This window comes from Bos grunniens, chromosome 23 (genome assembly GCF_055505025.1).
Source record: "Bos grunniens cultivar Pamir isolate PY7600 chromosome 23, Bosgru_T2T1.0, whole genome shotgun sequence".
NCBI classification, from domain to species: domain Eukaryota; kingdom Metazoa; phylum Chordata; class Mammalia; order Artiodactyla; family Bovidae; genus Bos; species Bos grunniens.
Window position 1 is genome coordinate 9,445,050 of NC_141187.1, and position 141,096 is coordinate 9,586,145.

Here is a 141,096-nt window from a genome sequence, read left to right on the forward strand (position 1 = left end):
CCATCTGAGCTGGAAGGGATCCAAGCTTGGATACTGCTCCTGAAGCTTAGCCCTCAGGGTCCTGGGAATTCCACAGAGGTGGCCCGTGTGCCCAGCTCGCCTGGGAGCCCAGTGAACTCCTGTTCAGGACAGTTAGCAGCTTAGTCTTCATTTTGAGCCTCAAAAAGCTTTTTAGTGGCATTGTCCCCACCCTGACTACAGAAACCCCAAGGGCTGGTACCACCCTGGCTTGCTCACTACTGCATACCGGGGCCTGGCTTGTACATGCATGAGTGCATGCATGCCCAGTTGCCTCAGTCGTGTCCGACTCTTTACTACTGCCCTATGGACTGTAGCCTACCAGGATCCTCTGTTCATGGGATTCTCCAGGCAAGAATACTGGAGTGGGTTGCCATGCTCTCCTCCAGGGGATCTTCCCAACCCAGGGATCGAACCCTGGTCTCTCCCACTGCAGGCGGATTCTTTACTGTCTGAGCCACCAGGGCAGCCCACACAGTACACAGTAGGTACTTACTATCTGTTGAATGAAAAAGGAAAGTGTTCTTACCAGATTTGTCTAGTTTTTCCCAGACTTTCTTGGTTTTAGGACTGAAAGTCCAGCAGCCCAGGAACTCCCTGAGACTCCAGAGACCCTAGGTCTGAACTCCACCCTCCATCTGCCCCACATAAACATATCTCAGTCCCACATGTTGGCCTTTTGACATACAGCTAGTGTTAGGTAGCTTGACCTTGCACTGAACTGAGCTACAGGGCTTGTAAATGGACTTAAAGACCCTACCCCCAGAGCTTCTGGTCCAGCCAGCCTGGGATGGGGAGAAACCCATAATTTGATTTCCTCCTTTTTTTTCGCCCATGGCCATGCCATGCAGCAGGCAGGATCTTAGTTCCCCGACCAGGGATCAAACCCATGCCCCCTGCATTGGGAGCACAGAGTCTTAGCCACTGGACTACCAGGGAAGTCTCCCATAATTTGATTTTCTAACAAGTTCTCAGAGATGCTGAGTTAAGATTCTTCTGCCAGAACACTGATTTACCTGGCCCACTGAGCTGTCCCTGATCCCCTGGGGAGCTTGTAAAACAGATCTGTGCCAGCCCCACCCACGGGACCTCAGATCGAGTCCTTCTGAATGACCATCCACCATCTCCATGGTCTAAAGTTCTGGTGGGGGTAGAACCTCCACTAGGTAATTTTGTTATCTTGCCCTGGGCAGGGCAGGGGGCTGCCTCTGACCTCACCCTAGGGCCTCTCAGAGGCTGAGGCCCTAGGGGAGGGCTGAGCACAGAGGAGAGAAAAGGTCTCCGGGGGGTCAAGGACACTGCAAATCCCCCCATCTTATTGAAATAGAAAATTCTGAAGATACAAATATCTGTCCACATTTCGTGGGTGTCCCTTGAGCCTGGGAGTTAATAATATGGGATGGAGAGCAAAGATGAGCAGCCAGCTGGCCCTGAAAGTTCTCCCCACCACATGTGTCAGGGCCGGCCCCATCTGCAGCACCTGGGGGACGCCAGCCCCAGCCTCACAGGCCTAGGCCTCCATCGTGATGGGCCCCTGGGATGCCCACCATCCCACAGAGCTGCAGCAGGCTTGCCTTCCAAAAGTCCTGCTGGGAGTGGGTCCTTCCTCCTCATCTCTGGACACAGAGCCTACTCACCTCTCCTCTGTACACCAGACCCCTGCTGGGAATGCACACCCCACCCAAGGCTTCCCCACTTAGCCCACTCACCCCCATTGTCGTGTTTCTTTGGGTCATCAGCATTTCTAGAGCCCCAGGCAGGCCAGCCTAAGGCCCATGCAGAGCCCACCCGGCTCTGACCCTCAGCCTCCTCCTCCCTCTAGGAGGCCTTGAACTGCCCTTGGGCCCCACTGCCCTCTCCTGAGTGCTAGGGGGACAGAGAGGGCAGCACCCACCTTGGAAGGAACATGACTCTCCCTGGATCCTAGAAAGGGGCTCCACAGATACGGGGGCACCTGGGGAAGTCCTGGGCTGAGTGTCAAGCCCTTGGGTTCCAGGCCAGGCCCTCTGTCCAGACCCAGCCCAGCAATCACCATAGAGGGACCCGGACCACTGAGGGGACAAGGTGCCTAGGCAGGGGGTGCAGTCAGAGAGCTGCCCCTGCCCCTCACATCCAGCTCCCTCACTCCACCCCTGCCTACACTACACTGGGCACTGAGTAGACTCTATTCTGGATGGCAACCTCAGGGACCACCCTGCAAAAGCAAGATGATGGGTGTGAGAACTCCTTCCCCACTCCCTCTCTTACATACATATTTATTGAGCACATAGTAGGCACTGCACACACACACACACAGTCTCACACGGACCCCCAGGAGAACAGACTCCCGAGCCTGGCCCCCAGGAGTAGCCCCCCAGGCGGATAGAGGGGCCTGACACGTGATTGAATGGCCCACCTCACCTCTCACACACACCCACACCTGCTCCACACCTGGGCCCCGCCAGCCCCCAGTCGGGCCCCTCCAGCGCTCTGTCAGGTATCAGAGGAAGTGGGGTGGGGGGAGCGGGCAGGAAGGGGCGGCTCAGGCAGCTGCTGCCTGGGGCCTCGCTGTGTCGCTGGCTCTGTAATTTACCCCTGGCAGGGCCCAGCCCCTGAGCAGCTCGCTCCCCACCTCCCAACCTGCCACGGATGCCAGCTGCTGTGAACACACTCCCACTTGCAGAGGACAGCATCCTCGTGACATGGGTGTGATGTGGACGCACACCCACTGGAGCCTAAGCAGACAGACACTCCCACAAGACAAATAAGCTTGCCTATGGAGGCATAGGAGTGCGCGGGCGCGTACACACACACACACACACACACACAAAATGGACAGACGCACAGGGCTGGGGGGAGACACACACATACACAGAGATACACCTGTGCCACACACCTGGCCCACCTGGCCACGTGCCACACACTCATCTCCAGGACAGCCACCATCCCAGCACCTGTGACCTGGAGACAGGACGCACAGGAGGGGAGGGCTCTGGGTGCTGGGAACCCTGTACCCACTCTCTCAAGAGGAGCATTTCCTGGCTGGGAGGGAAGGAGGGGATCAGGTTATGGTTGGCCCCTCCCTGCCCAGGGACTCTCCAAGACCCCACCCGAGGCCAATCCAGGAAGCAGTCTCCACTGCCCTCCAGCCCTGTGTCCCTGTCACCCAGTTCCTCCTTCCCTGTAACCGCAGGGCCTCCAGCTTCGGGCTGAGCCAGGGGTCCGACCGCAGGCCCCTCAGTGGATGTGGAGCCGGGGTGCAAAACCATGTATTTATTTTTATTAGAAATGTTCTTGGTATAAAAACAATCATGCGCTACACATTGTCGTCAATAACCATCACCAGACACCCAGGCACTGAACTCCGTGTCATCGGCGGGAGGGGCAGGCGGGCAGGCGGGCAGCACACGCGGCAGACGGCGGGGGGCAGGCGGGAAGGCTGCGGGCCGCGGGCACGCACAGAGGCCACGGAGAGGACGCAGCACTTGGCAACACACTCGGGATTTGCTTTTGTTTTGGCTTTTTTGTGTTTTGATTTTTTTTTCTCCTTTTTTTCTCTTTAGCGACATGTAGGATTTGGTGAATCGGCAAGAGATGGCAGGGAGAGGGAAATGAAGGCGAGGAGGGGGCTGAGGACAGGAAAGAAAAATGAGAGACGGGCGGAGCACAGGAGAAGAGATGGGAGAGAGCTGGAGACGGCAGAGACGGAAAGAGAGAAGATACAGAAAAAGCAGAGGGCACACAGACAGAGACACACGGCGAGAAAAGGTGATACAGAGAGAGAAGAGAACTCAAGACTGGGATGGAGACTGAGGGAGTCACCAACAGGACAGGCAGAGACGAGGGGGGAAACCAGTGCCCGAGCCTCGGGGGTTTGGGGCGGGGCGGGGCCGGCGCAGGACGCAGGCGCTCGTGGCCTGAGGCTTCCCAGCCCCCCAGCCTCCTCCTGGCCCCGGCCCGGCTTGTCCAGGCCACCCAGCAGTGACTGCCGGGGGTCCCACTGTCAGCAGCACCAAGCCACGTCCGCGGGAGCCCGCAGGCGGTGAGGACATCAGCTGGGCCCCTGGGTGTGGCCCTGGCCCGACGCACCATCCACAAGGGTCTCCGTCCTCCTCCTCCTCCTCCTGGGCGGCTCCGGGGGCCGAGCTAGATGGCATGATTGGTGTAGGTGACGTAGGTCTGTTTGGTGGCCAGCGCTGGAAGGAGAGAGACCGGGGAGCGAGGAGTCAGGGGCTGTCTTCATCCAACGCCCCTTCCGCAGGCATGGCCCTGCCCGGGGCATCAGCACCCACCCCGCCCACTGAGCACTTCCCCCCCCACCCCACCCCTCGACCCATCCCGCCCACCCCCACACCTGGGCTGCCGGCCTGGCGGGCCCATCCGTCTTCATCTCGTCCCCCTAGGCGGACCCTCCTTGGAGCTCTCCCTGCTGACGCCATTCCTCTGTGAGTATCGCCCCCCAGCCCCCACCCCACGGAGTCCCTGTGTCCTCCTGATCCCACGAGGCTTTAAGAGGATCGTGTTTATTTCTGATATGATACAGTCTTCAAGTATGACCAGGGGAGAGTTTTTCAGACATGCAACACACACTTTGGAAACACACATGTAAAGAATATATACAGACACACCACTTTGGGGGAATGAGCAGAAATGCAGACAGAGGAGATAAGGGAACCAGAGAGGGGCCTCAGGGGGCTGGGCACTGGGGCGTGTGCCTAACTCGGCCCTACTCCCACGCCCGGGGAGATGGTGGGAGATGGAAGTCCTTGGGACCCCTCCCCCTCCCCCACCAGGGGTCCTGTCTCACCCCAGCCCTGAGCCCCTCTTATCTGCATGCATCAGTCTGGCTTCCGCTCACCCATCACAGGGCCAGGGCTGCCTCTCTGGGTGTCTCCCCTCCCCGCAGCCACGGTCAGGGAACCATGCCAACCCCCCACCCCACCCCGGGCATCCCAAGTGCCTGCACTGCCACCCCACTGGAGTTCACACCTCACAGCAGCCTCAGGAAGAGGCCAGGTAAGCACCACCCTCTTGGAACACTGAGGAGCTGAGGCCAGATGGGTGAGGAGCCCAGCCCGAATCCTGGGGTTTTTTCTGTCCTGCCAGGGCTCAGGGTCTCCCTCCATGACCTGCAGACAGCTCGGGGGAAGTCGGGGAGGCTGCCTGTGCTCTCTCTGCCAAGAGAGCAGAGTGGATGTGGGACATCGCTGTGCCCTCGGTCATAAAACTGCCTTGACTCTGTCAGGACCCTAACAGCTCAGAACAGGGGGGAGCATCTACCAGGCACAGCCAGGGGCTTCTGCCTGGAGAAGGTGACGTGGAAGACGGCAGGATGGTGGGCGGCACCCTGACCACCCCCAGCCGTCTGTCTACCAGTTTTCACTGCCAAATTAAGGACCATATTTCCCAGACTCCCTTGCAGCCCAGAGTGGCCTCATGTGACCACATTCCTGCTAATGACAAGTGTCAAGGGCTGTGTGCAGCGTCCACACATTTGATGAAAATAGACTGTTCCCATGCACGAGGAGTGGGAAATGGACCTTTATTGTTTTAAACCACTGAGATTTGGCAGAATTATTTGTTACCATAAAATGATCAAGCTCATTCTTTGGGGGAAAAAAAAATAGATTGTTTCCTCCCTACTTCCTCTCTTTTCCGTCCTGTGGCCAGAAGCGACATCTAGGTCGAGTAGCCCCAGGCATGAGGACAAGGACAACCCTCTAGGACCCGACGGAAAGACAAACAGAAGGAACCCAGGTCCCTGCTGCTACCCGCCATGCACTACAAGATCAGAGAGAAACAAATCTGATTTGACCACTCTGTCCTGGAGCCTCTTTGTCATAGCAGCGTGACCGGAAGCTCACTCATACAGCCGGAACTGCAGGGACCCTCTCAGAGGGTCCCCTGGGTGTGGAGAGAAGCAAGGTTGCCAGGATGGGGTGAGCAGGGGGGACACCAGGGGACCAGTGGGGAGGCTAAAGGAAGAACTCTTTCCTGGCCCGGGCTGAGAGTGGCCTTGGTAGGCAGATGAGCTGAACTAGTCCCTGTCAACGGAAATATCCAAGCAGAAGATTAACGATCACTGGGCAGGGGCAGGGAATTTCAGGTTTTAGGTGCCACCTGGACAGGTGCTACTGGAAGGTGTCCACGACACCCAGGACAGCATTAAGAACCCAGCACAGCACTGCGCAGTGTGTAAAGGACACCCACCTTCATTTCTAAAACAGCCTACGTCCCTCTGGGAGGCTGGAGGACCGAGGGTGGACAAGGAGCACAGCTGTGACCTCAGCCAGTTCCTCCCCCGCCCTGCGAGGTCTCCGGGCCTACAGCAGGAGGAGAGCGGCCCTTTTTGCTGAGAGTTCCTTCCCTTCAGCTGCCCCTACATCCCCGCCCACTCTCTCCCCCAACCTCAGAAAAAGAGCCGGTCACTGACTGTGACTCTCACGTCCGTGGGCCAGGCTACTGAGCATCAATTCCCCAGGGCTCCATCACCCCTTGGGTGAACTGATAAAACTGAATTTCCAAACCTGTAAACCCATCGGCAGCTCCTGGCTCAGAGGGGAAGGAAAACCTCAGCAGCAAGATCGCCACTGACTGCAGGGGCCCGGGGGCCTGAAGTGAGGGCGGTGGGGGCGCAAGGAGAGCGGTGGGGACAGAGAAAGTAGCAGGGAGGGGAGGGACAGCTGGGCCCCTCCTCTCCCTCCAAGACCAGAGCTGCCTCCTCTAGAAAACCCAATCCGTGGGTTTCAGGACCCAGAAGCACCTTCAGCCCTCCACTATAAGCCAGCAGCCCCAGAGTCCTTCAACGGAGCCTGAGTCTGACCATCTGGAAAATGGGAGCAATGATTCCGCCCACGGCCCCCAGGAGCTGAGGCTCAAAAGGAAGAGCTCTGGCCACTTGAGGTCCAGCCCTGCCCTCACTGGTGTAGGGGATCTCAGCCTCTGCCATGCAGACTTTCTAACAAATTGAACCTCTCAGAACCTCAACTCCCTCACCTGTAAAATGGGGTGATCATAAGCCCTTACCTGCTCTCAGAAACCGGGTAGATAGAAATACTCCCTAAACCCTGAAAAATGGTAGGTGAAGGGGCCGGGCTAAGATATCCATGAGGACTGGATGGGGCCAGCGACATTCCAGGGGCGGCAGCTGCGTGGAGGGGGCGGGGAGGAGGTGTGGCCCAAGGACCCAAGCCCATCCCTCACTGATGACTCCCGGCTGCTGGCTTTCAGTGTCGCTGTCTCAGCTAACAATTAGCTGGGCAGTGGTGGCAGAAGCTGTCAGCCCCCATTTGTCGTCCCCATGTTTTCTCGCCTAATCTGCCTGCAATCGGGCCCCTGAATTATTTATTCTGTTGTTTGTTTAAAGATACGTGGCCTGCCAGTGACAGAGTGAAAAATGTCCCTGCTCCACGGAATGACACCTCCCCACTCCTCTGGCTCACACCCCCACGATCTGGCTGTTCCCAGAATTAATCACCCGGCTCCCGCCCAGCGCCTCCATGGCCGCTGTTGTCCCCGAGCTGAGAAGGTGGGGGCGAGGGAGCCGGCCTCCAGTCCTCAGTGCAGGGGTCGGTGGGGAGGACCAGCTCTCACCCTGCCCTCTCGGGAAGCAGGAGGCTGGGAAAGCTGAGTCTCCCTTGCCAGGCCCGCACAGGGACCCCTCCTTGTCCCCAGTCCCCAGGTGCCAGTCTGAGTAGAGGCAGAGGCAACAGTGTCAACGAGGTGCCATCAGTCCCACCCCTGGGGTTCCCTCTGGCCGGTCACAGCGCTATGCGTGCCACCCTCCGGGGTCAGGGTGCTCTCTCCTGTTAGACACAGGGGTCTGAGCGAGCTGATATCCACTTGCTCTCATGAGCCCTGGAGCAAAGCGGGGCCTGGGGGCATGGGACCCAAGAAGGGTGAGTCTCCCTGGGAAGGAGGAAAAGGAAGTCAGGAGTGTGGGGTGGGAAGCAGCGAGGGGTCCCAGCTCAGGACAGAAGGACCTAGTTAGGGGCTGCCCTGGGGGTTTCTGCACATCTGAGTGGACGTGAAAGACCAGAGGTGGGAAGGCCCATGAGGACACTGCCCCTTCCCATCACAGGCAGAGGGTCCACATGGCATCTGAAGGGAGCCCCAGGCTGTGTGTAGGCACAAGGAAGTTGATGCCCTGGAAAGAAGAGTACGACCATAGGGAATAAAATGTCATTTGGTGGAGGGTGTGGCCAAGAGTTATCAGGGGTGTTGAGCAAAGGAGGGGCATGCTGGAAGCCAGGTACTTGGCTCTGCACAGAGAGACAGGGAGGCCGGATGGAGTCAGAGTCAAGAGAAAGACACAGTATGGCCAGCTAGTCACGACCTTGCTCTGTGACCTCAGGAGAATCACTCACCCTCCCTGGGCCTCAGCTGGGGATCCAGCCCAATCCAGGCCTCACAGGACAGCTGTGAAGACCACTTAAAGGGGAGAGATCTCTGGGAAGTGAAAAGTCCTGTTTGGATGTGGGGAAGGACTTTCCTCCTTTCTACAGCTGATAACTTTTTCTACAGGTGGGAATGACTGATAACGGAAGATGCTTCAGCCAGAGCCCCAGGGAGGGGAGCCTGTGGGAGGGGCTATCCCAGCCCAAACACCTGCTAGGGAGAAACCTGCTAGGTTTCTCCTGATCTCTTGGTGGGTGACAAAGGGGCCCTTCTCTGGAGCCTGTGCTCACCAATCTCCCTCCTGGGGTTCCCAACAATGTCCACTTGTGGCCTTTCCCCCAGGACTAGAGGGAGGAAGCAGAGCACTGACCCGAGGGGCCACCGGATCTGAAACTCTCCTGGGAAAGGGGCTCTTCACTCTGCCGCCTCCAAAAAAAGGCCCCCAAGACTCCCAGAAAGCGGGGAGGCAGGAGGGGCTGCTATTTTAACCATTCGGACATTTACAGGGGGTCCAGGGAGGGAGTCCAGGTCTGCGGTGGGACCACAAGTTCCCCTGCACCCTGTCCACCCGGGAGCAGTCGGAAGCGAGGCCCGTACAGTCCCAGCCCACAGGTCAGAGGCCTCCGTCTCTACTTGGAGGCAGTGGGACATCACCTGCTGCCACGAGGCCCCGGGGAGTCCCTCGCCTATCTGAGCCTTCCTTTTCTCATCTGTTGTTTAATTGTTCAATTGTGTCCAGCTCTTTTGTGATCCCATGGGCTGTAGCCCTCCAGGCTCCTCTCTCCATGGGATTTCCCAGGCCAGAATACTGGAGTGGGTTGCCATTTCCTTCTCCAGGGGATCTTCCCCACCCAGGGATCAAACCCGGGTCTCCTGCATTGTAGGCGAATTCTTTACCATCTGAGCCCCCAGAGAAGCCCTTTCTCATCTGTAGCCTCAAATAATTAAAAACCACTGCTTTCAAGGTTGCTGTGAAGATGAAAACTGGTTCCTGCAGGGGTGGCCCAGAGTCGGGGTTCAAGAAATGGTCACCCAACCTGTCCCTCCCATGCCCTACCTCTCTCTCCTTGGACATCCCCCTACCAACCACTCTGCAGGCCCTGCTCCCCACCCTAGGCCTCACTTACCCATCCCAGGACCAGTGTCCTGAGTCCCCCCTCTCTCAGGACCCTGCCTTGGGGCAGCTGGACAAAGTCAAGCTGAGGGATTTTAACTGCTTCCAGACAGCGCCCCCCTACCCAGGGAAACTGAAAGGGCCAGAGTCTCAGGTCACCCTGTCTAACCAGGTCCCCCACGGACTCTTCCTAAGTGGGCATAGTTCCCTGGAAGGGAGAGGCAAGAGTCCCCTTCCCAGGACGGGGCGGGGCAGAGTGGGCTGTTGCCCACTGTTGCCTCAAGGCTCTCCTCTGGGTGGGAACCCCGCACTTTGGCCTCAGGGCTCTCCCTGTGACCCCATTGGACCAGACTTGGTTGGGAGCGGGGAAGCGGGGACCTGCTCCAGGAAGAGGGCGGGGCCCGGGCTGGTCCAGAGGAGAGGGGCGGGGCTTGGGCTGGTCCAGAGAAGAGGGGCGGGGCTTGGGCTGGTCCAGAGGAGAGGGGCGGGGCCTGCGCTGGTCCAGAGGAGAGGGGCGGGGCCGGGCACTCACCGGGGGCTTCCAGGTTCTCGCAGAGCTCGGACTTGGCCTCGCCGTTGGGCCGGAAGCTGCCTTTCTGCGTGAACTTGTTGGACATGGTGGCGGCGGTGACGACGGCTTTGAGACTGCGCTTGCGCTTGGGCACGTTCTGCTCCGGGTGGAAGAGGATGATGTACACCTTGGGCATGTAGAGCATCCCCAGGGACACCGAGGCGCTCAGACTCACCGAGACCGTCAGCGTCGTCGTCTGGATGTACAGCTGGGGGCGGGCCGGGGGCGGCGTCAGAGCGCGCTCTGCCTCGGGCTCGCGGGGGCCCTGTCCGAAGCCCACCCCTCAGACAGACACAGCTGGCGACCCCGCCCTGTGTCTTGCTGGTTTCTGGCGGAAGGGAGCCATGGTATAGAGCCTGAATTCAGCCTGGCTCCACCACTGTCACTATGTGATCTTGGACAAGCCACATCCTTTGGGCCTCAGTTTCCTCGGGCATGAGAGTTCTAGTCCTTACCTCATAGGGTTGTTGTGAGTTTGAAATGATTTAATAAATGGCAAAGGCATGTAAAATATCTGGTATGTAGTCGGTGCACACAAGTGTTCACCACTGTTACGTGCTATCTGGGAAAGGCCCAGGGGCGGGGCTCTCAGGGGACAGCTGACCCTCCCCTGAAGCAGCACCCTGCACAGGGCTGGGAGTGAGGTGAACATCGGGAGGTGCCTTGTAGTAGCTCCCGGTGGCCATGGCACAGCACTGTGGCCAGGACCCCCATTCAGTGACTGTCCCCCCCATGCCACTCTGTACAGAGCAGGCAGCTGGCACAGGAGCCATGGCACCCGTCGTGATGCACTGATGGCAGCCCAGTCAAAGCTCATTTCACGCTCACTCGCCAGCACTAACAGTGACAGATGTTTAGCAAAATGAAAGCCCATTAATCTGGGTGTCGGGTAATCCATTCTTCAATAGTGGGGCCTTCCAGGCAGGGCCCGACAATTCCCACTGCCCCAGCCTGGGATCCCCTCCCCACCTCCTCCTTCCCTCCTGGGCCTCCAGGTCTCAGCTGCCTCTCTGGCCTCCTCAGCCAGGGTGGGGCCAGGGGAAGCCCAGGCTGTGGCCCCCAGCTCTGGGTATGGGAAAGCAGAAAATGCTCTCTGCCTCCTAGATTTGCCATTTCTGAGCCTGGGATCCCTCCCCTGGGGCCTGGTTAATGTACCACCTCCTCCAGGAAGCTCTCCCTGACTCCCAGATCCTAGCCAACCCCCCAAGACAGCCTTCACTCCTTGCACCCAGCCCAGCAGTGGGGGACCTGGGTCTAGATGAGTCCTGAGGTCACAGGGGCCCTGGCCTCGTTGGAAAGTCTCCTGAAGGGAGGGGCCAGGTCCTCCTGTTCTCATATTCTCCCCATCCCCTGCCCCTGTCCATAAATACCTCATGACCTGAATCTGAAGGGCCTTCATCTCGGCCACCCTTCCCCGGGGTTCTTGCCTTTGGAAGGGGGCTGGAGAAGCTGGAGGGTCTGAGAGGAGAGAGCTGTGTGACACTGGGGAAGTCTCATTCCCTCTCCAGCCCTCAATTTTCTCATCAGCACAATGGGATGATGGCACCTACCTCACCCAAACCACGAGGATATCCAAGCACAGACTATGAGGTCACATGAAACTTATAGGGGGTCCCGAGGAGGAGGCTGGGAGTGCGGAGAGGCCACCGTTCAGAAAATGTCACAGACCCAGGAAAACAAGAGCCTGCTCCCCAGTGAGCACACACACCTCTGTCCTCACACACAACCCACACTCTCACCCACGGGCACAGCACTACCCCCAGCATGTGGATGGGAAAGGTCATGACTAGCCAGTGGAGGGTGCCAGCCACCTCGCCCACTCCTGAGATGGCATTGGGGCCCCAGGGTGGAAGGGGTGGAGGGGTCCAGGCTCCAGAGTATCACAACAGACCCTTGGAGAAGAAAGTGGAGGTCTGGATTCAGCAAGAACAGGCATGCTATCTCGGTCTTCACCATTGACTGGGGGTTCCCTGAGGACAAGTCATGCCTTTGTCATTAGATTTGGGGGTCCCTGAGGGCAGGGGTGTCTCTTCTTTCACACTGGGGATTCTTGGGTGTATTTCCAGGATAGATTCATCTTAGGTCATTTGCCCCCACCTTGGTGATGGGGGGAGGTACGGTTGGGCCAAAATGAGGTTGGTGGGACAGGGCTCAAAGACCCCTCTCTGGGCGGAGTGAGGTCTGCAGTTGACACAGTCCTGTGTCGGGGTCCAGGGACTGGGTTCCAGACTCCACTCTGCCCTGACCCACTGAGGGATGCTGGGCCCCCTCCACCAACATAGGCAGAGCTTGCTCCATGGGCGTGAGCACTCGGTTTAACGCCTTGAGTTCTGAGTAATTTTTGAACAAGGGGTGTTCATTCTCATTTGGCACCAGGCCCTGAGAACTATGCAGCCAGCCCTGCATACAGGCCTCAGTGTTTTCAGCCTAGGAGCCTTTCAGCACACAAAATACAAGGAGGGGCAGAAAAAGACCAAACCTGAACAAAACTTCCCCCAATCTGTTGGAGTCCCTCTCCTGGGGGCTCCTTTAGCCGTCCCCAGGCTGGAGGTGGCTGGCCCTGTGCACAAAAGTGGGGTTGGCACCCCACCACTGGCTCCAACACCGATCGGGAGCCCCCCAGGTGAAGGTACACATGGTCACCAGGAGGTGGTAGCATGTTAACCCTATCAGAGAAACAGCGGTCCTCTGAACCTCTAGCTGCAGGGCCGGGGCCTGGCACAGATGCAAGTCTCCAAGGCAGGCTTCCAGGGTGTGCTGGCACCTGCTCTCCCCTCCGCCCATCCCCCAGCCCAAGCTGCCCCCCTTCCTGCTCCCCTCTTCGACTTTGGTCAGGCCCTCGCTCCTCTCAATCCTCTGCAAGGAACCCTGCACCAGCCTCCCAGGCCCCCCTCCCCGAGTGAATGAGGCTGTCAGAGCCAGGTTTGATGGGGGAGGACAGAGGTCACCTGGGGTGGGGCAAAGGGCGTGGACAGGAGCCGCTGTGGAGGTGGACGGCGAATTTCCTGGTTTTGCCCTCAGCCTGGTGGGAGGCTCTGAGGAGTTCCTCCCACTCTGGAACCTGGTGGGTCCTGAGATCGTCAGAATCTATGAACCACACAAATGAACTTCCCCACAACCTGGCTGGCCTCTGAGGCCCACCTTGACCTGCTGGAACAGTAATCCCACTGGGTGGAGAGAGCGCACCCCAGTCTGCTCAGGGTGATGGCACGTGGCTGTGGAGGTGAGCCCTGGAAATCCGGCCGCCTGCTCACCAGAGAGACCCCAGTAGCCTGGAGGATGGGGGGGGGCAAGCATCTGTGAGTGTGCACAGTACTAGATACACACACATGCTCACAGATCCACACCCATGTCCCCGAACGACGCCGCATTCACTCACACATCTGAACTCACAGCCACACATTCCTGACTCAGATACACCTGGGCTCTCACACACACACACTCCTTCATGTACCTGGATACACACCTGTGTACACACACAATGCACTCACATAATCTGTACACACACCTGCACACACACCTGCACCTACACACCTGCACACACACCGTTGACCACGCACACTTTATCTGGACACTCAGACACATTCACACAGCCACGAACCCTCGGTACATACACCTGCCCATCCCCACTCAACCTGTGAGCATACACACACACACACGCACACGCACACACTGCCATCCACTGCTCAGTGTGCACAAAAAGGCAGGGTGCACAGTGAAGTGGGGCTACTGTGGGGAGCTGTGTTACAGGTAGAGAAGTGCATGTACACACACACTATAACACACACTTCTATTCCCAAACACCCATAACACAACTCCCCACAGCAGCCTCACTCCACTCCACCCCATCTACACATGTGTGCATGCACACACACACACCCGGCATCCAGCAGCCGGGCCTGCAGCTTTCACTGGGGCCATTTGTAACTCAGATGTGACACAGCACAGATCCAAAACCAGGTTGCCTGAGCCTCTAAGAAGCCTGGTGTTCTGAGCTGGAGGGACTTCAGCACTCATGTCCCCACTCTCGCCTCATGCAGAAGCCCAGAGGAGGAGGGGGCGAATCCCACGGCGATCCCATCAGGGGCAGACCTGGGCGTCACGGCCACATGCTGGTGTGGGCCAGCCTGCTGTGTGACCCGGGGCACGTCCCTGTCCCTCTCTGGGCCTCAGAGGAGATCATTTCAGAGGCTCCTCTTCACAATCAGTACTGAGGGGCGCCTCCTACAAAGGGAGAAATCAGAGGCAGGTAGGGTGGCCTGGGGTGCTGAGAGAGGGCTGGGTGGTAGAGGGGCTGGGGCCAGGAGGACAGGAACACGCAGGGAGCTGTGTGTCGGCCGCCAGCCAGGGGAGTTACAGGAAGGCAGAGTCGGGGCCCAGACCACCCTGCTGGCAGCCTCCCAGCTGCATGCCTTACTCCCCAGGGAGGTGAGGGAAGGGGCCTCCTGGGGTTGTTGAGGGTGATTTCTCAAGCTGCCAGCCTCCTGGGATGTGGGCGGCCTCCCCTGCTGGCTCCATGGGCTCACTGAGCGCTGTGGAGCCCGGGGGCCTCTGCCTGCACCCGCCCACAGTGGGGGGCCTCCTGCAAGGCCCAGGAGGGGAGATCCAGACCCGGCCCGCAATGCGAGCTGCTCCCCAGCGGCAGCGGCTTTGGCCTGGTCCCGGGCCTCGGGGCGCTCATTGCCAGCCTCAGGGTCTGCATCTCAGAACCGCCAGCCCTCCAGAAACCCCAGGGCCACTGTTAGAAGAAAGGCCACAGGCGTCCCTGTGCCAGACCCAAGGGACGCAGGGCAGAGGCTCCTGCCTTCGAGGAGTTGCTGGAAAAGAGGAGGGCACATCCCGAGGGAGGGCCAGGCCTGAGCTGCCCCAGAGCTGCAGGGGTGGGGGGGTGGGGCTCCTGATCTAGAGCACCGTCATCCGGTTGGGTGACCTTAGACAAGTCGCTCCAGCTCCCTCTGCCTCATCTGTAAACACAGATGGTGAATGTACCCTGGCCCGTCGTGTGGACCCTGCCGACCACCAGGCCAAGCGCCTGGCACATGACAAGCAGCGGCTCTGACCACAGCCTCAATGGGGCCTAGTGTCCCTCGGAGCTCAAACACAGGCTCGCCCTTTAAACGCCGTCCTCAGGATGGTGACTCCCCCGGATGCAGGTGGAGCCTGGCCCTTGCCCCTGAACCCCAGACTCACACAGCCAACCGCTGAGTCAACCACGGTCCAGTGCCACTGTGCCGGGCCGTCTCAGCGGCCTCCTAAACTCAGCCCTGCCGCAGGAATCCCCATCTCTGCCCCATAGGCTCCTCCGCTGCCTCCCCAACCCTGCCCCCGTGTAGGGAGGCTCCTCCCTTCCCACTGCTCACACCAACAACGGGGGGTGGGGGGGTGGGGGGGTGTCAACTGAGGACCCCCTCTGTGCTCCTCACTCACACGCACTCCACCAGAATCCCAGCCCCCGTGCCCCTGGAAGCGGCCGGCACCCCCCACTCCTCACCTCCTGCGGGCACCATCACACCGCCTCCGCCCTGCTGCCCTGCTCCCCTGGTCACCCTCCGAAGGGCTCACCGCCTGCAGGGCTCACCCCAGAGGGGTCCTACACCCCACTGAGGCCCTCCTGCTCAGAGCCTGCAGCGGCTCCCTTCTCACTCCCAGGAAAAGCAAGCATCCTTGGGCCTCTGTTTCCTAGGCCAGCTGTGCCGTCTCCCCACCACCCCACCCTGAACTTTGTCCCCACCCTCCCCCCGACTTCCCAGCCCCAGCATCCTTACAGTGAGCAAGTGGCTTCTACCCTCCTTGTGCCAAGTGATTATTACAACACCTGTGAGGACTGCAGACGGGGGGTCATGGCCAATCTACAATGAAGACGCTGAGGCAGAGGCCAGCTGGCTTGCCCAGGATCCCACAGTCAGACACGGAGCTAGGGTCCTCGGTCCCCCCGATCCGCCCCATCTCTGGCCTCTTACTTCAGGGACTCCCAGTCCTCCAAGATAAAACCCCAGAACCCAGGCAGCACTGGGGCTGTGATGTGGGCAGAGTCCACAGGGCCCTTGGTGTGTGTGTGTCTGACTGGAGAGCCTGGCGGAGCCAGCAGACGGTGGCCCTTCAGCAGCCCCAGCAGGCAGAGCGAGGGCCCTGAGCTGACGCTGCCAGGCCTCCTGATCCGATCCCAGGCTTTGGGGCAGCTTTGGGGCTGGAAAGGGAGAGAGCCAGTGCCCGATACGTCACCCACCCCGGGGACCCCTGGGGCTCCTCGAGGGCAGCAAGGAGGCCGCAGAGAGGGGGAAGAAGAGAGGAGTGGACAGAAAGGAAGCTGGGCTGAGCAGGGAAAGAGAAAAGGGAGAGCCTAAAAAAGAGTGTGAATCCCCTGAGCGTCCAATGGTCAGAACTCCACACCCTCACTGCCAAGGGCCTGGGTTCAATCCCCGGTCAGGGAACAAAAATCCCGCAAGTCACGCGGCACGGCCAGAAAAAAAAGAAAATGAAGAATGGACGAGCACGCAGCATCCCGGAGGGCAGAGAGGACAGAAGGAGACGGGAATGAGATGGGGAGGAGGAAAGGACGGGGTGGGAGAGGCAGGGATGAAGAGTCAGGGAAGGTGGAGGGTGGAGAGAGGGCGGGAGGGAGCAGGAAGGACAGAGACAAGATGGGGTGGGGGGCACAGAGAGAAAAGGGAGAGGACGGGAGAAGAGAAGGGAGGGAGGCAAGAGAGAGGCAAACGCTGGAGAGAAAACTGAGCCGGGGAAGGCAGGCACGTCCGGAGGGGCCGGCCAGCCCTGGGAGGCTGCCCCCTGCTTGCCCCCCGCCCCCCGCCCTGCCCCCACAACTCACCTTGTCGGCCGACTGCGAGGTGCCGAAGAAGATGGGGATGAAGGCGAGCCAGACGATGCAGGTGGTGTACATGGTGAAGCCGATGGGCTTGGCCTCGTTGAAGGTCTCGGGCACGCCACGCGTCTTGATGGCATACACGGTGCACGTGACCATCAGCAGCATGCTGTAGCCTAGCAGGCAGATGAGCGACAGGTCCGAGATGTCACACTTGAGCACCCCCCTGGCAAAGCGGGGGTCCAGTGTCCGCTGGTCCTGGAAGTCCACCACCGAGTGCGACGGGTCCACCACGAACCACACGCAGATGCCCAGCAGCTGCAGGGAGATGAGGCTGAAGGTGATGGCCAGCTGCGAGGCGGGGCTGATGAAGCGCGGGGCGCTGACCGACCGCTTGCCCTGCTCGAAGATGCGGTAGATGCGGTTGGTCTTGGTGAGCAGGGCCGCGTAGCTGATGCTCATGCCGAGCCCCAGGAAGATCCGGCGCAGAGAGCAGGTGCCCAGGTCGGGCTCGGCGATCATGAGGAAGGTGGTGGCATAGCACAGGAAGATGCCCGCCAGCAGCACGTAGCTCAGCTCGCGGCCCGAGGCCTTGACGATGGGTGTGTCGTTGTAGCGCACGAAGGTGACCACCACGAACAGCGTGGCGGCAATGCCCGCCACGGCCAGGAAGAGGGGCAGCACGGCCCAGGGCGAGCCCCACTCCAGCTTGATGATGGGGATGGGCCGGCAGCCCGTGCGGTTCTCCGTGGGCCGCATGTCGTAGGGACAGGCCTTGCAGGTGTAGCCGTCCACCTGGTACTGGTACCCCGTGCAGGGCTCGCAGTGCCAGCAGCAAGGCATGCCCTTCACCGTCTTCTTCCGCTCGCCCGGCTGGCAGGGCAGGCTGCAGACGGAGCGGGGCAGCTGCTGGCCACTCCCCGGCCAGAGCATCCGCTCTATCTGTCAACGACAGCGCAGGGGAGCCGGCCTCAGGACACGCTGCCCAGTGCCCTGGACTGCCCCCTGAGCTGGCATCCTGGAACCTCGTGTCTGAATTGCTCAGTCAGATGGCCAAAATCCAGCTGCTCAGCTGGCCCTGCCAGGATCGACCAAATCCAACAGCTGCATTTAAATAAGCTCCCGGGCACGATTTAGACCTAGATGACCAGCAGGGGATCCTACTCCAATACAAAACCCCCAAGGGTTATACAGAGACCAGCAGTGACAACCGAGAGTCACAGGACAGAGCGCGGAGAGCCAGCAGCCCGGACTCCCAGCCCTGTGAGGCCTCGCTACTCACGGTGGTCCCCGACCGGCCGCATCAGCATCACCCAGGAGCGGGTTAGAAATGTAAATGTGTGGCCACCCCAGGCCTACTGACTCAGAATCCGAGTTTTTGTTTTTTTTCTTTTAATTTTTTTTTTAATGTGGACCATTTGTACAGTCTTTATTGAATTTGTTACAATTGCTTCTGTTGTTTCATGTCCTGGTTTTTTTAGCCATGAGGCATGAAGGATTTTAGCTCCCTGATCAGGGACTGTACCCTCATCTGCTGCGTTGGAAAGTGAAATCTTAACCATTGGACCAGGGAAGTCCCAGAATCTGAGTTTTAACCAAACCCCACAGGTGACTGGTGTGCGCACACAAAGGGGAGACACACTGCCCTGTGGCTCAGCCCCCAGGGCCTCCGCGTGGTACAGACAGTCAGGTTCAGTAGAGAACAATGAACAAAGGTTCAATCAGAGAACCTGCAACGTGTGCCCAGGGCTGAGTGTTTCTTTGCCTCTTGCTTTGAATGAGTGCATTCTGTTACATGCCTCTGAAGACACAACTGCTGCGAGCAAAGGAACACAGAAGCTGGCATGCCCTACTGAGTGTGTCACGAAGTTCTGGAAAGTAAGCGAGAGCCCCCACGAGCTCCAGGCTCTGGGCAAAGGGAGCCTGGCCACACTTGGGAGCCATATTCCAAGCATCAGCTCTTTGGAAGGGTCATGCTTAGAGAATGGCTTTGGGACTTCCCCTGTGGCTCAGAAGGTAAAGTATCTGCAATGTAGGAGACCTGGGTTCAATCCCTGGGTTGGGAAGACCCCCTGGAAGAGGGCACGGCAACCCACTCCAGTATTCTTGCCTGGACAATCCCCATGGACAGAGGAGCCTGGTGGGCTACAGTCCAGAGGGTCACAGAGTCGGACACAACTAAATGACTAACACTTTCACTTTCACGCTTAGAGAATAGCAGGCCCTTTGTCCTGGGAGCTCACTCCAGGAGAAGGAATAGCCAGTTGGTTTGGGGCTGAAGGGAGGGTTTTAGAGATGAGAAAATGGGTGAGTGAGGTGGGTTGGAGCAGGCAGGGTGGAGAATCCAAAGATGGCTTCATGGTAGATGGGGACAAAAATCTCAAGGAGGAAATTCGCCTTGTGGCTCTGGGCATGACCATCCCCTAAAAGCCAACGAGCACAGCAGTGACCAGGGCCAACTACCATCCTGCAGGAACAAGGGGGCAGGACAATCTCTGGGCACCAGACCTGTGATGCTGCAGGGGGACCCAGGGATCCAGGATGGGGGTGTTCTGGGAAACTGTGGCTCCAGTGGAAAGATCAGTGAATGAGGTCAAATGTTGGGATCACAGTTCTGTCGCTAGCTGGCTGTGCGCCCTTGAGCAAACACCTCAGCCTCTCTGAGCCTTTGTTGTCCTGCCTGATCCAAAGACAGCAGATGCAAGGCCACAAGAGCCCTCTGTGACTTACGGCAGCTTCTACTTGGAAGTTCTGTCTGCTTCTCCAGAGCATCAGCCCCAGGAGGACAGGGCCTTTGAGTTACTTCCCTGCTGTCTGCAGCCCCCAGCCCAGGGCTGGCCCAAGGTGGGGCCAATGAATTGCGGTGGAGTCTCCAAGAAGCAGTGAGGTCTGGCCACCGGAGCAAGAGCCCTCGGGAGGGACGGGGAAGGTGTGGCGGTTGAGGACCAGTCCTGCATCGCCGCCTCCCTCCCCCCAGTTCCATGCTGGTGGAGGGGCTTGGATTCCTGGGGATGGGACCCGGGAATCACTCCCACCCCCCAGGCCTGCCTTCATTTACCATACCTGCAGAATGGGGTGATAACAGTGCCCACCCCACAGGGCTGGCATCCCCACAGTTAGGTAAGTTGATGAGAACAGGAGCCGTCACAGCGGGTGCTCCATAAGGATGAGCTGCCTGCCACTGCCAGTGAATGGAGGCCCTGCCCCTCCCCGCTACGCCAGATCTGAACGAGCAGGCCTCCATCTGGGCTGGGGTCCCACCCTGCCCACACTGCTCCCACCCACTCTGTTCTGTCCGTCTGTCTCTGCTCAGCAACCCAAGGAGCATCACTGTAGGAATGGGCTCTATCCCCGCCACGCTGCGTGGCCTTTGGAACCTCCCTAGGGCTGGGTTTCGAGATATTCCTTCTGATTTGGAAGACTGTTGGGGATAAATGAGATCATGGGCAGAGAGTGCCCTGAAAAGCTCCAGGGCTTGCAGCCAAAAGAGATGCTTACAGGAGCGGATGGCAGGGACGTGACATGACTCTCCCAGATCTGGGCCTGCCGAGCCTGTCCGGTCCACCTGGATGTCACGCTGTGCCCACCCCGTGTGCGGCTCACCCTCCACCCAGAGAGGGGACCAGTCAGTCCACAGGCACCACCTCGAGGCGCCAACCACAGGTCCCTTTTATCCCCAAAACATGGCATTATTTGTAGCCAGGGACATTGAGGGCAGGAGGGAGATCCCAAGTCCCTGGGACAGCCATGGCCTGGAACAGCATCGCTGGGGACCCAGGAGAAGCCCCTTCCTGCCACCGAGAAAGATGATGGCCTTCCCATGTAGTCTGATGGAGTCATTCTCAAACAGCTACCCGCCAGCAGAACCCCACTGCACGACTGTGCTCTTCTCATCCTTCTCTGTCCAGATACAGCTCTCTCCCTCCTCACCTTTCTCCCCATCCCCACCCCCACCCCCAAGACTCTGAGCCCCCGCACCCCAGTGTGAATTCATCTGTCTGCAGGGTTTGCCCTGTGAGGGGAGCACACAGGAGGGCCCAGGCGACGGGGAAGGACAGGGGCAGGGAGGGCGGGAGCCCAGCTGCCCTGCTCTTCTGTTCTGGAGTTTGGGGGCTCAGGGCCCTCTGACGGAAGGAAGCCCCAATTCGGCAGCACCAAACCCAGGCGTCAGGGCTCCCCTCCAGGGGCCGAGTGCCCTCTCCTTCCCCCGCCCTGCCCTTCCTCCGGGCACTTACCCGGAGGTGCAGGTGGTCCGTCCAGGAGCCGATGACCTTGTACTCAGCAGAGCCGTTCCGCAGCTGGTACTGGTAGATGTCGTAGCGCCCAGGTGCATCTCCATTCTCATTGAAAGTCACAGGGTTCCCCGCAATGCCTGGGGGGGCCATGGGGGTCACACACTCCATTTCTTTGCTGAGCCTTTGCCCAGAGACAGGGAGGAGCATGAGCCCTGGGCAGCAACACCTCTGCATGGAACATCTCAGGGGGGTTTTACTCCCTGGAAGCATCTGAAGAGGTTCCCCCACTCCCACCCCATGGAGCCCCGGGACCCCTTCCCCAGGGTTGGGTGGTGCCCCTACCTGAGAAATTGACATTGCGGATGTACTTGAGCAGCTGGGTGCCGTCCACAGGGTCCATGCGCGGGCAGAGCCCCACGCGGCCCGGACACAGGTCTCGGTGCATGGCGTGCAGCGCATGGCCCATGGCGTACACAGCGTCGATCACAAATTGCACCTTCCCCTCCTGCTCATATGCCGAGTCCTGCCCGATGCGCTCCCGGTCTACAACGAAAACGTTCAGGACGGGAGTGCCCACGAGGCCCATGAACGCTCACAGATGCGCGGCGGGAACCACAGCGGGCCCCCCACCTCCGGGATACAGCCGGGTCTCCAGGACCCGGGCCCAGGGCTAGCTTCATCACCCCAGGGGATGGTCTCGTGGGGGCACCTGGGGGATGGTCCTGAGGGCCCACTGCCCTCGTGACTGTATGGCTGGACCCTGTGTGAGCTGGGAAGTCACCAGGGCAGAAACTGCGTCTGTAGACGAGGGCAGTGATGCCCTACAGCAGCTCAGCCATGGGCGGCCACCAGCCAGGGGCTGCTGCCCCACCACGGGGTACAGGGTGGGGGGGAAATTGAGGCCCAGAGAGGGTGAGGGGCTGGCTGCAGGTCCCTCAGGCTTCAGGACACCCCATGCCCTCAGTGGCTTCCAGATGCCCCAGACATGAGAGGTCACCATCATTGCTGTCCACCCCTCCCCCCTGTCAGTGACCCCACCCACCCACCTCTCCCCCTGTCAGTGACCCCCCTACCCACTTCTCCCCCTTGTCAGTGACCCCCCCTCCTTAGCCAGGGTGAGTGAGCTTTGCAAAATGGAGAACGCACCACACCGCCTCCTCACTGCAAACAGCAGTGGCTCCCTAGGGCGCCAGGCCTCCCCTCCTCACCCCCTTGGGACACACCCAAGCCCTCTGCTCTGGGTCCTGTACAAACTCTCTGGCTGCCTGAGGTCTTGATGTCTTGTCAGTAAAAAGATCATCGTCTTGCCCCACAGAAGTGCTGTATATGAGATGAGCTACAGAAAACCCGTGGCACAGAGGAGCTGACCAAGCCACATTATTATGGTGCTTAAGTGCTCAGAAGAGAGGGCTTCTAAGCTGGGCTCCAGAGGCTGCGGGGCTAGAGCAGGCCAGCAAGGCTTTCTGGAGGAGGAGGAGCCCCAGGCCTGGGTCATAATGATGATGGAGAATACGGACTGCTAACTTCTAAGGAGCATCTACTCTGTGTCAGGTGCTGTTTTAAGCTCTTTATGTATGGAAGTCATCAGATAACCACAGCAATGCTATGAGGTAATGATCCCCATTCATTTCTACAGATATGAAAACATTGAGGCACAGAAAAGCTCCCCGGCTTCCCAGGACCACACAGAGCTGGATTTGACCAGGTGCTCCGGCCCCCCGCCTGTACGCCTGAGTGACTTAAAGAGGCTGATTGCAGCGGGGAGGGCAGGGAATTGGGAGGGGCAGGAGCTCTGAGTGGAGAACCGGGGGACGGCAGAGGAGAGGAAAGGGGAGGATGGGCAGACTGCTAGGGACCCCAGCTTCCCCTCCCAAGCCCACAGCCCTGCACAGAGCCTGCATGGCAGCCTCCTCCATCACCGCCAGGATGATGTAATTAACCCTTAAACACACACAGACACACACCCATGCCTCCCTGCTAGAGGGCCAGGGCCACATCTTACAGAGGTAATTCCCCAGCGGCCAGCAGGGTGAGTGGCACCTCAAGGGGCCATGGGCCTGGGACTTCAATGGGTGTCATGTGGGAGCCAGGTTGAGGCCTCAGGGATCCACAGGTTACCCCTAAGTTCTTCTACTTTTAGCTAATTCATGGTCACTGAGCCCTGCTGCCCAGGGCTCCCATGGAGCTGGTGGCACATCTCCTCTTCCTATGTTGGCCACCAAGAGACTGTGACCAAGGTCAGAACCTGACTCCAGTACCCTAACCTCGGGGTCACAGATCAGAGGCCCCCAGTACCCAGACTGGACAGTTTAGGGGCAGATTCCCGGTTGGCTCTGGGGGAACTGCTGGCTCCAGACATGCCACAGCTTCTGCAGCATGGCCTTGGGGCTGGAGACAGGGTGGTCTTCAAGGCTGAGCCCTTGGCTACCCACTGCACTGCATTCGCACCAGACTGTCTGGGCAGGAACCCCAGCTCGAACACATCATCTAGCTATGACCTTGGACCTGCCACCTCACCTGGTGGGCTTCAGTCTCCTAGACTGCAAGATGAGGATGCCAATGGTGTTTAGCTCATAGGGTCGGGATAGGGCCCCCACGAGGCTAAACGGGTCTATGTTCACAACAGGTCGTAGAGAGGCCCGGTGCTTGCCAAGCGCTGCAGAAGCACGTTAAACACGAGGGCACAGAGGGGTCTAAGCCCCGCCCACCTCGGAGCTCCGGGGAAGGCAGAGCTGTGCCAACAGGCAAAGCTGTCTCTCATCCACGGCACAACAGGTGAATGGACGGGAGAGGTAGGTTATCCAGCCTCAGCGGCCTGCCCTCTTGTTCAAGGCTTCTGATCACAGGTTCCAGTAGCCAGGAGAGAAGCTCAAGGGACAATCTTGCTCCCAGAGGGTGACAGAAGAGGCTGGGATAGGGTTGTGTGGAAAGCCCCAGCTGCGGGCCCTTCCCTCACCCCCGGCCCCCGGGTCCCGTCCTCTGTCTGCATCTCGCCGTTCCACGTCCCCAGAGCTCCCATCACACCCTCATTTCATACGGATGAGAGACTGAGTTATTAACCGGGATGGAGGGGGCAGCTGCGGCCGCTAGAGAGAGGGGGCAGGGCTCTCCCCAGGCCAAGGACACACCGGGTAAGGCACCCTGGCAGAGCTGCCCTCTGGCAGACCTGCCCTCTGCCTCTCCGCTTCCGGCTTCCCAGGGGTCCCCCTTAGCGGTCCAGCTGAAGCATGCATCCTTGGGCCATGCAGGTCTGGGACCACGTGATCTCACTGGGGTCACACATGGAGTGCAGATGACCTCACAGGAGCCCCTCACCAGGGGGGCCCACCTCTGCCTGGCTCCGGGGTCCTGTGGGCTGTCAGCGGCCCTGGAGCACAGCCCCTCGAGATCCACCCCCCGACCCCCAGAGTTGCCACAGGGCCAGCCGTCGATTTCTGGAGATTCCCCAACACACTTTCACATGGTTGACTTTTGTCTCAAGTCTGCCCCCAGTGACAAATGAGATAACAGGGCAGTGAGGCGCCCTGCAAAGGGTCTCTATCTGTAAGGGAGTGGCGGGCCTTGAGTCTGCCCCCTCCACACACTCCGTCTCACACACACAAGGCCCTCCCCTAAGCCCCACAAGAAGCGACAATGACAGACCCTAAGTGTGCTCCCTTTGGGGGCGTGGGTCACAAACACAAGCTAAGCAAGGTCAAGACGCGCTGTCCTGAATGTTGGAAGCTGCACCCATAACCAGTGAGGCTCTCTGTACACCCTTGACTCCAGCAAATAACCCTGCAGCGTAGCCGATGCTTCCTTTGCCCTGAGCCTCTGAGAGGCAGGCCAGACTAGCCGCCCTCACAGAGGAGGAGGTTCACAGGTAGTCGAGGGCAATACCGAGGCTTGAGGGAATCCTGACCACCGGCAGGTGTTCCTACACACCTGGGGACTGGCCTGGCCGCTGAGTGGATGAGATTTGAACCTAGATCTCTCTGGCTCCCAAAGAGTGTCTGCCACCCTGAGCCGTCCCCTCCTTCTTCTCCCTCCATTCATCCAGATTTGCCTCCTTCCCCTTCTCTGGGGCGTCTGACCAGGCCTAAGCAGGAGCCAAGCATCCCTGTCTGCAGGGCTAGAGGAGGCAGGGGGCTGTGGAGGGAAGCCGAGGTCAGAGAACCCCTCTTGTGGGGGGTGGGGGGAGGGACCCCCAGGCCAAGGTGTGGGAATCGCAGTTCTGGGAGGAAGCAAGACACAGATTTCCGAGAGCTCCTGGAGATCAATTCCGGACACGTGGCAGCAATGGCAGCAGCGACGGTCTGAAGATGTCCTAATTGTGTCCCGAGGCATAGTGAGCCAGAGAGGCGTTTGGCTCGGCCACGGGTGACAGCCAGCCCCAGAACCGTCAGCGAAAGGATTTTCCCCGCGTCAAAACCCCCGCAGCTGCGGTTACTACGGCGACTGCAGCCTTTGTCTGCAGGTTGTAAATTGTAATTGAAATGAGTTTTCAAGGTTGAAATAACCATAGCTCCTCCCGGTCTCCCCCCTCACCTCCTCAAAACTCACCCCACCCAGCCACATTCCTCCTGAGGTCTAGGCTCACGTGTACACACACAGACACACTTCCTCACAGAAAGGTATGGCAAATCAACCACATATACACTCACACATTTCCACATCTGCACACGTAGAGTCACAACACAAACGTGCCTGCATTTACACACATCTCTGTACACACATCCACAGCCAAACGTACGGAAACAGAAGTGGCCACATACACACATGCTCTACAGACACAGCTACATGATTAGCACAGCACCTCTACACGCATGTGGCTATCCAGATTCACTGCTGGCGGAGAAGCCCCACAAACAGGTCCTGACAAGGATGTGAGCACAGGCATTTTATCTGGAGGTGATGCTGAAAGCACAAGTCAACGGTAAGGAAGTGAGACGAGGGCGTGAAGGGAAGGCACCAATGCCAGGTGTGAGGCTCGCCCACGGGGGCTCCAGAGAACAGCGGGGCCTAGGCCTCAGGGCGGCCCATCTGAGGGAACACACAGCCCCACCCCTGCCGGCTGAAGGCCGGAGGCTGCTCCCGGGGCGTTCATCCCACTGGCAAAGTGGTGCTGGGGGGCCGCCAGGGGGACACCTCAGGGTCCGCAGCCCCAGGTTCAAGTCCACACGGGTAATTAACATAGGTGTGTGGACATACTGCACATATCCACAGATCTGTACACTGGCATCTACGTACAGACAGGCCAACATCCACACCGGTTTTCATCTGTCAGGCAAACTTCAAGGGAGCAGGATAGGAGGATCCCAGGATCCCCCTAAGGAGAGCTGGTGCATGGCTCTGCTCTGGACCAGCCCTCTGACCGGGTTAAGCAACGCTTACATCGCTAGATGAGAATCCAGGGTAATCATGCTTACTTTGTGGGGCCGCTGATAGGATTCAAGGAGGCACAGATGTATCAATAAGACACACAACGTCATACCATGTACCTACTGTTCTCTAAGCTTCCCTTTTCCTCTCCTCCCTGACACTCCCCCAAGGGACAACTCCCCACTGCCCGAGGCCTCCACCCAGCCCGGCTGCCCCTCTGCATGCAGCCTGGCATATGCTGACTCTCCCCGCCCCCCTCACGAGATGAGCGTGGGGTGCCCACCCCACGGACAGGGCCCAGGCCAGCTTGTCCACTGATACAGGGGTAGGGGAGGAAGCTGACACCTGTCCTTTCTGGCCACTCCCCCTCTTTCCTGACTCCACCTGTGGTTGAGCCACCTCCCTGGAACAGGCGGGCTTTTCTTAGGGTCCCCAGGTCCTGCCCCCATGTCCTGCTCAGCACCCCCAAGTCACATAGCAGGCTCCCCTCCTCGTCTGTGGTAGCACACTTGTTCTTCAGCCCCACCCAGCCCACCGTGTCTGCCAGCCCCTCCCCTTTTTCAACCTCCATCAAGCCACCTGCCTTCCTGGTTGTGGCTGTTGTTCAGTCGTCCAATCGTGTCCAACTCTTTGCAACCCCATGGACTGCAGCATGCGAGCCCTCCCTGTCCCTCCCCATCTCCCAGAGTTTGCCCAAGTTCATATTCATTGCATCGGTGACGCTGTCCAGCCATCTCATCCCGACAACCTTCTCTCCTTCTGCCCTCAATCTTTCCCAGCATCAGGGGTTTTACCAATGAGTTGTCTGTTGGGATCAGATGACCAAAATACTGGAATTTCAGTTCTAGCGTCAGTCCTTCCAGTGAATATTCAAGGTTGATCTCCCTTAAGATTGACTGGTTTGATCTCTTTGCTGTCAAAGGGACTTTCTGGTTAGGGGACCTCTAAACAACTCAGCCTGGTCCCCTCTACCCCACGTCTGTTCTCCCAAACTTGGCCTCAGCTGTGTCAGCTCTCATCCCGGGGAACCCTGAACTAGCCCCAGTGCCTCACGGGCCTTTAACGATCAGCACCTTTGGGGCAGGGAGGTGAAGGGCGAGGGGGGAGCTCCTGATTCCCTCTCAGGTGCTCCCCTTTGGGCTCTCATGGGTGGTACAGCCCAGGGCTCCCCGACCTTGAGCCAGACCCAGTCCCGTTCTGAGGGAAGGTGGTTCTGTCCCAGGAAGATCCCAGGGTGAAAACACATCAGAAGCTGAAATCCTGGCGGTGACATTGATTTCCAACTGCAAATAATCACAGGAGCAGAGACGCTGTCTTCACAATCAGTAAAGACCACTTCTGGATGGCCATTGAATGAAAATGCAAAGTTCAGGAATCGTCAAGGAACTCCTGGGTCCCTGAGAGTCTGACCTCAAGAATGTATCCCCAGGGTCTTCCCTGGTGGTCCAGTGGTTAAGACTCCAAGCTCCCAGTGGAGGGAGGTTCGATCCCGGGTCAGGGAACTAGACCCACATGCTGCAACTAAAGGACCCCACATGCCACAGCTAAGACCTGGCACCGCCAAATAAGTGATTTTTTAAAAGCAAACAAACAGAACAAAGAATGTATCCCCAGGGTCTTCCCTGGTGGTCCAGTGGTTAAGACTTTGAGCTCCCAGTGGAGGGGACCCAGGTTCCATCCCGGGTCAGGGAACCGGATCCCACGTGCTGCAACTAAAGGACCTCACCTACCACATCTAAGACCCGGCACCACCAAAGAAATGACTTTTGAAAAGCAAACAAACAAAACAAAGAATGTATCCCCAGATGTCCACTGACCCAAGTTCGAGAAACAGGATATGGATGTCCGGCCAGATGGGAGCAGCTTGAAACACTGTCCTCCTCCCCACCCCAATACAGCCTCTTATGGGCTGAGTTGCATAGTATCTCTGGGCTTTAGTTGGCTTGTCTGAAATGAGGGTAGCTCCAGGGACCATTAGAATAGAGTGACATGTGTAGCAGAGTCCACACTTGGCACCTGGACAGGCCAGCTCCCAGGGAAGGCCCTTCTCTGCCCCTTACTGGTTCTGAGACTCCAACATCACCCCCCCAGCCCAAGAGCTCTCTGGGGAGGGGGCCACAGTCACAGCCAGCCCCTCACGTAGATGTCCCTTCTCCCCCCTCACCCAGCCATGCTCCCTCTCCTGCCAGCAGCTTCTAGATTTTCCTCTGCTTGATCTTTGCTGGCAACATACAAATATGCTCTAATTTCTCCCATTTAAACAAACAAAACCCTCTCCTGACCCCACTGTTTTCCCAGCTAGCATCTCTCTCTCTCTGTTTACAACAAAACTTCTCAGAAGAGCGGCCCTTACTCACTTACTCGTCATCAATTTCTCTCCTCCGTTTTCCTCCTGACAAACTTCAGCCTGGGTTTTGCACCCACCTCTCCAAGGAATCTCCCCATGACTCAGCCTGACTCTCCATGCTCCCCCACCCCCATCTCAAAGTACAGCCAAGAACCCTAGAGTCCTCCTTGATTTTCTGTCATCTTTCTCTCACCGCAAATCCTTTAACAAACTCTGCAGCCACACTGCAAAATTGATAAAGAATCAGACTTCTCACCATCTCCATGGCCACCACCTGCTCCAGGTTCCCATCACCTCCCACCCCAGCCTACAGCCCCGAACTCTCGTCTCTGGCTCTGCTCCAGAAGGCAGCCAGAATGAGCCCATTATTACATAAATCTTATCACGCTAATCCTTTTTCAAACCCTGTCATGGCTTTGTCTCATTCTGTGTTAATAATGACTAAAACCTTACTAATGGCCAACCAGGCCCCACACACACACTGTGTCAGCCCACCCTACCCCTCAGACCTCAGCTGCTACCTATTGCCCTCTGTTTTAGCCACGTGGGCCTCCTCACTGCTCCCTGAATCTGTCAGGCCTGAGCCTACCTCAAGGCCTTTGCACATGCTGTACTTTCTGCCTGGCAAGTTCTTTCCCAGTCACTTTTTCAGTGAGGACTTCGGACCTCCTGATTTAAAAATGCCACATCCCTGGTCTCCCAGCACTCTCAGTTTCTCTCCAGGAGGAGGCCTCCTGGATCTGTCTTCTCCTGTCTCAGGATTAAGCCTCCGGAGGCCCTCGGCTCTGACCACTGGGACCTCACTATTGTGTACACCATCCGTGAGGCCACACAGTCTCCCACTGGCAGGGGGAGCTCCACGGGGCAGGTCTGCTCCCCTCCAGAGCCCAGCACAGGGCTGGGGACACAGCCAGCCTGAGAAAATGCTAGTTGAACAAGTGAGCAACAGCACAGAGGGGAAGGGCTCAGGACTCCTCTGGCCACCACATGGCTGATGGCTTGAGCAAACGTGAGCTCCCCTAATGCATGGCACAGCCTGGAGCATAGTACGTAATCCCAAATGTGGGTCTTCCTTCCTCTCCCCAGTTCCCTTAGGAGTGTGGAGTTGAAAAACACTGTTAAAGCCAGGCTGCAATAGCCAGGAGGGCTCTGGGGATGGACATCAGCTGGCCTGAGGCAGGACATCCCTGGAGCCAGATGGCCAGGGTTCAAATTCCAGCTTTGCCATTTACTCCTGAATGATCTTGGGAAAATCTTTAGCCTCTCTGCACCTCAGTTTTCCTTTGCTTCCACTGTGGCTCAAGTGGTGAAGAATCTGTCTGCGATGTGGGAGGCCCAGGTTCGACAGCTGGGTTGGAAAGATCCCCTGGAAAAGGGAATGGCAATCCACTCCAGTATTCTTGCCTAGAGAATTCCACGGGAGAGGACCCTGGCGGGCTATAGTCCATGGGGTCACAGAGGCGGACACGACTGAGCGGCTACACTTTAACTTTCCTCATCTGTAAAATGGGTTGCTGTGGAGAGTAAATGCAAAATATCAGAGCAGAAATTGACATGTAATACACGCTATATAAATATCAGCTGTTACTATTGTTACTGCTGCTAACACAGGCTGGGTGATTGGCATCTCCCCACACATCCCCAGCAGCCACACGGCAGCCCTCCCTCTCACAGCTCCCAGCCCCTAGGAGCAGCAGGCAGTAAATTCTCCTATCTCCTCATAAACCAGACCTTCCTCCACTCAGCCATCACCTGGCTGGCAGAGCTGTCAAGAAGACAGATGCCACATCTGCCTTGTTTACAGCTTTAATCCCCAAACCCTGTTCTGCAGGCTCCCAGGGAGGGGCCAGGAGAAGAGGAGGGAAGCAGGCGCTGCCCTCCCACAGGACTTGACAGCTGCCGAGACGCCCGCTCAGTGACCCCTGTCTCGTTCAGGTGGGGGGCAGGCCGCAGGCCACCTTCCTGTGCTTCCTTCAGACAACTTCCCCCGCATTCCCCAGGAAACCGTGAGCAAGGCAGCTCTGCTCAGGATGGGGATCAAGGGATGGGAGTGGGTAGTACGATTCCCATTTTACAGATGAGGAAACTGAGGCCTCAAGAGATGACCTGCCCAAGGTCACACAGCTAGGGAAGTGGCAGCACCAGGATTCACACCCTGCTAAGGGGGACTCTCACAGCTGTGCATTTGAGAAACAACGGGTGCCCACGACCCCTTGCCATTTTGAGACACACCAGCCCAATCTCCTGGAGAAGGAAATAGCAACCCACTCCAGTATTCTTGCCTGGAGAATCCCCATGGACTAGAGGAGCCTGGCAGGCTACAGTCCATGGGGTCGCAAGGAGTCGGACACGACTAAGCGTCTAACACACAGCCCAATATCTGCCAAAAGACTGCCAGTATCTGCTGCTCTTCTGAGGCTCTCTGGCCACAGAAGCCCTCTTTGCCATTTGGACAAGGCATTGAAGGATTAACATCCTCCAGGGAGAGCCAGCAATGCCTGACAGGAGGGGCTCCCCTGCCAGGTCAGGACTCAGCACTGTCTTTGCTGGGCCCCAGGTTCAATCCCTGGTTGGAGTATTAAGATCCCACAAGCCACACAGTGGAGCCAAAAAAATATTAAATAATCAATTTTTTAAAATGATTGCAGGAGGGAATGCCCTGGCAGGTCCAGTGGTTAGGACTTGGCAGGGCCCAGGTTCAATCCCTGGCTGGGGAACTAAGAGCGCACAAGTCACATGGTGCAGCCAAGAAACAATTTAAAATTGATCAATTTTTTAAAAAAGATTGATGAGAGTTGGTATACACACACCCCGGCTCCCTCACACCTCCAGTGGGATGACTGGCAGGCATGCTTCATTCTGTCCCCAGAGACCCCAGGGGAGTAAAGCTCCAGCTGTTCGCGGGGGTGACCTGCTTGGTATTACACCCTTGGTGGCCACCTTACCTCTGCAACCAAAGTTTCCTGGGATCCTCTCCCAAAGAACAACTGGCTGTCAAATCCTAATCTGGAGGGGAATTCAATTTAACACCGTCAGATTCTGAAGGATGAATCAGATCTTCCCAAGTGGAAGACCCCAGCATGAGATGGTCCTTCCCGCCCTCTCGGAAGGTCACCAGGCCTGTTCTCGTCCTGGGGCAGGAAGGCGTGGATTTGGCAGAGCACAGGGCAGGGAAACACAGGAGCTCCCAGTGAGACCGTGGGCAGGACAGCAGGGCCCGTGGGACTGACAGGCAGAGGCCAAACCGTTAGCATCGAGGGGACCAGAGTGGACCCACCCAACGCCACCAGCGTGGACAGCAGCATCCTGGGAGAGCTGAGTGGGAAGCTAGGCTTGGGAGAGAGAGTGAGGCAGGTGGAGAACACAGGGCTGGCTGAGGGCCAGCAAGAAGAGGGGCTCGGACCATGGACGGGAGGGCGGCAGGACAGGCAGGCAGGAGAGCCAAACCGCCTGGGTACCAATCCAGTTCTGCCCATTCTCTAGCACCACAGTGTTCACCAGTCACCTCAGTGTCCTCTTCTGTAAAATGGGTGCAACAATTATGACGCTGTCCTCCGTCACTGGGGATCCTACAGCTAACAGAATCCTTACGACAGACTTAAACTGTTAAATTACCCAATTGCATCTAAATTCCACCTTTCCCCTTTCCTCTCTATCAACAACTACCATCAATTTTTTTTAAAGAAAGTTTGGAAGTAGGCTATTTATTGTTTTGGCTTAACCTGAGGCATAGAGGGTCTTAGTTCCCACACCAGGGACCAAATCCTCGCCCCCCGCATTGGTAACACAGAGTCCTAACCACTGGACTGCCAGGGAAGTCCCCAGCAATCACCATTTTACGAGCACTTACCATATCCATCATTTTTCAGCCAGCTTCTTCATACCCTTCAAACACATCACCTATCCTCCCAACAACCTGTTGAGAGGGGTGGTGGCTTCCCTGCCCTCTCTGGGACTCAGACAGGTTACTTGTCCCAGGTCACAGAGCCAGAAGGAAGCGGAGTCAGACCCAGTCCCTGACACACTAACAGGTGCCGAGTCCCAAGCCCATAGTCCTTGGGTGTCACCCCGGCCCTCCTGGCCTGAGATGTTCTTCCAAGGGACCAGCTCAGCTCAAACCTGGGCGGGGCCACGGGAAGACAGGGCTGCCTCCCCTCATCCAGGGTGGTCTCAGCTTCCACAAACGTTCCCCCACAGCTCCCCCACCCCTCACGTTACCCAGACATGGGTGAGTTCACTGTGCCTGGCCTGGGGCCACACGAGGACCCTCACCAGTCCCTGCTGGGGCTTCCGAGGCAGCAGGAAGGATCCAGGTCAGCTGGAACATGCTGTCCTTCGGTGCTTCCTGGCCACCCAGAGTTCACTCCAGGCTCTCCTGCTTTGCTCAAGCCTTCCCCTCACCTGGGGCGCACACCATTCCCCCTCCTATCACCCACCTCTCCTTCCAAGCCAGTGGTTCCCATACTTGGCTGCACAGTAAACCACCTGGGGCACCTTTTAAAAAATCCCAATGCCCTGGTGGCACACAGGACCAATTCCATCAGAATGTCTGGGGCTAGGAGCCAAGCATCAGCATTTGAAAAGAACCCCAAGTGACTGGATGTGAACAAAGCTGCTCTTGCCCAATATTCCCAGCCCTAAATACACACTGGGAGAGCTTGAAAAACAATCCACTCCCAAAGTTCTGCTTTGTGGGTCTGGGGGTGAGGCCCTGGTCTGTTGTTTTTTTTTTTTAATTGGAAGATAATTGCTTTACAATGTCGTGTTGCTTTCTGCCATACAACGTGAATCAGCCATAAGTATACATACATCCCCTGGCTCTTGAACGTCCCTCCCACCCTGCACCCCACCCCTCTAGGTTGTCACAGAGCACTGGGTTGAGCTCCCTGTGTTAGACACAACTTGCCACTAGCTGTCTGTTTCACATATGATAATGTGTATGTTTCAATGCTTCTCTCTCAATTCGTCCCACCCTCTCCTTCCCCTGCTGTGTCCACAAGTCCTTTCTCCACGTCTGCATCTCTATTCCTGCCCTACAAATAGGTTCATCAGTACCATTCTTCTATACTCCATATATGTGTTAATGTATGATATTCGTTTTTCTGACTCACTTTACTCTGTATAACATGCTCTAGGTTCATCCATCTCACTAGAACTGACTCAAATTTGTTCTTTTTATGGCTGAGTAATATTCCACTGTATATATGAACCATAACTTCTTTATCCATTCATCTGTTGATGGACATCTAGGTTGCTTCTATGTTCTGATTATTGTAAATAGCACTGCAATGAACACTGGGCTATATGCGTCTTTTTGAGTTGTGGTTTTCTCAGGGTATATGGCCGGTAGGGGGACTGCTGGGTCACATAATAGTTTTATTCCTAGCTTTTTTTTAAGGAATCTCCATACTGTTCTCCATATGCTATGCTAAGTCACTTCAGTCGTTTCCGACTCTGTATGACCCCATAGACGGCAGCCCACCAGGCTCCCCCGTCCCTGGGATTCTCCAGGCAAGAACACTGGAGTGGGCTGCCATTTCCTTCTCCAATGCATGAAAGTGAAAAGTGAAAGTGAAATCACTCAGTTGTGTCCGACTCTTAGCGACCCCATGGATTGCAGCCTAACAGGCTCCTCCGCCCATGGGATTTTCCAGGCAAGAGTACTGGAGTGGGGTGCCATTGCCTTCTCCGACTGTTCTCCATAGTGGCGTATCAGTTTACATTCCCACCAGCAGTGCAAGAGGGTTCGCTTTTCTCCACAGCCTCTCCAGCCTTTACTGTCTGTAGATCTTTGATGATGGCCATTCTGACCTGGGAGAGTATTAAAAGCTCCAGGTGATGCTGATGCACAGCCAGGCTTGAGAGCCACCATCTTACGAAGTGCCTCCCATCAGCCTTCTCACCTGCATCCCCAGACACCCTCTGGGCTGGCTTTCAGATGAGAAAGTCAAGGCCCCGAGAGGGCACAGCTGGCTCAGGTTGAGCGGTACCCAGAGCCCTCCCAAGGTCCCTGACACCAGGTCCTGCTGCAGAGTTACGCAGACCAAGAACTCACAAGGACCCACATCCAACCATATCTAATGTGGACACGCCAAGGCAGCCACAGTAGTGGGCCAACGATTGAGAGCTCAGTTCTGGGTCCACATCTTGCTCTACTGCCTTCCATGTGTGGGAACTCAGGTACCATTGCTTACCTTCTCTGAGCCTCTGTTTCCAATCTGTGAGAGGCCCGTCGTCCCATCCTCCCACGGCTCATTCCCTGCCCCTTTCAGGGCTCTGCTGAAACGCTGCCTTGCAGGGAAGCCAGACTCTTATCTATTTTGTTTCTACTGCACATTTTCCTTCTGACATAGTCTACAGTTTACTTTTTTAATCTTGTTTATTGTCTGTCTCCCGATTAGAATAAAAACGCCAAGAGCTTTTTGGCTTTCATTCCCTGCTACATCCAAGATGCTTAGAAAAGGGCCAAGCTCTGGGAGTCAAACTGATGTCTGTAGAGTGACTGCGGGACCCTCAAGGAGTTAGAGACGCTCAGACCAGTGAGTGGCAGGGTGCACCGGGCAGCTGGGGTCAGTCAGTTCTGTGGGCTCGCCATATGGACGCCCGGATGAAGCTCAAGGTGGTCAGCCAGAGGGCAGTTCTGCCCAGATCCAGGAGACCCTTCCCCTGTAAGCAGCGTCACCGACGGCTGGGGGCCTGAGAGAGCCCACCCACTGGACTTCGAATCAGTCCTGGCCCCGCCCCTCCTGGCCCCCGCTCCAGACCCCGCCCCTCCAGGCCCCCCCCTCCTAACCCGGCTCCTCCCGACCCCGCCCCTGTCCCCGCCTCCTAACCCTGCGCCTCCCGGCCCCGCCCCCGGCCCCGCCCCCCGCGCGAGCTCACTGGTGCACTTCTTGACGTGGCTGCCCTTCTTGAGCGCGTGGCGGCTGAGCTTGCAGTGGAAGTTGTCCTCCCAGAACTCGGCAAACCATATGTTGCGCCGGTTGTTGTCCAGCGTGCGGCTGGAGAAGTAGCGGTCGAAGCCTGGCGGGGAACCAGGATGTCAGGACCCGGCGCCCCTCTTTCCACCCGCCCCCAGCCCTTCGCTCTTCCCGCCGCTTAGACGAGGCGCGGGCGGATGAGGAGGGGAGGAAGAGCGCACCCTCTGATCCAGGACCCAGGGGGAAACGTGAGACGTTTCATTTCCTTCCTGGTGAAAAGAGCTGGGTTGAGTTTCAGGGGGGAGCCTGTGTCATCAAACAACGGCTGCCTTTATGGAAGAAGTACAGGATAAGGGTGTTTGCGCTGGTTCTTAACTACCGATATGCTAATATGGGACTTCCTGGAGAAGGAACCACCTGGAGGTCCTGAAGTGAGAGCAGAGAGGCTGGTGCGGGCGGGGGTCGGCGCCCAGTCCCGGGAGTACGTGAGCTCTCTGGTTCTGGAGAGGAGAGGGAACCAGAGAGTGTAGGGACTGGCCCAGGTCACACAGCAAGACAGGGGCCTGAATCGCCCTCCTTCCAGTCCAGAACTTCCCCATGGCTCAGTGAGGCAGCCTCCTTCTCCGAATGCTCCAGAGGACTTATCAACTCTGCTCTAAGCCCAGAAAACCCGGACCCAGGGTGGCAGGCTGGTGGGTGAATAAGGCCTTCTCTCCTCCCCCTGCCTTCTGACCCATGATCATTCCGTGTCACATTAACAGTTGACCGAGCTGCTGGGAACAGACCCGAAAGCCTAAAAGTTCACCCAGCAACGAGTTCCTGCTGGTGGCAGGGCCCAGTGGAGGCTCAGTGACTGTCGGAGCTGTCAGGGAGGCGCTGGTACTGGTGGAACGCTGACTTTCTCAACCTTGACACTATTCGCCCTGGGCCAGTTCACTCTTTGCTGGCGGTGGGGGGCCGATGGCGGGCGGAGGCTGTCCTGGGCATGGCAGGATGTTGAGCGGCATCCCTGGCCTCCACCCGCTAGAAGCAGCACTCCCTGATCATGACAACTAAAAATGTCTCCAAACAGTGCCAAACGTCCCTGGGGATCAAAATCTCCCCCTGCTGAGAACCACTGCTTTCGTGGTTTCTCTGAGAACCACTGCTTTCGTGGTTTCTCTGGTGCCCCAGAGAGAAAAGGGCTTTGTATGGCAAGTCCTGGGTTCAGATTCTAGTTCTGCCACTTAATAGCAAGTATGTGTGACTTACTGCCACCAAATGTCACTTAACCTTTCTGAGCCTTAATGTATTCACTTACTAAATGTGGGGTTGCTGGAAAGACTAAATGAGATGTCTGTATGGGGCCTGGCATTTGTGGGTACCAAGAGCCATAGTTTTTGTTTTTTTGTGTTTATTATGGCTTGAAGCTGAGAGGGGCAGTGTGGAAACTCCTGGCACCTGTGTTCCTTCTGCCTCGGGGTGAATAGAGGACATGGTCATGTCCCTCCCCTACTCAGACCTCGGTCTCTTGGAAAGTTTGGTGGAGGTAGATGTCTGCAGGCTTCCCAACTCCATCAATGCTGATATCTGTTGACCTCAGTGAGAGCAGGGGAAGAGCCCCTGGGAGCCTGCCGCCACCGTGGGGAGGACAGTGAGGTCCTTGCCAAACCGGGCCTTTAATAGGAACTTCACACCTCACTCACAGCGAGGCTCCAGCCAGAGCAATCTGTTCCTGCCCAGGGCGACTGAGTTCTGTCCCAGGAGTAAGGGCCCACCCCGTCAGCCCACCCAGGGCCCAGCAGGACTCTGCAGGGAGGCCCCTGCCCCATCCTGGCAGCCTGCTGGCAGCTCCCAGGGCTCTTCTAGCAGAGGACACGCTCCCAGTGTGGCAGGGGTCTCACTTCTTCTGTCCCAGATGGGAGAAGGGATGAGAGTATATGGGGGTGAAGGAGAAGTCTTGATAAATGAGCCTCCTGTACTTGCCACCACCCCCTACATCCATGAATATCTGAGACAGGAGAAAGAAGGACCCTGAGCGTGGCTTCTAACCCCACTGGGACGTGTGGCCAGGAAGGCCTCCCAGCCCAGAACCCGAGCACAAAGAAGCTGGGAGCCAAGGAAGAAGAGAGGGTGCAGGAAGACGAGGAGCTGGAGAGGGACAGTGTGGGGGGATGATAAGAAGGACCCGTCAGGGTGACGCTGAGAGTGGGGTGCATGGAGCAGGGGGTGGGTGGTGGGCGCGCCGTTGTGGCTGCCGGGCCTACCTCGCACGGACATCCTCTTGGGGAGGATGGTGACGGCACCCTCGGCCACCTCCTCCAGGTGCAGCACAGGGGCGATCTTGGAGCCCCAGCTGTCCGAGCCCATCCAGAAGAAGTGGCCAGTCTGGTTGGCCTTCCGTGCCGCCTCCAGCACACGCCTGTGGGGACACGCACCAGCCCAGCCCAACCGTGTCTGCCCACAGGCTCCCTGCCCTGGCCACACTTGCCCTACCCTGGGCTCATTCCTGACCCCCTTGCAGCCTCTGCCTGGATCCTCCATCCTGACCCACAGGAGTCCGGGGCCCACAGCCACCCCAGCACCCACGCCTGGACTCCCAGGCCCCCGGGTCCCTGCTGCCCTGATCCACACCTACCTACAGGCCCACGGCTGCCCTTCACCCACACTGCATCCCTATACCTGCCTGTGCCCTGGGTCCACAGCTGCCTTCTGGCCCAGTGTGGTCTCCCAGACCCATTCCTACCCCTGGGGCTACCTCTGTCCCCGCCAAGACCATGCCTGTTTCCCTCTGGTTGGACCTGCACCATGTCTGACTCAGGTCCCCAGAAACACATCTGCCTAAGCCCTGTCCTCTGAGGCTCCCAGACCCACACCCCCTGGCCCTCTGTCACATTTATAGCCACTGTCACACACACACACACACCAACACCTGTCCCCCTCTGCACCCCACCTCCTTCTGTGCCAAAAGTCCAGGTGCTTCAAAGAACCACTCCCCACTGCCCTCGCAGATGGATGAAAGGGTGCGGGCAGCCAGGGGCTCCCCACCGCCACCCAGGCCACAGTGACAGTGGTCCTAGTCAAGTCAGGGGCCCTGGAGCCCCGCGCACGGTCCAGCCCACAACGGCGCTCAGTCATTGCTAATGGATGCTTGAACTAAGTGGCCCCTCAGAGACATCTTCTAGAAGGAGAAAAACAGGAAGGACTGGGCAGAATTCCCCGCCATGTATCTCATCCCATGGGGATAGACGGGAGCAGAGAGGAGGCAAGCAGCTTGCCCAAGATCACACAGCAAGTGAGAAGCCAGGATACTAGAAACTGGCCAGCCCGTCCCATGGACAAAGCCAGGACAGACGGCGGGGCTTGGGGCTACTGCCGGACCTGTGCAGGAGGCGGCCAGCTGGGGCAGGAAGCCTCAGACTGCCAGGGAGAAACATGTTTCCTCACCCCAGGGCCCACACCTGCCCTCCTCACCAAGGCTGCTGCAGCCCCCACAGAGGCCCCTAACTGTAGGCGAGGCTGCTCTCAGAACCCACACCGCAGCCCTATTAATACCGCCTGCATCCGGCCAGCCAGAGATGACCAGAGCTCCCAAGGCTCCATCTCTGCAAAGTCACCTGGGTTTATTTTTACCTCTGTTTGCTTCTGAAAATGCATGTGGATTTCCAGCAAGGAGCCCCTCTCCCCACATACCCTGCCCAGATGCTCAGGGGGTCAGTCTAAGGCCCTTCCCCCCTCCCCCCTAGGTGACCCCTGTCTGGGACCCTTGGCCGGGCACCCTCGTCTCCCCTCCCCGCGTATGGGTCCCTCAGAGCCACTCAGGAGGCTGCGAGTGGGGTGTGTCCCTGGATGGGGTGGGGGCCCCGAGTAGTGCTGTGCTTTGACATGGGAGTGGGGGCGGGGGTGGAGACTGACTGAAGGGAGGCGAAGAGCTCGGAAGGAGCTCCTCCTGCTCCAGGTGCCAGCTTACCTGTGGCAACAGGGACACCCAGGGCCAGAGTTTAGGGACCCTGAAAGCTTTGTGGGGACTGGGAGCAGCTCAGGGGTGCCAGTTGGACCCTGAGGACTCCCACACCCTGGACCTTTGCTGCCTGAAAAACACCCATTAGAGCTGGTGTTTATGGCTTTGGAGGCCTTAATGACCTTCCAGAACATTCCCTCCATCCCTGCTGGCACCCAGCAATATCTCCTGGGAGAGAATCTGTTTTGCTGCAACTCAGGAGTCCAGGATGAGGTCTTTCCAAGTGGGAAAGAGTTTTGGAAAGAAGAGTGGACCCAGTGTGGATGCTGATTAGTAATGGGGAGGGGGCCGCATGGAGGCAGGGTGGACCGGGCTAGCTGGGCTGGGCAGGTGGGCAGGTGGGCAGGTGGGCCAGCTGTCTGAGGGAGGTGGTCTGGGGAGACCACATCTCCTCTGCAAACACAGGGCGTGACTCCCTGACCAGATTCTCAGCAGGAGCTGTGTCTCCCCCTCAGTCTAGGGAATCAAGGAGGCCAGCCCTTCTTGGCCATGACATCCAGTCTTAAAGAGGTGGAAGGGAGAGAAAGAGCAGGAAGAAGGGAAGTGCATTAGGAAGGGTGCTCAGGGGTCATCTTTTAAGGGCACCTGAGACTCTGACCTGTGACTCAGGACCTGGGGGCAGGTGTGCAGGGAGGCGGACTGCTCCAGGGTGTCTGTACCACATGGTTCTGGCACCTGGAGCCCACCTGCCCCCACTCTGCAAATGTGGACACTGAGGTCCAGGGAGGGGATGATACTGCCCACATGAGTGTGTGCCCAGATCAGGACTAGAACCACAGCCCAGGCCTCTTCCCACTACTCTGAGCTCGCTGAAGGGAGGACGGAGGGGCTGAGAGACAGCCACCCCTACCTCCTGCCAGCCTCTGCGCCTTCGTTTATGCACATTCCTGCATTCAGTGCTCCAGCAACACTATCAAGCAGGCTTCATTAGCTCCATTTTTTTTTAAGCAGAAAAGAAGCCCAGAGAGGTTGAGAAACTTGCCTGAGGTCACACAGCTAATTGGAGGAAGAACAGGATTCCCACCCAGGGGCTCTCACCCCAAGCCCATGGCCTTAGCCCCTCTGTAAAAGGACCCACTAACCATCCTGAGTTGGTAGAATGGATGCAGGAAACGGGAGGGGGAAAGGAAGGGGAGTCCATGAGCCATAGCCTGTGCCCCAGCCAGAGGGGTCTCCCCACCACCGCCTCGTTGGGTCACCCCACCTCTCTGGACCCCAGGGTGGGTCAGGCTTGCCCAGGAAGGTCTCCAGCAGGGGTCCCTGGTTCCCCAGTCCTGCCCCACTGCTGCCTGTCCTCACCTGATGTCATCCTCGTTGGCGAAGATGATGACCGCCCTGGCATTTGACGTCTCCAGGAGCCGCCGGATGATCTTGTCGAACTCCCCAGGCTTGGGCTCCCGAGGTATCTTGACGGACTGGGCGATGCACACGCCCCCTGCAGGAAGGGCAGCGGTTGGCCTGGGGCAGACAGGGTCTTCCCCTGAGACTCACACTCCTGGGGGCTACTCACGGTCCCCTGGCAAGACTTGCTCCCAGGTCCCGATCCGGCATGGGCTGTGCAGTCAGAACAGCCACAGTGCAAATTTTGGCTCCACCAAGCTGAGTGACCATGGACACGTCACTTAAGTTCTCTGTGCCTCTCTTTATAAAATAGGTTGCTAGCAAGAAGCAATATAGTATCAGGCTTAAAGCTAGACTGCCTGGGTTCAAATCTCAGTTCTGCTGCTTACTGCTGTGTGATCTCAGGTTAGTTACTGAACTTCTCTGTTGTCTCAAATACATCATCTGTAAAGATAGTAATACCACCTATTTCATAAGGCTGTTATAAAGCTAAGGGAGTTCATGCATATATAGTAATATCTGCCACACAGTAAGTGCTTAGTAAACATTGGTTCTTTTTTGATGTAACTACCTCATAAGACTTTTTGGAGGCCCAAATCTGAGAATGAGAACAAATTGCCCTCCTTGGGCCATTAGTGCCTCTGGTACCCACATCCACACACACCTACCAGGACCCTTGACCCTGAGCCCCACGTTCACCATCAGGCCCCTGCGTAAGGGCAGCGTGCAGGGTCGCTGACTTGTGCCTGCACATCCCAGGCAGTGCTGCTGCAAACCCAGCTACTGCCCATATGCGGGCGTTCCTAAGTTCCCCTCTGGGCACTCACTGGCCACTCAGTATGCAGGCTCTCCAGCTTGCTCCCTGACCCAACAGAGTGCGATGACACCCAGTCTCCCTCCATCTTATTTAGGACCAAATTCCCAGCAGGGAGCTTAGAAGAGCCCAGGAAGGCCATTCTTAAGGGACTGCTTTGGTGGAGGGGCTGGAGGAGCTCTGATTGGGATCAGAAGGTCTTTAGGGGCCTTCTGTCATTCCTTTCTCTCTGGCCACTGCCTACCTGGCTGGATCCTAGGGAAGGGGACCCAAGGCCTGCCTACCTCTCAAGCTCATTCCTCTACAAGAAGCTCCCAAGCCTGCAGGCGCCACCAGGATGCAGTCAACACACCCCGGGATTCACAGCCAGGCTGCGTGGCTCACAGAAACCCTGCACGCACTCTCCACCTCACCCGGGCAGTCCCCGGCCTCAGCTGTGTCTCCCCAGTGCTGGCGGGGGTGCCGGCAGCATTCATGTTAACTCAATCTCCCCTCATCTCCTGCTACAAAAGCTCCTGTGGACCCATTTTTAGTATCAACTGTATTTGACAGATGAGGAAACTGAGGCTTGGGAAAGAGAAGTGATTTGCCCAAAGCCACACAGTCCCTTGCCCCACTGGGATACAGAGTGGGGCCCCCAGGGAATAGGACGTCCAGCACCTCTGGTGGCAGAGTTAGGGCTCTGTTGATGGAAAAGGTTGAAGGAGTATTCTTGATGAAGGCGGATCCTTTATCTGAGACCATTGCCTTCCTCCGGGTCCCACTCAAGGGCCTCAGCCCAGCTCCATCTCACACAGAATCCTATTGGGTCGCAGCCAAACTACCCACCTTGGCCGGGCACCTGGCTGCCACCCTTGGGCACCCCCGAGCCTCCGTACATCCTCTCAGTCCAGGCCGGGGTCACCTGAGCCTTCTGAGCAGACTCCACGCACCTCTGTGAGGAGGATGGGCTGCAAGGATCCCCAGTGTGGGGAGACACCACCCACCTGTTTTACCCAGAGGAAGAGGGGCCAGCACCCAGCTCCGCCCAGGGAGGGCCCTCTACTCAGGGGGGTAGGTGGCAACCAGGGAAGGCTGCCCAAGGGTGGTGGCCCTGAGTTGAGCGGCTGAGTTTTAGTGGCAGGAGGCCTGAGCAGCTGGGGGTGGGGAGAGGGCATGCTGAGGAAACAAGGCGAGCTGAGGAAACGACTCAAGAAGGGGGCTGCTCTGTGCCCGGCACCCGCAAGGCCCGGAGCCACGTGACACAGGCTCACTCTTGCGTCGTCAGGAAATGGGCCCCTGGTTCTGTGTAGCAGGTGAGACAGCCACATCCTCTGTGCCCCACCCTGACCAGCGCCCACCTCCTTTACTTTCTGCCCCTTCCAGGCAGAACAAGAACCTCAGGTCCTAGGATGCCCACAGAGGCACCAAGCACAGAAGAGCATGGCTAGAGGGGCTCCTGGGGGAGGGAGGGAGTGGGGTCTGGGGGCAGGACCAGGACCCCCCAGTCCCAGCTCACAAAGAGAACCGACGGGAGCCAGTCTCCTGCCCCCAGCGCTGGCCCTGCCCTAACAGCGGCCGGGCAGACACTCAGCTTCCAGCTAAATCCTCCATATGGTTCCTTTCCAGTTAGAAAGTGGGCCAATCGCTACACTTCTCCCCCCATCTGGGGAGACAGATGGACAAGAGGAGGAGGCTGGACAGGGGGTTAGGACGAGCCACCTGGCTCCAGGAGGGAGGAGGGGGCCAGAGGGCAGAGGGGAGGGAGGCAGAGAGTGGGAGCAATTGTTCTCAAAGAGGCAGAGACTCTTAGGTTCAGTCACATTTCTGGGTGATGCTCCCCTAAGAGGGTCCACCCCGCGGTACATGTTGCAGGCTTCATTTAGCTTCTTCTTCGAAAGAAGATTCAGGTGACCACAGTCTGGTCAGCAAGTCACAAGGTACTCAAGATGAGAGAGAGTCTAAGCGGGAAGCAATGTTCTTACAACTGCAAGAGTTGGGGGACTTGAGGGGAGTCTGGGAAGTTTCAAATAGAGAGTAACACTGAATGTTGATAGTGTCTAGTGCCTTTGAATATTACGCTGCACATTTTGCATAGATTCACCCATCTGAAGTCAATATCATCAGCACAACTCCAGCTTATTTATTTATTTTTGGCCACACCATGTGGTCTATGAGATCTTATTTTCCCAACTAGGGAACAAATCTGCACCCCCTGCATTGGAAGTGCAGAGTCTTGGCCACTGGGCTGCGAGGGAAGGCCAGCACAGTTCCAGTTTAGAGATGAGACGCTGAGGCACAGAGCGGCTGAGTGGCTCCCCTAGGTCACACAGTCATGCAGAGAGCAGGGTTTCAGTGCAGGCCAGCTGCCTCCAGAGGCCACCCTCTCACCCAGTCCAGTGCCATGACCGGCCACCAAGGCCAGGGGGCACCTAGGGCCCATGCACATGTCTGGGCGCAGGGCCTGCCCTGGGGTAAGTACCCAGTGGTGTCACTGGCCCCACAAGGAGGAACCAAGCACCCTCTGGGCCCCTTGGTGTCACTGCCTGATTGTCAGTTTGGCTGCTCAGGGGACTGCAGCACAGGACCAAGGCTCTCCCAGGGTGACACAAGCTTCCAGGAGTAAGTAGCACAGTATCTGGCTCCACAGTGCTCCTGTCCCCTGCCACAGCCAGAGAGGACTGCGGTGGTACAAGAGGGACCCACATTTACTGAGCACCCACTGCATGCCTGGCACTCACTGAGTGTCTGGGGCAGGTGCTAATAGCCCCATCTTACAGATGCAGAAACTGAGGCTCGGAGGCGCTAAGTAGCCTGATGGAGGTCACACAGCCAGCTGGTGGGTCTGTAATCCCGGTCTGTGTCAAGAGCCTCCCTTGGGCAGAGGAAGGAAAGGCTCCAATCGCTGGGTCTCTGTTAGCCCCACCCACTGCAGCCCGTCCCCACTTCTGGGAAGACCCCAAGTCCTACACCAACCACATCAGTCCTCCTGTATCCAGCCCTTGCTTCTGAAGCCCCATCACTGTGGAGACCATGGCTAGCACACCCCTGGGAAGTCCTCTCCAAACCCTTCTACCATGGTGGGGGCAATTTTTTGCACCCCCACTCCTTTGTCCCATGGTCTCTCTCCTTGGATAAAATAAGAATCCATGAGTCTGTACTGAGAGCAAATGTAATAAAATTAAATCCAAGCAGCAAGGAACGCGCCCAAGTCCTATCTCTGCACAGAGGCTGCAACACTTCACCTCTCCCAGGCTCCAGGAACAGGATCATAAAAAGAGGGGTATGGAGGAGTCTAGTGCTCCCCATGGCCCACTTAGGCCCTTCTGGGTCACCCTTGGCAAGCCCCTCACCCCACACACAGCCCCAGCCCCATGGCAGGCACCAGTTGCCCTGTGCCAGCTGCAAGCTCCACCGTCTGCCCAGCCAGTGCCTCCACGCAGGGCCAGGGGCAGGAAGCCACAAGCTCGTGCCAGGAGCTTCTGAGCGCAAGGGAGCAGTCAGGACCTTGGAGAGCTCCCGGCCCAAGCACTCAGGGAGCGAGGAGACTGAAGGCAGCCTGAGCCAGGGAGTCTAGAACCCTACAAGCCAGCACATCCCCTTCCACATTCTTCCCAGAGAAACTCGCACACGGGCGCGAGGAGATACGCCCAAAGATGATCACTGCAGCACTGTTTGAAACAGTGAAAACATGGAAACTACCTAAATATTTTCCAAAGGAAGATTGGAATATTATGTAGCTAAGATATATAAAACAGCTCTCATGACAAAACCCTGAAAATGCAAAGTTGACTGATAAAGCAAGGTGCACCACTCTCTGTCCCTTTCATGTGGAAATTAAAGGCCACATATAGTACAATGTCTTATATATGGACACACGCATAGATATGAGCAAAAGCTCCAAGAGAGCAGGAGATTTTCCGTTGTACACACTACGATCTCCCCAGTGTCTGGCACACACTAGTTCTCCATAAATGCTTGCTGAACGACTGAGACAAGAAGGGACCCCCAGCCCCTGCAGGGTGTGGGCACCTCAAGGGAGGCAGGGATGGAACAAGACTGAGGGCTCCATAGGAGGGCTTCCAGGCATGATCCCTGTTTTATTTCTTGGAAATAATCAGAAGCCAATATGGCAACATGTAAATGCTTGGTAAATGTGCACCTCAGGATCCAAGGCAGACCAGACATGCAGACACAGTGACAGAGAAGGCAGCCTAGTCCCCACACGTGCCATCCCGAGCCTCTGTTCATCCACGACACGGGGCCACCTGGCCACTCCCGGGCCGGAGGCCTCCACGGGGCGCTGCGGGGAAGGCACATGGGGCCGCCCTCCCACGGCCTGCCCTCCCGGTTCTGAAATCCCGCCTCCCACTGAGGACAGGCTCTCTCCTGGCCAGCCCTCCCCTGGCGCTGGAACCCTGCACCTCCGCCAGGCCCCACACGCCTGCCCTGACTTGAACGTGATGTGGAAGTTCCACTTGTGAAACCTGACACGGGTTTCCTGTTGTATTTTGTGGTCCCTGTGCCCTTTCTATTTGTGGTCTGGTGACCTTTCCCGGTATTCTTTGGGTCCAGCTGATATATCTGTGTTGTGTCTACCTCCCACTGCGCTCCTAATGCCCCAGGGGACGTGGGTTACACAGTCTGATCACTGACTCACCAGGCTCAGCTCCCTTCTTTTCTGGGCACCTCCCTGCCCCCACGGGATGGGACTCTCTCTACTCACCCATCTGAATAAGTCCTCCCCAGTCTCTCCAAGCAGCCCCCAGACCCCCTGCCTTCAGGGCCCGCCAACTTGTGGACAACCCTGGTGGCCCAGAGAAGGCAGAAAGAAGGGGCCTTCCCCCAGACTGGCCTGCTTCTGCCCAGGCTCACCCAGGTATGGGGCAGCTGAGGACCTGGGCTCCCCTGTGCCTCTGCAGCGCCTTCCGTCACATCCTCCAGGCTTGGGAATCCTCTCACCGCCCCCTCTTCCTTCCTTATCTCACTCACCAGGAGGCCCGCCCCTGCCAGGAAGCAGCAAAACAGCCAGCCCATAGGCAGTGGGCAGCGAGATGACTGAGACATGTACCATGCCCACAGATCCCAGGGGACTCAGCACCTGTGCCCTCCTGCTCTGGCACCCGAGGGTGCCATTCCACAAGCCAGGCTGCTCCCTCATCCCAAACAGCACTACGGGCTCTGGGCTCCAGACTAGGCTGGGCAAAAACCCCCTCCAGGGAGTTGAGAAACTTCCCTGCAGCCCAACAGCACAGGAGCCCAGGGACACTGGGCTCGTCTCCTCTCTCTGTCTCTCCCTTTCTTTTTCTGGCCTTTCAAATTTAAAATTGGAGAAAAACAATGAGAGACCAACGCTAGGAAACCAAGTGGAAAAAATCTACATTAAGGCAAAATGTGAAGGCAGCAAATTACAACACAGAGAAAACGGGGGTTGTTAAACAACCCAAGGAGGGGGTCCCCTCCTCAGCTTCCCTGGGTTCCTGGCAGAGAGAGAGGTAAGGGGAAAGGCAGGAGGGAGGCTGGGGGAGACCCTGGACTATATGGGGTCACACAGTCACACACACACAGACATACACACACAGACGCACACGGAGTTCTTCCCCCCAGCCCCTCTTCTCTCTTCTCCCCCGCCCTCTCCAAAGTCAGACCCCCTCCCTACACCTGCTCTCAGGAGAGGGAGCTCTTCAGAGGCATCAGTGACCAACATCGTGTTGCTTTTGCTTTCAACCAGGAACGAAGCCCTGGTCTAAGGAAACGGAGCCGTGCAGCAGATTCCAGGAAGCAGAGCTGTGGCTGAAAGGGCATCTGAGGTCGGGGAGACGTCCAGGCCCTGGAGAAGCCCCCTAACCCGTGGCTGTCCAGGGGGGCTGGGGCTGGGGGCAGGCAGCGAGGGGCGGCTCTGGCTCCAGCCAGGGCTCGAGGGCTCTCCGGGGTGGGAGGCGGGGGGTGAGCCTGGCTCACGACCAGCACCCCTTTCTGCTCCCACTGCCAGCCCTTCTCCCCACCACCACTCCAGCCTCCTTCCTCTCACAGTGTGTGTGTGTGTGTGTGTGTGTGTGTGCGTGTGCACGTGAGTGCACACGTGTGCATGTGTACAAGTGGCATGCAAGGCCCACATCTCCCCCTCAGGTCTGGTCCCAACAAAACCCGCCGTCTGACCACATCAGGCCTTCCTCTGCAGGGGCCGCCCCCTCAGTCCGCCTCCCTCGCTCATCTTACCTCCTCCCCGTCTGTCTCTGCTCCGGCCCTCACGGTGCCCAGCACACACGCTGCGCTTGCTTGCGACAGGCCATGACCCACGCTTGCCAGATGAATGGACCACGGAGCACCCGACTACAGGGATGGGAGGGCCAGCAGGCCAGGAGCTGCTGGCACCGGCCTGGGGGCGGAGGCGCTGCAGGAATCTGAAGTGGCCACCTGCTCAAACCTGCCCACTTCCTCTAGGAACCTCCCTGACCCCTTCAGCCCACTGTGACCTCCCCTCTGAGCACCACCTGGTCACACGGAGTGCCCGGATGTCTACGTGTCTACCGGCACTGGGCAGCCACGTTGTGCCAGGCTCTGGGCTGCAAAGGTCATCCAGGCACAGGGCCTGCCCTGTAGTACGCACTGGCAAGTTCCAAGCCCACGTGGGCGTCAGGCAAACTGGGACCTCTCTCTCAGTCCTGCCTTCTGCCGGGAATTTACCTTTCCACCTGGATGCAAATTCCTTGTTATGAGTGCTCAAGAAATGCACGTGCAGAAGAACAAGTGGAGAAGTACAGGATAGCTGTGCAAACTGGCAGGGCTCCAAAGGCCCAGGACCAAAGACAGCTGGGCCAGTAGACAGGGCCGGGGAGGGCAGGGCAACTCCGGCCCAAAGGGACACAGTGGGCTCACTAGGAGAGATTTGGCCGGAGCCAGGAAGACCCAGGTACCAAGGGACAATGACCCCGCTTTCCCACCTGCAGGGTCCCCATGATGCTCCCCACCAAAGGTCCGTACAAAGCATGGCTCTCACACCTGCTCTCAGCTTCCTCTTCCCCGCCATTGCGAGACAAAAGGGAAGTCCACTCCGCTGCTTCCTGGCTGTGTGACTGCTCTTTTGGGGTTTGCTTGTTTTCGGCTGTGCTGGGTCTTTATTGCGGTGCACAGGCTCAGTGGTAGCGGTGTGTGGGCACAGTCGCCCCAAGGCATGTGGGATCTTGGTTTCCCAACCAGGAATCGAACCTGTGTCCCCTGCACTGGAGGGCAGATTCTTAGCCACTGGACCACCAGGGAAGACCTTGGCTGTGTGACTTCGGACAAGTTACTTAGCCTCTCTGAGCATCAAGCTTACCATCAGTAAAATAGGGCAGGACTTAAAAAAACTCCACCTGGTGGGGCTAGAGTGAGGGTCAAATGGTATTTGTGAAAGCCGGGGTCAGCCTCCGGGAGCCAAAGCCTCTGGGGAGTGAGCGAGTCCTAGTGGGGGTGGGGCTGCAAAGGCGATGGCCAGGGACCTCGTCAGGACCCAGGGCTGTGAGGATGCTCTGGGGGCCAGAGACACCAGGCGACACTGACCACTGTTTGCAGGGACAGAACCTGCTGGGCAGAATCCGCGGCCCGAGCCTAGAGGCCCAGGGACTGTCCAAGGCAGGACACACATCCCTCCTTTCCCGAACACTCTCAGTTCATCTCCCCACCCCGCCCATACACGTGGTAACACACACCCTCACAAAGTCACAAACCACACATCACTGCCACCCCACACAAGATCACAGCAACACAAGCTCACACAGTAACCACACCGCCTCACACAACCACACTCACCACACCCAACCTCCGCAAGTCACACCCTACACACAGCCACAGACCCAGACACGCAGGTTAGCTGCCCACACCTCCTTGGAGCCACCAGCCAACTCTTAGCACCATCAACACCTCACCTTTGCTACCGGTGCACGGGGGCCTGGCTGGGGGTGCTGGCAGGGGCTGGGGTGGCCCCTGGGGGAGGGGGACAGCAACTGTCACCCAGCAACTACCCGCCCGGCTGCCTCAGTGCCCGGCTCTGGGAGAAACCCGCATCTTCCCTCTGCAAGCAGGCCGTCCACTCATGCCCACCTGCCCCTGGGGAGACCCGGGCTGGACCTGTGGGTGCAGGGTCACCGCCATCAGAGAGCCAGCGTGTTGTGACACGGGGGCCAAGGCTGGGCACAGACAGGCCCTCGTCCCACGTCTGGCCCCTATGTGATGATGACAGCCAAGTCACCCAGCCTCTCTGAACCTCTCTGAACCTCTGAATCTGTAAAATGGGACGGCATGCTCGCCACCCTCCAGATGTGTCAGGGGTGTTGTGAGGATTAAAGGGATCACCCATGGACAGCCCGGCCCCTGGGGGGATATTTTGGGGACCGGGAAGAGGCAGGCTGCAGGGGGACCAGCCAGGGCAGCTGTGGGGCTCAGAGCCCTCGAGCTGAGTGCTGCCGCCCCCTCCCTGGGAGGCTGCTGGGCAGCAAGGGCTGTTCAGAGCTGCATTATTCATGGTGCGCAGCTCTGAGCAGAGGGAAATTTGCTGAGTGATCGACCTAATATCTTAACACAAACCCATTTAGGCAAAACACCTCTGAAGCGAGAAAAGCTGGGAGAAAAAAGAGAGAGAGAGAGAGAAGGAAGCGAAGGTGTTTGGAGGCAGGAGGTAGAGGGGGAGGCTGTTGGGGAAGGCACGGGAGGTGTCTGGTTCCAGCCCCGGCCTGCTCCAGACCACCCGCTAGGAGACCCCTGCCCCAACCCAGCCCCCTAGGGCCCACCTTCCTCTACTCTCAGTGGCCATCCTGGGCATTCTTCTTGTTTTATATACAATAATAATTAATTTTTTAATATTTATGTATCTGGCCATGTTCTTTGGAAGGAATGATGCTAAAGCTGAAACTCCAATACTTTGGCCACCTCATGCGAAGAGTTGACTCATTGGAAAAGACTCTGATGCTGGGAGGGATTGGGGGCAGGAGGAGAAGGGGACGACAGAGGATGAGATGGCTGGATGGCATCACTGACTCGATGGACGTGAGTCTGGGTGAACTCCGGGAGTTGGTGATGGACAGGGAGGCCTGGCGTGCTGGGATTCATGGGGTCACAGAGTCGGACATGACTGAGCGACTGAACTGAACTGAACTGAAGTCTTCAGTTGCGGCATGCAGGATCTAGTTCCCCGACCAGAGATCAAACCCGGGGCCCCCTACTTTGGGAGCATGGAGTCGTAGCCACTGGATCACCAGGGAAGTCCCCAGCTATTCTGAGTTCCTAATACTGAGGAATTCCCCAGTATTCCTCAGCTGAGGGAATCCCACCGACTTCTCAGAGTTGGTTCAGAGAGGGAAAGGAGTCTGCCCAAGCTTCACATCGCAAGTTGGGCTGGTCAGCAGTCATTCAGACCCAGCACTGCTGAGCACTAGTTCAGAGTCCTCTGTTGAAAAACCCCTTTCAGAACAAGACCCCCAGCTCCATCGATACGCCTGGAGGGTGAAGTCACAGAGCAGCTTTTCAGCCCCTTCCCTGGCCTCACAACTCCCCACTCTACAGCGAGACCACTTTCTCCGAGGCAACTTGAACGTCCCTACCCTGGAGCCTTGGCTGGTCCCCCTGCAGGAAAATCCGTCTGCTTTCGCACCTGCCCAGCCCTGCCTTGGAGCTCCGCTTCTCCACCTCTCCCCCACGAAACACCCCAGATGCTCCCGCAGTGGGGATGTGCTGCCACCCACCCAGGCTCTCACCACACCCCTCTCCCCTGGAACTGCCATCCTCTGCCTAGGCTTCTGGTTTAGTAACTCCTGCGCTTTAAGGCATGAGGGCTGGAGGCAGGTTGCCTGAGTTCGGATCCTGCTCTGCTGCTTCTTAGCTGTGACTCTGGACAAGTTACTCACCTCTCTCAGCTTCATCTCCTCATAGTAAAGCATGAAGAAAAACTCAATTAATATATGTAACAGTGCCCAGCACACAGCTACTCAATAAACGTTTGCTCTTGTAACACTTGATCATTTTCTCCATCAGCCCATAAACCCCTTCAAGGGCAGACTGTGTTTTTGTCTTTCCCTACTCCCTGGTTTCCAGCATAGCAAGTGTTCAGTGTTGGTTGAACCGACTCTAGTTTCTGGCAATGTTGTCTGCCTGGCCTCTTCACCCCAGACCCCTTGGGAAGAGAAGCCGGCTCTGGGCTGGTGGTAGGGACATCTGTTGAGAGGCAGGGGCATGCAGAAGATGACCTCTGGCCAGCTCCAGCCTGGTAGCCGGGCCTGCGGTTTGGCGGGAGAGCAACAGGAGGCTGCAGACTGGGATGAAATATTTAGGAGCCCACATCCCCAGGAAGTGGAAACTGACAAGCAAAATGAAATGTTGAGATGTAATTACCCAGGCAGGCCAAGTATGTCTCCCCGCCGGCGGCAGGCCCTCCCAAGGTGCCCCAAGCAGGCACTGGGTAATGAAGTCCTCCTGGACCTTCCCACACCAGGCCTTGCCCCCTCCCCAACAGGAGCCTGACTCGGGCTCTTCAAGCCGACCCTTCTGATGGCAGAACAGCAGGATGTGGAAGGAACGGGGGGCTGAGCCCAGCCTCAGCTCTGGATGTACCCTGGGTGAGGCTCCAGCTTCCTCAGCCAAAAAACGGGGCTGCTGACCCCTCGACTGGGAAGAAGGACAGACAGTTGGTGTGAGTGTGCCCCTGAGACTGGCCGTGGTGGAGGGGTGTGGCGAGGACAGAGCAGACCCCAGCCGGCCCTGTGGACCATCGGAGGCTCTCCTTAGGCTCTGAGCTGCCTGTGACTCGGGTTAGCAAGAGCTCATGGACAAAGGTCAGGGCCAGAGGCCCAGATGTGACCCTGAGCTGGAGAAGTGCTCACCCCACCCTCCCCAAAACCTGTCCCAGGCTCTCCTGATGATGTTGGGGAAAAGCTTGGAGCCCCACAGCCTGCGAGCTTGCTTGGCCAGATCTGGGAGTGGGGAGACAGGGACCAGGGAGGGATGGAAAGGGGACTCCAAGCCTGGATCCCGGGAGCAGCCCTAAAGGGGGTCTCAGGAAGGCACCTGGGGAGGGGATGTGGGGATGGGTGCTCGGCTGATCTTGCCCTCTCTGTGGAACACCAGAGCTGGGGCAGAGGACTCAACAGTCTACCGATTTTTCTCAATAGGCCTTTGGGGCTAGACATTTTTCAGAGTAAGAGATGGTCCCGTGTTGCAATACAAAAGGACATCCTGGGACTCTGGGCACTAAGTATGAGAGGGGACTTGAGCCACTGTGATATTTACACTGACATTTAAACACACCCCAGGCACTCTGGCCAGGGTGGGACCGCCTACAGTTGAGAGGTCCTTTCTAAAATCTAAACCAGAGCCCAGAGAGGCTCGTGACCTGCTCAAGGCAGTCAAAGAGATGCCGTGCTGGCCCCTCTCCAGGCTGCCTCCACATCCCGGGGACAGGTCCAGCGTCACCTGAGGCAGCAGCCAGCTGATCTCTCAGGCTCGAATCCCCTGTGCCCCATCCCTGACTCCTGTGGACACCACCTGACCAGACCAGAGCCCCAGGCCAGCATGACAACCTCAGCCTGCCCAGCCGGATCACCCACCACCCCACCAAAGCCCATCCCACCCCAGCATGCCCTTCCCTCCCACCTTCACTGGCTCTCACCTCACCTCCCTTGGGTCCCGAAGCCCTGTGGCCTCATCTTCCATGCTCCCTGCCTCCAACAGGACCTGCAGTTCCCAACACCAGACTGTCCCCTCTGCTTTATGCCCAATTCCCCTTCCCAGACTCCTTCAAGTCAGCTCCTGTCAGTTCTTGAAGATTCAGCTCAGGTCTCCTCCTCCAGGAAGTCTTCATAGGTGTCCCCAGGCTCCTTCTCTGCTGGGTGCCCGTAACCATCCCAATAACTCAGGTACTGCATGTAGCACAGGGAAGGGAAATTTTTGGACTAGATGCCTCCAGGGAGTGGCCACTGCCGGGCACACTTCCTGGCCCACTGCTGGGCCCACTGCTGAGCACAGAGCATCCACTGATTCAGCAATGATTTACTAAGGTCCTCCCAGTGCCTGGTGCTGCCCTGGATGCTGTGGGGACAGCCATGAATAGGACAGATGAGAATCCTGCCCTTGGGAAGCTGACTTCCGTCTATGAATTAGACCACAGCTGCTGAAGAATAAATGAATGAATGTACAAATGAGCAAACGGACTAACTAGGAGCTGGCCTATGTGCAGAAGGCCTCGTACCCCGTCTCCAGCTCCTGCCCCTCTGCCCTCCTTTCCCTGGTTCCCCACCCAGTCCCCTGCCCCCTCCCCCTCACACACACGAGTCCATGGCCCGCGCATTCTGGCAACACTGTTCAGTCAAGCAATGTCTGCACCTGTTCTCTCATTAGCCCCTCCCAGTCAGCCCACGACTTAGGCGCTGTGACCATTATACAGAGGAGGAAACCGAGCCCCATAAGCCAGAGCCTGGTCCCGCATGCCTCCCTTTCTCCAACTCATCCACTCCCTCTCCCCTGCCTTTGTGTGTGTCTCTCTCCCAGTTTCTAGGGTGTCTGGCGAGTTGCCACCTCTCTCTGAGCCTGTTTCCCCGTCTTAAAACAGGGCAGGCAGAGCAGTTTTGAGAGATGGGAAACAGAGCCTGTTCCCCTCCCCTCACCCCACCCATGGCCCCTACTGCGTCCTGCCCACCCACTCTATCCCCTTCCCCCTCCCTCCCTCCTCTCTCCTCTCACTTGTCACTTTGTCCTGCTTCTTCCCCCATCCCAAGGCCTCCCTTGAGCCCCAAGACGTCTGCAAGATGGTTGTTAGCTTTCCTCTGGCTCATTAAAAATGAGAATTTGCATAGAATATCCATATGATCACTCTGTGTACAGCAAAACGGGGCACAGATGTAACACACCATGCGAGTCAGGGAGAACGAGGATGATGGTCACAAGGGGTGGGGGAGCAGCCAACCAGGAAAAGGCCAAGTGCTCACCCTGGGGGTCTGAGGCCACAGAGGCAGCCCCTCACCCCTTCAGCCCTTTCTTAGCCTTTCTGATGGCTAATCCACCCACTTTTGTCATACAATAGCCAGCACAGTAAGGAACGCAATTATCCCCTTTTAACAGATGGAGAAACTTAGAGCCAAAGAATGGTGGCTTCTCCAGACACACGGCAAGTCCATAGAAGGCCTGAGGGTCAGCATTGTCTGCCATGAGGCGGCCCACCCACCTTATTGTCAGGAATGCAGCCCCCTCCTCACTCTCAGAAGGAAGGCATCATGAAGAACCAAGTTGAGTCACTCAGCTCCCCTACCCAGAGTACCCTGCTGCTCCTCTGGGACAGGCCCACGGTTCTTCAAGGCTCTCCTCTTACCAGTCGCTCTTCAAGGAAGCTCCCCTTCCCCTTTCCCCCAGTTACCTTTCTGCACCCCCCCACCTCACCCCACCCCCCAACCCTGTACAAGAACAATTTGGCCAGATGCAAAGATTTTTGGAAACAACTGCTTCCAAACCTCATCCCAGCTATATAACTGCATTCAGATCTGCCTCATCACAAAAAGGATTCACAGCAATGCCCAGAAATAAACATATTTGGCTAAAAGAGGAGTTTATAACAAAACTGAGGGGAAGGGACCAGCACTTTACAGATGAGACTCCGAGCAGCATCCAGGGATTGGCCATTCTTGGGGACCCGAGCCAACCAGGGCTTCCCCCGGGTCTGGTGCTGGTGCTGTCCGTGGTGCTGAATCCAGGGGCACTTGGGCCATTCTCCTCCCCTCTGCCCACACACAACCTGGGAGCAAGACATGAGGGCTAGTGCTTCACAACATACCCTAGACCTGTCCCTTCTCACCACTGCCACTTCTTGGTCATCATGTCTCGCCTGGAGGACAGCAGTATCCTCCTCACTGGCCTTCTTGCCTCAGGCCCAGAGTCTCTTCCCTACACAGTGGCCAGAGGAATCCTAGTAAACCCAAGCCCATCCACATCTCTTCTCTGTTCACAGCCCTCCCACGGCTCCCATCTCACTCAAATCAAAAGCCAAACACCTCAGAAAGGCCAGGAGGCCCCCATGACCTTCCCCTCCTCTTCCACTTCTCTGCCCCTCGCTCACTCTGCTCTTGCCACTTGGCTATCCTCCAAGTACCAGGAAGGCTCTCAGGGCCTTTGCACTTGTGAGGAGCCCTCCCTGGGTCACTCTTCCCACACATCTCTGCGTGGCTCACTCCCTCACTGTATTTAGGGCTCTGCCCAAAGTTCCCCTCTGCAGAAAAGCCTTCCTTGACCGCCCCATGACAGTCTCCCCTTCCTGCCCTCTCTGTCTACTTATGCGGCTTTCTTCTTCTTTATGGCAATGCCCATCAGCTCTTATCTGAAAGTCTATTATATGGTGAAGCCTTTGCTTGTTTACAATAAGTTGCCTCTATCCCTGTCCCCAAAAGTGAGCTCACAAGATCAGGGATCCTCATCTCTTTAGTCCACTGCTGTATCCCCCATGTCCTGGCTCAATGCCCAGCACACAGTAGGGTCTCAATAAATATCTTTCCAGCAAATGAATAAATTACTGCATAGAAATGAGGGGTGAAAGGGCTGAAGAAGTGCCCCCACTGCCCTCCTCGCCGGCCACATCCCCACAGAGCAGGCTCTATGATCTGGAGGCCTGGACTCCCTTCTTCTGAGTCCCTGAAAACCCCAGGAGCCTGAGGGAAGCCATCACTAAAAAGAGGATGCGTTCCTCCCAACCTCCAGGCCCTGTGACACCCACTTTTAGACAGAGCCCCTCGCAGGCTCATCCACAGCCACACGTGACTCAGTAACTCCCATCACACTCACATTCCGCATCACAGAAGCTGCTCCCACCCCCCACCCCCACTCCTTCCCTGGTCCTGAGAGAACCTCTGGCCTGTGTGTGTTGAGGGGGTGGGGTCATCCTCTGAGGTCTGTCCATCTGACTGACCCAGCAGTGCTTGCCGGGAGAAGCTGGATGAGACATCATCGAAAGGACGGCCCCTCCCTCCTTCCTTCCCTTGGGCTCTGGAGTCACACAGACCTGAATGCAAATCTCTGCCTCTGACACGCTGCGAAGGCCAGCCTGCAGGCAGCCTGGGCCTCGGCCACTTCCTCAATAAAACAGGGACAATTCTCAGGGCGCCTGTGTAGGGGCTGGGGCCAGGGCCCAGCAGCTGCAGTGGTTAATGAAATGCTCCCTGGAAAATTGCATATTAAAACACAAGGAGGTCCAGCAGGCTTCACACAGGCCAGGCTGCGCTGGCTGAGGGGCCGGCGCAAGAGGCAGCGCCTGGGGCTCAGAGGCTCTGGGAAGAGGGCGGGGTGGATGACACAGGGTAACAAGGGGGAGAAATAGCTGCAGACATCCCTCCGTGTGTCCACAACATGCACGTGCCCACTGAAGAAGGTGCGCAGCCCCTGCCTGGTCTCACGAAGAACTGGAAAGCTCAGGGAGAGGCAGTGACTTGTCTAAGGTCACACAGGAGTAGGGGGTGACGCTGGACTAGGGGGTGACGCTGAGACCAGAGCCCTCCTGGGACACTCAGGAGCCCCTGAAGAAGGAGCCTCGGGACAGGAGAGAAGGAAGCCATGAGCTCACAGTGTCCCAGGGCTGCAGGGAAATGGGGGCTAGGGCTTGCTTTGATGACACCCCTAAGAAGCCCAGAGTAGGGGGCTGGGAGTTAACTGGGACCTCAGATAGGAAAACAGGTTCAACCTCAGTAGTCAGCAAGGAGGTCAAGAGGGCTTTCTGGAAGTCAAGGCCCAAACTGGGTCAGTTGAGTTCAGTTCAGTCAGTCGTGTCTGACTCTTTGCGACCCCATGAATCGCAGCATGCCAGGCCCCCCTGTCCATCACCAACTCCCGGAGTTCACTCACACTCACGTCCATCAAGTCGGAGATGCCATCCATCTCATCCTCTGTCATTCCCTTTTCCTCCTGCCCCCAATCCCTCCCGCATCAGTCTTTTCCAATGAGTCAACTCTTCGCATGAGGTGGCCAAAGTACTGGAGTTTCAGCTTTAGCATCAGTCCCTCCAAAGAAATCCCAGGGCTGATCTCCTTCACAATGGACTGGTTGGATCTCATTGCAGTCCAAGGGACTCTCAAGAGTCTTCTCCAACACCACAGTTCAGAAGCATCAATTCTGAGTGGGGGCAGGGAAAAGTCAACGCCTTTGCCACCTGCTCTTTAACAAAGGGGAAAACGTCAGAAGGGATCCCTAAACATGGGAGCCTGGGAGGACAGAACCCAGCGTGCTCCCAGTGCAGAGGCTCAGAGAAAGGGAGGAGGAAGAAACAAGGGCAGGAAATTAACTCAAAGACAGTGGGGTTCAAACCAGGCTGAGAGATTCACTCATCAAAAGCCTCAGAGGTAACACAACCAAAGAGGCCAAATGATCTGAGGAAACAGGTGCTGTGTGTGTGGCTACCCTGTGGGCTCAGGTCTGGGCCCAAGAACACAGGCAGAGTGGAAGCCAGAGGCCAACCCAGTGATACCCAGACCCCCATGTGGTGAGGATGGAAAAACCAAGAGAGGTGGAGGAGGCCCACACTGGGGGTCTCCTCTGCAGCATCACCCTCACAGGGGATGAAGCTGAGGCTCAGAGACGTACACAGCCACCCAAAGGCAGGGCCAGGACTCGAACCTGGACCCGTACCACAATCCCCACTCCGGGGAATAATCGCAACGGCGGCAACTCCAGCAGCTCAGTGCTCAGTGCTCAGTTCGAGGCACCAATGGCACCGGCGCTTTACACACATTAACTCATTTAATGCTCATGGAGAGCCAGAAGGAAAGTGCTGTTAACTTTCCCGTTGAATGAGGTGGAAATTGAGGCCCAGAGCCCCTAAGTGACTGCTCAAGGTGGCACGGTTCATGGTGGCTCTTAAGCCCCCCACCCTACTGCACCATCTGGGGAAGATGGCATGAAGAAGGCCGAAGCCACGAAGGGGCTGCAACCAGCGAAGGGAAACGTTAGACCCAGAAGTAATCTTCAAATGTTCCACAGAAAAGGCCAGTGAAAGAAAAAGTTGCTTCCTGTCAAGGGACAGGGAGGCCTGGCGTGCTGCAGTCCATGGGGTCGCAAAGAGCTGGACACGACTGAGTGAATAAACTGAACTGTCCAAGAGGGAAGGGGTGCAAAGTCGGAGCGAAAAGGGCTCGGCATCTACTATCTCCTTCCTCCTGCCAATCCCATCAAGGTTAGAGGCGAACTCGGGTGGGAGCATGTCCCCGTCGTGATAAGTCAGGGCAAACACATCAGAGATGAGTCAGAGAGAGAGAGGAGAGGTGGCTTGGTGACACCCAACCCACAGGACTCACAAAATCAAGAGGTGCCAGCCTCGCACCAAAGGCCAGAGGGCAGAGAAATTAAAGCGGACAGGCGAAGTCCCCACGGCAGCCAGGCAGCTCAGGGTTTATCCTCATAGCAGGACAGAGACTGACGTGGCCATCATACAGCAGTCACACTGGTGCCAGCACCTTGCCAATCTCCCAGGAGGCCAGGAGACACAGATGGCACATGGGAGCCCACGTGGCTCAGAGCAGGGTGCCCAAGCCAAGTCCACTTAACTTCCAGCCACAGTATGGTGACGGGCAGGAGACACAACTGGTCTCAGGTTTGGGGCAACCTGGTTGATAAGTTAGAATGGTGGGAACTGGCTCCAAAGAAGGGCCCGCCCCACTCCCACATCCTTGGAAAATGCATGGTCAGTGGGCAGGGGACGCTGGGCCCCAGCTGCAGGTCCCTGGGTGGCGAGGCTGAGTTCTACCTCCAGGAAGATGCTACCAGCCATCATATACACCAACCCAAAAAGCCAGTGGCAGGACCCCTCCCTGCCTCCGGCTCCCCCCAACCTCGGCTAATCTCAACCACGTTTCACCTGACTGATAGTGAGAAGGTCACACGCTCCAGGCTCTGTCTCCGTGCAATTGGCCCCAATCCATGAACCAAAAGACCAAGCCCAAAGTGCCCCCATGATGAGCCTTTACTTACAAGAAGGATGCCTGGAGCCAGAGACCTTGGACTAGGGGAACCCAGCCTGCCGGCTGTCAGAGCCAACCCTGCAGGTGAGCTGACATGCCGCTCCTGTCACAGATGAGAGACGGAGGCCCCGGAAGGGCAGTGACCTGCCTGAGAGCACAGGGCTGCTCTTCTGTTCATTCTACAAACATCTGCGGAGGCCCTGCCATGTCTGAGGGAGGGCAAGGCGCACACAGCCAAGGAGGGAGGGGTCCTACCCTTCCCTGGCCTCAAGGGGCCCAGCCAAGTAGGAGAAATTCAGCAGGCACTGGGGCAGGGGTGACTGGGGTCCCAGGAGGCCAATCCCAGGGGAAGATCACAGGCCTGCGTGGGTCAGCAAGTCTGCAGGGAACCTTGGCTCAGAGCCGCCACGATGGGCAGAGAAGATTCCCCAGGGCCCTAAGGAATTTGGACATGGCAAGTGGACACACCAACTCCAAGGGCCAAAAAAATTGTTAAAGGCAAGGTTGGCCTGAAAGAAACTGCTCAGCTCCGCCTCACATGGGTCCCCATTCCACGGCCACTAGGACCAGGCCAGGCCCCTCACTGGGGTCCCATCTGTCTGCTCCCTCCTCCTCCAGGCCCCTGCTCACGCTGTTCCCCCACCTGGCACGCCCCCTCCTTCCTCCCCACTTATCCAAGCGTGCGAGACCCCTGCGGCCCTGGAATTTATCTCTTCACCGCCACACACGCATCATCACATCCCTTCATTCACTTATTCAACCAGAGTCTCCCCGGCCCCTCCTGCAGGAGGGCACGGTGCCAGGTCTGACTGGGCACTGCTCTTCCCACGCCCGCTGGGAGCTGGCAGGACCCACAGCCTCGCTCCTTTCCTTGCACGGGGGCTGAGTACCCAGCGGATGTGAAATAGATCCGTGAAGTCCAGGCCAGTGGGGAGACTCGAGCAGGGTCTGGAAGGCTGTCTTCCTATTCCTGTCCTCCGGGGAAGGCATCAGGCCACGATGAAGCATCCCAAGGCAGGCGCTGCAGTGGGAAGGATTTCTGTCCTCGGAGGGTCAGGATAGGGTTGGGGGTAGCTGGAGCGCAGAGGGGAGGAGAGGGTCCCAGGGCAGCCTGACCCCAGAAGCCTGTGCTCTGTCAGCCTCCATCTGCCTTTCTGTGGACTGGGAGAGCAACCTTTCAGGCCTGGATAGGAAGAAGGGCTTACGAAGGGAGTAGCTGGCTGAATTTCACGATCAATCACCCATCCCACCAACATTTACTAAGTGAATGCTGTGCCAGGGACTGTGCTAGACGCTGGGGAGGCACCAGAGAACAAAACAGGCAAAAAAAAAAAAGCTCTGCTGACACAGACCATAAACAAATAAAAGTGTACTTGTCAAGTGCTATCAAGAAAAACGGGACTTCCCTGGTGGTCCAGTGGTTGAGAGTCTGGCTTGCAATGCAGGGGACGTGGGTTCAATCCCCGGTCAGGGAACCAGGATCCCACATGCAGCAGGGCAGCTAAGCCCGTGAGCCAAAACCAGAGTCCATGCTTCACAACTAAAGATCTCCCATGACACAGTGAAGATCCCGCGTGCCAGGACTAAGACCCAACACAGGCAAATGAAAGAAAGAAAGAAAGAAGACAAAGAATGAGTCTTTAAGAAAAAAACAAAACTGGAGCAGGAAAGAGGGAACAGAGAGTTTTGAGCTGGGGACACGCTGGGACACAGAGGCCCCTCTGAAGCGTGCTGCTGAGAAGGCAGCCAAGTGCCCTGAGGAGGAGGACACCTCGACCACCGGGGACAGAGCTTTCCGGGCCGAGGGAGCAGCCAGTGCAAAGGCCCTGAGGCCAGCTTGTGCCTGGAGTGTCAGAGGGGCCGGGAGGAGGCTGCTGGGACTGCAGCAGAGACTGGAAGTAGAGCGGAAGGAGACAAGGTCTGGGGGGGGGGGGTGGGCGGTGGTGGCGTGGTGGGCAGCAGAAAGGGGAGCAGGCACTTCCAGTGGCCTCCCCTTTGGGGGTTCTGGATCTTGGGGGTGCCCTGGGGCAAACCTCCTCTCTACTCTCCCAGAAAAATGAGCAGCACCAGGTCCCCCCAGCCCCCAGGCAGCACAGCTCTTTCCAGGTGGCCGAGCTCTTCCCTTAGCCCCTCAGACCCTCTGTTTACAGCCTGAGAAGCTGAGTCTAGAGATGTCGCAGAGCCAGAGGGAAGAGGTGCCCCAGCCCTGGGACTCCAGCTGCCAGCCCTGCCAGCCAGCCGCGCGGACAGGGGCCATCTAAATGCAGGTCCGACGCTCTGCCCGGGGAGCTGGAGCTGGAGGTCAGAGCAGTAACAGCTTGACGCACCCGCATCTCCGGAATACCAATGGGGGACACGGGGACACAGCAGGGAGCCGAGGCTTTAGAATTTTCCACCATGCAAGGGACAAGGTATCCTCCTAAGGCCCCCACGCCTCCTCCTGCCACACTCAGGAAAGCCATCTCCTTTCCACTGTAGGAGCACAGGCCTAGATGTGCCCAGGGAGCAGGAATCACTCGCTGGAGTACCAGGCTCCCCAGGGGACCCCATGGAGAGGCTCCTGCTGAGAGCTGACCTGTGTCCCCCTTGTCCCATGCACCAGAGACAGGGAGGCCAGGCTGGATTCATTCCCCTCCTGCTACCCACCAGCTGTGTAGCCTCAGGAGAGTCACTTAACCTCTCTGAGCCTCAGTATGGCCCTCCATAGAATGGAGTTGTCCTGAAAGATAAATGAGCTATGAAGCCCATAAAACAGGGTCTAGTTCACAGTGGGGCTTTGTACATGTCACCTACTGATCACCCCCTCACCTGTCACCCACACAGGAGCCCTGGGCTCTGACACTCAACTTCCCCGTGACCTTAGACAGGCTCCTCGACTTTCCTGAGCCTCGGTTGTCCTCATCTGTGAAATGGAGCACCAGCACAAGTAAACAGGCTCACACAGGCCCCTGCAGATACAGAAAAGCTGTGGGGGCACAGAGGTTTACACTCCACAGCCCACCGCCTTGGAGCACCAGGGACAGAGGTGGGGGGCACCGAGGGCGGGGCCCCCCCGCCACCCCCTCTAGCCTGCGTCCCCCTCCGGGGTGACTCACACGGTCTCTGCATACCTCATCCCAGGACTGGTTGTTGCCACTCAACTCACCCTCAGGCAGCCTCCACCTGGCAGAGAGGGGGGAGCCCTGAAGCGAGAAGGGCTTCACCCCGCACACAGAGGGGGCACCCACCCACACCTCACACAGGGCCTGCTATCAGGGCAGGCCCGCCGGGCACAAGCCCAGAGATCATTTAGTGTACCACACACACACACACACACACACACACGTCCTGCCCTGGCTGCCTCGGGGCTCGTTCTGCTGCCCTCTCGCCACCAGACCAGCTCTCCTTCAGGAACCAGGCTGGCTGGGCTCCCGTGGTCTTATCCCTCGTCCTGTCCCTGGACACGGCCTGCAGCCCCACGCAGGGCCCAGCATGGCCCCCTCAGGCCTTCCAACACTCCCAGGCCTCCCCCGGAATGCCCAGCACCAGGGAGGACCCCTGATGATAACCCTCCGATGTGAGCTCCTGAGTGCCCGTCTCCATGGGCCAGGAGCACATTTAATTCTGATAACCGGCTTTATCCCATTTTGCAGATGAGGAAATCAAAACCAAGAGCTGCTGATCGTGTGGTCAGTGAGTGGCCTAGGTGGAGCCCAGGTCTGCCTGTTACGGCTGCTCTCCTAATCACACGCTGCTACCGCCGTGTGGGGGAGGCAGATAGCCTGGGGTGGGGGCACCAGATCTGACAGCCTGGCTCCAAGTTGCCCCCAGCACCTCGCTGTATGAGCCTAGGCAAGCACCTCACCCCTCTGAGCCTTGGCGTCCTCACCTGCGAAAGAGGACAAAACACCAGGCCCACAAGGCTGTCACCAGGATCCGTGCAACGAGTGTGCCTGCCACAGGGCACTGGCTGGCTCAGGGCAGAGTCCTCACGACAGTGACTGGGGCAGGAGGGCACTTTGATGGAGACCAGGAAGTGTGGCATCGGGGCTTTCTCCAAGGCCTCTGCCAAAGGCCCCATCAGGGCTGGGTGCTGGCTCCAAACCCAGCTCCTCCATATTCTGGCTATGTGGTCTTGGCAAAGCCACCTACCCTCTCTGGCCTCAGTTTTCTCATCTATGAAATGGGCATAATTATGCTCCCTGCAGGACCCAGAGCCCAGCACACGGTCGGCGCCCAGGGCTTGCTGGCCCAGCTCCAGCCAGCACCCTCAGCCCGCTCCACCACTCCACTCTCTGGTGCGCCTCTGAGCAACTCAAAGATGATTTATACTTCAGAGGACAAATCAATACAATATACAGCCAGAGACATCTTTAATCTCTCACAGGGATTACGCTACAAGGTACAGTGGCCCCTTTCTGCTGGCCGCTCAATTCTGATTTCAATTTGGGCTGCTGAAGCGTGGCTTTTTCTCCCCTTTTCTTTTCATTCGCTAAAGACAGTTCTCCAAATCAAATTTCATTTGGCAGGCAGGGCAGAGAGACCCACTGGAGCTGCGGGGGCCTGTGGACGCAGGAGGTCCGGCCCGGTGGGAAGCCAGATCTTTGGTGACGGGATAGAGTGCAGGGGGCAGGGGGCACTGTGAAGGCGCAGCTGTGGCCCTGAGCTCTTATTTTTCTAAAAGTCCTTTACAAAATCTTAAGCAGACTTTCTATTTTCTAGAAAGTACTCAACGCTTGATTAGATGCTCACAGAAACTTCAGACAATAGCCTTAGCTTCAGCTAAAACCCAATGCCCAGACCTCACCCCAATCCCAAGCCTCTCCTACAACAGCATGTGTCCCTCCAGGCCGAAGGTGTGTGTATGCATGTGTGTGACTGTCATACCCCACCCCTGCACAGGGCTGGTCCACACGGGGCTCAGTTTATGCCGCTGGGAAATGGGCAGAAGACAGAGTGACAAAAATACGACACAGTTAAAGCCTGTTAAGTCCTGAGCCGCTCTCCCGGGTTCACATCCTTTCTCCACCTCCAACTTGCCCTGTGACCTGTCGCCAGTTATTATGTGGTCTCTGTCTCTCTGCGCCTCAGCTTTCTCCCCTGTGCAATGGGGGTACCTACTTTACCAGGTAGTGTGGATGACTCAGGACGCTGGGTATAAATGGGGGCTCAGCATGTGCAGGAGTATAGAGAGGGCCATGTGAGTCCAGGGGTTGTCTTCCCGGTCCCTCTGGACACTAAGATTCTGGACCTCTGTCCCTCCCCTGTCCAGCACCTCTGTCCCCAAATCTGACCAAGGCTGCAGCTGAAACAGCCCGTGGGCTTGCTTGGGAAGGGATTTAAGCCATCAAGGAGGAGAGGAGCCTGCCGGGGAGGATGGATGGAGCCAGGGCGGAGAGGAGCCCAAGTCTAAGCAAAGGAACCAAGGACTGGCGGGCCCTCAGAGGGAGGGGCTGGGGACTGGGGTCTGATGTTGCCCAGCCTGCCTGCAGGTGGGAGTGGGCTCTGTCCACCCCAGCTTCCTGCTGTGGGAGCCCAGCTGCTGGAGCGGAGGGCGGGGGCGCAGGGGGCCCGGAGCCACAGCCATCCGTCAGCCCTGCCCCACTTCCACCACCCTGCCGCCCTCTCCGCCAGGTTACAACCACCCGCGGGCTTCGGCTGTACAATTAAAGGGGCTTATCCGAGATTTATAGCAGGATTATACCCGCAGGGTGTTACCGACGCCCGCCTCTGGACACTCTGCGGTCCTTAGGAGAAGCAATTAGAGTCCTGGGGTTATCCGGGTATAAATATATAGACGCCATCCCCAAGGTCGAGGGCTCCACAGCGAGCTATTTAGTGACAGGGCCTTGGGAGAGGAGGCGGAGGGGCTCCCTCTGCGGGGGTGAGGGGTGTCTACCAGGAGGGGAGGGGGCCCTTCCTGCTTTCCTCCACGCCCCACGCACGAAGGGAGCCGTCCCTCTAGCCCACTCCCCTGAGTCAGCCAACCCAGCGGGAGCCCCCAACCCAGGGGCCAGTCTGCTGCCCTGGACGCACCCCCCACCGCTGCCCCACATGGCTGCCCTCCCCGGCAGGGCCATTGGAAAGGCCAGCTCAGAGGTCCAAGTGTGGGCCTGCCGGAGCTAACCCTATCTTAGCCCCTCATTACTCGCTGATAACTAAAACCTTTATCACTTTGAGGATAGCAATTTGGGAGGGCAGAGAGTTCCGTGGGGGAAGGGGGGCTGGCGGTAAGTGGGGAGGATCCGAGGACAGCAAGCCACTGTCCCATCCTCCCCCTAGATGCCACCCACTGAGGCCACACAGCCCCACCCGCGGCACCTGCCTCTCACCTGAGCAGATGGCTCAGTTGTAAGGAGTCGTCTGAATTCTCAGTCCTGCGAACAAACCCTTGCTCCCAGGATGGCCCTGGCTCCTGGGTCCCTGAGACCCCCATGAACAAGGGCCCCTCCATACCCATCTCCTTCCCCTCCTCTCTGCCCAAGAACAGGGTCCCGTGCCCAGAATACGGACGGTTCCTCCATCTGCCTGGCCGTGTCCACAGGAGCCATTCGTGCCCACCCCCCACCTCCAGGAGCCACCCAGCCGCCCGCCCACGAGGCCACAGGCTCAGGCCCAGGAAGGGGGCCCCGGGACAGGAGGAGAGCACACGGCAGGAACCGGAGCGGCCCCCGCGGGGACAGCCCCGCCCCAGCCCTGAGCGGGAGCCCGCGGGCAAACTCACCATCCTCTCGGGACTTCTGCATGAAGGCCTCCACGCCGCTCTCGCCATAGCTGCCCTCCGAGGCCAGCGTGGACACGTAGTTCCACTTGAGGGCACGCACGATGTCCACCATGGCCTGGGCCTGGTACGTGTCCGAGGGGACCACCCGGGAGAAGAAGTCGTAGCGGCTGTTGTCACTCAGGTCGGGAGCTGTGGAGGCGTAGCTGATCTGGGGGATCTGGGGGGCGAGAGGGGCCGCTGATGGGGGCGGCTGGCACCCTACCCTGCCTGGCCAGCGTCAGCCCCTACACCCCAACCGGCCTCCCGCCTGGGGACCGTCCCAGCCCTTCCCGTGGGCATGGTCTCCTCTCAACCCAGGGGAGCCCTCTTGACGTGGGATGAGCAGGTCCCAGCCCCACCCAACAGAGGAGGAAACCGAGGCTGAGAGCTGGGCCAGCTGTTGGTCAGCCCTGCCCCGGCTCTGCTCAGGGTCCCGATGCCTGCCCCCCACCTCTCGCTCAGCTCCCCGATCCTGCATCTCCCCAGATACCCGCCAACTCCCAGCAGGAGTGAGGCTGGCACCAGGGTGAGACGGGAGTGGCTGATACGCATCAAGCCCTCCTCCACCAGAAAGTCTTCCAATTCGCCTCAACCAAGTCCTGGGGCTGGTGGGCCCTCTGTCACCCACACATACACATCCCAGAGCCATCATGGATAGCACACACACGCGTGCACACACACACACACACACCCCGGGAGCCTCTGGGAGCCTCAGCTGACAAAGAGCTGGGAGATACTGGCTGGGGAGCAGCCCCGGCTGGGTGAGCATTGGCCCGGGGATGCAGCGGGGACCCGAGGGCTTCTCCAGTCCAGCCCCTGCCCCCCAGGAGCCTTCCACGTCCTCACAGCTCCCTCTGGGCCCTGGCTCCTTCCTCCTGCCCAGCTCAGAGGGCACAGAGCCCAGCTCCAGCTCCCCCTGCCCCCTCCCCACCCAGGATGGACTCCTGGGAGGCCAGAGGGAGTGGGGCCTCTCTCCACAGCCTGGGACCCAGAGCCCCTGGGGGCAGGGCCAGCCCAGGGCCACAGCCACTCCCGCAGACTCGGACCTCATGGTCCTCGCCCAGCTCCCCCAGTCACAGGGCGCCTTCCTGCCCCCAGGCTTCCCACCTGGCCCCCCAGGCAAAGGTGGGACCCGGAGGCCCGAAGCCGCCCTTCCTCCGAGGTGAACATCCAGCATCCACAGGGACTGGAAGGGGCTGCGTGCACTCTCCTGAGCCCCCCTCACAGGGTCCTCACCTGCCCCCAGCTCCCAGGGCCTGCCAGTGGCCGCCACTGTCCACCCCCTGGCTTGGTCCACACCAGCAGGTACCCATCCTGTGTCCCCTCTGCTCTGCTCTCAACTGGCCACAGTGACAGGGTGAAAGGGTGGGCATACCGATCTGGGCAGATGTCGCTGCCAAGACTGATCCCCGAGGGAATCATTAAGACTCAAGTCTGGCTGGAAAAACCTCACGGCCAGAACTGTAGTCTGCATGGCAACTGGGGATGGGAAAATATTCCAGAACAGGAGGACTCGGGGAGCCCCCTGCACATGGGTTTGCCCACCTGGCCTCTGCCTAGGGGTGCCCATCCCCAGGGACAGTGGGGGTCCAGCTTCCACGGCGGAACATCCTCAGATTGCCCTGAAACTCCGCAGCACAGCGCTGCCTCCCTGGAGAGTGCAGGGGCCGGGGGCGGGGTTGGAGGAGACAGGCCACCCTACACGCTCTGCATTTTTCCCATGTTATTGTTGGTTGGTCGCTCAGTTGTATCTGACTCTTTGTGACCCCCGTGGACTGCAGCCCACCAGGCTCCTCTGTCCACAGGATTTTCCAGGCAAGAGTATTGAAATGGGCTGCCATCTCCTACTCCAATTTTCTGTGTGGAACCGTGCAAATACAGCACATGTTTAGAAAGCAAACCCCATTGGAATGGTCTGGAGCACACGGGTCCCTCTGCCTGCCTGAGTCAGCAGAGTCTGAAAACTGGCCCAGTCCTTGCGGCCCTAGAGAACACTTAGCATGAACGCAGCACCCCCTACAAGGCGGACTCTGGCTGGACACTTGATGATTAATTCAGAAAGTATCGTTATTTTTAAGGTCTGACGATGGCGTTAGAGCTGTGGTTGCTTGGTTGGTTTTTAAGAGTCCCTAGCTCTTAGCGCGGTTTCCCGGCCTCAGCACTATTAATGCTTGTGGAGGGAAGCGGGCTGCGATGCTTTGTTGGGGAGCTGCCCCATGCACCACAGGGTGTCGAGCAGCACCCCTGTCCCCTACCCACTGATGCCAGTAGCTCGTCCTCCCCCAGTAACAACCAGAAACGTCTCGCAACGTTGCCAAATGTCCCCTGGGGGCAGAACTGTCCCAGTTGAGACCCACTGTTTCAGGGGCATGTACTAAAATACTTAGGGATGACGTGATATGATGAAGCCTGGGATTTCCTTCAAAAGAACTGAGGCAGGACGCGTGGAAGGAGAAATGACGCTGGCCGAGAGCTGACGGCTGTCCGGTGACGCGGGTGTGATGGAGGCACACTGCCCTGCTCACTGTACTTTTGTGGGCATCTGAAATGGCCACATTTAACATTTTCGGACAATAAAACAGAACAAAATAAACGTCACCCCCAGGGTCATTGCTCTGGAGAGACGCGCCCTGAATCTGGAGCTGACAGCAGAGACGCAGGGCCAGCACAGCAGGTCCCCAAGAGAGGACGGAGCTTTGTTTGTTCGCCAGCTCACCTCTGCCGGCCCTGATCACACACCCAGAAAACGCACTTGCCTCCTAATTAGAAGCAGCTTGTCTCCTGCTTTTGATGTTTTTTCCCAACACGGGGCTGGGGCTGGAGTCAACAGCGCCTGCCCAGAGGAGGGCCAGAGCGGCTCGCAGGAGGCTCAGCCCCGCTTCCAACCCCCTCCCCTCTCCCCCCGGCTGGGCACTCGGCCTGGGCCAGGCCAGCGGGCAGGCAGGCAGGCGGCTGTCCAGGTGCCAGGACTCGGAGCCTCCCCCAGGGAGCCCCGGCCCTGTCCCTGCACACACATGGCCTCCCATAAAGGGCAGAGGACCAAGGGTGGGGGTCCCTGCAGGGTGTGTGTGCCAGCCTGCAGGAGGGCTCAGGGCCCCTGATTTCAGGAGCCCAGGAAGGGCCCCTGATCTGCCCGTGAGCCTCCTCAGTGAGCCTGCACTGAGAAGATGGGATAGAGACAGCATCCCCACCAGGGTGCAGGGGATATGCATCCTCTTACACGTGGTCACCTCTGCCAGCTCCTCCTGCCGCCCCCGCAGGCTCCCTCCCTCGGCTGCAGACCCTCCTGAGGGTCCCAGGAGGATGGGTTCAAGCAGCAATTTGGGAGCTAAAGTGCTCAGGTTCAAATCCCAGATGTGGGAAACCTGGGTGCAGGTAACGTCACCTCTCTGGACCTCAGTTTCCTCAGCTGCAAAATGGAAATAATTCCAATCCCTTTCTTCTGAGGTTGTGAGGGGCACATGTGGGAATTCACGGGAGAAACTCAGGCAGCGCCTGGCGGGCAGTCAGCACTTGAGGGCTGGCGCTGATGAGGGCAGTAGTCTGTCCCCTTGCCCTTCCTCGGGACAGCGCCCTCTCTGACTGTTTCTCACCCCTAGACTGTCCCAGGGGCCTCCCCCTGACCCCTAGCGCTCTCTCTCGCTCGCACTCTCTCTCTCTGTCACAGAGTTACTGCTGTGCTTAGTGGGGAGACCTCCTGGGACTGGCTGGCCCTCCAAGCCCTCTCCCTCTCACCCCCACCCCAGCCTGGAGTTGGGTGGCAAAGGCAAGGAGCACCCCATGGGCAGGGGCCTGTGACAACTTGGCCCAGTGGTCTTCTGGCGTCTCCTCAGCTCTCATCGCCCTGCAGCTGGTGCGTGCAAAGTCGCTTCGGTTGCATCCAACTCTTTGCAACCCCATGGACTGTAGCCCACCAGGCTCCTCTGTCCATGGGATTCCCCAGGCAGGCATGCTGGAATGGATTTCCACGTCCTTCTCTGGGGGATCTTCCTAGCGCAGGGATCACGCCTCCTCGAGTCTCCTGCACCGATAGGTGGTTCCATTACCTCTAGCACCACCTGGGGAGCCCTGCCCTGTGCCCGCTGAGCACATTCCTCTCCTTCAAGACAGCCACGCCCACCCCACCACCAGGCTTCCCTCTCCCTGGCCCCCTCCTCCTCTCACCTAACACCCTGTGCACCTACTGTGTGTTGAGCACTGTCCTAGGCACTGGGGACGGCACAACCTCATGTCTCATCCTCCTGGGGCAAGAGTCAGCCAGAAGCCAGGTTTCAGCAGCAGCTGACAACTACGGCCATCCTACCCTGGGGCCATTTGTCCACCTGTTTCTCCCTCCTCTCTGCCTGTCTTCCTCTGCCCACAAAGCCCATGACCTCATCTCCCCACATCCAAATCTTCCTAGTGCATCAAGGCCCACTTGTGTCACCTCCTCCGGGCAGCCCCCCAGGAGCCCTCATCCTCCAGGTAGCCCGCTCAGACCTCACACAGCGCCGAGCCCTGTGAGCACTCGGGCTACTCTGGGGCGCGGAGCACAGTCTCCTGAGTGTTAGGATGCCTGACCAACAATTCAGCAAGTATTCTGAGGCTCCCCCCGTTGTGCTGGGCAAGGTCACTGGGGAGATGCCAAGGGAACTGGGCTCATCGCACCTCCAAACCCAACACTCACTGCATCTGGGGGTCGCCCTGCAAGGGGAGGAGGCAGGTGGGACAACCAGGAGTGGCACACAGTGTGTCTGCAGCTGGCACCCAGCCAAGTCTCACCTGTATGGAAGAGCAGAAGGGCTGAAGGGCTGCAGGGGCAGCACTTGAATAAGGGCCCCCTCGCCCACCCCCTCTGGCTTCTGGGAGTGACGAGGAGGCCCTGCCACGTGGGGAGACAGGAGCTGCTTCCGGGCTTGGAAAACAATAAAGACGGATGTCAAGCATGCGTGCGCACACGTGTGTGTGTGTGTGACATGTGCGTGTGTGAGCCTGTGCTGGAGCGTATGCCCTGAGCATGCCGCACACGCATCAGTTTAGTCCTCCTACCGAATCACTGAACACCAACAGCCTGCTGGGCCCAGCCCGGAAAGCAGGTGCGGGTGGTGAACACTGCCCCGTGGGGCTCCCAGTGTGGACGGGGGCAGATGAGGCAGAGCGGGTAGACGGGGCCAGGGGGCAAGGAGGAAGAGGAAAGCAGGGCGCGGGGGGTGTGAGGGAGAAGGGCCGGGGATGCCCCTCTGGCAGGGCGACACTGAGTCGGGACCCCAAGGTGGTGAAGGAGGGACCACGTAAGTGAAGGGGGCCTTTTCAGGCAGAGGGGACATGTGTGCACTTGCGTGCATGTGTGAGGGAACAGGCACAGGCATGCGTGTCTGTGTGCTGGAACCCGAGTCTCTTCTGAACTCGCCCCAGGCCCAGCCAGCAGCCCCACACACCCACCTGGGCATGGCAACTCCGGCCGGGATGTAAGTGGTACCCAGGTGCCAAAGGCTCAGACACGGCCACTGGCTCCCACACCAGCACAGCCTGAGGACCCCCTGAAAGTGGTAGGTCCCCGCCATAGCCTCCTCCCATCCCGAGGAGGACGAAGGGGTGAACAGGCTGCCCAGCATCTCAGAGTCCACCAGGGACCCAGACCCCATGGCCTCTGAAGGCTGGGGCCCTGTCAAGGCCAGCGTTTTGTTCAGAGCAGTCAGTGCCTCACCCTGGCCTGGGGAAGCCCAAGTCACGCAGTGGAATGTCCGCGGCTGTCACCAGGGAACCTAGGGCCAGCTGCCAGGAGCCCCAGCCCCCTTCCCCTGAGTGTATGTGCGTCAGCGCCCCTCCCCCTCCCTCTGCCTCCCTAACCCTGGCCTCAGACCTCTCTCTCTGGAGCCAACCTGCCCAGGGCTCCGCCACCCAGCTGTGCCACCTTAGACAAGCAAGCAGCCTCCCTACCCCTAAAAAGTGGCCCAAATAACAACAGAGAGGATGGCACCACAGAGGACACACACAGGGCTGAAAACGGTGCCTGGCACACAGGGCCCTTGGCAAATGCTAGATATTATTAGACAGGAGCAAGACTAGGACCATTGTGCCCATTTTCCAGGTGAGGAAACTGAGGCTCAGAGAGGAAACAGTGCCCAATGAGCAGCAGAGCCATCAGGAGGAACAGAAACAAGATGCAGACCCAGCTGCTCTTTTTTTTTTAATTTGGCTGCACTGGGCCTTCGTCACGGTGTGTGGGATCTCCATGCTGCGTGTGGCATCGAGTTCCCCAAGGACTGAACCGGGGCCTCTCACATCAAACGCTAAGACTTCTCTGAGGTCTTAGCCACTGGACCACCGAGGAAGTCCCCATACCCAGCTCCTGGCCTGGGGCCCTATCCACCCTCCCAGCTGACTCTCCTCTTTCCATTCCACCCACAAGCCAGGTTGGGCAGCCACTGCTGGGGGCTGCAGTCCCCTCTGGCCGCCAGCACAGTCCAAGCCAGGACCCAGGTCGACCTCAGGACCCCCACCTGCCTGGCCGCAGCGTCTCTCACTTGGGATGTGGGAGACCCTGCGTGAGGCTGGTCAGAGCCCAGGGTGGCCGCCTGATCCCTGCCCTTCTGATCTTGGCTGCATGGTGCCTCCACTGCCCGGCTCTCAGCATCAGCTGTTTCCTTCACAGACAAAAAGGCAGCCAGGCTTCTGGGTACATGAAAGCTGCTCAGGCAGGAAAGTGTGGTTCAGAGAGTCGGCGAGAGGGAAGGCCAGCTTCCAAAGGCTCAGGGCCCGGCTTCCACCCCAACCTCCCTCGCCAGCTGAGCTGCGCACCCTCCCCGAGGCCTTTGCTGCAGAGCTGGCACCGGGAGGAGCAGAGATGCCCTTGTCAGCCTCCCCACCTCCCCAGAGCCTGGGGGGGGCAGATAGCGTCTCACTGAGAGCTGGGCACACAGCGGGCGCCCCCCACACCCTTGCGGATCAGCCATCATCTCCTCTCGGCCAGGTGCAGAGAACATGGATTTAAATAACCCACCTTCAGAGCACCAGCCGCCAGAGGAGCCAGAAAGGAGCTCCCCAGAGTGAGATGCCGCCAGGCTGAAGCTCCCGGCTGGGTCGGAGGCCACGGGGATTCACTGGGGGGAAAGTGGGACTGTGAACCCCAAGGAGAGCGTGGAGGCTGGCAGGGTGGGCCAAGGGTGCAAACAGATTGGGGAGGAGAAACGGGGCACACAGAGAGGTGAGGCAGGGGGCACTCAAGGTGCCTGGGGAGGGCAGTTAGGGGGGGAATTGGGGTACGGCAGAGGGGTGCATGGGGTACACAGAGGAGCGCCAGCCTTTAGTCCTGACCACCCGTCTCTGAGGGGGCCCCAGTATTCAGGAGCAGAGAAAGCAGGCTTCCAGAGCCTGGAAAGTGGGGGAACCTCTGGGGGGAGGCTGGGCTGGCGTCTGGGTGGTCTGCAGAAGGGCTGGGGTGGGCCCCGATGGAAGGACGGTCCGCCCCCCGTGCTGGGCCTTGTCCCGGGCCTTCCCCAAAAACGACCACCTTCCGCCACCCCCCAACCCACCCACTGGACCAGCTGGGGGCCACCAGCCACTGCCCCACAGACCCTGAGGGAATCCAGGCCAGGCCAGCCTGGGCACTCACTTCAGGGCGCCCTCATTTAACCAGACCTCACTCCCCTGCGGACACAGCCCGGCCACTGGCTCCAGACCCCCGAGTGTCGGGTCACTGGGGGCCCGCTGCCCTGTGCCCCAAGGCGATCCATCAACCTGCTCACCACCCCGGGGCTCCCGGACTCGGCCTTCTGCCCCCCTCTCTGCCCCCACCCCAGGCCTGGACACAAACCTGTGCCGGGGTCACACAGGCCCCTCAGGCTGGCAGCCTGTCCCCTCCTGGACTGAGAAGTAGACGTTAGTCTCCAAGGCAGCAAGTGCTATGCTAAAAGACAGTAAAATCTGGGGCTTCCCTGGCAGTCCAGTGGTTAAGATTCCAGGCTTGCAGTGCAGGGGATGAGGGTTCAATCCCTGGTCAGAGAACTAGGCCACACGAGCACGGCCAAAAAACAGGCAGACGGTGAGATCTGCCCACAATGCCGTGGGGCCCCTCACCTGGCTCCGTGGCCGCCAGCCTCCCCTCCCACAGAGGGCCCAGCCCGGCCCCAGAAACTCTGCTGATGCCACTGTGAATTCACTTACTCAGTGCTTTTTCATACTGTTCATGGGGTTCTCAAGGCAAAAATACTGAGGTGGTTTGCCATTCCCTTCTCCAGTGGACTGCGATTTGTCAGAACTCTCCACCATGACCTGCCCATCTTGGGTGGCCCTACTTGGCATGGCTCATAGTTTCATTGAGTTAGACAAGGCTGTGGAAAAGACACTGATGCTGGGAGAGATTGAAGGCAGGAGGAGAAGGGGACGACAGAGGATGAGATGGCTGGATGGCATCACTGACTCAATGGACATGAGTTTGAGTAAACTCAGGGAGCTGGTGATGGACAGGGAGGCCTGGCATGCTGCAGTCCATGGGGTCGCAAAGAGTCGGACATGACTGAGCAATGGAACTGACTCAGTGCTTCCCTGAGCACCTACTAAGCACTTTGCAGAATATTTGACACTGGGGCGAACCCACAGAGCCCAACCCCTGCCTTCACGGAGCTGACATTCCAGTGGGAGAGACAATGCTCAGTGAGCCCACACGTGGCCAACGTGGGTGCCGGTCCTTAGAGAGACGTCCCTCCCTCATTCCCCGTCAGATACTGGCAAATCTGACGACGCGCCCCTCATGCCCCACCTGACGTGTTCTGGCCCCTGAGCTGTGAGCAGGAAGTGCATCAACTCAGGGTCAGGGCGTCTCATCACCCTGCTGCCCTGACTGGTTCCGGGCCAGCCTGGTCCCTGAGGAGGTGGGACGAGCACCCAGCCAAGCCACGTGGACACACAACACGGCAAGTACATTCAGTTTACGAGTTTACAGCCACAGAGAAGCGGGAGCCGTGTGCTCTTGCAGCGCCTCCTCCTGATGCCGATGGACACGGGGGCGCGAGCTCTAGCTCCCCGAGAGCAAGGGGGGAGCTCTATTTTTCTCCACCTCAAAAGCCTGGATATGTCAGGCTCACACCCGTCACAGGTTGGCTTGGGCTGAGCTGAATTAAATTCACACACACACACGCACACACGTAATCATCATCTTCCTGAGGATGAGCATTGATTGAGTGTTTACTGTGTGCCAAGAACTGTGCCCAGTGGTCTTATAGGACTAACACCTTTAACCTTACGACAACCGTATGAAGGAGGTGCTCATTTCCCCTACACCTGGGTACGGAAAGGTCCAGGAGCTTGCCCAGGACACACAGCCGTGATTTAAAGCCAGAGGGATGAGTTCCAGAGCCCATTTTACTCTCCGGTGAAAGCTCAGCCTCCCAAGCCTCACAAGCGAGCCTACACACACGTGTGCTCACACACAGGATCTGACAGAGACACTGGCAGCCTCCAGGCGGACTCCCGCACGGCCGGCGGCCACAGAGGGGAGGGCCAGCCCCGCTTCCCCTCTGCTCAGCCACTGCCTCTGCTCCTGACCGGCAGACCATCCGTCTCCACTACAAAGGATCGGGCCGGGGTCGGGGCCAGCCCCTGAGGGTTGTGTAAATGGCTTGGCTTGGTGCAACAGCTAATTTCTAAACGTAATTATTAATTTCATGCTTATCATATGCAAACCTCTGTTTCCCAGATGAGATGAAATTTATTTAATTAGAAATTCCCTCATCAAGCCTTTTGGATCCAAGCTTTTAATTAGGATCACCAACCCCACCCGTGGCTACCAAAGAGTGGGTTCATGGCCCCTGACTCCCCCCTTCCTGAGACCCCAGACAAGTCAGCATGTATAGGTCCCTCCACTGTCACCAGGACCCCACTGGCCAGGTCAGGGCCCCTCACCAGGCCCCTACCCCTCCCACCCCTGCAGCACGGCACCACAGTCACAACGGATCTCTTTTTCCTGCAGGCGCCACAATAGGGAAATAGCTTGGAAAGAGCTCGTATCATCTTGCAGCCAGAAGGACTGAAATGTTTAAGGTGCTGGAAGACAGAAGACATCACAGCCCTCCCCTCTTCCTGCGAAATTCACACAGCTGCCTTCTTCGGGGAGCCCCTGCCGGGTGCTAATAAAATGCCCTTTACAGCTAAGCCTAGAGCCCACTGTCAAAATGATCAACAACACTTGGCATTTGAACAAAGCATTTTCAACACATTATCTCTGACTTCATCTCCAGCCCCGTCCTGGCTCCCGCCTCGGCTCAGCTCACACAGCCGCAGCCACACCAGCCCCCTTGCTCTTCCCTTGAACAGGCCAGGCACACTCTGCCTCGGAGCCTTTGCACTGGCCGTCCCCACCGCCTGACCGCAATCCCCCCAGATAGGCATGTGGCCCACTCGTTCACATCCTTCCCTTCAAGCCTACGCAGACATCACCTTCTCAGACCCCCCGTTTAACACCAATCTGGCTTTTCCCTCCCCTGTACCCTATCTCTACCTCGCCTGCTTGAGAAAGTGAAAGTCACATTCGACTCTTTGTGACTCCATAGACTACAGGTACCCTGCCAGGCTCCGCTGTCCAAGGACTTCTCCAGGCAAGAAAACTGGAGTGGGTTGTCATTTCCTTCTCCAGGGGATCTTCCCAAGCCAGGGATGTGAACCCAGGTCTCCTGCATTGCGGGCGGATTCTTTACCATCTGAGCCACCAGGGAAGCCCGGCTTGGATTCCCTCAAGACGATGAGCACTCTCTAACATGCTCTATATTTACTGCTTACTTCATTTATTTTTAAGTGTTTTATTTATGTATTTGGCCAGGTGGGTCTTAGTTGCAGCATGGGGGATCTTCAATCTTCACTGTGGCATGTGGAAGCTAGTTCCCTGACCAGGGATTGAACCTAGGTCCCCTGCATTGGGAGCACGGAGTCTTAGCCACTGGACCACCAGGGAAACCCCTTATTTCAGTTATTATCCATCTCCCCCTAAAAAGTCAGCTCCATGAATCCAGGGGCCTCTCTTTATTCCCTACTGTGTCCTGGGACGCCTGGCACAGCATCGGGCCCAATGAATGCAGGGAATACTTCACTCCCTCCACCCCAAGCTGAGGACAGGCCCAGCAGACCCCTGAGCACCCTAGATGAGTGAGGAAACCGAGGCTCAGAGCCTCAGGGCCTTGCCAAGGTCACAGAGATGCAGCCACGTTCTGACTCTCACGTGGTCTGGTGCCTCATCTGGGCAACTGAAGGGCGCTGCTCTGCAGAAAGGGGCCACTCCACAGCAGTTCCCGGCTCACAGATGCTGAGGGCTCCCTCCTCCCACCCCAGGGCTCAGCTCCGGCCTCTCCTGGGGCCTGCTGTGCCCTGTCCCCCTAATTTCACGCTGATAACCGAGAAGGCAATCATGCGGGGGGCCATCCCCCACCCGCATGTCTCCGTCCTCGGGACCCACCCAGCCTCGTATCAGGAAAGCAAGCGGACACTTGGATTAATTTCCAGGCCTGCTCTGAATTATGTTTTCCAGGAAAGAACCAGACAGATGCAGGCAACAGGCCTTTGAACAAATATTTCCCCAGAAAGCACTTTATTCAGTCCCTTGTCTCACCCTTTTAAACATTATATGTTTTCTTAGGAGCCCAGGAAAGGGGGGCCCCCCGATAAGGCATGGGGGCTGGAGAAGAATAGAGGGCGTGGAGTGGAGAGCCTTGCAGGGCTGACAAAGAAGCGGGTTCTGATGCAGGCTCCGAGGAATTACCGCAGATAAGAGCGCCCGGGGGGCGGGCGGGGGAGCCGGCGGCACAAGGGCGAGAGCAAACAAGATCCTCAAACCAGCACTTGTCCTATTTCATAAGCGAAATGTAGATCAATAAATTACACTCATTTCTGCAGGTCTTACATGCTGACTCCGTAACCTTGTCAAAAGCCATACATGGGGGGAGGCGGAGGGATGGAGGAGCCCAGAGGCCGGGGAGGAGGGGTGGGGCCTGAGGGGGGAGCCCTGTGGGGTCACAGCAGCTACACCCCCTTCGCCTAGAAGGGTCCAAGGCCCAGGTTTCCAGAGGCGAGAAGCAGGCCACCTCACCCTCTACCCACTACCTCACTGCGTGACCACAGGCCAGTCACCGCTTCTGTGAGCCTCAGTCTCCTCATCTGTCAAGTGGGCACAGTGGTGAGAACTTGGCCTCTGTCAACCTCATTGTGGGGCTCACATGAGTGAACAGGTATGAAAGCCTGGAAAGAGACACAAATATCCAAGCTGCCAGGAGCTGTTGTTACGCATCTGAGTCAGACGATGCACTGACACAGACACTCCTGTTGGCTCTCCCCACGCCCGGAGAGAGGAAACCTTCGCCCTGATTGACACGAGAGGCCGCGGCTCAGAGCTGAGGCCTGCGCCCAGGGTCACATCCCACCCCGGCCCGCTGGATGGCCAAGCAGGGCTCTCTCTGTGCCACAAGGCTGCCTGTGAGCCAGGGTGCTGGGCAGCACTGGGCACCAGGCCATGCCCACATGTCCAAGGGCCGGGGGCTCAGGACCAGCCCAAGCTGCTGCTGTACCCCGGGGGGCCAAGCTGAGGGTGAGGCTCAGCAGGGACCTGACACCTGGAACAGTTGGGCCAGGACCGGCCGTCCTGCAAGCCGGGCGGGGTGGCAGCGGGCAGAGGCTGCACAGGTGTGACTGGAATCCTAAAGGACCCAGGAACTACCATTTCAGGAGCACCCATTCCACGCCAAGCACCCCATGGGGACTTTCTCATTTAATGTGCATACCACAACCCCATGAAGCAAAGGCTATTATTACCTCCGTTTTTCAGATGAGACCACTGGAGCCCAAGAAAATACGGAAACAAAATCACACAGCAAGAGGACTTCCCTGGGGGCCAGTGGCTAAGAATCTGCCTTCCGATGCAGAGGACACAGGGTCCAATCCCTGGTCAGGGAACTAAGATCGCACATGCCAGGGGGCGACTAAGCCCGTGCTCTGCAACGAGAGAAAGCCTGTGTACCGCAACAAGGAAATCGCTTTCTGCAATGAAGACCCAGAGCAGCCGAAAATGAAAGAAAATCACACAGCAAGTGGCAAAGCGCGACCTGAACTCGAGTCTGTCTGACTCTGGCCCGTGGGTCCTCCTGCCCCGGCGCACACTCCGCTTCCGTTGCCAGCCTCCTGCCCTCTGCCCACATTGCCCACCCCCCTGGGAAGCAGCCAGCACAGGGAGCCAAGAGTCCTTGCTCTGGGCCTTTCCTCATCACATCTCTAGATCCCAACACCTCCCATCTCTGAGTCTCAGCTTCCACATCTGTTCCATGGAGGTTTAATGACCCCCTGGGCTTGCAAGGTAAGGGCAGAGGCCAGGGCCTCCATAATGTGGGGGTGACATCCAGAAGCCTGGTCCACAGCACCCACTGAGCCACCTCTCCAAGCTGCGGGAGTCGGGGGCAGGGCCGGGACAACCTCTGAACAGGGTGCCTCTGGAGCATCTGGAAGGACTCATCTGGGGGGCAGTGATGGGGGCGTGGCCAAGAGGGAGAGATCAACCACGGCGTCTGCCCAGTGTCCTACCAAGTCAGGTTAATGTGCTGTGCTGCGTGGAATATAGGACTCTGTATTAATATAATATGATATAATGGGACATGTGAACATTATTGAACACGTGAGCCGATAAAAGTCACAGGGTCATCGCTCCAAGTAATTTATGTCACAGCCCGCCCACTGCCAGGCTGGCAGGGCGGAGGTCCCACTGGAGCAAGGGGGCCTGAGTAATGGGCAGAGTGGGGAAGGGGCTGGCCAAGTGCGGCCATTCAGCCAAGACCACAGGCAGGCTAGCGGCGGCCACTCACAGAGCATCACCTCTCCCTGCTCCCTGCTGTCTGTCCCCAGCCCAGACCCAGCACTGCCTCCCAATGGCCCTGGGGCAGAGCCAGCTGCTGAGAATCCAGCCTGCAGGGAGCCACCTACCTCCAAGGACCTCCCCCATTTCTGCTGCCCCCCACCGCCACTGTCCTCAGGCTCTGGGCGTGCCTGGCGCTGACTCATCTCTCACCAGCACCCTCAGGAAGGAGGCCATACCACCCCAGGGGCCCCTCTAGGGAAGTCCCATCTCCAGCTCCACCCCCACCTCTCCTGGGCCCCGGTAAGGACGGAGGTGATACGGGCCTCTCGTCCCTTCATGCATTCATTCAGAGTATACTTACTGAGCACTCACTCTGCCCCGTGCCATGGTGGACACCGGGGAGACCACAGTGAGCAAACGCAGACCAGCCCCTGTCCTCATGGAACAGAGTCCTGCGGGAGAGATGGTCTCTAACTGGATGCACATAGCAACACATCCAGCCTCTGAGATGTGCTGGGAAGAGGTCTGGGGCCCGTGAGAACCTGGAATAAGGCCCTGAATCTGCTTAGGGCACCCCCCCTGAGGAGGAGGCGTGAGTTGACACCCGAAGAACAGGTAGGCAATACCTAGATGAAGAAGGAAAAACAGCCCAGATGGAAGATGAGGCAGGTGCAAAGGCCCTGTGGCCTGGAGCCCGTGGCTGGTTCGAGGAAAGGCAAACACAGAGAGGATGGGAGAGCACAGAACGAGACACAGCTGCACCAAAGCAGATCCAAGGCTCAGACAGGCGCCACCAAGTGCAGAGGGACGCTTCCTCGTCCAGGTGAGAGGCGAGGGTGCATGGAGACAGACAGACGCATCAAACTTCCCCAAAAAGCCCTCCAGCTCCAAGCGTTACCCTCCTGTGACAAACTCTCAGTGAGCCCTCCCCTAAACTCTGAATCCAGCCAAGACCGGAGGAAGAGTCTGAAGCTGGGACCCAGGCAACCAAGTTGTCCAGGGCCAGCTGCCTGCTTATCCTCTGGGCTAAGCCTGTTTCCTCAAGGTACCCATGCTCTGGGGGTTCTGCAGCTGCCCCAGTGGCCCAGCAGGGTGAGGAGGGGCCAGGGACTCAGCCCAGGGCAGCGGGGAGGCCACCCCGCTCTCAGCCCTATTGCCAGCACCCTCTGCTGTGCTGGAAGCTGGCCCGATGGAAGAGCCTGAGTTCTGCCTGTCACTAAGTCACCATGTATTCTCAAACCAGCCTGTCTTCCATCCTGGGCCCCAGGTTCCTCACCTAATAACCGTGAAACAACAATCACAATAATACCTAACGTTGAGTGGGTGCCTCCTGTGCGCCCGGCTCTGGTCTCAGCTCTCATGTTCCTCACCAGACACCTGCCCCCCGGGGTGCTAGCATTCAGCCTGCTGTACAGGTGAGGAAACTGAGGCCCAGAGGAGTTGAATCACTTGCCCGTCGCCGCCAGGCTCCCCCTGCCACCGCGCTCTGCCACCTCCCCGGGGAGAGGAGGAGAGACTGATTCACCTCCGACACCCTCAGCTCCACTGCGCTGCCTTTGTGATGCTCAGTCCAGAAATGCGGCCTCACCCTGGAAGGGCCCAAGGACAACAGGTGTGATTTGGTGGGAGGCTGTCCCCCCAGACCCTCCATCTACTGCAGAAACCTGCAAACATCTGATTCCACCCAGCCATCACATTCCTCCTGCTCCCAGAGTGCCCGGTACTGGGAGAGGGTGGGGACCGCAGGGCCCTGCCCAGCACTGAGGACCTGCTCTCGGCTGTGCCCCAGCAGCCCCAGGGGGCGGGTCCCAGGCCACCAGCAAGGGACCAGCTCACGGAGGCACCGGCCCCAGCACTTCCCTCCCAAGCTCTCCTCCATCCCGAGGGCGCCTCTCAGGAGAACCGCCCACCATGCTCAACCCAGGTCTGCTCTGGGTTCTGACCTGCAACCGTGCCTTTCAAGCTCGCTCCTTTACTCCGGACAACACCCCTTCCAGGTGGACATTACTATCTGCATTTTAGAGGCAATGACCTGCAGATGGGAGAGAAGTCGTTGGCCTCAATTCCTCAGCTACTGAGGGAAACCCAGGTCTATCGATGCCAGAGGCGGGAATCCTTCCACCCTGCTGCCCAGCCTCCCTCCAAGCCCGCGGCGAGAGCCACCAGCACGTCTGGGGCCTGTCCAGACCATGAGGAGACAGGCAGGACATGCCCACAGGCTCCCCCTGTCCCAGCCCATGTGTCCAGTTTCCAGCAACTGGTGATCTGAGCTGACACTTCTCTCAGAGGGAAGCCCGGAGTGGATCTGGGTCCCTCCCACCGTGTCCACAACCTGGGCCCCTGCCCCAGAATCTCCGTAAAAGCCAGAGGGGCGGCAAAGGTCTGCCTCCTTTTTATTAAAATTGATTTACTCATCCATTTATTTGGCTGCGCTGGGCCTCAGTTGGGGCGCGCGGGATCTTTGATCCTCACTGCGGCACGTGAACTCTAGTTCTGGCATCTAGAATCTGGGGCTTGCCTGGTGGCTCAGATGGTAAACAGTCCGCCTGCAGTGCAGGAGACCTGGGTTCGATCCCTGGGTTGGGAAGATCCCCTGGAGCAGGAAATGGCAACCCCCTCAAAAATTCTTACCTGGAGAATTCCATGGACAGAGGAGCCTGTGGGGCTACAGTTCATGGTGCCACAAAGAATCGGACAAGATTGAGCAGCTAACACACACAGGATCTAGTTCCCTGACCAAGGATCCAACCCTGGCCCCCGCATTGGGAGCATGGGGTGTTAGCCACTGGGCCACCAGGGAAGTCCCCAGAGTACTGCCCAGGAAGCCAGGCCCAGCAGGTCCCGCTGGGAGCAGAGCCCGGCAAGGGATCTTGCCTCAGTGCATCCAGGCCTTTCCCAGGGGCCAGCGGCCACAGGCACCGAATTCAGAGAGTCCCCCACGCACCTTCCCTACACCTGCGGCCTCGCGGACCTCAGCTCTTACCGACCCCCTGCCCCGACTCGCTTCCCTCCGGCCACACTGACCTCCCCAAACAGTCCCTGAGCCCCAGCGTGGTCTGGCCTCCGGGCCTTTGCACCTGCTCTGCCCTCTGTCCTGCTGGCTCCCGCCCCCCTCACACACAGGGCGCACCCCTTCACTCATTCACGTCTCTGATCAAACATCACCTTCTCAGCCAGGCTGTCACGGAACAGCTCACCTGAATCAGCCCCACCCCCTCCTGTCCCCTGACCCTCGGCCCTTCTCACCATCTTAATATAACTCCTCTCTCTTGGAGGAGGCGTCTGAAGTGAGCTGCGCCTCACAGGACTGGCAGCCCTACCGCCTGTGAGTCACAGGGACAGAGGCATCTCGCCCGCTCCTCAGCTCAGGAGTCAGAGGTCAGGCTGGCCCCCTGCCCTGGCCCCGGCTGGAGGGCCATCTGCCCTGCCTGGCCGCTCTCCTGCACCCTCGCCTTCCTCCAGCTCAGACCTGGACATGAAACTGCTGGGTGATCCTCCAGGGCGCACTCAGGGAGTGGAGGGTCAGGAGCCAACTGGGAGTAGCCTCTTTCCAGGGGACTCCTGTGGTCCCCAGGCCACAAGAAGGTAGGCGGAGACAGGTCTCCCCACGGTCACCCCCAGGGTGGCGGGGGCAAGGTGGACACTCCAGATAATTCAGCCTCACGCTGCAGAGTATCAGCCGATGGGAGCAGGGCCGGGAAGGAGGGATCACACACAGACACGAGCACGCCTGCAGGCCTGCCAGGCCGGGGAGGCTCCGTCAGTCCACCCAGACCGGAGGGCCCGCTCATGTGCATGTGCCAAGGGCGTCCCGGAGAGGCGCACGCACACACGCACACACGCACAGAGGCGCTCACCCCAGGCCACTCCACAGACACCCAGGTACACAGCCATGCACACACACACATGCACAGAAGTATCAGTACATCTGAGTCACCCAGATACACCTAGAGACACGCCGCATGCTCTGAGCCAGGCACACACACTCGGTCTACCTGAGGGTCCCTGACACACCTGGCCCCATGTTCAGGAACACAAGCTCACACGGGCACACCCTGGGTCACACACACACACACCCCAGACACACAAGCACACACACGCTGACAGTGGCTCATGGTGATAAATAAACGTGAATGTGTGTGCCCACACACACACACACACACACTCCAATATAATCAGTACTGGCAGGGGCAGCAGGGACAGCATTTACTGTACATTTTGGGGAGCACAAAAGAATGTTCATAACATCCCCTGATACATCATCACCTGCCCAGCTGCCCATCAAGCAGCTGGAATTCTCAGCTGTCCACAGTGAGCAGGAAAGAGCTGACCACGGTCGCCCGTTACCACCCAGCAAGGGGCAGTTTCTCTGGGGCCGATCTATCCAACGGGAGATCCAGTCTGCAGGTCCAAGGTGGGTGAGGGTTAATGGGCCTAAACAGGGTCAGTGAGGGTGGACGGGGGCCAAGGGACTGGGCACCACAGGGGGCGCCCAGAGGCTGTGTGTCTAACCGCCATGCTCGCCCACCTGCCCTGCTACCCTGAATAGCGTGGGTGGAGGTGGCGGCTGGACTTGGCAAGTCTGTCCCTCACCCCAAGAGGCCCTGCTGGAGGTGGGGTGCCCTGGCTAACCAGCACCCCCTGCCATTCCCTCCATATCCAGCTCTTCCATGAGACTGAGGGACATGAAGACCCCCAACAGGAAACGAGGGCCTTGTCCAGAGACCTTGAGATGGAGAAGGCCTTGTCCCTCACCCCAAATTGTACCTAAATAACTGTAGTAGAAAAGGGGAGCGGGGTCCCCCTGTGAACCAAGCTCCCCTCCAGCCCAGGGAGGAGAGAGCAGTGTCTATAATTTGTTTTAATAATCCTGCTGAACTGGGAGAAAATTAACAAATGAGAAACCAGCTCGAAATTAATCAAACTTCCCGGTCCATCCCCCACCTTCCATCTTAATGAAGGTTATTTATCCAACAAGCAATAAAACACAGAATTAAATTAAACGGGCCCTTTCTTTTAGTTCCCCGTGCCCCTGCCCCAGGGAGGCAGTGTCTCCCTGCTCACAGCTCTATCAGCGGCGCGTGGAGGACCTCAGCAGGCCCGCAGCTCCCCACAGCAATTGGATGGCTTTCCCCAGAAGCAGCCCCGCGATGAACGCACCCCCAGTCTGGGCCTCACTGCCAGCTCTCAACCAAAAACACATGCTGGGTACTTAGTCGCTCAGTCGTGTCCAACTCTTTGCAACCCCATGGACTGTAGCCTGCCAGGCTCCTCTGTCCGTGGGGATTCTCCAGGCAAAGATCCTGGAGTGGGTTGCCATGCCCTCCTCCAGGGGCCAGAAATACAAGCAACAGTTAACTCAACCACCGTCCCAGGGAGGGATGGAGCCTGCTGTGCGCATTGGAGTGTCCTCATTTGGGGGGCGGGGGCATTGCTCACGCTCCCCATCTTCCACCCCACAGAGAAACTGGGGAGCCCCCAGTCACCAGTCAGCTCAGGCCTGACTGCAGGGACCACTCCGCCCCTCCTGATGCCCACAGCAGGCTGTAAGAGGAAACACCCTCCTGGCTCCCACCTCTTGGTGGGGAGGGGCTGGAGGGCACTCAGGGTACAGGGGAAACTGAGACAGTACCTCCTGCAGGGATGGGACTCAGTCCCCAGCTTAGGGCCCAGGCATCAGGGGTCACTGCCTCACCCTCAGGGCCAGGGTGCGCCCCGCACCCTCCATCTCCTCAGCAGTCTGTCCAGCATCCGCTTCCCTAAACACCTCCTCCCTGCAGGCTTTGAATCCACGTATGTTCCAGCCAGGGCTGGAGTCACAGGTTCCTAAATAACTACTCTTGGGCCCCCCCTGGACCATTCTCGTTTGCTCTGCCCTCCAGCTCTGACATCTATAATAATCACGGCTTCCCCTCTACTGCTTCCACAGACTTTCTCCCACTTAAACCTCACACCAGCTCCGTGAGGGAGACATTTGCCATGATACTCAACGCGTGGTGCCTGGGGCTCAGAGAGGGCCCTGGACCAGGCCCATCGAGGCAGGCTGGGGGTCCCAGCTGTGGCAGCTCAAGTTTGGGGACCAAGGGTGTGGGGCAGGGGGCAGGAAGAACAGGGCTCTGCAGAATTGCCAGGCCTCCGGGAAGCCCCTTCAGGGGCCTTCTGGGGAGAGGGCAGGGGGCTGGTTGTCCCTGGCAGAAGGGGAGAAAGGGAGGGAGGGCCATTGCACACAAACTCCTCCGTGCCTGCCTCGGACATGGCGACACATTCAGTCCACACACAGCAGCCTGTGAAACCATAAATCTGATCCCGTCACTTTCTGCTTAAGACTCTCCAAAGGCCGCTCGTGCCCCTGGAGTGGACAGTCACTCTGTGTCCCGGGACCCAGAGCTCCTGTGGACCCAGCTCAGCAGCACTCTCCTCTCCGAGCAGTCTCCACATTCCTCAGATGGACCAGGGCTGCTCCAGCTTTGGGGCCCTGACCCCGGCCGTGCCCTTCACCCCCACACCAGCCAGGCACCTGGCTCCCTTCCTCACTTGCCTCAGTCTATATTCAAAAGCCCCTTCCCTGACCACCGTAGACTAGCCCTTTGCCTCCTCCGTCACTCTCGAAACCTCTGGCCCTCTGCCATTTTCCTCCACGGCACCTGTCGCCACATGAGTTATGGCATGTTTACTGTCTTTCTCCCCTGCTAGAAGGCCAGCTCCATGTGGGCAAGGATTGCATGTGATTTTGTTCCCTGCTCTATTCCTAACCTAGTCTAACATATGACCCACTGATTGGCAAATGAAGGAATGAATGAGTGAACGAATAACACTACATTTAAGGCCACCATAACCTCCAATCTGAAATGTTCCATTGGTCTCCTAACCACTCTCTCCGCCTCAGGTCTTAACTTGCAACCAACCCTCCATTCCACACCCAAAGGAATATTTTAACCCCAAACCGGACCAAGGCACCATCCTACTGGATCAAATCCACGCTCTTGGCCTTGGCTCCTAATCCTTCCCAACTCTCTCTCCAGTGACCCTCTCCCAGGTCACAAGCCCTGCTGCATCCATACCAGACACACCTGAAGTTCCAACCATACTTGTCCCTTCCACTGGAGCACCGTCATGGCTCCCTCTCTGCCTGCAGGACACCTCCTCCAGGCAGCCACCTATGCATGCCTTGTCAGAACTGACCTCTCCCTCCTCTGAGCCCCCTCACACCCTCACCTGCGCCTCCACCACAGCCCTCCCACACCTCCAACTTGAGTTGTGACAAATCACATGCATGTCCTACCACCCCATCCAGGAAGGACCCAGATTTATTCACTGGCACTTTCTCCCATCCCCACCACCTGCTCCGGTATCTTGCATAAACTTAGAGCTCCATAAATATTTGCTGAATCCAATGGAACCCGTTCAAACACAGCCCAGGGAGAATGCCCATTAAGAGGGGCTTTTCCTCCAGGTTGCTGCCATTTCAGGCTGCTCTGAGGACAAACGGACCTTTAAGTGCCACTTAACTGCAGCACATGGGAGCAGCTGGCCCCACGTTCCACTCACCTCTCCTCAGGAGCTGCCTGGGAGGATACCAATTCTCAGAGGTTGAGAGGTGACCAGAGCTCTGTTAGAATGGCAATGTGCCACCTCTGGCCCAGCCACCAGCCCATAATAGCAGCTCCTGGCTCACCCGGCAGCTTGCATGTTGGGCACATGTGTGGCCACCCCCATGGGTGGGAACAGCAGGCACAACACAGCCACCACTGAATTATTTATTCTGTACATTGTTAGCGCAGCAGAGAGAGCAACTGTGTCTCCAGGCTTCAATTAAAATATCAAGGCACCCGCACCGTCTGCCCAGCCACATGCCCAGCTCCCACCAAAATTGGCAGGATAACACCTCCTGGGACACCACAGCGCCCCCAAGGCCAGCTCTACCGCCCTCCTCTGCTCCCCAACCACCAAGTCCAATTTCAGGACCACGGACAGTGGCCTCCAGGCTCCTCTGGGGATCTGCCCCTGAAACACCCAGCAGAGCTTTCTGGGCTCTAAAAGAGCACTTAGTAAATCAATGACCTGAAAGAGCCTTTCCAGCTCCCCAAAGCAGCCCAGAGACAACCCTTGCTGGATTCTCAGCCTAACTCCCATTCTCCATCAGCTCTCAGACCACCCCTACAACACTACAGCACATGCCCGGAAGGCCAGAGTTCAAGGCCAAGGCCCTCATCCCAGGCTCCGTGACAACTCTAGACAGGTCACATCACCTGCCTGAGCTCCAGTTTTCTCACTTGGAAAATGCGAGTGACGGTGGCCAGCCTGTGGTCTCTGGGATTGTCACACCCGATGGAAAGGGATTTTGGCCATGCCAGAAAAGGGCTTTAATTTCATACAGGTGGGCTTCTTCGGCCTTCCCACCCCATCCCAACATGGAAAGCCCTGATTCTAGGGCACAGACTCAGGATGGAGGAAAAGCTGACAGATCCTTCAGGAGCTGGCTGGGTCACAAGCTAACTAGGTCACCCACGAGATTTAATTCAACAACCCCCGGACTAGAATATGAGGCCGAGTGAAATCAAAGTGGGCGAGCTGAAAAAGAGCAAGAAATTCCAAACACATGCCGCCAAGAGCTGTGGAATGAGCAGAGGCTTCGGGGGGAGACAGTGCTGCGGGCTTCCCCTGCTTTCCGGACAAGCCTCAGTTTCCTCACCTGGAGAACAGGGCCATGACTACCGACTTCCCAGCCAGTGACTCACATCAGATAACCTATGTGAAACTCCAGACACGGGGCCAGGCATGTAAATTCATCTATTCATTTTACGAAGCACCCATGAGGCTCCAGGCCCTACAGATAGAACAGAGAAGAGGGACACAGCTGCGTCTTCAGAGCTGACACACAAGTGACCAGTGCTGTTATCCATCAGGATGCCAGGAGAGCTGGCATTTGAGACAGGCTTTCGAAGCAAAAGTGGAATTTCCAAAGCAAAATAAAATGTAGCCAGAAGGTATCATTTCTTTGGGGAAATGTTTGGCAGTTCCTCCTAAATCTAATCATTCATGCAGCCAAAGAGTCAGCAATCATATATACCAACATTTATAAATATAATATAAGTAAACACTTACGTCCACTAAAAGACATATACACAAATATTCAGGAGAGTTTTATTCCTAATAGCCAAACACTGGCTTCAGCCCAGACATCCAGCAGGATGGGTAAATGAATGCTGAACTATTGTACAACAAGCTATTGTTTGCAATAGTCCCAACACAGTGGAATAGTACAGAGTAATGAAGAAGAGAAAATCACCAACATGTCCAACTACGTGGGGGAATCGCACAGATAACGTGAGTGAAAGAAACCACAAGCAAAAGCCCAACTGTATGATTCTGGTTCCGTGAAGCTCAAAACCAAGCAAAATTAATCTATGCTGTTAGAAATCAGGCTATCAATTAGCCTTGGGGAGAGAGGGATATGGACTGGGAGGGGCTCCGAGGAATGTTCTAGAGAATTGAAAATGTTCTGAATCTTTCTGTATCTTGATGCCGTACAGGTATGCATTAATACATTTATAGAAGCTCATCAAGTAGTGTCTTGAAGTTTGTACTTTCCTGTGTATAAGTTATACCTGACTTTTTTTTAATGTAAAGAAAAGATGGACAGCACATTCTTCAGGGGCTGAGGGAACATCTGAAGCAGAGGCTAACAGATTGTACATGGTGGGGGAATTGGGGAGGGACCCAGGAGAAGTAGACAGGCAGTGGCAGGCGCTGGAGTCAAGGTGGACAAGACAGGCTGCCAAAGCAATGCCACTCTGGGAGGCCAGGGCTCCTGCCTCCTTCCCCATGCAGCCCTCGTGTCCACAGCAAATGGTGCCAGTGAGGTCATCTCCCCTCCCTGCCAGCCTGGCCCCCTGCCCACCCCCTCCCTCAGCCACCACACTAGATTGCAATCCCAGAGCTGAATTTCCTGGGCTTTGGGGGTTTTCATCCTGAGCAGGAATCAAGCGAAGCCACAGTCCCCAGCCTCAGTCCTGCAGTCCAGCTGGGCACCTCTCCCTACCCCTGGGTCCGGCGCCCACAGTATCCCATGGACACCTGATTCTGCCTCCTACGCTCCACCTGCCACATCCACCTTTCCACCCGCCCCCCCCAGAGAGCACCTGCGCACCTGTCACTCCCAGGATAACCACTCCAATTAAGTAGGGCCCTCCCACCTCCTGCTTCCCCTCACCCAGCACCCCAGCCTTCCCTGCCACATCTCCTGGTAAAGAGGGTCCACTGGACGTGCACAGACATGGCCGAGGAGGAGGCTCAGAAACCTCACGCCACCCCAGCCACACAAGCCCACTGGCTCCTCTGGGCAGGTCCTGAGCTGGGGGCCAGTGTCCAGCTTGGCCCTTCCTCCCACAACCTGCTACCCGAGGCTGCGTGGATGCCAAGTCAGAACCGGGCACAGGGCCGCCTCTGGGGCCACGGTCCTGGCCGCCGGGCACCATCGAGTCCAGCCCTCACCCCTCGCTGACAAGAGTGCAAGAAGTTACACACACACTTGCCCTCTGGCCCAGCACTCGTTAGTAGGAATCCCCCTACAGAGATGTGTGAAGCGGCCGATCATGAAGTCCCCCATCGAGGCTGTTTTATAAAAGTACAAGATCAGAAACTAGCAAGGGTCAGGCCTGAGGAGACGGGAAGCAGGCAGGCAGTCCTGGGAGCCACACGCCATGAGCTCACCCAGTGGGGGCTGTGAGTGCGTGAAAATGGAGGTGGGGAACACGCGTGTGCACACACACCCCACATGATGGTGAATGGTGCCTGGAACAGGCTGACACGGCAGCCACGCCCAGGCTGAGAGCTCTCTGGAAGGCACACAGGGAGGGTACGGGCCCCCAAGGGGGGCTGGGGTCCAGCTTGGGCCCCCAGAGGAGACTGGACACGCTCACACAGTGATGCCCTCGCTGACCAGGAGGCCACCCCAAGAGTGCTCCAGGTGCCCCGCAGCCAGACGGAGTCTCATTCAGGAGAGAGAAGCATCATTACAGGAGACCCTCTCAGGACCGCACCCCCTCTCCCCCCACCCCTCTCACCCTACCTGAGATGCCTGGGAAGGAGGCCAGGACCCAAAGTCAGGGGAGCCCAGCACTAGGGGCGTGGGACCCGTGGTCTGGGGCTGGGAGGAGAGAGGAGGGGGTCTGGGTCCAGGCCCGGGGGAGGGGGGAGGGGGGAGGGGGGAGGGGAGGCAGGGGAGGGGCTCTCTCCCCCTGTGAGTGTGGTGTGCTCTCCTAATTGATTTTGTGTCTGTGTCACCAGGGTACTTAGGACCATCTTAGAAACCACTTAAGCAATTTAAAGTAATCAAAGTACTTAGAAGGCACTTAACATTTCCTCACACTTCAAGCTTCCCATAAACCCCTTCCAGCTGTGACCAAGGGCCGCCCTCCCACCCCACCCACCCCACCCCGCAGTCAAGAGCAGCCCCTGCAGGGAAGGCAGGTGCCTGGTCTGCCCCAGCCCCGCACCCAGGTGGGCAGCACAGCCACCCCCCACTGGCACGCCGGCCTCCCCCACCCACCTCTTACTCTCACCACCAAGTTTCTGGACACAGATCCCTCTGCCTGGAATGCCCTCCCCTGCCCACCAGCATGCCCCCAACCTAGCTAATTGTCTCCTGGCTGGTGCGCCTCAGCTAGTTGTCCTCCTACAGGAAGCCTTCCCTGATCCCTCCCCCAAGGCGGGTCAAGGGGCCCCTCTCACCCACCTTCAGGGCACCTAGCCCGCCCCCATTAGAGCACTCGTGTCTGTCACTGAATCACTGCCCATTTAATGCCCAAGCTCAGGGTTCTCTGCCCAGACTTCGTGTTTCTAGAGCATGGCACAGTCTGCACAAAGCAGGGGCCCTGATGCTTGTTGAGCAAAACAAAGAATCCAAGCCTGACTTCACAGGGGGCATCAGAGGGGACACTCCTCCTCCGGATGAAGCCAGAGCCCAGCCGGGCTGCAGCCACCCTGGACACCACAGGCTACACCCTAGCAGGTGAGGGCCAGCCTGACTGATTCCTCACCATCACCGTCATCCCTGTTTTATACATGAGGGTACCCCAGCTCAGAGAGATCCAGCAACTGGCCCAAAGTCGCACAGTGAGAACACGGCAGACCCAGGAGGGGCAGCTCTAAAAGCAGGTCCAGGAAGCCCCCAGGGGCTGATAAAATAAGACTCCACACCCTGAGAGTCTCCTTACAGGGCTGGCTCAGGCCCAGGCACCCCGGCAACACCTGGGTTAACAAGGCCCTGGGGATCCCAGTGGTGAGGCAGGTTTGGAAACCAGTGTCCTGGCACAGAATGTGGGGAGCAATGTGGTAGCCTTGGGAAGAGTGAAAGAGGCATATTGCCCATGAGTCTGTAATTCCGCTCCTGGGCGAGACCCACAAGAAACTCTCCCAGAGCACAAGGAGACACTGGCAAAGATAGTCACACAGAGAGACCATCAGGGAACTTGCCCAGATGACCACACGGAACGGACGCTGGGCACTGTCACAGTGGAGAGCTACACGACAAAGGAGAACAAAGCAAACCTCAGAGGGACTCCCCTGGTGGTCCAGTGGTTAAGAATCTGTCTTCCGACGCAGGGGATGCAGGTTCGATCCCTGGTCAGATAACTAAGATCCTACATGTCATGGGGCAACTGAGCCTGCATGCCCTAGAGCCCGTGAACCACAACTAGGGTCCGTGTGCCTCAACAAAAGGCCCTGCGTGACACAACTGAGACCCGACACAGCCAAATAAACAAACATGTTTAAAAACAGGCAAACCCGAGCAGTGTGACATTACTCGCCCCTAGAACACACATGTATGATCCTGTATCCATCATCCTACCGCGTGCAAAACAGAGCCAAGCATCATTTATGGAGAGATACATGCATATATATGGGCTTCCCTGGTAGCTCAACTGGGAAAGAATCTGCCTGCAATGCAGGAGACCACGGTCAATTCCTGGGGTGGGAAGATCCGCTGGAGAAGGGTTAGGGTACCCACTCCAGTATTCTTAGGCTGCCCTGGTGGCTCAGATGGTAAAGAATCCACAATGTGCCTACAATGTGGAAGACCTGGGTTTGACCCGTGGGTTGGGAAGATCCCCTGGAGAAGGGAAAGGCTACCCACTCCAGTGTTCTTGCCTGGAGAATCCCCATGGACAGAGGAGCTTGGTGGGCTACAGTCTGTGGGTCGCAAAGAGTCAGACACGACTGAGTGACTAAGCTCACACACGTGTATATATATTTTTTTTCAAGTGCACAGGAACTAAAGGAATTAAAAACAACTCATCCAGGAGAAGGTTGGGGGCTATCTCTGAGGAGAAAGAAGAGGAGTAGGAGGAGGCGTAAGCAGGGACCTCTGATTACATTTGCAATGTTTTCTTTCTTAAAAGGAAAAGTTTTGACACAATTAGAGTAAAATATCAATATTTGACAAAGCCAGGGGCAGTTCATTATTTTATTCTCTATAATTTCCCATATGCTTGAAAGAGTACATTATTAAAATATATGATGCCTGGTGGGAGAGGGAAATTCCTTCCTGTCAGACCCACATGAAGGATGCCATTCATCTTTAATGAAATAAACGGGGCTCTTTGTGCGAGCTGGGGGCACCCCACATCCCTGCACCCCACTTTCCACTGGTCTCTTCTCTGAACTGAGCTAACCCTGAAAGCCACATCCCTCAGAGCCCCACCACCCAGGCCTAAACCTCGAATCTCCCACCTTGAATTCACTTCTAAGGGTTAAGCATTGCCATCTTCCTGTCCCCCTGAGGGGAGCCACCCTGGATACTCCGGCAGCTTCCAGGACCTGACCCTGGTTGTGGGGCGCTGCTCAGCCCGGGAGGTGGGGGGGAGGCACTGACCGCAGGCACCCCTACCGCCCAGCGTTACTGGCACAGGCCGGGGAGGGGGGGGGGGAAGAGGAGGAGGTCGCCTCTCTTGACTGTGCAGCCCTGACAGGAGGCACGGAGGACCGTTGGGGCCCTCCCTACTCTGCTCCGGGCAGGGGTGGGGCTCACAGGCCCTCCAGACAGCTCAGCTGTGATGGTTTACATCTCCCTGGGTCCTGGCCTTGTGGCCCCATCACTGCCCCGGCGCTGGGACGGCGCTGAGCAGAGCATCCTGGGGCCCTTCTTGGCACCGCAGGGAGAAGTCGAGGCCCAGGGAGGAGGGAGGCGGGAGGGGAGAGGAGGGAGGGAGGCGGGGAGGGGGAGGGGAGGGGAAAGGAGGGGCAAGAGGGGGAGGGGCAGGGAGAGCCGCCAGCCTCGCCTCACGCATGCGCACAGGGCACCCCCACCAGGGCTACGGTCCCTCCAGCAGTACCTCTGGGTACAAGGCCCGGTGCTGGCCGCTCTGCTGCTGCTGCTGCTGCTGCTAAGTCGCTTCAGTCGTGTCCGACTCTGTGCGACCCCATAGACGGCAGCCCACCAGGCTCCCCCGTCCCTGGGATTCTCCAGGCAAGAACACTGGAGTGGGTTGCAATTTCCTTCTCCAATGCAGGAAAGTGAAAGTGAAGTCGCTCAGTCGTGTCCGACTCTTTGCGACCCCATGGACTGCAGCCTACCAGGCTCCTCCGTCCATGGGATTTTCCAGGCAAGAGTACTGGAGTGGGTTGCCATTGCCTTCTCTGGCTGGCCGCTCTACAGCGTTCCAACTCATCGCACAGGCTGGAAACTAGGCTCAGAGAGGTTATGTGCCCTGCCAAAGGTCACCGAGCAGTCTGTGGCCGAACCGGGATATTCCCCGTTGGAAGCAGGCCCACACGCGTGTGCCTGGCCTGGTCTCCGCTGGGAAGGACGCAGAGGCAGCCCTAGTCACCCGCAGGCCAGCAAAGTGGAGCCCTGACCCTGGCCAGGCCTACTTCCAAGGGGCTTTCTGGAGCTCTGTCGGGGACGCCCTGGGTCAAGGGAGGGGAGCCTGCATGGGTCGGGCGTCCAGGATGGGCGCAAGGCTGGGGGGCGCGTGGCCAGGAGCAGGTGGGCTTGGCAGCCGCTTCCAGCTCCTTCCTGAACCACACTTCTAGAAGGAGGCCGCCCCAGGTCACCTGGTGAGAGAACCAGGCAGAGCCAGAGAGAGTCCAGAAGGGACCCGAGGGAGAGGAGGAGGACATGGAGGAAAACAGAACGACAGACACAATGAGGCAGAGAGCCGCACCCAGGCACAGAAAGAGGGCCTCAGACCAAGGGCGTCCCCGCTCCCTCCCCCAGCTACCGAAGGCTGCACCTGCATCTCCTCATCCCGCCCAGCCCAGGGCCTCTGAGCCAGGGGCAAGCTAAAGGTCAATGGGAATATAAAGTAGAATATGCCTTCTTTTCATTTTCTCAGTCATAAACATGCTAGTTTAATAAATTGGGAGGGAACTGAAAAGCACACAGCTCCTTCCAGGGTGGGCGGGGGCTGTGTGATGGATTCAACCCCCAGCCCCTAGAGCCCCGCCCCTGCCCCGGCAGGGCCAGTTCCCCAACACCTGGTCCCAAGGCTGGCAGGCTCCCTGATTTGTCTGTCTTCAGGCCAGGCACTGGGGATGAGGGGATGACCAAGAGAGAACCACCCTAATCCTGCCCTCGACATGCTGGTGAACTTCGGGGAGACCCACAAGTGCCACAGGAGAGACCCCCCAGTGTACCCCCAGGATTTCAGCCCTTGGGGGTCAGGAAAGCCTTTGGATGTTGAGTCAGGGCTTGGAGGAATCAGACTCTGCCCATCAGACCTCAAGAAGAGCATTCGAGGAGGAGGGCCTGGTCGAGGCATAGTCACGGGGGTGGTCTTTGGAAAGCCTGGCCCACGATCCAGGAAGGCCCAGGGTGGCAGCCTGGACCCTGGGGAGTGAGCTGAGTGCTCCTGCAGGGAAGGCTCCAGGTAAAGGACCAGGGTCGGAGCCCACTTAATCACACGCCCTTCGCTCACAGAGAGGGCAGCCAACCACCTAAGGCCACACAATGAGTCAGCAGCAGAGCCAGGCCCAGGACGCAGGCCCCTGAGCTGTGGAAGGCTTCTGGTAAGGGGACCCTCAGCCCTCCCCCAAGGGAGGAGCTGGAGACACCCTACCATCCCCCTCACCTAACAGTGTGAGAGTCGGGAGGACCCCAGGGCCATCTCACAGGGAGACCTGGGTGCGCTCACCAGTCATTTCTCAGACAAAAGCCAGTGACCTGCCCCTCCACCCCACAGAGCCCCGACCCTGCCGTGGCTCAGACCACAGCCCCCCCAAAGGCCCCTTGGATGCTGACAGCAGAAGAGAACAAAACTATTGACCCTACTGTGCGCTCACCATGCTTTCAGCTGCCCGTTCTTATCACTCAACATCTGCACCCTGAAAGGTAGTGACTCTGCCCAACTTACAGATGGATGGTGAGGTCCAGAGAGGCTGAGTGATCTGGGGGCCTGGATCTGAGGGGCCCACTGTGTGGCTGCCTCTAAGGCCATTGCTGTGGGCTGACCCTCATGACCAGGGACTCAGCTAGTATCCAGAGTCTCTATGCCAGGTACCGCCCTGAGCACTTTCTGTGTATTCCTCATGTAACCCTCACAAGGCCCTGTGAGGTGAGGGCAACAAGGGCTCCAGTTTATAGACAAGGAAACTGAGGCACAAAGAGATGCCTCTCACATAATGAATGGCAGGGCAGGAGTATGAGCCAGGCCATCTGGCCCAGGGCACAGGCTTTAACCACTGACTGCCACTTCCCCTGAGGATCCCCACCTGTCTCCCTCTAGTCTCCAGCTCTGTTTGTCCTCAGGCCAGCAGGGGGTGGGTGGGGAGAGCAGGGGCGGAGGGGGCGGGTGGGAAATGCAGGGGGAGGAGTTGGAATAGGTAGCGGGGGCTTGGCAGTGAGTGGCAGCAAGGAAGAGCCCAGGGGAAGCACAAGCCTCCCACACGGAGGGCTCCGTCCTTATGTCTCCTCCCCATCGCCTCTGCGGCTTCACAGGGACTGGTCAGGAAGCACCTTCCTGTCTTATAGGTGAGGGAACTGAACTCCTTAGAGAACCAGTGACTTGCCAAGGTCACCAAAGTCCTGGTGCCCCCCCCCAATACCCTTTGTAGACAGAAGGAACAGGACGTGGGTTTTAGAGCCCGCTTGGTCCTCCCCTCCCTGCCCCCAGCTCGCTGGGTCCTCCTGCTTGAGCTCCTGGGTCAACAAAGCACAGTCTTCCCCAGGGCCTTTGCACGTGCTGTTCCCTGCACCTCTCTCCCTCCAGATAGCCCAGGACAACCCTCTTTGCTCACGTTTATGCACAAATGTCCCCTCTTCAAAAAGTCCACCTCCTCATGTCCACACTGCTATACTTAAAACGGATAACCAACAAGGACCTACTGTTGCACATGGAACTCTGCTTAATGATATGTGGCAGCTTGGATGGGAGGGAGGGTTTGGGGAGAACGGCTGAATCCCTTTGCTGTTCATCTGAAACTATCACAACATTGTTAATCAGCCATACCCCAATACAAAATAAAAAGTTTAAAGAAAAAAAAGTTCACCTCCAGCCATCCCCTCTCAACGGGCACTCCCACCCGCCATGGCTCTCCAGCCACTTCCTGGCTTTGTCCTGCAGGGACCTGCTCCCCTCTGACAATTACACATTTACGCGTTTTACCTGTTCACTGCCTGCCTTCCCTTCAAACATGGAAACCCTCAAGGGCCAGGCCCCCATCTGCTTCGTTTCCTGGTGGATAAAGTTGCTTAGCGTGGCGGTTCTCCACCTGGGTTGCACATGAGTATCAGCTGGGGAGCCCAGGCCCCGTCTCATAGCATTTAAACCTGAATTCCTGCGATGAGGCTTGGATACCTGGGTATTTTACACTCCCCAGCTGATTCCAACGTGCAGCCAGATGGAGACCACCGTGCCAGCAGAGCAAGGCCCGGAGGAGATGCTCAGTACAGATTCAGTGAGTGAATCAATGAACGAATGAGTGAATGGATTCTTTTCTTAAATATGTATTATTTATTTATTTAGCCATGCCAGGTCTTAGCTGCAGCACTCAGGATCTTCACTCTTCATTGCAGCAGGCAGGATCTTTTTATTTTCCAGCTGTGGCATGAGGAATCTTTAGTTGAGGCATGTGGGATCTAGGCATAGGGGATCCCTGGGTAGGGATCAAACCCAGACCCCCTGTGTTGGGAGCAAGGAGTCTGAGACGCTGGACCACCAGGGAAGTCCGCAGTGAATGGATTCTTCCACATGGGTCAACCAAGGTCCAGATCAGGGACAGGGAGCCAGAAACCGGAAGTCATGAACTTGAGTTTCCCCAGGTTCAGCCCCTCCACAGTGTCACTCACCTCCTTCCAGCGCATCTCCAGCAAGTTGACCCAGATGCCCTGAAAAGCCCCCACTCACTCCTTTCTATCCCTCATAATAAGCCTGTTTGCTGATCCAGTGACCAGGGCTGAAACTGTCCTGCTTCCACCCCCAAACTTCCCATATTCAGACAGGTCTTGCAACCGAAGGGTACACCAGGGAGGAAGCGGGCTCTAGAGGGCTGCAGGGTGGGCAGGAGCGCTCCCTGGAGAAGCCAGATGGGACAGGAACACTGGACACGGAGGAGGGCTCAGAGGTCTGTCCAGCGGCCTGCCGAGCCTCCCTACAGGTCTGCAGATGCAGACCGGGCCTCAGGGCTCCTCAGCAGCTGGAGGCCCAGGAGTCCAGTGTTCCCAGGTGACTATGATGAGCCGCCAGGCTTGAGAGCACCCGCAGGGAGGGACTTTCGGGATAGAGCCCCGGGCTGCATTTTCCCTCCCCTCACCCAGCTCCCCGCTCGGTTCAGGCCTGGGCCTGACCCTGGCTCTTGAGGGCCCCCTCCCCAGATTTCCACCACAAAGAGACACCTAGGGTTTGGGGGAAGGAGAGTCTGTAACAGCAGAGGGAGGGCTGATCCTCCCCGAAGGGGAACAGCCCTTGACAGTCACCCTCACCAAGTGACCCTCAGGTCACTTCCCACACTTCCCCCACCTTCACCCCTCAGTGTCATCCAACCTGCTCTGGCAACACCAGCACCATCTAAGCACCTGCTAAAGGCTTTGCCCACATTATCCCTGCTGCCAGATGAGGACCTGCACACTCCTTTACAGATGCATAAACTGAGGCTCAGCAGGGGCCGCACAGAGAGCATGGGGCCAGGTCTCACCAAGCCTACCTGATGGCCAAGAGGAAGGACAGCAGAGTAGCAGAAGGGCAAAAGTAACAAGTGGTACAAAGATGCAGCCGCCGGGGCTCCTCCCCGAGCTCCCCACTGACTAGCCGGTGACCTGGGGAAGCCGCTTAGCTTCTCTGTGCCTCAGCCCTGCATCTGTAAAACGGGGATAAACACCACACACCGACCCTGGGTAGGTGCTGTGAGGACTGGGGCAGGCCCTGACGCAGGAAGTGTGCTGTGTGAATGCTGGGATTACTGTACCCCAACAACCTCTTCAGGAGAACCCCTCATTCACTCCTCACACATTTGCGGAGCGAGACTTCTTGGGACAAATCTCTAATAACAGCCAACAGTAGGACATGGAGGTATGTTTTAACAGGGAACAAAACCTTAAGTGAAAGGGATTCCATAGAGGAGCTGGAGGTATTTGGAGGGTGGAAAAGCTCCCGATGCTGGAAAAGACTGGGACGACAGAGGATGGGATGGTTGGATGGCATCACCAGCTCAATAGACATGAGTTTGAGCAAGGTCCAGGAGACGGTGAAGGACAGGGAGGCCTGGCGTGCTGCAGTCGATGGGGTTGCAGAGCTGGACACGACTGAGTGACTGAACAATAACAACGAAACACAACCAGGTGTCCTGTGCAGTGTCCCTGGCTGCTCAGTGGTTAAAGAATCTGCCTGCAGTGCAGGAGACCTGGGTTCGATCCCTAGGTCAAAAAGATCCCCTGGAGAAGGAAATGGCAACCCACTCCAGTATTCTTGCTTAGAGAATCCCATGGACAGAGGAGCCTGGTGTGCTACAGTCCACGGAGTCACAGAGTCTAACATGACTTAGTGCCTAAACACATCTAGACAAACACATCTAGGTGGCCCAGGGCTCACCACGGCGGTGGGCACCAGGAGCGACGGCGGGCAGTGACTGGAGCCCACAGCAAGACGGGCTCAGCTACACTCAGCCCCACAGCCAGAGGCTCACGCAGGCTCTGCAGACCAGGCCACCCTGCCATCATCGCAGAGTCTGGGGAGACCTGGGGGAGCCCTGCTCTCCATGAGTCCATTCAGCTAAGATTTCCCGAGGGCCCCCATGGGCCTGGCCTCCACTGGGGTCCTATAGGTGCTGCTTACAGGCCAGCAGGGCTCAGCTGATGGCGTCTGTCTCATCTACTCAGTTCCAAGGGTGTAGCTCAAGAGCAGTCCTAGACAGCGCGTACATGAACAGGCACGGCTGTGCGTCCATAAAACTTTACGGACACTGAAATTTGAATTTCACATAATTTTCCTGTGTCATGACTTGTTGCTTTTATTTTTTTTTTCCAACCATCTGAAACACGGAAACCATTCTCTTCTCACAGGTCGTACAAAAACAGGCAGAAGGCCGGAGGAGAAGCCAAGAAAAACAGGGAAACAAAGAAACACGGACGTAACTACAAATTGTGGTGAAGGTCATGAAGGGGAAGATGTGAAAATAAGATAGAATAACTGGGGGGTGGACGGTGTTCCTCTGAAGACAGTCCATTTAAACTTTAGGTTGAATAAGAAGGATCAGCATCAGAGTAGGAGGAGGACATTACAATGTCCCGCTGTCGAGCGGAAAGCAGGTGCAGAGGCCCTGTGGTGGGAAAACAGCCGGTGTTTTCAAGCAACATAAAGCAGTGGGACGGGTGCAGAGTGCACCCAGGAGAGGCTGAAACATGCGGTCAGGGCACCAGGTATCACAGGGTCTCTCAGAGTGGCCAGCAGTGTGGAGGTTTGCATTTTAATCAAAGAGCAACACAAAGCCAAGGAAAAGTCTAAGTGGGGGGGTGAGCTGGATGGATTTGACCTTGAGGAAAATCATTCTGGCCACGGAGCAAAGGTTTGCCTGTGGAAAGACCTGTTTGGAAGCAGGGAGAGGAGAGAGAGGCTTCAGCAGGGCCCAGGTGAGAGAGCACCCGTGGCGGGGAGTTCCCAGGACACGTTCAAAAGGAGAGCCCGCAGCGTGTGTGACAGCACACAGAGGGAGGTCAAAACGCCATCAAGGTTGCTGCCTGGGCCCTAGAAAGATGAAGCTGTCTTCACGGCAGACAGGCAGGCCGCGGGAGAGGGGGCGGACCCTCTCCAAAGTCACTGCTGCTTGTGCAATGCAAACATTTTGAAGACACAAAAGCCACGTCCTCAACAGAGCGTTGGTATCAGCTGAGCCACGTTTCCCCTTGGCTGGGCTGGTCAGCCAAGCACCCGGCAGGCAGCTTTCTCTAACACACTTTCATGTTGGGTCTCAGTCACGTCTGACTCTTTCGCGACCCCATGCACTGTAGCCCACCAGGCTCCTCGGTCTGCGGGATTTTCCAGGCAAGAACACTGGAGTGGGTTGCCATTTCCTCCTCCAAGGGATCTTCCCAACTCAGGGGCTGAACCCACGTCTCCTGCGTCGGCGAGCGGATCCTTTACCACTGCGCCGCCTGGGACGCCCAAGCACCCCAAACCCTCCTAGCGCTTCCCTCCCCAGGAGGGGCAGGCCCTTGCAGGCAGGCTGGCATGGCACACAGAGGGCCAACACCCTGCATCCACGGTCCTGGCCCGGCCTCTCCTAGGAAGCGGGCACCTGCCCCCGCCTGCTGGCTAGCATCCCCTCCGCCCTCCCTCCTGCGGCCCCTTCCTGCCCTCCCTCCACTCCAGCCCATCCCTAGTGCTCAGGCCCCGCTGTGGTGACAGCAGAAACCCTCATTATCTGCGAGTTATGCTGGCCACTCAGGCTCCACACTGCACCGCCTGGCAGATGGTGGGGCCTCTCCAGGATCAGCCGCAAAGGTCACCGTCTGTCCCCTGCCCACCCAGTCCAGCCTCTTCCACATCGACGGAGTCCCTCATGCTGACTTAAAGTCCGGCTACAAGCTGTGCAGTGACATTTCCTGCGGGCTGACTGTGTGCCAGGCACCGACCAGGCAAGTCTTTTCTGGACATTAACCCTTAATTCCTACACCCGGCTGAGGAGACCACTGTCACCCCCATTTTACAAAGGAGGAAACTGAGGCACAAACAGGCTAAATGATCTGCCAAGGTGGCAAAGTGGTCTGGCCCCAGTGTCCAAATTCTTTTTTTTTTTTTTTTTAATTTGGCGATGCCGGGTCTTAGTTGCAGCACTCGGGATCTAGTGCCACAACCAGGGATCAAACCTGGGCTCCCACATGAGAGGTGCAGAGTCTTAGCCACTGGACCCCGGGGAAGTCCCTCCAGTGTCCAATTTCCTAATCACCATTCTAGCTCATATTCCCATCTTCAAGCCTCAGTTGCTTATTTCTCCACTTCAAAAATGAGAGACTCAATGCGATTATTTCTGGATCCTTCTGAGCTCTTACAGGGTCAAGGATTCGAAAACTGCTTTCTTCCAGGGCACTTCCTATGACCTTTCTCCTCCCAGAAATATTGCTTTCAGGAAAAGAGCAGATTGGCTCATTCATACTATGGTGTAAATGACTGATACAGTGACTGGATGTGGTGGACATGGTGAGGTAACTCTGGTGGCACAGAGATTCAAACCCAGACCTGACTGCTTTCAGAACCTGGGCTGTCCCCACAACATGATACCACACAAGCCACTTCCTCTGGGTTAGGCTCTCCTCCAAAATGTATTCCTTACCTGCATCAATATTCCCTGTCCTAGGAGAATGGAGCCAAAATGAAGATGAAAGTGGGAGTGGGAATAGAAGGGTAAAGAATACAAGCTGTCAGACCCACAGCACCCCAAAGTCAGGGCTTCTGATCCTGAACGAAGGCCTAGGTTCGAGACCCATGTCCAGCCCTGTGGCTCTGCAGAGGCAGTGTGGGACCTGACCCCCAGCCCTGGCCCATCTTTCAATCGGGGCTCAGTGTCCACTGCTGTCGGACACAAGTTGCCCCTCCAAGCTCTGGCAGGTGTGAGTTTTGTTCCTACCCTGGCCTTGATGGAACCCTATGAGCATTCTCCTAGCAGGAAATCACCCTCTCTGAGCTGTGTACCAGAAATCTACCTCGTGGGAGAAGGAGAGAGCTGTAAGCACAGCCTCTGGGGGAGTTCCCAGCAGGCCCCACTAATGGCCTTGGTGGAGCGGGCTGGGCACGGCGGTGCCCTCTGAAACAGACCCCTAGCATGGCAGCTTCCCCAGCCTCGAGAGGCCCCTCCCTCACCCTCTCCTGCTCAAGGCTCTGCTCCTGACCTCCCTCCCCAAAGTTCAATCTTTCTGCCTCTGTAAATGGCTTTTCAGTTTCTCGCCCAGCCTCTCATTTCTATCAGTTTAATTATTGAGGAGCCCTCTTGTCGCCAGCCTGGAACATTAACACTGTTAAAAGGGACCCAGGGACTTCGGACCACAGCCAGCTGTCTCCTTCTGGCTCTCTCCCATCCCCCCCACCACTCCCCCACTTTCCTTTCCCAAGAGCCCCCTCTGTTCCCCGCTTTCTTCCCCTAAGCCTCTCCCTCCCAGTCCCATCTCAGTCTCCGTGAGCCTGGGGGTCTCCTGACTCCCACTCCCACCCGCTCATCTCCCTGTGATCTCAGGAGGTGCAGACAAAACGGAGGCCATGGTCACACTCACATATGACCGGATGGTCTGGGGAGAAGGAACACCTGAGGTCCCCTGGCAGGTGAGGCCCTTTGGCCCCAGGCCTCCTCACCAGAGACCTTTCCATCCTAGGAGGGGTCAGCTCAGAAGTCGCAGCCCACTCCCGCAGGGGGCCTCCAGAACCCGCTTCAAGGCCTGATGCTGACAGCAGCCCTTCTTAGACCCTTTTTCCAGTGACACCTCTCAGCTCCTTTGATGTCTCCCACCTCCCTATAAAGTGGGTACTAGCTCTCCTCTGGGAGACAGTGGGGTGGGACCCTCACTGATGTCTTAGCCCCAAGGGCCTGATCATGTTGTTTTAACATTTTTACAAAATGCTTTTTAATATTTATTTGTATCTGTTTTATTTCCTTTGGCTGCGCCAGGTTTGGGTTGTGGCACACGGACTCTTCCATCGTCTTTGCAGCATGCAGAATCTTTAGTTCTAACTTGCAAACTCTTAGTTGTAGCCTATGGGATCTAGTTCCCTGACCAGGGATGGAACTGGGGCCTCCTGCATAGGGAGCTCAGAGTCTTAGCCACTGGACCACCAGGGAAGTCCTTATAAAACACATTCTGAAACACCCAGAGTCACTGCAGCAGCCCCACCTGTGGTCTGGCCTTCTCATAGGTGGGGGGTTGTGCCCACTCAGATAGGCGGCCTCTGCTCCATGACACCTGCTGGCCCAGGTCACCTCCCCTCCCAACCCCGGGGCAGGCAGGCTGAAACGATGACTCAGCTGGCCCAAACCTCAGTAGGCCCAGGGCTGGGACCACTGAGCCCTGCTCCCTCTCCCCTCTGGGTCTGTCCTCCTCACTACAGGATTGGGCAGAGGGGCTGGACCAGGTTCCCAGTCCCCACCCCACCAATGAATGACCAAGGCAACACTGCTCCCCAGGGGTTGTTCAAACTGTCCACTGCCAAGGCAAAGTTTCCTTCAAGTCTCCTTCTGCATCGTGATTTTGCATCCTTCATGATGCATTTGTTTTTAAAACTAAAATAGTGCTTTCATCCAGATCATTAAGCAAAACCTCCAGGAAGAAGGCCCCAAGTCAAGGGCTGCACAGCACCCGTGGCCCCGACCAGCCCGTGGCAAAGTTCCAACCCTGCTCCACTAGACAGGACAGCCAACACGGGACACTCACACCATTCACCCCACTTCTACCCCAGCCTCCCCAGAAATGCCCCCAAGTACTAATGCATCATGGGACTGGGCAAACAGGTTCCAGAAAAGGCCCAGGAGAGAGGGCTCCAGCCTCAGCACTTCCCGCCCTGCATGAGGCCAAGAAGACTCTCTGTCCACTCCCTAACTCTGGAGACTTTGAGGAGACAAGGAGCCAACTCCAGCGGCCAAGAATCTAACATGAGGGTGAAGGAGGGACACAAAGGCTCCCTTTGCGCCTCCCTTCCTCCCCCCTCACCCTGTCCTCTTTCCCTCTCTTTCTCTGTCTCTCTGTCTCTCTGTCTCTCTCTCTCTCTCTCACACACACACACACACACACACAGCAAACGAGGAGGCTCCCGGAGAAGAGCGGGCATATAATTATTGGTAAAATGCTTGTAATGTTTTTCTCTCCACCCGGTAGCTTTCAGTTGTTTTAGCAGCTTAGCGAAGCACTTGGCTCCAATTGAATTGCAAATCAGCAGCTCCTGCCCCAGGAAGAGAGGAAGGGGGGCGGTAGAGAGGGGGCAGGGAGGGACTCCAGAAGGTAGAAAGGTGTGCAAGGAAGAGGGGCAGAAGGAAAGGAATGAGCCGGGGAAGCTCCGTTGGGGACCCAGGGCACCCGCTCCTCCAGGCCTTTCTCGTCCACAGCTCCAGTCACTGTGGGTGAGAGCTAATGCCTCATGCAAAAAACCAGGACACATTTTCTAACTATAATCCTGAGGTGGAGCGGGAGGGCCACACGGGGCTTTCTCAACTACCCAGAGGAAAAAAAACAGATCTTTCTTGGGAATTGCAATTATTGGAAAACAATGTCAAAACAGAAGTCTTGCTTTTTCTCCCTGGCAATCTCCAACATTCACACTTCCAGTCTACGTCTATCTTTTAACCTGTGTACCTTTCTATCTACCTATATTTCTGTCCATCCATCTGTCTGGGGTTTTTTTTATATCTCTGTCCGCCTGTCTCCTCCTCCCTCCTGTTGTTCAGCAGCACTTCCTTTCCCTCCTGGTTCAGAATTCCCCGCAGAGGAGCAGAGTTGATCAAAAGGCTGCCTGCAGCAGGTGCTGTTTCAGCACCACGGTCAGCACCACCGAGCTGGGACCTTCTCTCTGCCCACACGCAGGTCAGCCCCAGATTCTCACACACCACTGTGGGTACTGGGGGGCAACACACTCTCTCCCAGGGATTCAGGAGGAGAAGAGGGGAAAGGAGCTGGGCAGGCACTAACCTTGAAGAGGCGAAGGATGTTGGCCACCATGATGGAGACGGAACTCCCGGAAGCACCAATGACACCCACCACGCGCTCAGGTTTGGTGATGATGGGCGGGCCGCCACTGCCACAGCGGACCTCCGTGCCGTCCTTCTCGATGAGCGCCTGCACAAAGGTCAGCGACTGCTCCAGGGCATGGGTGTCCCTGGAGCAGGTGTCCAGAATGCGGGCGCCCAGCGTGATGTTGGGCAGCAGGTCCGGGTCATTGTTGATGCGATCCAGAGCAAACAGCATGGCCTCCAGCCGGTGGATGCCCTTCTCCTTCTTGAGTTCTCCACAGGCCTTGCCCTCCGAGCCCCGGCCGTGGACGGGGAACAGGCCTCCCAGAGTGATGTCCCCGTCTATGCGGATGGAATTCATGTGGGGGTGGCCTTTGGGCTTCCCCAGGGAGGAAGGCACCCAGGGCCCGGAAAGGCTGAGGAGCAGGCAAAGGGGCAACTGGGCCCACCACCAGCCCCAGCCCCTCTTCCCAGGCATCTCGGAAACCCCTAGAGACCCATGAATGGCAGGCCTCGCTCCTAGCCTTGGCGGGCCCCAGGCCCCACGGCCTGGATGAGCATGGGCACAGCAGCCCCCACCAGTCTCTCCAGGGCGGCTTCAGCAGCAGGGTGGCTGAGGGCGGCCAATGGCCAGAACTGTGCTGGTGCTCCTCAGCCCCCGGCGATGCTCAGTTGTGGAACAGGCTGCACTCAGACAGCAGGGAGTAGCTGGGGTGCAGCAAAGCTCTGGTCTTGGTCCCCACGTCCCTCAGGCCTGTTCTCAGTGGATGACCGTGAAAGGTGGAGAGTGCTCCTAGCTGGGCAGATCTTGGCATCAAGGAGAAAACAGCTCCAGAGCTCTCCTCTTACCAACCTAAGAAAGAGAGAGAGAGAATCAGAGAAGCCCAAGAAGACATTAGCTATTCGCATCTTTCATCAGGAGCCTGGTAGCAGGAGATGCTGGAGGTTGTGGTCAAATACGCCACAGACCTCCTGAACTTGGCTTCCTCTCTGCTGCCGCTCGACTTTGGTGCAGATGAGCGAACTTAAGGCAGAAACTGGGTTATGTCTGAAGGTTCCTGGTGCCCACTGCCACCAGACCAGAGGTCTCAGAGAACACACCCCAGGGAACCTCCGGAGACCTAGGAAGAAGAGGGGTCTCCTCTCAACAGGCACCCACAGGAAGGGGCAAGCGCGCAAAAACCGGCCCCGCTGGACACAACCCATTTCAGAGATAGGAACACCAAGGCCCAAAGCAGGAGAGCACTTGGCCCAAGTCACACAGGGGGCGAACGCCGCCTGGAACCCAATGCCCAGCCCCCAGTTCTGGAACCAGACACACAGGTTCCTTGAGGACTTGGAGATGAGGAAAGAAAACGGCCTCAGAAGAAGTCAGGCTGGGAGCTGCTCAGTCTGAAGGCCAAGAGAAGCTGGGGCTGGCGGAGTTGGGGAGGGTGGACCCTCCATTTCCACCCCAGCTGCCCTGCTACCCCACCAGAGGGTCAACCCAGCGAAGGCTCCTTTTCACTTGCTGGGCCCCCCACCCCACCCCAGGGGTCTTTATCTCTCTATTTCTCTTTGCCACTTCCTCCCTCTGAGAGGGGGCTCAGGTTCTGGCCTGAGCTAGTGCACATTATTATGATGACCATCATTATTATTGTTGTTGTGATTAAATATTTATCTGCAAGGGGAGAGGAGAGAACACCAGCTCTTCCTCATTCTCATTGCTAATCTGGGCTAATTTCCCCAGGGCTTCCTTCCCAGGGCCCAGCCTTCCCTCAGTGCCAGCAACTTCCCTCCCCTCGACTTGGGAGGCCCCGGGGAGAAAGGCTGAAAGCAGAGTCAGGGCGGGGTTGGGGTGGGGGGACGACTTCAAGGCCCCCTTCCCTGTGCATCTGTCAAATGAAGACCAGGAGCCGCTCGCCCGATCTGTGCCTCGGTCTCCCCAGTCGTGTGAAAGAGCCTGTGTTTGGGTTGGGAGGCTTCGCTGGAGACCTGATCCCTCCATGAAGACCAAGTGGGGGTCTCAGAGCCACCATCCCCCCACCAGAGGCTTCCAGGGCTCTGGAAGGGGCAGGGAAGCATGGGGACCCGCCCCCCAGGATCCAGCCTTGACTCCTGGGCTTCTCCGGTTAGCGTCTTTTGGACACTCACCTCATACCTCGCCCCTCATCCAAATGCTGCCCCCTCCATTAGCTCCTCAGAGGCCAAGAGGAGGGCTTGTAATTCTCCTCAGCAGCCTTCTGCAGGTGAAGCAGTCTCCCAGAGAGACCAGGTGACTTCCCACTCAAGGCGGGTGAGGACTCAAATCCAGCACTGGTCATGCCGAGAGCGCCTGGGGAAGCCAGGACCCAGTGACCTAGGGCTGGGGGTCAGTGCTCTGGGGAGGGCTGAAGATCTGTCAAATACAGGCAAGGGGCAGCTACACCCATGCGGACCCCTCAAGAGCACTCACACCTCCGTGAGAGTTGTCTGAGGCCTCTCCCAGGTGGCTCTGGGGAGTGAGGGGTGCTGTGGGGTGCTGGCTGCCAAGGCCAGTTCTAAGCAATTCAGACAAGAAAGAGCAGGAGTCGCAGCCCACCCTGCAGTCCTACTGCTGCCCTGCTGGAGGCCACGCTTGTCCCCCAGGGAGTCCTCAGTTTTAACATCTGTAAAATGGACGGGCTGGAATAAGACACAGTCCGGAGGCCATCCTGGCCCTGTGGGGCATTTCAGTCATCACCATGAAGGGAGGGAGTCAGCTACTAGCCTGCATCCAGGCAGGGACGTGGGCGGGACAGTCCATGATGAAGCATGGTCTTGTCCAAATGCCAGCGGTGCCCCACGGAGAAAAAACAGCGAAGGACGACACAGCGCGGTTCGCCAGGCACCAGGCAGGCACTCTGCCTACATCGGCTCAGGTAACACATCCCTATGAGCCAGGTGGGATTTTTAGCCCCATTGCACAGATGATGAAGCTGAGGTACCAAGCCTCACGTGGTGACACAGCCCAGGAACACAGAGCTTGTGTAGTGCCCTGACCGCCCCACCACGCTGGCTTGCCAGAGGGTCTCTCAGGCCCTGCCCAGCTCTGGCATCCTGGGCGGTCAGGGGTGGGTTTTTTTATTTCAATAGAGGGATTTGGGGCATAGGGACAGGCAGTGAGCAAGGCTGCAGCAGGGCAGATTCAGGCTGCAAGACCCAGTACACAGCGGCTTCTGCCGGTTGGGCCTTCTCAGGCTTCCAGATCCTTCATGAGGGATCAACACTAGCTTCTTCTTGAAACCCAAGCACCTCCGGGCTGAGCGGAGCCCAAACATAAGCAAATAGACACACACACACACACACACACACACACACATACACACACCCCGCAGGCAGGAGAAAGCAGGCGCACGTGGAAAGAAGGCCTCAGTGAGGAGAAAGGCAAGCACTTGCGAGATGAGAATCGAGGCCCCAGGCCGCCCTCCACCGACTGGGTCCCAGCCGCCTGCAGCGGGCCCCCTGCAGCTCCCAGTCCCACCAGGCCTGCCCTTTCTGAGCTCCTCCAAGACCCGGGCAAACCACCGCCTCTGTCAGCCTCCCCTGCTTGCTTTGATCCTGCATAACAGGCACCCAGGGAAAAGTAAAAATACCTGTGAGTGAAAGGAGCCAGCAGAACAGAAGCTGGGGGAGGGCAGGGAGGGGCGGGAGCCAGCCTGATCCGCCCTCCCCGCCAGGGCTGGGCGCTTCCCTCTGCAGGGGAAGGGGGAGCCCTCAGACCACTGCCCACCCCCCAGCCAGGTCCAAAACAGCCAGGAAAGCTCAGCTCTGGGACAGCTGGAAGGGTCCCTCCCCAGGTGAACTCACCAGGACCTCGCAGGTGCGCCTGCCCACCCCCAGGTGAGTCTCCACCGGGTGCTCAGTCTCGCTCCCCCTCCCCACTCCCCAGCCGCTGGAGCACCTCCTTCTGTGGCACCTGCCAGATTCTGCAGGGAGGGAGGAGGGGCACAGGGTAAAGCAATAGTTCACTGGCCGGTGGGCTTTTTCCAGAACATTCTCTTCAGTGAAAGGGGCGGGAGGGGGGGTGCTCGGCAGATGGTTGCCGTCTACCCCACTCCAGCCCAGCCACCCCACAACCCAAGGGTCTCTCAGACATCTGAGGAACTGGCCACCCCCACCTCTTCCAGGCCTCAGCAAGCAGGACTCCAGGCTTTTCTCCTGCCTAACCTCAGTCCTTCGTCTCCAGCCAGGGCCTGGGCCAGAAAGAACCACAAACCACAAACCGACAACCAGAAGAGCTGCTGCGATTTACTAAACTTCAATTTAGTTTTCACCGAGCTGCTTTTGCTTCTCCCAAAGCAAAACAAGAAACAGACTTCTCTCAAACATGAAATAAAGGACAGCGACACAGGGAAGGACCCCGCACTTGGCTCCCAGGGGTGGGGAGCATCTTCTTCCCTCCCCGCTCCTCCCCACCTCCCCACCCTCTCAGGCTTCCGGCTCCTCTGCAGGCCAGCAGACCAGCCCCTAGGGTAGAGCCAGGAGAGCCAGGCCCAGAGAGGGTCCCGCAGGCTCCCCTGGGCCCCCAGCGCCCCCTCCCCACCTTCCTGAGCCTCCGGACCTGCGGTGGCCCCTCCCTCTCTGCTTGCCCCCATTCCCTCCAGCACCTGCCTGGGCTGGATTCACTTTGACCTCTGCAGTGCCTGGCCCAGCCCAGGTGCTTGGAGAACTCGGGGGACTGTGAATAGATACGTAGGATCGGGATTGAACCTCCTGAGCTGTTTAGATGCCTTGTGGCCCACATCTCACGTTTCCACGGAAGGAGGAGCTGGGGCTCCACTCCCCACAGGGAACCATGAGAGAGAACCTGAGGCCTCCCCCCTCCTTCCTCCACCGCCCACAGCCCCACCTGCGTGGGAGTCCGGGCCGAAATCACTGCACTGCAGGCCACTTCTGAGGCCCCCCTCCCTCCTGTCCCCCTGGGGAGCTGCAATGGCTGGGCAGAGGTGAGGTTTGCTAGACAGTCTCCTCTCAAATGGGCAAGGCCTAGACCCTGGGAGCAGGTCATCAGAAGTCCGTTCTACCCCAGCAGCACCAGCAACAAACCTCCACCTGTTTGAGTCCCTGGGAGAGGGGATGCTCTGCTAGCTTCCTCAAACCCCAGCAGCACAGCCCTCTCCCCACATGGACCACATCTGGGGGGACCACGTCCTCCTCACCTTGATGTCTCTGCGCCCCAGCCTGCACCACGCCTCGTGTCCCCCACCCGGGTGTGGGGACGTGAACGGATGATCCCTGGGCCCTTCCCACCCTCCTCTCCCAGGTAATCTATTTCTAGATGAATAGAAAGGGCAGCCCTGCTCGCAGGCACTCGCCCAGGCTGAGCCATGTTCTAAGAGCAAGAAGGAGGCCACAGTGGGGGCGGGGGCCCTTTTCCTCCACGGTTAATGCCCTAAAGCCTCTCTCTGTACGTGGTTATCTGACACTGGTGAGCCTGGGAGCACGTCTGGGGCCACATGGACAGCATCACCTTCATCTCTGCATCCCCAGGGCCTGGCTCCAGGCTCAGAACACAGGCAATTCTCCATCAACAACCAAAGGCAGGTCCCTGCCCCGAGCCAGTGTAGCGCCACCCTCACCAGTGGGGACACAGGGCAGGGGGCGGGGGGCAGCAGCAGCATTCCAGGTCCACAGAGTGGACCTCAGACCTTGCACTGAATTCTTGCAACTCGCTTATATGATCAGGTGTGAAACATAATCCCTGACCCTTCAGTTATGCAACATGCCATCCGAGTGTGTACCAAGTGTGTACTGAGCTCCCGCTGTGTGCCAGACTCTGCTCTTAGCACTGGGGAAATGCTGGGAGTGAAAACAGATACAGACACCTGCCCTGTTAAGCCCACATCCAGTGGTGGTGCAGGGGAGACAACAGATACATCTACACACAGATGGGGATCCAGGGCTTATGAAGAGACACAAGGCAGGTGAGAAGAAAGGAAATGGCCGGGCAGGGGCTTTGTGAAGGAAACGATAGTCAGGGAAGGCTTCTCAGAGGAGGTGGCATTTGAACAGAGACTAAAAACAGGAAGGGCATGAATCATGTATCTGAGAGAAAAGCATCCCAGGTAGAGTCCAGCAAGTGCAAAGGCCCTGAGGTGAGCATACAATTAGCAATCATTGTTCAAGGATCAGCAAGGAGGTCAGGATGACTGGACAGCAGTAGGAAGGCGGAGAAGCAGGAGAGGAGGTCGGGGGCGGGGGGGGGCTCCAAGCACAAAGCCAAGCAAGGCCTGGTGGGCCACAGTATGGATAGAGAAAGCAGGGCCCACTTTGAGCACAGCAGCCAGGGACTCAGGACAAGAGAAACCACAGGCTCCACGCTAGCCACCCACTCAGGCCACAGCAGTTCACATCAGTTGGAGGGCTAAGCAAGCATATCTCATTGGCACTGGGGCCCACCAGTTCAGCCCAGAAAATGCCCAGCCTTTTTAAAAAAATATTTTTGGCCATGCTGCACAGCATGTGGGATCTTAGTTTCCTGACCAGGAAGCAAACCTGCACCTCCTGCTTTAAAAATGCGGAGTCTTAACCACTGGACCACCAGGGAAGGCCCCAGAAAATGCCCAGCCTTGACTGTCCCCCTCTCCCAGGGCAGAGGGGCTAGCCACCAGCTCCTGCTTGCTCGGTGTCTCCTACTGCAGCGGCCCCCACCTCCATGCAAACCCTCAGACCTCTCCTTCCCACCTCAACCCCACCCCACCTCCTCTTGCCAGAACCACCCAGCTTTCTAGCCCAGCGCCCAAAGGGGCAAGTGTCTTTGTTTGCAGCTGTTGCTATTGAGGGCTTCCCACTAATGCTGTTTCTTTCTCTCTCCTCCTCCTTCCGGTCCCCGTTCCTGAACCCCAGCACTGCACTGGGAAGCTGGGGCCCACGAGCTTGGCAAGTCCATGTCCAACTCCTCCTGCCTCGCACAGCCACAGGTAGAACCACGGTTGTGGGGAAGACTCCCCACCCTAAGCCACCCTGAGGTTGGGCATGAAGAAGGCGCTGTGACATCTGAGCAGTGATCACCCACCAGAAACTTCAGAATCCAGGTCAAGTCCCCAGCCTTTACTTCTATATCCAAATCTAAAAATAACCCTGTAGCGCTGCGGTATGTTTACTAGAAGTCACGGCCCAGCCAGGACGCAGGTCCACAGGCTAGTTTCTGCCCCCCTGAGGGACAGGGTGGTGGCTGGGCAGGTTGAAGGTGGAGGATGGGGCAGGACCCAAACCTCCTGATCCCTATGCGGGTGGCCCAGCCTGGGACAAGCAGCCAGCTGAGTTCTCTGGGAGTGTCATCAGAGCCCCCAGATGGCTGGGGCTTTCTCCAGAAGAGGGAGGCTCAGGGGGACACCGCAGCCTGCCCATCAGCCAGGCTCGGCCCAGAACGGCCCAACTGTCATCACAGGCTGGCATTTCCCAATTACCACAGATAATATCTGCCTTAATTGAATGGGGTCCAGATAATGTCATTATGCACCACATTCCCCAGTTTATTTAATATACTTGTGTACACATATATTTATGCCTCGCTGCTGCCATGAGATTGCTCAATGGTGAGGCTGATAATAAAACATTTCGACAGGAACTTTAATTTAAGGGGTGATTTTCACTATCCTTGTGGTGCTCGGTTTTCCCAAGGAGCCAACAAAAACTTGGACAGGCCTATGGGCTGGAGGCTGGGGGGGCAGGCTGCATCCTTCCCTGAGCAAGTCCCTAAGTTCCTAAGCCTCCCTTTCAGGAGCCAGGCTCCGGCAGGAAAAGAGAAGGGAGGGTGTGAGGCAGATGCCCAGAGCCTGACTCCAGGCCTGGAAGGGAGAAGGAAGTGCGTTGGGAAGGCAGAGCTGCAGCCTGGGGTTGGGCAGAGAACGGAGGGAAGCCAGAAGCTGCACAGCAGGGAAAGAACTAGAGCGCCCAGGAGCCAAGGCAGTCTGCATGCCGGCAAGGGCCAAAGGCAGTGAGATCTCGAAATTAATTTTTGATAGTCCCCTGCTAACTAGGGCAGAGTGGACCGAGACACAAGCTCTCCCTGCTCTTTTCAGGAGCCAGCACCAGGCTGGGGGGGTGGAGGGGGGCAGAGGCAGGAGGCACCAGAAGCTGGTGCCCTCCGCTCGGGCCCACTGCCCACCGGGGGAAGCCCCCCGGCCTCCTCCCTCAGGTCAGCCTGGGCTGTCGGCAGCTCTGCCAGCCCCAGCGAGCCGGGCCAGCGCCCAGATGCCAGCGCCCCCATGCCTCCTCCGGGTGGCACAGGCAGCCGCACTCTGCAGGAGTGAGATAACCTTCCAGCCGGCGGCTGGCGGGCCCAGCTGCCCAGGCTCTCAGTGGGGCCTGCCCACTGGAAAATGGGGTGCTAGGCTGAGCAGAGGAGGACAGCCGGGGTGGGCAGATGTCTTGGGGCGGGTGGTAATTAGGGGCTGCCGGCTCCACGCTGATCTGGGGGAGAGGATATGTCTAGGGGCTGTAATTATAAAGCTCAGAAGTCTTTATAAAGGCTGGTCCTGGTCCCACCATCTCGTGCCAGCTGTCCCCCTGCAGCAGGGCGGGTTTGGGTGTGTCTGAGCATGCAGGAAGCTGGGCAGAGGACCCCTCAGGAAGCAGGTGGGGGCTGCCCCCTGACCCTCCCGGCCAGCACACTGCTCTCTCACAGGCTTGCTTGCCAAGGCTCCCTTGCCGACCTCAGCCGCCTGCCTGCCTCCGGGAGGCACCCAGCCTTGGAGAGGAGGAAGCCACACAGAGGAAGGCAAGGGGAGGAGGCAGGTGGAAGGAGAGGCCAAGAGGCTAGTGCAAACCCTGGCATGCACCCTCCTCGCCCTCGGCCAGCTCAGGCCCTGTTTTATGGGATGTACTGCATGCCCCCCCAAATATCCCATTCACCGCTCTCCTGGAAATCCACCACCAGTAGAGCACTCCATTGGGTTAAGCACTGCCTTCCAAATGCCCCTGGGAGGGGAGCCCTATAAGTGATTCAGATCTCAGAAAAGAACTTTTTGATATTTTTGTCCCTGACAGGGGTGAAGATGTTGACAGCTAAGGGGAGATTGAGGGCTAGAATGACAGAAGTTGGGGGGAGATGAAGACCGCGGTCACCAAATTCACAGGTGGGTGGGCAGAGGCTCAGAGGCACCATCACCAAAGGTTCCACCCGCCCCAAGGACAGGACTGTAGGTGCTGGGAAGGCCCTCTGGAAAGTGGTCCTCCGTGGGCCCCAGGGAGGGGCAGGGACTCTGATCCCTACTCCCCACTGTAGCCTCCTTGCCACTAGCCCCAGGGCCTGCCCAGGAGAGGAAATAAGCCCCCCTGCCCTGACCGCTGGGTGACCACACCCAGGGGCCTCCAGACTGTTCTGTGGGACTTCTCTGCAACATCAGGAGAGGCCCTAGAAAAGCTCCTGCAAATCCTCAACTTCTCATGGAAGTTCTCCCACCACCTCAGGCTCTGAGCCTTTGCAGAGCAGAGGCACCCATCCAGTGCATGAGGCCCAGGACCCCAAGCGGAGCCGGGGAGAAAGTGGGGGCCAGGGAGTCTCCTGGGGAAGGGGAAGTGGGGACTAGAACATTCTTCACTTCCAGCATGAGCTGGCCCAGCGAAGGGAGGCTGTGGGGACAGGGTGCCCCATATGGAGACTCTTACAGAGCTGCCCCCCCACCGGCAGCCCACAGCCTCCACCCTCACCCCAGAATGGAGTGGGGAGGAATATGAGGATCACAAACACACACGATCCTCCCTCCACCATCATCGGGCTTTCTGCCAGACTGACAGAGGAGCAGACAGACTCACCAAAGCTCCAAGAGACACGTGGCTCGGGGCACCCCATTAGGCGAGCCCGGCGCAGTCCCGCAGAGCAGCTTTCTCCCGCACCAGGGCGAGGAGGGTGAGCAGGACTGGGGCGGGGGTGGGGAGGCGGTGGCGGCTGGAGAAACAAGGACCCTCCTCCAACAAGGGCCGAAAGTCTGAAGGCGGGGGTGTCGCTCGAGGCCTGGGGGAGGGGCGCTCCCAGGCTGGGCCTCAGGACTCCCTGCGCCGCCACTGCCGCCCCATTTCAGCACAAACAGCCTCAGACCGCCCCGGTGCGGGGGCGCCTCGCGCAGTCGGGCCTCCACCTCCAGCCCCGCCCCCGCTCAGGGAGGGGACGCCTCCAGCTCCAGGGCGACTGGGAAGCCCGACCCCGGAGGGGACCCCCCCAACACACACACACACACTCGGCCCGATCCCGGTGGGGAATCCCCAACACATACACACACACACACTCGGCGCGACCCCGGAGGGGAACCCCCAACACACACATACACACTCGGCCCGACCCCGGAGGGGACCCCCCCAAACCGCCCCCCCCCCCACACACACAACTCAGCCGGCTGCCCGCCGGGCGTTCGCGTAGAAGCAAAGGTTCATCAGGGTCCGAGAGAGGGTCGGTCCCGAGTGTCTGAGAAGCACCTGACCCCGAAGTCCCAGGGCCCTGGGGAGACCCCAGACCCTGGGGTGCCGTCCCATCCCGCCTCCGCCGAGCGCCAGCGGGCGCCGGAGCCGGCCGGAGACCAATGCGACGCTGGGGCGCCAGGGGAGCGGGACGTGGGGCCGGCCCGCGGGAAGGAGTTCGCATGGCTGGCGCTGCCCTCCCGCCCAGAGACCCGCGGGGACCGGGACACAGAACGGCCCGCGCCCCCGCCGGCCCTGCCTCTCCGCAGAGGGGGCGCACTGACGCCACAGTCCCCACCTGAGCGCGGGCTCGACCCCCCAGCCGGGGAAACCTGACACAACCCCAGGCACAGGAACACTTTCCCCCGGACCCGCAGAAGACCCGCCGCCCCACTCCCGGTCCCAGCCCCGAGGAGAGACCCTCTACCCCGGGTCCCTTGTCCTCCAGCCCCGAGAGCTCCGGTCCACCGGCCCTCCTCTGGGCAGCGCCGAGCGTGGGAGCCAGCCAGAGGCCACCTCTCGGAACCCCAGAGTCCCCGCCGCAGCTCGCGCCCCCGAGGCCGGAGGGCGCCGTCCCCTCCGCCCGTACCCGCGGGCCACAACTCACCGCGCGCCGGCGAGCGCTCGGGGGCGCAGGGAGGCGGCGGCCGGAGGCTGGCGGCTCGCGGTGGCCGGAGCCCGGGCCGCGGCGGGCGGCTCTGACGCTGCGGACCGATCCCGGCGAGGAGCCGCCCGGAGTCCCGGACGCAGCGGGAAGGAGCTGGCGGCCGCCCGGCCCGGGCTGCCTCCGAGCGCGCGGCGGGCGGCTGCTGCTCCGAGAGCGAGCCGGCGAGCTAGGGAGCGGCGGGAGGCTCGGTTCCGTCCGCCGCGGAGCTCGGCGTCCGAGCGCGAGGGAGAGTGGGAGCGGCTCCGGGAGCGGCGTCCGGCCGAGGGCTCCGCGCTGGGAAGGCAGTGGAGCGGGAGCCGAGCCGCGAGCGCCGCCGGCTGAGATGCGGGCGCCCGGCGGCGCCGCGGCAGCCGCACGGCAGCAGGAGAAAAAGGAGAGCGAGCGAGAGAGCGCGCTGGAGAGCGAGCGAGCGAGAGAGGGAGCGGGAGACCGGAGAGCAGTGAAGACGCGAGAGGGGCGGGCTCCGGGACCACGAGGGCCGAGGGAGCCGCGGCGGCTCAGCCCCGCGCCCACGGCCGCGGCCGCGCTCGGGAAGGCGCGGGCCCGGCCCGCCAAGTTTGTGCGGCAGTGGGGCCCAGCGCGCGGCTTCCGCAGGCCTTTTAAAGAGGGAGCTGCCTGGGGCCCACCCCCGACCCCGCACCTCTCCGCTACAAGGCTGGGGCTCACCCCGCGCCCCGCCGCCCCTCCGCACCCGCCCCGCCTTCTGCTCCCTCTCCCACCACGCCCCACCGGCGCCCTCTCCTGGAAGCCCCCTTCTCCCGCCTCCTCCCGGGGGCGGATGTCTGTACCTCGACCGGAGGAGCTGGCAGGGACCCCTCCTGACCCTAAAGGTCGAGGATCAAGGAACAGAGCCTCCTGAAGCACTCCCGGAGAAGTACCACAAACACAGTGATGCCATGGGGTCACACTACTCGGCGCTCCCACCTTCCCGGAGCATCACTGAGAACCCCCACCTTGGGCCAGCTTCTCACGCATCTGCGCCACACACGTGGCATGTGCCCCCAAGTGGCATGTTCATTCGCCCACCTCACTGCTCCTGGTTTGAGCAAATGACACAGGACGGGATGGGGCGGGGATTCCATCTGACCCTGGTCACACAGCCTTCAGGGGCGCCTTCCTACTGAGGCCGGCCCCGCCCCAGATCTCCACCAGCCTGGGAGAACCCCCACCCAATGGCCCACAGCCCACTGGTCTCTGTCCAGCATTGGTCTGCAAAGTGTAACAGGTGGCCCGGCCAGCAGGTAGGAGGGAGCCTCCCTCAGGCAGGGAGAAGCTGGAGCCTTGGTTCTCCTCCCCCCCCACCCCACGCCCCCGCCCTGGGGTGGAGGTGGGGGGATGCTGTGAAAAATCCCCCAAGAAAATCCCCCAGAGAAGGCTGGCCTTAGAGACAGGCAGGGGAGGAAGAGCGGGAGGGAGCCTTGCAGCCTCTTAGGATTGCAAGAGCATCTCGTCCCAGACTGCAGAAGCGTCTTCAATTAGAGCTGTGACGTGTGTGACTGTCCTTGTCCCAGGGAGGGTGCTAAGCACAGTGCCAGGGAGCTGGGGGTGGGGGGCAGTGCAGAGGGGGGAGCGGCTGACTAGCCTCCTCCCTCCCCCATATCAGTCATCCCGGCTGACCTGCAGAGTGCCACTGGGCTCCAGTGTGCCCAGGCCTGGGGGACTCAGTGCCCCCACAACCCCACCCCTCATTTCCACAGATGATTTCTTCTAGATCAGGGGAATGTTTGGAAGGGCCTGGGAATAGCAGGTCATGACCCTGCCCTACGAGTCTGCCCTTTCTCCCTCCCTGTTCCCCATCCAATACCCTGTGTCTTCCCAAAGACCCACTCAGACACCCCCTCCTCCAGAATTCCAGACACCGCCCGGCCAGAACCACATCTTGTTCACCACGGTTCATCCAGGGCCTGGCACTGTGCCTGGCCCGTAGCGAAAGCTCAGTGAATGTCTGGTGAATAAATACATGTTGGCAAAGCATGAACTGTCTTTGTAAAGCTCGCATGTGATAGCCCCAAATACATGTCTCATTTACCCAGTTAGACTGAAGTCTCTGATGGAAGGGCCGAGATCATGGACTCATTCATGCCTTTTTTTTTTTTTAATGCAATCAGCACTGACCAAGCTCCCGCCTCATTCCCAGTCCCAGAAATACACAGAGAGCAGCGCTGCAACCTGCCCTTGAAGCTTGCATCCAGGGCCACGTGCACCTCAGCCCGACACAGTTCAGAGAGGCATGGATGAGCTAAGGCCACCACAGCTTGTGCTGTCCAGCAGCTCTGCCCAGCCAAGTGTACACTGCTCTGGGCTTGGAGGAAAACTCAAGTCACCCCGGGAGAGTGGGAACAGCCTACATGGGTTCCAGCCAAGCCCCAGGCATAGCTGGGTCCCCTGCCCAGGGCCCCTCAGCTTCCTACCTGCACAAGGACCATGACACTGGCCTCACAGCGGAACCACTGGCATGCCATGCACCCAGGGAGGGGTGCTGGAGGTTCAAGTTCAACCTGCTTTGGGCTTGACACACGACATATCCTGTCTTGAGCCTAAGTCTGCTGAAAAGATGGGAGTCTTTTTTCTGATTCCTTTCAAGGTCCACAAAGGCCGGCACCAGGCCCTACTGGCAAGGCCGTCACGAAGAAGGAATAAAACAATAGATGCAGGGCACCCGGTCCTGTATTTAGGTGTCCAGAAATGGAAGCCACTGCCATTGTTAACATAGAATATAGTCCTCAATATCCTTTTGTGGAATGAATGAATGAATGAAACTGAACATAAGTGGGCCGTGGTTTATTGAGAACCAAAGGAACTCAGTCGCTCTCCCCACCCCCTGGCCCTCAGCGTTGCCTGCACTCTGGTCATAATTATCCCACCCCCAACCCCCCACCAGCTGTGTCGCAGAAGGCTGGGCAGGCTATATTTTTCAGGGGTTAAAAAAAGAAACACTGTTGGCTGGCAGATGGCTGAGTTTGTGGACTCGTCCAGTTTGAAGTTTCCCAGCCTGAGGCCCAGCGCTTCTGGGCAGCCGTCCTGGCCCACCCCAGGCTTCCAGGTCTCCAGCCTCACTGTGTGTGGTCAGCCATCCAGCCCTCACCTGGGACCCCCAGCCTGGTCCAGCAGGGACACCTCCTTCATGCTGACTCATGGCTGACTTGACTTATAACAACAGACACACAGAGACACACAGACACACACACATACACAGACACACCCCTGCCACAGACAAAGTAACACATTCAGATACACATTCACAGACACACACACACACAGACCCTCAGACACACATGCAGAAACCCTCATGCATACCTCTAGGAATGTCATCTGGGGTCTCCTTTCCTGTAGAAAAGGGAACTACAGAGCCTGGAGAAGGGTGAGGACAAGTGACCTCAAGGAATTGCGTAGCAAGGCCCTGGCCTGGGCCAGCCATGAGGGCCTGAATTCCAAACTGCTCTTCAGCAAGTCGTCCCACTCCTCAGAGCTGTGCTCTGACGGGGAGAGGGGCACAGGGCTAAAAGCAGGAGGCCACGTTCTCAGTGCTAAGGCTGTATGACCTGGGGGAGCTGCCCAACCTCTCTGAGCATTGGTTTCCCCATCAGTGACATGACACGCTGGGCTACAGTCTCTCTAAGATGCTGGGTTTTGGTGTTGGGTCTTATTCTGAAACCTTTAAAGGAGGCTGACCTGACTGATACTGGTGGGGTCCTTGGTTGGGAGGGGGGCATTTTAATCCACCAGTCCTGCATACACAGGCCTCCCTAGGGGCAGGTAGTCCTAGAGGAAACAATCACACAAAGTTCTGCATGGTGTGACCTGGAAGCTCTTCCTGAGGTCTGACCTCACTCCCTTCTGCCACACCAGACTTGTTCTTCCTGCTCTCACTCTGGTCTCCCTAGCAAGGGAAAACACCTTGACATCCTTTTCCCACCCACTGGGTTGGCAACTCAAACTCACCAAGCTGCCCTACGACCTCTCCATTTCAGAAGAATCTTGGGACTTCCCCGGTGATCGGTGGTTAAGACTCTGCCTGTCAATGAAGGGAGTGCACATTTGATCCCTGATCAGGCAACTAAGATTCCCACATGCTGTATAGAATGTCCCCCCCAAAAAAATTTTAAGACAACAGTTATCTTGGAAAATCCTGAAGTTAGATTTTGTTGAAATAGATCAAAGTGAGCTTGAGGGTGCAGGGGCTTGTGGAGAGACTGGCAGGCCTGGAACACATGAGAAATGATCGCCACGTGGAGTGGGCTGAGCCACCGCCTCACCCACTGGGTCTCAGATCAGTTCAGTTCAGTCACTCAGTCGTGTCCGACTCTTTGCAACCCCGTGAATCGTAGCACACCAGGCCTCCCTGTCCATCACCAGCTCCTGGAGTTCACCCAAACTCATGTCCACAGAGTAGGTGATGCCATCCAGCCATCTCATCCTCTCTTGTCCCCTTCTCCTCCTGCCCCCAATCCCTCCCAGCATCAGGGTCTTTTCCAGTGAGTCAACTCTTCGCATGAGGTGGCCAAAGTACTGGAGTTTCAGCTTTAGCATCATTCCTTCCAAAGAAATCCCAGGGCTGATCTCCTTTAGGATGGACTGGTTGGATCTCCTTGCAGTTATCCAAGGGACTCTCAAGAGTCTTCTCCAACACCACAGTTCAAAAACATCAATTCTTTGGCGCTCAGCTTTCTTCACAGTCCAACTCTCACATCCATACATGACCACAGGAAAAACCATAGCCTTGACTAGATGGACCTTTGTTGGCAAAGTAATGTCTCTGCTTTTGAATATGCTATCTAGGTTGGTCATAACTTTCCTTCCAAGGAGTGAGCATCTTTTAATTTCATGGCTGCAGTCACCATCTGCAGTGATTTTGGAGCCCAAAAAAATAAAGTCTGACACTGTTTCCACTGTTTCCCCATCTATTTCCCATGAAGTGATGGGACCAGATGCCATGATCTTCGTTTTCTGAATGTTGAGCTTTAAGCCAACTTTTTCACTCTCCACTTTCACTTTCATCAAGAGGCTTTTGAGTTCCTCTTCACTTTCTGCCATAAGGGTGGTGTCATCTGCATATCTGAGGTTATTGATATTTCTCCCGGCAATCTTGATTCCAGCTTGTGCTTCTTCCAGTCCAGCGTTTCTCATGATGTACTCTGCATTTAAGTTAAATAAGCAAGGTGACAGTATACAGCCTTGACGTACTCCTTTTCCTATTTGGAACCAGTCTTTTGTTCCATGTCCAGTTCTAACTGTTGCTTCCTGACCTGCATACAGGTTTCTCAAGAGGCAGGTCAGGTGGTCTGATATTCGCATCTCTTTCAGAATTTTCCACAGTTGATTGTGATCCACACAGTCAAAGGCTTTGGCATAGTCAATAAAGCAGAAATAATTTTTCTGGAACTCTCTTGGTTTTTCAATGATCCAGCGGCTGTTGGCAATTTGATCTCTGGTTCCTCTGCCTTTTCTAAAACCAGCTCGAACATCTGAAAGTTCACGGTTCACGTATTGCTGAAGCCTGGCTTGGAGAATTTTGAGCATTACTTTACTAGCATGTGAAATGAGTGCAACTGAGTGGTAGTTTGAGCATTCTTTGGCATTGCTTTTCTTTGGGATTGGAATGAAAACTGACCTTTTCCAGTCCTGTGGCCACTGCTGAGTTTTCCAAATTTGCTGGCATATTGAGTGTAGCACTTTCACAGCATCATCTTTCAGGATTTGAAATAACTCAACTGGAATTCCATCACCTCCACTAGCTTTGTTCGTAGTGATGCTTTCTAAGGCGCACTTGGCTTCACATTCCAGGATGTCTGGCTCTAGGTGAGTGATCACACCATCGTGATTATCTGGGTCGTGAAGATCTTTTTTGTACAGTTCTTCTGTGTATTCTTGCCACCTCTTCTTAACGTCTTCTGCTTCTGTTAGGTCCATACCATTTCTCTCCTTTATCAAGCCCATCTTTGTATGAAATGTTCCCTTGGTATCTCTAATTTTCTTGAGGAGATCTCTAGTCTTTCCCATTCTGTTGTTTTCTTCTATTTCTTTGCATTGATCTCTGAGGAAGGCTTTCTTATCTCTCTGCTGTTCTTTGGAACTCTGCGTTCAGATGCTTATGTCTTTCCTTTTCTCCTTTGCATGGGGTCTGATGGGTTTCAATTTTGGTTTCCCCTCAACCAGGCCATGACATGGAGATGTCTCTGCTGGGGGTGGGGGGTGGGTTGTTTAAACAATCCCTGTGCCCTGGCAGGTCATTTGCGGGATGAAGAGCTGACTACAAGAAAAGGCCCAGCCCCAGGCTCTGCAGAGAATCCTGAGTCACCCTGCAGGCTCAGCGGGGTTGAGGACAGCTGGGGTCAGAGGTGAGGCCCTGGGTCAAACATCTTGGGGTAAGTCATCCCTGCTGTGCCTCCCAGACCAGCCCAGCCCTCCCCCTCTGCCCCACAGAGATACTACGTCTCAAGGGCATGGGTACCTGGAAATTCCCCCAGGCCAGGCTCTTGGACAGGCCAAGGAGTGACCACCCCTTGGAGGCTGGGATGGCTCCAACCTCAGGAATCTTCCCACACCGCCTGGAACTTTCTCGGGTCTTTGACTTGGACTAATAAGCTGGCTAAAGCTAAACCTTTCCACAATTCCAAAATCCCACAGGCTCTGTAAAGCAGTTTGTCCATAAATTTTTGGCATACTCATTTAGCTGCAAAACCTGATGTGAAATCGAGTCATTGTCCCTGTCTTGCTCCCTCAGTAGGAGAAGTCTCTTTTACCTCAGGAACCTGGGCCAGCATATTTGTTTTTGGGGTCCTACCCCCAGGCCCCCGGGGATGTTGCACACTACATCATATTTGTGCCATATTATCTCTCTCAATTCCAAAACCACTCGGCCCCCCAAAGCCTATGCACCTGGAATCATCCCATTTGGACCAAAGAGTCTCCAAGGTCCGCAGCACAGCTCTGTCTACACCCTCCCACCCACCACCCCCACCCCCGTCATATGGGAAGAGGAAAGAGACCAGAGGGAGCAGAGAGCGGGTCCTGAACACGGTTCTACTAAACCCCAGCGCTGGGGACCTGACCTGGCAGAAGCTGGAACAGGTGGGTAAGGATTGAGGGGACAGTCAGCCCCAGATTGCTAGAGAGAGGGGACGTGGAAGAGGAAGCACAGGGGGCACTCTGCGGCCACCCCAACATCTTCAGTGCCAGGGAAGGGAAGCCTGGGGGTCAGGGCCCCCAGAGGAAGCATCTCTTAGACCCTGAAAGAGGATTAGGCTTTGGAAGGGCTGAGCACCCAGGTTGTGGAGGAGTGGGGTACACAGCCTGACTGGGCACCTGACCCTCCACGGGCGGAGCCTGTGCCAAGCATGAAGTGGGTGCCCAGTAAATGTTCACTTGTTAAATGAATGATTGATTCCTGCCCCAGAGAGAAGGACGCTTCCTCCTCCTAGATGTTTTAATATCTGTTTTTTTATTTATTTGGCCGCGCCGGGTCTTAGATGTGGCACGCAGGATCTTCACTCTTAGCTGTGGCATGCGAGATCTAGCTTCCTGACCAGGGACCAAACCCCCTGCTTAGGGAGCGTGGAGCCTCAGCCACTGGACCACCGGGGAAGCTCCCTCCTCCTTGATTTTCAGTGTCTCCTCCTCCTCCCTCTGCCTCCTTTTTCTTAAGACTCTGGATTTTCCGGCCTCTTTGCCACGCTGTAATTTAAAACTACTTATCATCCCTCTCCTTCCACACGTCCTCCGGGGGGCTGTCAGCTGTGAGCCCAGTGTCATTAGGATGAATGTCACAGCCACGATGTCAAAATACAATTAACGTTGAAAAGCCCCTCCCGCCCCGCCCTGGGCCTCTTGGCTGGCCTGCTCCTCCCGCCAACGGCAGGGCTCTGGGCATCAGGACAGCAGCCGGGGCCAGGGCAGGAGGGGCTGCCACCCATCGGGCCTGGCAGGAGGCGGGGGAGGGAACGGGGTGGCGGGGGCAGACAGCCTGGAATGGGGACGCCTCTCCTCCTGGCTGCACCGCCCCCCTGCCCTGCCTTCTCCACATCCTCCCAATCCCTTCCCTCTCACCCACTGCACCTCCTTGATCATCACACACGAGAGCAGAGCAGCCCTGCCTCAAACACTGTCCCCAGCACCTGTGCTAGAGGGCATGTGTCCCATGACGCTGTCCTCTGAGCCTCCGCTCCCTCCTCCAGCAAATACAAACCATGATTCTGCAGCCACTCGAAGGAAAGGATGGGGCTGAGAAGAGCTTTTTAGATCTAAGGGAGCCCTATGATCAAAGCTTTAGCTTGTCCTCCAAACAGGCCCCAGGTCCTTGGGTTGGGGCAAAGGCCACAAAACCCAGCTGGCTGACTGACAGCAGGGCTGGGGATCCCTGGCAGGCCCCTCCATCACCCCCCTACACACACACCCCAGCCTCTGCCCTCCTCAGGGACCCCCCTGGACAGTGGGTAAGGAAGCCCCAGCATTTTCTCCCTAAGATGGAGTCAGACAGCGGGCAGGACAGAAAGCTAAAAGGACTCCCAGGCCTGCCTCTTGTTAGTGGCGCCTGAAAGAGGGTAGATCCCCAAGCCCCTGCTGTCTCCAAGGCTTTCATCCTCACAGCCGGCAGCACCCCCCACGCAGAAATACCGCATGGCAGGGGGGGGTCATGGTCAGGTCACTGCCCTGCCCATCCCCACAACCTCATTTATCCAGGAAAGCTGAGCCATACACTCGGGGGCTCTGCTTCCTCTAAGGCAGCAGCAGTTGACCACCCCTCACCTTCCTCCACCTCAGCTTGTCCTTGCCTCCTGTACCCACGAAGACCAAACATCACCTAGACCCCCAAGGGGGACAAAGCAGTGCCAAGAAAGAAAACCCCTCACCCACCCACCATCTCCTACCCCCGTGGGCTGCATTTTAATGGCATTTGATTGGATTGGATGTGCTTTTAATTCCCTCCTGGGACGTCAGAAGGAGGAGGGGAGAATCTTTAATTCATCCAACTGAAATATTAATAGAACTCCAACCCGCTGGAGTGGGGTCTGAGGCCCCCCACAACAGGAGACATTGGGAGACCAGCAGGAGGCAGGTGGGAGAGGGCCAGGTGGAGGATGGGCCCCACCCTGCCCAGAGGACCCAGGCCTCCCACCCCACTCCACCCGCCCTGGGCCCCCTCCTCCCCGCCCTCCCTACCTCAGAGACCTGTACCAGCCCTTGAGGAACTGAGGCCCAGAGAGGGGGAGCCATGGGCCAGGGTTGCACAGCACCGTCACTTCAGCGTTCAGTCTGACCCCGGCCCTGGCTCCGTTCTGCACGGCCCAGCTCCGAGCCCACAGCCGCTCGGCCCACAGCTTCTCTGACCCCAGCGCACGATAGTCATAGGAGGAGCAGGGCTCCTGAAGCACTGGCTCCACCCCACCCCACGTCCCCAACCTGCTGGCAGAGCCTGAATGCCTTCCCAGGGGCAAAGACTTGGCCCACAACTGCAGAGGCCACGGCTGATGGCAGACAGACCCCTCCAAGAGCAGGAGGTGAGTAGGGAGGAGAGCACAGCAGGTGAAACCTCCGGGGCACAGAGTGGAAGCTGGGAGCAGGAGAGGCCCCCTGTGTTCCCAGGAGGCCATGTCTGGGTGTTCAGGACCAGGGCTGACCTGCCTGTGCGTGTGTGCGTGCGTGCTAACTCCCTTCAGTCATGTCCAACTCTTTGGGACCCTATGACCATAGCCCTCCAGGTTCCTCTGTCCATGGGATTCTCCAGGCAAGAATACTGGAGTGGGTTGCCGTGTCCTCCCCCAGGGGATCTCCCCGACCCAGGGATCCAACCTGCATTTCTTGCGTCTCCTGCATTGGTAGTAGAGTTCTTCACCACTGACACCACCTGGGAAGCCCGACCCCAGCCTGTACACCCGGTCAATATGCTCTGTGGTTCAAGTCCAGTTCTTTCTCCACTTGAGCCTAATACGCCTGCATTCATCCCCAACTGAACACTCACCACCAGAGGGGCCACGGTTGACCCCTTGACCTCTGCAGCCTCATTTCCTCACCAATCAGGAGGAGACCCCCCACCAGGGTGACCCACCAGGGTGGTCCCAGTGGATGGCCAGGTGAGATCCTGTATGCAGCTCCTGGCTCCCTCCAGCCAGAGACCCTGCGGACCTTGGAGGACTCAGGGTCTCTGGCTGGAGGGAGCCAGGAGCTGCATACACGTCCTCCAAGGTCCTTCTCAGCTCTGTGGCTGAATCAGGTGCTCTTGTCTCCCAGAAACCCCTCCTTGACCTTCAAGGCCCAGCTGACTGTCACCCGGGTCCAGAATTCCAGGACACACAGTTCCCCAGACTTGGGGCAGGGTGGGTGTCGGTCTTCTACACAGCTCCCATTTCTTCAGTCTGTGGTGTTGGAGAAGACTCTTGAGAATCCCTTGGACTGCAAGGAGATCAAACCAGTCAACCCTAAAGGAAATCAACTCTGAATATTCATTGGAAGGAATTATGCTGAAGCTCCAATACTTTGGCCACCTAATGCGAAGAGCCAATCATTGGAAAAGACCCTGATGCTGAGAAAGATTGAAGACAGGAAGAAAGGGGGACGACAGAGGATGAGATGGTTGAATGGACATGAGTTTGAGCAAACTCCCGGAGATGGTGAAAGACAGGGAAGCCTGGCGTGCTGCCGCGCATGGGGTCGCAAAGAGTCGGGCACGACTGAGCAACTGAACAACAAGCTGGTTTAGAGCCTGGGGGTAGACAGCTAGAGGGACACAGAGACGAACGACTGGTTAGATGGATTGACGGTCCTGACCTCCCTGGGCCCGTCCTCCCAAAGTTCAGTCCTCAGGAAGCACGTGGGAAATGTGAGACCAAAAAAAAAAAAAGAATACGGAGATGGAGATGGTGGCCGGGTTTCTGTCCCGGCAGTCTCCGGCAGAACACCAGCAACCCTGCCCAGAGCACCAGCAACCCTGCCCAGACCTCCTCGGGATGAGGAGCCCCGACGCCTCCTCCCCGCGAAGGGTCTTGAGGGGCCTCCTTCCGAATCAGCGCGCGCGGAACCTCCGCCGCCACGCGGCTCGCATCGCAGGCCAGCAGCGCCGCCGGGTGCCCGAGCGCCCGCACTACACGCCGGCCCGGCCCGGGAGGGTCCGCGAGTCTGAGCCGGACCCGTCCCGGGTCTACGCTGCCCCAGGACTCAGAGCCCTCCCCGCTCCGACACCTGGATAAACACTCGGATCGAGAGGGCTGTTTTTCACTGGAGCAGATCCTAGGAGGAGGCAGCGGGGGCGGCGGGGGATAGGGTCTATTTCGGGGCTCCCTCCTGGCTGGGCCACCGCCTCCCCGGATTCGGATTCCTGCGGCGGCGGGGCTCACCTGCGCTGAAGGCAGAGAGCGGTGGGGGAGGCACTCCCCCCAGGTGCAGAGGGCCAGGAAGGCATCGGGTTAGGGCTGTCCTAGATTCCTGGGCTCAAGAAAGGCAGAGTGGGGCGGAGGGGGCGGGGGGTGGGGGGGGGCGGTACAGCAGCGAGGAGGCGCCTGCAGCTGAAGCCGCCCCTCCAGCCTTCCCAGCCAGCTCTGACCTCTCTCCCCAGGTCAACATTTCTGTGCTCCCACTGTGCGCCTGGCCCTGGTCACCAACTTCATAGCGCATTAGAGTCACCTGGGGAGCTTTCAAAACTCCCGATGTGCGTCAGCACCTCAAACCAGTCAAACTAGAATCTGTGGGGCCGCCAGGTGCGGTCACCCCGGGATGCACCTGGCAGCTGCGTCAGATCCCGCGGGGCCGGCCTGACAGGCGCGGGGCCAGCGGGCTGTGTCCCGGGTTGCCCTGTCACCCCCACCACAGCCCTGAGAGGTCCAGAGACCGCCTGCTCATCACAGAGACTCCTGGATCTGAACAAGCATCCAGCCCCCTAGACAAGCCTGTGCAAACTGAGGCTTCCTTAACTGAAAGCCCCAACAGGCATAGGTACTGGGGCGGCATGTTTACTGAGAGTACAGCCGGGTCCTCCCTCGGGCTGGGGACTGAGGACAGAGCGGAGAGATGGGACCCAGGGAAAGAGTTTTTTCCAAATTGGAAAATGCAGTGGGGGGAGGGGGAGGGGGAGGGCAGTGCCCACTGGAACTCCACCAAGCCTCAGTGCTGGCAGCCACAACTAGACTTTTTTCTTAATTGAAGTATAGTTGATTTACAATGCTGTGTTAATTACTGCTGTACAATGAAGTGATTCAGTTATACACACTGACACACACGCACATATACATACATTCTTTTTATATACACATTCTTTTCCATTGTGGTTTATCACAGGATACTGGATAGTTCCTTGTGCTATACAGTAGGACTTGCTGTTTATCCATTCTGTATATAAAGCTTACATCTGCTAGCCCACGCCCCCGCCCCAGCCCTCCCCCAAATCCCTCCCCCTCGGAAACCACCAGTCTGTCTCTGTGCCCTGATTCTGTGTCTGTCTTGTAGACAAGTTCATCTGTGTCATATTTGAGATTCCACATATAAGTGGTATCGCATGGTATTTGTTTTTCTCTTTCTGACATACTTGGTATGGTCGTCTCTAGTTGCATCCATGTTGCTGCGAATGGCACCATTTCCTTCCTTTATGGCTGAGTCGCATTCCATTGCATATATGTGCCACATCTGCTTTATCCACTCCTGTCGGTGGGCATTTCGGTTGTTTCCATGTTTTGGCTATTGTGAGTAGTGATGCTATAAACAGAGGGGTGCGTGTATCTTTTTGAATTATAGTTTTGTCTGGATATATGTGCAGGAGTGAGATTGCTGGATCATATGGTAACTCTATTTTTAGTTTTCTGAGGAATCATGAGACTATTTTCCACAGTGGCTCCACCAACTTACCTTCCCACCGACATCCCAGCTACACTCTTTCAGACAAGAGGAGGGAGAAGGCTCCTGGGACCTTTGCTCTATTCTAGACCCTTTGAAGGAGCTCAGTGAGGAAAGCAAAGCACTAACAGCTGTGAATTAGCATTTCGGTCCCATTTTACAGATGAGAGGACTGAGTTCAAAGGGGTAATATGCTTTGTCCAAGGGCACTGGACAAATGAATCCACAAGTCCTGTCTGTTCCACCTCCAAAATGGATCCTAAATCCACAACAACATGGGTGAAATGCAGAGATGTCATACTGAGCAAAAGAAACCAGACCAAATTTACATATTGGGTGACTCTGTGATTCCACTCACGCAAAGTATAAGAACAGGTCAGAGTAACCTGTATTGAGAGAAGTCAATATTGGCTGCCCTTGAGGGGGCAGTGACCCCCTCAAGTGTGAGAGGAGGAGTGTGAGAGGCCTCTCAGGTTTGTATGTTCCCCCTTTTATCTGGACACTAACAACATGGCTGTGTTCCTTCTGTGAGAGTCAGTTTTTCTGCAGCAAAAATGTCAATAAATTCTGTGTACAGAATTCTGAATGGGTTGAAATGAGGGCTCCAAAGCTCCTTCACCTTTCTCTCCAGCTCACATCTGCTTCTTTCTGCCACCCAGCTCATCCAGAAGGCAGGACACATGATGTTACAGCTGGGAACCTTTGGTTGCAAGCAACAAGATGACTCTGGCCAACTTAAGCAAAAAATTTTTTAAAGTAACAGGAACTGAATTGACAATTCATGTGTAACTTCCCAGTGGTCTCTGCTAGGTCATCAAGAGGACCCAAGCTGGGTTCCAGGCTGCCTCAAGATAACGGCAGCTGCCGAAATCCAAATCTCTCCACACATCCTCCCAAAGCCATTCAGAACAACGGGGAGAGTAAATAGCACTACCATGGCCCCCCGCCCCACCCCACCATCAGCATGACCAGGACACCCTTCACTTTTCAGAGTTGGCCGTTCCAGGACAGTTTTTCTAAGCACCTGACAGGCCCTTTCCTGTTTATACTGTTTTTCCTAGAAAGTCTTTTCCGGGGGGAGTAACGCTGTTGTGTGATCTCCCTTCTTTTCTATTGTTTTGTTCTCTGGGTCTTTGGGCACTCCAATATGGGTATGTTGGATCATCGTTGCTTATCTTTTTAAAAAATGTTTGCTTATGGGGTTGTGTTGGGTCTAAGGTGCAGCACGTGAGGTCTTTGCTCTTCACTGCAGCGTGCAAGACCTTTAGTTGCCGCTCCTGGAATCTAGCTCTCTGACCAGGGATTGAGCCCAGGCCCCCTGCATTGGGGGTGCAGAGTCTTAGCCCCGGGACCACCAGCGAAGTCCCTCTTTGCTTATCTCTAACCATCTCTTTCTCTCTGATGCATTTTTACTTTGAGATTGATTTTTTGTTCTCTTGGATTTTTTTCATTCCTTTTACGATGCGGATGCCTCTCACGATATTTTCAGTTGAGTACATTGCAATTTAATCTTTGCTTGTGAGATGATGTTGACTTTTTCTCCCATTTCTTTCTTGATTTTTGCTAACTCTCATTTCCCGTTTCTCATTTTTTAGGTCCATTTCTGTATGATATCTTAGAATTTCTGATTTACAGTGGTTTTTTTCATATCTACAAAAGCTTGTTCAAGGATATTTAGTGCAGTTTGGAGTGCTGTGTTCCACGTTTCCTCTGCCTGGTGGTGTTCTTCTGGAGGAGAATCTCCATCAGCTGAAATGTTTTGATTCTCATCTTCCATTTTCTTTCCTTTGACTGTACATTGTCTGATTTTTTTCATTCATTTTGAACTATCTTCTGTTTCCCTTGACCAGCAATAATAGGCGTTTGTGGATATGATGAGAGGTTTGGGTGACTATTTATTGGAGTTCTTAGTTCTAGAGCACCCTGTTCTATTGCTAGAGGAGCAGTAAAGCTTTTAATAAATCAATGAATGGCGTGTTTTCTGGGGAGAGTTTATATGTCTTTTGATTTAATGATATGTGGCCCAAGTGTGCTGCAGAAAGTATACAATGCCATCTCAGTAGTATTCTTGCCAAAAATGTTGGATCAAATCATGCAGACACAACCAGGCAAATATGAATTGTAGGATATTCTGCAAGACAACTGGACTGCATCAGAGATGGCAATGTCCTGAAAGACAACATACAGGGGGGTTGCTCTAGGATGCTAAAGAATCATGACGATTAAATGCAGTGTATAACTTGGATTGAATCCTGGATTTGTTTAAATAGGTATCAAGGGCATCACTGGGACAAGTTTAAGTGTTGACTGTGTTTTAGATAATATTATTGTGTCTGTGTCAATCGTAAAGGAAATCAATCCTGAATATTCATTGGAAGGACTGATGCTGAAGCCGAAGCTCCAATACTGTGACCATCTGATGCAAAGAACCGACTCATTAGAAAAGACCCTGATGCTGGGAAAGACTGAAGGTTGGAGGAGAAGGTGATGACAGAGGATGAGATGGTTGGATGGCATCACCAACCTGATGGACATGAGTTTGAGCAGGCTCCAGGAGTTGGTGATGGACAGGGAAGCCTGGCGTGCTGCAGTCCACGGGGTCACAAAGAGTTGGACACAACTGAGCGACAACAACACTGTGTCAGCGTTGAATTTATGGGGTTGTGTGTTAGCTTTTTCTGTTTGTTTTGTTTTTTAACTAATTATTTTATTTATTTGGCTATGCCAGGTCTTTCTTTGGAATTGGAATGAAAACTGACCTTTTCCAGTCCTGTGGCCGCTGCTGAGTTTTCCAAATTTGCTGGCATATTGAGTGCAGCACTTTCACAGCATCATCTTTCAGGATTTGAAATAGCTCAACTGGAATTCCATCACCTCCACTAGCTTTGTTTGTAGTGATGCTTTCTAAGGCACACTTGGCTTCACATTCCAGGATGTCTGGCTCTAGGTGAGTGATCACACCATCGTGATTATCTGGGTCGTGAAGATCTTTTTTGTACAGTTCTTCTGTGTATTCTTGCCACCTCTTCTTAATATCTTCTGCTTCTGTTAGGTCCATACCATTTCTGTCCTTTATCGAGCCCATCTTTGCATTGTTCCCTTGGTATCTCTAATTTTCTTGAGGAGATCTCTAGTCTTTCCCGTTCTGTCATTTTCCTCTATTTCTTTGCACTAATTGCTGAGGAAGGCTTTCTTATCTCTCCTTGCTATTCTTTGGAACTCTGCATTCAGATGCTTTTATCTTTTCTTTTCTCCTTTGCTTTTCACTTTTCTTCTTTTCACAGCTATTTGTAAGCCTCTCCAGACAGCCATTTTCCTGTTTTGCATTTCTTTTCCATGGGGTTAGAGGAGAGTGAAAAAGTTGGCTTAAAGCTGAACATTCAGAAAACTAAGATCATGGGATCTGGTCCCATCACTTCATGGGAAATAGATGGGGAAACAGTGGAAACAGTGTCAGACTTTATTGTTTTGGGCTCCAAAATCACTGCAGATGGTGACTGTAGCCATGAAATTAAAAGACGCTCACTCCTTGGAAGGAAAGTTATGACCAACCTAGATAGCATATTCAAAAACAGAGACATTACTTTGCCAACAAAGGTCTGTCTAGTCAGGGCTGTGGTTTTTCCAGTGGTCATGTATGGATGTGAGAGTTGGACTGTGAAGAAAGCTGAGCGCCGAAGAATTGATGCTTTTGAACTGTGGTGTTGGAGAAGACTCTTGAGAGTCCCTTGGACTGCAAGGGGATGCAACCAGTCCATCCTAAAGGAGATCAGTCCTGGGTGTTCGTTGGAAGGACCGATGCTGACGCTGAAACTCCAGTACTTTGGCCACCTCACGCGAAGAGTTGACTCATTGGAAAAGACTCTGATGCTGGGAGGGATTGGGGGCAGGAGGAGAAGGGGACAACAGAGGATGAGATGGCTGGATGGTATCACCAACTCGATGGACATGAGTCTGAGTGAACTCCGGGAGTTGGTGACGGACAGGGAAGCCTGGTGTGCTACGATTCATGGGGTTGCAAAGAGTCGGAGACGACTGAGTGACTGAACTGAGCTGAACTGATGCCAGGTCTTAGTCGGGCATGCAGACTTCTCTCCAGTTTTGACCCATGGACTTTAGAGCACTTGGGCTCAGTAATTGTGGCTCTCAGACTTAGTTGCCCTGTGGCATGTGGGATCTTAGCCCCCTCACCAGGATTCAAACCTGCATCCCTAGTGCTGGAAGGCAAATTCTTAACACTGGACCACCAGGGAGACCTAGAGGAAAAGAACCAGGGAAGTCGCTTGTGTGCTTGTGTGTTAGTTTTTAAAATATTCCCCCAAACTCCTAGACACTCCACCAATCAAGAAATGGGGCTTGGTGATTCCCTGGCGGTCCAGTGGTTAGGGGTCCACACTTCCACTGCAGGGGGCACAGGTTCCACCCCTTGTCAGAGAACTAAGATCCCACAGGCTGCACAATGCAGACAAAAAGAAAAAGAAAAAAGTTTGAGGATGTATGTGAACAAAATGGCAAAATATGTGAACCTAAGTGAAGGGAATAAGAATTCCACTGCACTTTTCTTCCAACCTTGCCGCTTTCTAAACTTTCCAGTGTGCACATGGAGGGGTGGGGGCGTTGGAAAACAGAGAGAGGCAGGATTTATTTACTTGAGATGCCCAGCTTATGGAACTGGGAAAAAACACAGCTGACTAACCAGGTCTCAAAGTATCGGGCACAACTGAGAGACTAACACTACATACTAGCCAGGTCTTAGGGAGGACAAGACAGGAAGCAGAGCTTCAGCAGCCCTCGTCTTCAGGGACTTGCTGTGGAAGCCGAGCCCCAGCCATCTCACCTCCCTGTGAATTTCCGCACAAGGTCACAACCCCAGGAGAGAATCTCACGGGTCCAGCCCACCAGTGATGGGCCCACCCCTTCTTCTGTCCACCCTATCAGACCATAGGAAGGAGGGGACTTCCCAAAAGAAAATCAGGAGGCTATCATTTGGGGATGAGGGGAAAAGGCACAAATATTCTATCCCCCGGGCCTCCAGAGTCTGAATTTGAAATCATGCTGCTTTCCACGTGAGAAAAGGACTGACCACTACTCCTTGGATCCCAGTTTCAAAAAGTCCGCAGGGAAGGGATTAATTCTCTTTTCCTTGATCCAGTTGGCTCTGGCCAGGGTTGTGGTAATACAATTGGCCCCATCCCAATCACATGACTCCTCCTCATCCTGTCAGCCACGGCCAAGGATCTGAAGCCATTCAATAATATGGTTGCTATACACATTATGGGGGGAATTCCTAGAGAAGGGGGTTCTGAGTAGACCTTGTCCACTGCACAGGGTGGACTCAGAATACCCTGGGGACCTAGAGGAAAAGAACCAGGCTTGACCCCAGTAAGTCAGGGAAGCTGGGAGCTGGAGGGAGGGGGGAGTTGCCCAGACAGACAGCAAGGAAGGCGCCTTCCCGATCTCAGAGAAGCCTACTGTGGTAGGCACTTTGGGGCTCTCACCTTACCCCTGCCCCACACAGCACTGGGTGCACACCCAGGCCGATGTTTTCCAGCCCCCGGGATCTTGCACAAGAAAAAAAGAGAGATGACAATTTCTCTTTGTCATCTGGATAGAAAATGTGCCTGGATGGAAAACAAACTGGGGGACTTCTCTGGCAGTTCATTGGTTAAAACTTCATGTTTCCAGTACAGGGGGTACAGGTTCACCCCTGATTGGGGAGCTAGGATCCCACATGCTGTGTGCCATGGCAAAAAAAAACCAAACTTTTTTTTTTTTTTTAAGCAAATCACAAACTGCCCCTGGCCTGAGTGAGAAAGAAAACCCCCCAGCCACAGACAGACAGGAGGAAGAAAATGACGCTTCCTGCAGTCTGGCCGGGTCCCTCCCTGCTGCTCACCGCGGTGCCCCTTTGTGCCCTCTGAAGGGGGGTCCGGTCCCGTCCTTCCAGCCCAGGTCCTCACTTTTGCAGAGCAAAGAGGCCAGAGCCAGACTGAGCACCTGGGAGGGCTCAGGAGGGTTCAAGACCAGGGCGGCTGCCGGCTGGTGGGCGGAGGGGCGGGTCTCCGTGAGAGGCGACGCTGGAACCGGGACCAGGGACCCCGGACTCCTCCACAAAGCTGGCTTTGGCCCGGTCACTTGACCTCTCTGAAAAACGGCCATTGGGCAGCAACGAAAATCTCTCACTTGGCTGCCAAGGATGGAGCGAGAGGCTGAGGGTGAACTGTGCTCCTCACGTGGGCGGGCAGCGTCTGGCCCGCGGGGCAGGAAGCGACCTGAGAGGGAAGCCGTGGGCCTGAGACGGGGGACCAGGAGCGCCGGGCATGCGCAGAGCCCCCTCCCTCCCACCACAGCGCAGTGAGTGTTGGCAGCCAGGAGACCCTCAGGGTCGGCTTTGGGGGCTGGGTGTCCCCGCCGACGCAGATGCACACAGGCATCTCCAGGGACGCTGCCCCCTCCTCCCCGTGAGGGGGTCTCAGGACAGCGCTCCGGGCAGCCGTGTCCTCTTCCGGCCCCCACGCGGGGCCCTGGAGGGCTGGGGTCGGCTTCTCCCCCGGGGGGCGCGGCCCCTCTTCGGCCTTCGTTTCCAGCTCGGCTGCTGGCCGATGTTGGCCAGCAGAGGGCGCGCCGACATTCCTTTTGTGCATTTCTCCTTTGCACCCGCTCCCCCTTCTTGAGCGCGCTAGGGCCACGGGCAGGCGTGAAGGGAGCCGGAATAACCTTTACCGGCCATTGACCGAACACCTGCTGTGGCCAGGCCCTGGGCAGGGCCCTTCACACTAGTCCCGGACCCTCACGACGACCCCTTCAGGTAAACAGCATCACCCTCTTTACAGGGGAGGGAGCTGAGGCTCCCAAAGGTTGTGTGTGGAGGCATTTTCCACCAGGTGGACACACCTGGGCCCATCATTCACTCAGCAAACTGGAGGCTCAGCAAACTGGAGGCTTAAACTAAAGGCCTTCCTTACAAATTCAGTGGTAAGGGAAACGAAACGCCCCAACCAAAGAACTGGAAATGAGGAAACCAGGTCTGGGACCCCCTTCCCCTAGCCTGCTGTCAGCTGGTCCCAGGCACAGGCATGGTCCTGGTCCTTCCAGCTTTGTCCTCTTGGGGCACCGGGGCCCAAGGCAGCCCACCTACCGCTGCCCCCTGACCAAGCCCACAGCCAGGCCTGGGCTCAGGGACACCAGGAGCCGTGCCTTGTCTCTCAGCCCCAGCCAGGGTCTCAGCCTGTGCCCAACCTCCAGGTGCTTCACTCCCCTGGGTCTCCAGGGTCCTCTGCTGTCAGCAGATCCTGGCCTGAGCTTGCTCCCTAGAGAGCGAGGGTTCAGTCTACCGGCCTCAGGGATGGGGATTCCTGGGTGGCAAGAGCAGGGCCACTCACTCCAGGGGCCCCTCGTGCTGCCCCCCAGGAAGGGCCCCCGATCAGGCCACTGGGGCACCGAGTGGGTGCCCGCCAGGAGGCTGCACTGGTCCCTGGGCCCAAAGGCAGCTCATTTCAGGGGGCCTCTGTCACAAGCCACTCTGTTTCTCTTCCCCAAATCCAGCTTTTGTCCTCTCCTGCCCGCTCTTTCCCACCATCTCAGCTTTCTGGCGATATTCAGGTACAAACAGGTCCAGAGCCAACTGAAACTCGCCTCACCGTGGTCACTCCCTCGTTAGGGTCACGTCCCTGCCAAGCAGCCTGCAGGAGGGAGGCAGAGATGAGGAGCTGCCCACATCACCTCCCTGGGGTGTTAGTGTCTCCCTGCTGTGAATGACGTCTCACGGGGTGGGCAGTGGTTCCGCAGGGTCCCCTGCCTGTTCAGTGTCCTGTGAGAGTCCAACCATCCTACCACCACTCAGCACCCTCCCCAGGGTCCACCCCACCTTTGCTGTTGCTGAGGGTCCCTTGCCCAGTAGCCAGCCCTTCCCTGGGGACCCCTAGTTCAGTTCAGTTCAGTCACTCAGTCGTGTCCGACTCTTTGCAACCCCATGGACTGCAGCACACCAGGCCTCCTTGTCCATCACCAACTCCTGGCGCTTGCTCAAACTCATGTCCATTGAGTCAGTGATGCCATCCAACCATCTCATCCTCTGTCGTCCCCTTCTCCTCCTACCTTCAATCTTTCCCAGCATCAGGGTTTTTTCAAATGAGCCAGTTTGCCTCAGGTGGCCAAAATATTCGAGTTTCAGCTTCAGCATCAGTCCTTCCAACGAATATTCAGGACTGATCTTTAGGATAGACTGGTTGGATCTCCTTGCAGTCCAAGGGACTCTTAAGAGTCTTCTCCAACACCACAGTTCAAAAGCATCAGTTCTTCAGTATTCAGCTTTCTTTAAGGTCCAACTCTCACATCCATACATGACTACTGGAAAAACCATAGCTTTGACTAGACGGACTTTTGTTGGCAAAGTAATGTCTCTGCTTTTTAATATGCTGTCTAGGTTGGTCATAGCTTTTCTTCCAAGGAACAGGCGTCTTTTAATTTCATGGCTGCAATCACCATCTGCAGTGATTTTGGAGCCCAAGAAAATAAAGTCTGTCACTGTCTCCATCGTTTCCCTGTCTATTTGCCATTAACCCTCAAGTTGGGTCCCCTGCTGCCCCCACCCCGCCTGCCCTCCTCTCCTCTCCCCTGCTTCCGTGGTCACTGGAGAGGTCAGCCTAGCCAGGGAATGAGATCCCAGGCCCCCTTTCCACAGGCACCCCCACCCTCACATTTGGTCTTTACTGCAAGCAAGTGAACTCAAGCATGATGGCTTAACTAGGAAGGAAATGATTAGAAAATATAAATGGTCTTCTGCTTCAGGAATTAAGGCTTCACGGCTGAAGAGAACAGCCAAACTCTGAGAAACATATTTACTTGTGATATGGCTGATCTGATGAAAGATACAGGATGTCCCTAAGGAGAGCCCATTCTGGAAGAGGGGCCAGGGCCTGGCAGGGCTGGGGCGATAGGCAGCTGATAAAGTCCCCTCCATTACGGGAAACTGAGGGCTTCCCGGGTGGTGCTAAGGAAGAGCCTGCCTGCCAGTGCAGGGGACACAAGAGATGAGGGTTCGATCCCTGGGTTGGGAAGATCCCCTGGAGAAGGGCATGGCAACCCATGCCAGTATTCTTGCCTGGAGAATCCCATGGACAGAGGAGCCTGGTGGGCTCAGTCCGTGAGGTCACAAAGAGCCCGACACGACTGAGCGACTGAGCATGCACACGTGCACTGGGAAACTGAAGCTCAGGCCAGTCCAAATGGGGAAAGGGCAGTCTTGGGGCCCCTCACTCAAGGTGAGATGAAGTTACTTCAGCTCAGTGGCGCTTCTGATACGAGCACAAGTGGAAAAGCAAAGGCTGCCTGTAGTACTGCTTTCCCAAGACCCACCCAAGGCCCTCAAGACTCCTACCGATTTTAAACAGTGAGCACACAGAGACCACCAGCACAGGGGAGGCAGCAGAAAAAATGAACTGCAGGTTTAAATCCCTAAGGACAGAAGACTGGAGGGTTTCAGATACAAGATATAGAACATCTATTTATGAAATACTTGAATAAAAGGTGCAGTCATAAAGAAATCACTCAACAAAAGACTATTAAGAATGAACAGATAGATTTTAAAATAGAATTCAAGAGAATTCCCTGGGCATCCAGTGGCTAGGACTCTGCACTTTCAATGCAGAGGACACAGTTTCAATCCCTGGTCAGGGTACTAAGTTCCCACCATCCACACAGCCAAAAATAAATAAAATATGATTCAAGAAATAACAAATTTAATGGCTGAAATTCAAAACCTTATGAAGGCACATTAGACACAGTAGAAGAGAAAATTAGTGAGCTCAAGCTATATTCAAATTATCTGGCAAATAGCACTGATGGGGAAATTAAGAGTTTGAAAAAGATATAGGTAGAATTAAAAAAGCAAGGATGTAATTAATTAACATAAAAGGATAGTTCCTGAGGCATGATTGAAAAAGGAACAGTTTGGGGGTCTAGTGTCCATTTTATAATAACTCTGTCCATTAAAAAAAATTTTTTTTTTAATTTTTGACCGCAAAATGTGGCATGCAGGGTCTTAGTTCCCAGACCAGAGATCACACCCTCTGCCTCGAAAGCTCAGAGTCTTAACTATTGCATCTCCAGGGAGGTCCCTCATTCCATGTATTTGTGTCTTACACACTTTTCTACAGTTTAGAAAATTCTATAATTTATAAAAGTTTATAATTATTTACAAGTTGCAAATAAAACAAAGCTGGGGGTGCACACCACAATCAGCCCTGCACTAGAAGATGGGCTTCAGGAGGAAGGCAGATGATCACAGAAGGGGAGTCTCAAATACCTGAAGAAAAAGTGAGCAAATTAAATGGGAGGAAGATGAAGATGTGACGAGACGCAAATAAACCCTATCATAGAAAATGTGGATTTTTTTTTTTTTAGCCACAATTTTCAAACTATTTTTAACACTGTAGCAGCCACAAGACATGTCAAAGGGCCACTACAGATGGTATTAATAAGGACCCTGGGAAGGGCTGTGAAGAGTCCCAGGTTTTGCCCTACTGGAAAGCTAACAAGCTACCTGGTCACCATTTCACAGGTTTTGGCAGAAGAGACGAGAGCTTCTGTCAGAAGAATTTAGTGCTCGAAGCTCTGTGAGTCGCGTGAGTTTGCATTTTTCCTCTTGTCCGACAGGTCCCAGGGGCCCATGTG

The 141,096-nt window shown here is 57.2% G+C and overlaps 1 protein-coding gene and 3 long non-coding RNA genes across 7 annotated transcripts; 2 read left to right on the forward strand and 2 right to left on the reverse strand.

Moving 5' to 3' along the window:
* Nucleotides 1-3,255: 3,255 nt before the first annotated feature.
* GRM4 (glutamate metabotropic receptor 4) lies at nucleotides 3,256-118,251 on the reverse strand. 3 transcript variants are annotated; one of them, XM_086370625.1, is made up of 11 exons: nucleotides 117,544-118,251; nucleotides 106,498-107,391; nucleotides 66,554-66,770; nucleotides 41,062-41,197; nucleotides 38,009-38,163; nucleotides 35,725-35,865; nucleotides 21,477-21,677; nucleotides 21,135-21,271; nucleotides 16,906-17,217; nucleotides 10,041-10,176; nucleotides 3,256-4,193 (listed from the first exon to the last, which is right to left on the reverse strand). In XM_086370625.1, the coding sequence occupies exons 2-11, from the start codon at nucleotides 107,014-107,016 to the stop codon at nucleotides 4,144-4,146; spliced, it is 2,004 nt and encodes a 667-aa protein (XP_086226751.1). In that variant the 5' UTR covers nucleotides 107,017-107,391; nucleotides 117,544-118,251; the 3' UTR covers nucleotides 3,256-4,143. The 3 variants fall into 3 exon arrangements, with proteins under 3 accessions (XP_086226751.1, XP_086226748.1, XP_086226749.1); XM_086370622.1 differs by having other exon boundaries at nucleotides 10,041-10,287; nucleotides 16,906-17,841; nucleotides 117,544-118,249; XM_086370623.1 differs by having other exon boundaries at nucleotides 10,041-10,287; nucleotides 117,544-118,248.
* On the forward strand, nucleotides 35,712-37,090 carry LOC147346607 (uncharacterized). The gene is made up of 2 exons (XR_015152686.1): nucleotides 35,712-36,010; nucleotides 36,524-37,090. It is a non-coding gene; the product is annotated as an uncharacterized LOC147346607 (long non-coding RNA).
* On the reverse strand, nucleotides 78,152-80,856 carry LOC147346608 (uncharacterized). The gene is made up of 3 exons (XR_015152687.1): nucleotides 80,761-80,856; nucleotides 79,367-79,546; nucleotides 78,152-78,796 (listed from the first exon to the last, which is right to left on the reverse strand). It is a non-coding gene; the product is annotated as an uncharacterized LOC147346608 (long non-coding RNA).
* On the forward strand, nucleotides 108,291-113,260 carry LOC147346609 (uncharacterized). Of its 2 annotated transcripts, none has more exons than XR_015152684.1 (3): nucleotides 108,291-109,417; nucleotides 110,276-110,378; nucleotides 110,666-113,260. It is a non-coding gene; the product is annotated as an uncharacterized LOC147346609 (long non-coding RNA). The 2 variants fall into 2 exon arrangements; XR_015152683.1 differs by having other exon boundaries at nucleotides 108,313-109,417; nucleotides 110,725-113,260.
* Nucleotides 118,252-141,096: the final 22,845 nt, after the last annotated feature.

Excerpts from the sequence above, each read along its gene's own strand:
- GRM4 (XM_086370622.1), bottom strand. The coding sequence starts at position 107,016 with ATGCCTGGGAAGAGGGGCTGGGGCTGGTGGTGGGCCCAGTTGCCCCTT. Across the intron at positions 66,771-106,497 it reads ACATCCTTCGCCTCTTCAAG|ATCCCCCAGATCAGCTACGC; the intron begins GTTAGTGCCTGC and ends CTCGCCCCCCAG. Across the intron at positions 10,288-16,905 it reads CCTCGCAGTCGGCCGACAAG|CTGTACATCCAGACGACGAC; the intron begins GTGAGTTGTGGG and ends GCCCGCCCCCAG.